Here is a 121,896-nt window from a genome sequence, read left to right on the forward strand (position 1 = left end):
CACACATGCACCCACACAGATATGAATATGACAACACTTCGCCCGATTATGGAGGAACTTGGTACAAACAAGATCTCGCCTTTCGGATATGATGCACAAATTTTCTGGCATTAATCATGAATGCACACTTCAAAATGACACAAATAGTGTATGTTTTCACAAATATGGACAACCTAAATTGTTCTTATCATAATGTATCAGTACAATAAATAGTGTCAGATGATTTCAAATCAATATTTGTATTCTTTGTATGAGGAATCCATTATTCCAATATTTCTGTCCTACTCTATGTGTTACACGCGTTCGCCCCATACCTATTACACATGTCTTACTTACATACCCACTCAAGCTCTATTTGAATACAAAGTTATCTTTTCCTACTTAAAAATATTTAATATAGGTATTAGGCAACCAAACTCTGAAATATGGATACTCTGAAGACAATTTTAATTTTTCATGTTTTTCCAACCTAAAACTACCCATTTACTGTGGAAATGCCCAGTTGAGAGTGAAACTCCAGGCCAATGCTGTAATTTAGGAGTCAAAATGACTGAGATCAATAACAAATGCATGCAAATGAAATAATGTTTTAGAAGTGAGAAAGGACCAAAATGAGTCAGAGTGAATCTCACTCTCAATGAGTGAGAGGTACGTGGCAGCCCTGTATATCACTATTAAACCTTGCTTTAATACGCTAGTGCTGTAACGTTATAAATAGGGACACAGGATCTGACCTGTTAGAGTCTAGAACTAGTAATATAGACCAATTATCTTAGCGTTATTCTAAAAACTAACAGTTAGAGCGTAGATAGACATTCTACTACAAACGTTAGGCCTAATGTTCTACCGCCGTACCGGTACTTCCCTATTATAGTAGGCCTAGGTATTTAAAAAAAAAAAATCCAGATTGTAGTATATCTATGTGTATTCAACGTTACACATCAAAATTGAATACAACTGTACAGTCTAACGTTAGGGCCTAGCTGCTAAGTGGGATCTACATGAACTAACGTTAATGTTAGACTCGAGCCTATAAAAGTCAACTTGACCAAACTCTGGTCTAGATCTCTCTTCATCTAGACTCAGTGTCTATCAAGACTAGGCCCTACTGGCGCTGCAAAAGGAGGTGCTTCAAATTAAAGTTTAATCTCATTCGTTTTTGTTAGAACCTTATCTGGATTTGGCCTAGCCCTTGGCCTAGATCGATTATGCCTAACATAGATATCAATCTGTTTCTGTTTCGATTTCCCCGTACTCGTAGGACGACTGGACTGCTCCAGACAACGTCACTTAACCGAGTTAGACATAAAAGTTGGAACTCAAGTCTAACAGTTACTGCTGATATAATGATTCTAGAATAGACCCTATCTAGGCGTAGTGTCAAACGTCAGAGTCTATTGAATTATCTGACTGATGTCTGACAAGGCTTTGTTATGTAGCTCTACCTCTACTAGATCTCTATCACTAGTCTGGCAGATCATATGTACAACTAGATAGATGGGTCTCTTTTCTACTTAAAAATTAAATGGGGTTTTCTGCAAAATAGAGTCAAAATGTTATCCCACGGTACTGTAAAACCTGAAGTAGCATGTAGATGGTTTAATCATATTGGGGGTTATCAGTGCGAAATCCGATCTTTTTTTCCTTTTTTTTTCTCTCTTTTTTTTTGGGGGGGGGGGGCGGCGGAATACTGTATAATGCACCGTTGCATGAATCAGCCTCTACTATGTAAAACAAAATCGTGGTAAGATGAATAATAATTGTGGTAAGTGGAAAATTAAGGAATCTATTAATAGCAATGCTTGCAAAATTTGGCATGTACCTTTCCTTCAATTTTTTTTCACGTTCCTTTATTTCTGATTTTCTTGTCTTTTGTGTACGTGTTTGGTGGATTAGCATTAAATACATACATAGAAGTCGAATAACCGCTGGTGAAACGTCGGCTTTAATACAGAATCTGCGAATTTTTATTTCTTGAGAATTTATCCCTTAGGATTTGCTGATATACATGACAAAATTATAACATTAAAAATGCAAGTATTTGAGTTGATATGAATTTTCAATCATATGAATATAAGTATTAGAAAAAAATGACTTGAAGGACAGATCATTAAATGAATGGGTCAATGATGTTGATGTTCAAAATCGTCACAATGTGAGTATTGGCATTAACCTTGAAAAGCTGTTTGTTTTCAGATGACGACCAAAAATCAAGTTCATCACTGGAGATGGCAGAAATGCTGGACCCAGAGGATGACATCCCTTTAGCTGCACTTCAAAGAACTACGAAATCGGGGGCAGATGACAAAAAAGCAGGTATTGTGTATTTTCACCTATTTATAACTTGACACAACACAATTTACACGTTATTTGTTTTTAAAGTAGAGAATAAATAACGCGTATGAGAAAACTATGTAAGGGAAACAAGAGAAAAAAGAAGTTAGGAGAAATAGGGGCAGTGTAGATAATGGACTTACTTGAATGATGTAAATTCAATTATAACAGAGAGTTAGGTTGAAGGAAATAACATTATATGAATGTTTCAATGGCGGTGATGTTCAAAATCTGTCACTACATTAATTGTGAGTATTGATATTGACTCTGGAAGGTTCTTCATTTTCAGATGAACAGCAACAAATCAAGTTCATTGAGTATGAGAAAAAAATTGAATTGAAGGACAGATCATTGAATGAATGGGTCGATGATGTTGATGTTCAAAATCGTCACAATGTGAGTATTGGCATTAACCTTGAAAAACTGTTCGTTTTCAGATGAAGACCAAAAATCAAGTTCAGCATTGGAGATGGCAGAAATGTTGGATCCAGAGGATGACATCCCTTTAGCTGCACTTCAAAGAACTACAGAATCGGGGCAGAGAACAAAAAACAGCAGGTATTTCATATTTTTCACTTACGTATAACTTGACACAACACAATTGTACATTTTATTTCTTTTTAAAGTAGAGAATAAATAACGTGTACATGTATAAGAAAACTATAGTTGTGGAACAAGAGAAAGGAAAAAGTAGGAGAAATAGGGGCGCTGTAGAAAATGGCTTACATGAATAAAGTAAATTCCCCTTTATGACAAAGAGTTAGGTTGAAGGAAAGAACCTGAAATGAATGGATCAATGATGATGATGTTAAAAATCTGTTGATGCATTGATTTAGAGTATTCATATTAGCACTGGGATCGTTCTTCGTTTTCAAATACAGATCAAAAATCAAGTTCAACAAACAACAATGGAGATGGCAGAAATGTTGGATCTAGAGGATGACATCACTTTAGCTGCACTTCAAAGAACTACGGAATCGGGGCAGAGGCGACACAGTGACACTCTCGACGACTAGCTAGTCTAGCCACGGACTGCAGGGTGCTGGAGTGGGGACTGGAAAGGAGCGCCGAAACAGGAGGGGGAGACGAATTCATGGATTTTCTTTCCAAATATTTGAAGATTATTGTCCTCAGACCTAGTCTAGTCTTATTATAAACTGAAAACCACCTGCATTCCTTGGAATTGATCTGCGGTGAAGTGTAAAGCCGTCCATGACTGATCTTTGATAACAGTAGGAGCAGCTACGTAGCGTAGACCGTAGGCCTACCAGATTTCTGCACGAAGTTCGATTCATCCCGAAGATTTTGATGTAGAAGGTATCCAGAGGATGGAAGGGGTAGCCGCTTGTATGTAAAGAGAATACGCCCAGGAACTCGGTATAAAGTTGTCAAGAGGAAAAAAAAAATGTTGCACCACATTGAAAAGACAAACAGGCTAATCCGTACGAGAAAGTTCATTCCGATAAATCTGTTTATCCACCTCATGTCGACGTGTCAATCATGGCTGTCATAAATTCAGCACAGCAAACTGAAGAAATCCGGAAGACGTACCTCGACCTCGAGGACTTGGGAAGGAAAGGCAATGGATCGCTAATCACACGGAAACAAAAGTAAATGACATGGCACTAAGGAAGAAACGCGCTATTCATTATCTTCTTCCTCTAGCGGGCAGTAAGCTAAAAGCGTGCAAAAGCTTATTCCTCAATACCTTAAGAAAAGCAACGTATTTGCGACATGAAGAATTTAGGAGCTTGTTATTGTTCAGCAATTTTGCAGCTACTGTGTAAACCATATGCTTCAGGTTGATACATGAATTTTTAAGGCCAATGGTACAGTGTAATATGGCCTTGTTTATCATGCATTCACACTTAGAGTAAACCATGCAATATCGTTTTTCATTTCAGAGAAAAATAAAGCTTTGCACATTAGTGATTTCTAACGATGCTTCAGTAAGCGCAGTTGCAAAGTGTTTTTCATACATGTATGTTTGAAAGCCTAAATATTACAGCCTAGGAGATCAACATGTCTGACTTGTACACCATTATTGACTGCTGAATTATGATCCCTTCGGTGAGGATTTGTAGTTTTTATCTTAAGCTGGAAATGTAAATGTGTTATCACCAGAACATGCACTGCATGCAGTTATTTCATTTCACTGCATTGCAGGACTTCATGGTTTCAATGGTTTGCTGACAGCGTAACCGCAACTTCTGTTCACTAATGTTTAACTAGTATTTCAATGGGATCACATTAAAAGGGGGAAATTGAATATACTGTCGAATTTCGATAATGATAAACCTGTTTCTTGATAAAAAAATAATGACAGTCTTGCAGTGCAACAATTTCATAACATCCTCTTTTGTCAATGCTTTTACACTATCTGTTCATGCCATGTTATGTGATTCTCTACGACAATGCAACTTAAACAGGAATCGAAATACAGTCATTGTTTTAAAGAACATGCAGTTCGTTAGATGTGAATTCTGTTGTAAAAGTTTCCCATTTCATAATCTGCAATTATTTTCTCATTTCACGTTTAATGCATGGTAATTATTTTGTTTGATGACGTTATTGACTAATTACAATAAAATGTGTGAGTCAGTAAACAAATAAAAAAAAAGTTGTGCTTCAAATTATGTGTCATTCTCTGTCTCTCTGTACATCTCTCTATGCAAGATTAAAGATGTTTGTATGCGTATTTTGGTTAGGGGGATTTTTCTTTCCCATTTAATATTTTTCGTCGTGCACTTTCTGCACTTTGTGCGTTGTGTCTGTATGTGCGTTGGTTGTATGCATGTTTGCTATCTAGATGTTATTGTGTATGTGTGTTTATTTTTGTTTGTGTGTGTATGTATATGTATATAATATATATATATATATATATATATATATATATACACAATATATGAAGAGTTTGTTTGCAAAAACCAATAAGTCCATTTTTGAAGATTTTGAAGTACGATCTCTGTCATAAAGTACAAAATGATACCTTTAAAATGATACATTGGTCACTACAAATAAAGGTACATTTTTGAAGTTATGGTCAAAAGAAGCAAAAATTTTGTTATTATTTTCTTTATTTTTCTTGACCTTTAATCGCAAATATTTCCATTTGGCAAAAATGGACTTATTTTTTTTTGCAAAAAAATTCTTCATATGTGTGTGTGAGTGTGTGTGTGACTAAGCGTGTGAGGGGTGTGTGTGTGTGTGTATGTGTGAAATTAAGTGTGTGTGCGGTTGTGCCCGCATGTGTGTTTATTTATGATTATCCAAGTTTTTGGTTAAGGGTCGTTAAATTTCTGAAGGTTGGTTGGTATTCAGTGAAATTTATTACAGAAAATGCTACAAGCATTGCTTAGTTGACTACTACTCGATAAGGACATTTATTATAAAATATGTTTGAAAGGACAAGTTGAGAAGCCTCCCACCCCTTCCTGCAAGATTCCTTTAATACGGTGAAAGAAACAATCGGCATGAACAGTGTAGTTAACGTAGATGAAAAATCATTGCTAACTACGAATTTTCCCTCCAATAGAGGCCTATCACAAACCGTGAGAACCTGGTTGGTATATTGGCCTATTTGATTATATTTGTATTTAAAAAGTGCGAGTCCATATCCTAAGTTATAATGGTCAAGTGGGGCATCAAGATTACAAATAAAAAATGCATCTCTGGTTCCGCCCCATGCATATTATACGGTCCGTGAACATGGGACAGTTCGTGGTAAAGCATCGTCACTCGATTCTCCGGTGATTTCGACATAGGTCACATCGTGGTAAAGTTCGAAGACTCGCTACTGCAGTGCGCGCACGATAGGACAGATCGTGCAAAGAATCTTCGCATAAATACGGCTCAATACTGCTTTTCTACGAAACCGTAAACTAACATGTAAGTTTACAAGTTTCTTGCTAGAAACTTTGTCGGCACTGTGACATGTTCTTTGGCACAAACTACCCCTAGGTACTCTTCTCTCTTATGGCCTGCGTTTTATAGATAAGCAATAAGCCATTTCTGGAAAAATAAGGCATAAAGACAGATACAATGTTTAGAAGCGATTTTCTCAAAACGTCATTATTTGAGATAGGACAGTTCGTGGTAAACCCGTCGAGTTGTAATATTGTTAGTGTAATAAAAAAAATGATGACTTGAGATCTATTATCCTGCAAAATGATGTTTATGTTTGCGCTCTCAGTGGAAACCAGGTTGGATGAAGGGACTCAAAACAGTGAAATAGAAATCCCTGGTTATTCGATTGTAAGAAAAGATCGAAACCGAAATGGCGGATGTGTAGCAATTTGTATTCGGAATAGTATCTGTTACAAAGTCTTGAAATACCGGTCTTTGTTTAAGTTGGAAGCTCTTTTAATATCGATTGAATTGAGAAATTTCCACCCGATTCTTTTTTTTTTTATTGGTATAGGCCGCCTTATTCTGGACGTGTAGTCTTAGATACGTACGAAGATTTGCTAACATTCATGGGAAATTTAAACTGTCATTCAATTATCATTATTTATATCATTATTATAGAAACCTGTTTTCTCCGCATATAAGCAAATATAATCAGATATTCACGGATTGTATAAATTAAATTGAACGAAATGCACCAGAGTTACCGAAGAGACAGCCACTCTTATTGATCATATGCTGACAAATAAATCTGACCGTATACAGTGGTATAACGACCTCAGGTGTTCTCCAGGTAAGCATGGGCGCTCATTTCATGAACAATCTGGAAAACAAACAGTTTAACCACCCATGTCCGCAATTATGTTAGATCTAAATCGAAACTTTCCTTAATTTGGAGGACGCTGTCAAGAAATGGGAAGAAAAGGTATTACTAGTCATCAACAAGCGCATGCCTATGAAGACAAAGCGTAGGCGTAAGAAATACTCTCCTTGGTTGAATGGATCATTTTTTTTTTTTTAATTGAGAGAAAGAGACAAGGTTGAGAAGAAAGCAATAAATTTTACAAAATAATGAACAGTAGTTGAAGGAATATCGACAACTGAGAAATAGAGTTACTAATGTTTTAAGGGAAACAAAACATTATTACATCTATAAATTGTCTGAATGTTCTGAAACATGGAATGTTCTTCAATCTTTTCTGCCAAAAAATAACGGCACATCGTCTCATTATCTCTCTTGTAATGATGCACACAGTAAAGCCTCCGAATTTAATGAACGCTTTGCCAATGTTGCTATGAATCTGTTAAACGAACATCAGGTTGAGAAAACTGAAGAGACTGAAGTAGGTATTATGAGAAAATTAGTACCTTATGGACACATTTACAGTTGTATCTGAAGCTCAAGTTATGAACGAAATCAACACATTAAAAAATAAACTAGAGGGGCCGTCAAAGGCGGCAGACCCACGCCTTAGCGGTGCTACAGAGTCGGGGTAAACATACCGTGCATTCGGTCCCTATCAGAATTCGGTCACTTACCAGTAGGCCCTATCACTTATCACCAGCCAGTGAGTTCTACCAAAGATCGTGCACTTCAGTGTACGATCTTTGGTTCTAAATTAAGTCACATCACACGCAAATCACATCATTTCACTTACTGGAACACTCATTCACAAAAGGACAGTCCTTTAGTCTCCTCTAAAAATCCATCGAAAAACCACGATTTTACCGTCAAAAGCGCAGAATCGGAAATTTTCCAAGCGCGCGCGAATTGAATTTTAAGAGTAGGGTCTACGAGTCGCCGAAAAAACGCTAAAAATCGAGAAATACGCCGTTTTCTTGCGGGATATTTTGCTTAAATAGCAAGCCGAGAGAGTGATGGTATCAAAGGTCGTATGAGCGTACGATCTTTGATGGTATCCACAAAAGCGCAAAAGAAAAACAAAATTTGCGTACCTCCTGGGCGATTACCCCTACGGCAATTATTCAATGCAAGGGTTGAATGCAAATGTCTACTGCACCAGTATTCGGTCACCAACGAGCGCCGCAACGTCCCCGATGCAATTTTGCACCAACAGGGTAATAGAGCGCGATGCATTTTCAGCGGCCTTGAACACGCATTGACATTGAACACGCATATCGTGCAGTGTGACTGGGACCGAGCAAAATTTTCCCCGATTGAGGAATGCTCCTTCAACGAAAAAAAGAATCAATGTTAATTTGAAAAATGACCAAATACGGGCCAGTTTGTGACGACGGAGAGCGAACTTTCATAAATCCAGAAGGACATAGTCCCTTAAATAAACATAAATTTCGGAATTCTTACGAACATTTGAGCAGCGAAGTCGGATTGTTTGGGAGTTATGTTTTCGTATGGTAGCGGACAATCGCAAAGTAAGAAACGGAAAATGTTCGGAGTGGTCACTATACCATGGGGTCAAAACTTCAAGGTCACGCAGAATTTGCAAGGGTCAACCGATTATCACCAAAATCTAATCGATTCTTTCCTGTTATTATCCAAACAGTCCCTGAACACTTCGTGCAAATCCGTTTACCCGTTCTCCTGTTATCTTGTACACAAACAAACAAACAAACAAACAAACAAACAACTAGAGAGGGGCCGTCAAAGGCGGCAGACCCACGCCTTGTACAAAGTCGGGTAAACGTACTGTGCATTCGGTCATCTACCAGAATTCGGTCACTTAATTGCCAGCATCCTTTATCACCAGCCAGTGAGTTCTACCAAAGATCGTACACTTCAGTGTACGTTCTACAGTCACATCACACGCAAATCACATCATTTCACATACGGTGTAAACACTCATTCACAACAGGAAAGTCCTGTAGTCTCCTCCAAAATTCCATCGAAAATCCCAAACTCGACCTTCAAAAGTGCAGATTCGGAACTTTTCCAAGCGCACGCAAATTAAGTCCAGTTTTAAGAGTATTGTCTAGCTACGCGACGGGTCGTCGAAAAAGCGCTAAAAATCGAGAAATACGCCGTTTTCTTGCGGGATATTTTGCTTTTAGCAATCCGAGAGTGTGATGATATCAAAGGTCGTATGAGTGTACGATCTTTGATGGTATCCACAAAAGCTAAAAAAAAACAACAACAAAATTTACGTACCCCCTAGGCAATTGCCCCTATGATTAGTGTCTACGGGGATTATTCAATGCAAGGGTTGAATGCAAATGTCTACTGCACCAGTATTCGGTCACCAACGAGCGCCGCAACGTCCCCGATGTTGCACCAACAGGGTAGAGCACGATGCATTTTCAGCGGCCTTGCACACGCATTGACATTGAGCGCGCATATCGTGCAGTGTGACTGCGACCGAGCAAATGCTCCTCCAACGAACAAAACACAAAAAAAAAAACCAAGAAAAAAAAAACCAATGTTTATTTGAAAAATCATCAAAATACGGGCCAGTTTGTGACGACGGAGAACGAACTTTCATAAATCCAGAAGGACATAGTCCCTCAAATAGGTCTAAACGTAAATTTCGGAATTCTTACGAACATTCTCTTGAGCAGCGAAGTCGGATCTTTGGGAGTTTATTTTTTTTTTTCTTATGGTAGCGGAATGAGAAACGGGAAATTTTCGGAGTGGTCACTTTACCATGGGGTCAAAACTTCAAGGTCACACAGAATTTGCAAGGGTCAACCGATTATCACCGAAATCTAATAGATTCTTTCCTGTCATTATCCAAACATCCCCTGAACATTTCGTGCCAATCCGTTAACCCGTTCTCTTGTTATCTTGTACGCAAACAAACAAACAAACAAACAAAAAAGAAACAAACATACAAACAAACATACGGAACCCTTTACATAACCTGACTGGAATTTATGGTATATCACTTGAGATATTGAAGTATATGGTGATATATTGAATAAGTCTATAACGTATTTGATAAATAAATCTATTATTGAAGGAGGTGTCCCAGAGTCATGGAAAATAGTCAAGGTCATTCCGATATATAAAAAAGAAGATAAGTCGAACCCTGATAATTGCAGGCCAATTTCCCTGCTGCCTTGTGTCTCGAAAATAATCGAGCGCATAGTTTTGTTGCAATTATCACACCATCTTAATGTGAACAATGTCTTAACACCGGTTCAGTCTGGATTAAGGGCATTTCATTCCATCGTGACCTCCCTTGTAAAGCTAACTGATGAATGGCTTTTGGCCATAGATGGAGGTGAATATACTGGGGCGATATTCGTCGACCTACGGAAAGCGTTTGACACTGTCGACCGGAATGTAATGTTATACAAGTTGTCGAAAATTGGCATACATGGGGGTACACATCAGTAGTTCAAGGGGTATCTGACGGGCAGGAGGATAGTGACTAAGGTCAACAACGCATTGTCTGATGAACTGTATTTAACCCATGGCGTGCCCCAGGACTCTCTTCTTGGCCGTCTACTGTTTTGTGTTTTCATTAACGACCTGCCTCGCATTTTCCAGTCGTGTTCATCTTTATGCGGATGGTACAGTTTTCATTACTCCCAACAAAAATGTTAAAGCCTCAGAGTTAATTTCAAACAAGGAATTCGAAGTTTGTGTTGGATCAGTGAATGTCACAGAACAAATGATTGGTCAATTATTCAAAGACCGTTAGTATGCTTTTTGGAACGAGATTTATGCTCTCAAGGTGTAATACACAAGATGAAAAAATAACTAGAAATGTCGCTATTAAGGCGACTGGTATGCCTCCGCCATAATGTATGATTCTCCTAATAGGTCTATAGTACATGTCGACAATGTGTGATTACATTTTTACAACACTGGCAATATATTAAAATGACAAGTTTGTCACACAAGTGTTCAGTGTTCATCTTCCTTGACCTAGGTTTAATTGCATGAATAGGAGAGCATGTATTTGGGGATTTAAGGACTTTAACTTGACTTTGACCCATTCATAAGTTTATGCACTGTGTAATTTTCAAGGTATGGAGAAAAAGTGCAATTTCTGTATTGAAAAGTATATTGTTAGCATTTTCGTCTGGCCTTTGACTCTTAAATTCATAGGGTGATCACTGTCAGGCAGAACATGCAAAAATATGTAGTAAGTTTCAAGAAAACTTGAGCCACTTCCGAGATATAGAGAAAAACGTTAGTGCAGCACTTTCCCTTGATCTTTGACCCCTTGACCTCTGAGGCAAAAAAAAAAAAAAGAGAGGAAAGTTTCTAGAGAATCTCTACTAGGTTATTCATGCATACACCAAGTTAAAAAAAAAAATCCTGCTGGCATTGCTTTTAATATGAGGGAAATAGTTAAATTTTGAAGTGTTGCCCTTGAACTTTGACCCCCGACTTTTGACCCCCCCATGAATCCTTGATTCTCTTGATAATGACTGCAAGTCAGTGCATTTATAAATACTATGTTCTATGAAGATACCTTGAACAATTCCAAGGTACGTTTGTTTCTTTGTTGCAACGTTGGCCATGAAAAAAAAAAACAAAAACAAACAAAAAAAAAAAACAACAACAACAACAACAACAACAACAGGTGCATGGTATGTCTAGCGCTGGAAAATAGGTACAGCAATCTCGAGGGGCAAAGCCAATATAGACATGTACCCTAACCCTGACAGTATATGAAAGTCCCCTTAGTATAAAAGACACATTGGGTATGAAAATAACATAATGCAGTACGCGGAAGAAAAAAAAAAAGAGCAACAAAATTGATCAATAACAAATCTCACATTATCTGCCTACCAAACATTATTTTAATTTCCGTGCTAAGTCACAATCGAGTGCATAAAGTTTTGTAATGTAGCATTTTTGATTCGTTGCAACTCTTGCAAAGGAAGAAACGATTGTTTGTGTATTGTGAGCGGCCAAGTGTACCTGCCAATCATCTCTGAGGTTGGATATCATTGATAAATAAAACAGAAGACTTTGCTGTTGTTGTTGCTTGAAACTTGCTTATTACGGAGACAAATCATCATGTTTGTTTTTTATATAACTGATTATCATCGTTTGTATCTGTTGTACTATTTTTAAGAGTAAAAAAAAAAGAATGAATGAGATAATCATTGGTTTGTGATAACGCATATTATTAGTTTTCGAAGGTTTCCATCGATTATGAAATTTTCAAATATTACGCTTATACACCCAAGACGTATTTTCAAGGACAATAGTTACGACTTGTGTGGAATTTTGCCAAAATAACATTAAAGTAACTCTTTCACGTGATAGACAAATACATCGACGTAAAAAGTAGTCAGTTCATTAGTGTTTTGGTAGTAGCCATACCAAAATAACTCTTGGGGGAACATACTTATATTGGGCAGAATTCAAACGTGCGATTTCTTGATCTCCGCAAAGGTGTCTTGTCCACTTGACCACCGAGTCAAGGAATGTATGGCTTCTTTCTCTTTGTCTGCATGTTCAAACTCTTATGTCATTAAACAATACCTTGTATTTGGCATATCAGTCACTGCGATAGCATTATTCTGCTTATAAGGCATGTACTTTCCCACAAATATGCAATGGAATACTGCATGGTGTGGGCTCATTTCAATGGTCGGGGATGGTTAAACCTGTGCTGCTAGTACCACGTTATCTAGAACATGCTAAATGGTCATATTGTCTCGTGGTTATCAACTCGGAGAAATAAATACAAAATAAAAAAAAAACGACTAGAAATTAGACTAAGGTCGGTGACGCTTGTCGCTATTTGGGCACTGAAAATGACAAAATAATCACAGTTTTGGCATTTATTTCACGAAGATTTTATCAAAACTCCATAAAACCAATTATATGTACATGTTGCTAGAGATTTCAGCAATACAATGGGATACATTGTAAGGTATAATATTGTGCACGGTTACCACGGTAATCAGATGTCTACAGGTGATTGGCAACCCCAAAAATGCCTCCTACTTCTGGAAACTTTTTTTTTTTCATTTTTTTTTTTGTAGATAGATGTCATAAAAAAAAAACATTTTTATTGATTATCGTTAAAAAAATTATCCTGTTGTCATGGCAACCAGTATTATCTGATCAGGATTCAGCTGTCAATAACTTAAAAACTAAAGCCCAAATTTTCAAAAAGCTCAATAAGCATGTCCTTCTGCATAAGTGTACCACATATGGGAAGAAAATATTGAAGGATTCTCTAGTTACAGCAAAATTTGTAAACAAGGACATATATTATGAAATATAAAAAATGAAATGTATTTTGAAAAAAAAAAAAACGGTCATTGAAAGGAAGACATCACTTTAGAATACCAAAATGCATGAAAAAGTTGCATCCGTCGTACTTTCAATACAAATTAGACTTCAAAGTACATGTACAGGCAAATGTAGTTTTTAGCAATGTATGGACACTAATCTTAATTTCCCTTGAAATTATTTGTGAATACAGGGAGCAAAGCCAATGATATTGTAATGTTAGCTCTTTTGAGTAATAATAATAATACTAATAATAAGAGGACATTTATATTGCGCAGCTACTATAATGATATACTCTACTGCGCATTACAAAATGACATGCATACAAGAAATTCAAACAGAAAATACACTACTTCAAGAGATGACTTTTTAACCTGGCCTTAAACTCATTAATTGTAACTGCTTGTCTTACAAAGGGAGATTATTCCATAATTTTGGTGCAGCGTACAAAAATGCCCTGTCACCAAGAGTAACTTTTGATTTCCCCGATGGATATTTCATTAATGTTTGATCCCGTGAACTTCGAAGATGATGAAATGTTTGAAATGTTTTTAACTCTACAAGTTCCTGTATGTACATTGGTACTGTACCATGAATAGCTCTATATACAATTAGCAGAGTTTTGAATATGATTCTCTGCTTTACAGGCAACCAATGTAATGCACGCAGTAATGGACGACAATGAGAAAAACGAGGAGAATTACAAACTAATCTAGCACATGCATTTTGCACCCTTTGTATATAGTTTACCTGATTATCAGGTAAGCCATAAAATAAACTGTTACAATAATCCAATCTGCTTATGACAAACGCATGGATGATTTTTTCAGTACTTTCCCGTGTCAAATGCTTCCGAATATGTGCAATATTAAACAAATGATAAAATGAATTTTTACATACTTCAGAGATATGTCTGTCAAAGCTAGGCGTGAATCAAACCACACTCCCAGATTCCGTGCAGAATCAACAGGATAAATATCAACATCAATCACTTTCAGGCTTTCAGTGCGTAATTTCAGTAAGTGTTTACAGAGCGATAGTTATTCGAAACAACCTTGGAAAAGAGCAGAGGAAAGTAATTGATTGTTCATGTTCTTAAAGGAAGTTTATCCAAGAATGCAGATAAAATCCTTTCTAAAGAAGGAATATACACGTACGATGTATCATCCATCAAAGAATTAAAAGCGTATTTTTGTGTTCGTTAGCTATTGTAAAAGAAATAATAGAATAAAGTTTTAAAATCATGATATACAAAAAAAATTGTATCAAAGTAATGTGCAGTAATGAATGATTATGAGAAAATGAGGGAAAATCTTGGACGTCCTTTCCCTTTATCCAGGCTAATTTTATAGTGGTGAGGTAGGTAGTTTAAGATCAGATCTAAAATGGGTGATGTGCACGAAAGGCAAAAGAAACAAACCTGTCTAGATTCCAGATATTTTTTTTTTCACTTTATCCTACTTTGCTGTGGCAAATTTATAAACGACTATGGTAAAATAGAAAGTTGTCCGAACCCGAAATTATTGTAAAAGTAACATTCTTATTTATGCTTGTACACCAATAGAGTAACATTCAAGAAAAAACAAAAAGGGAAGAGGGCCCTCAACATGATTTTCATTAGTATATTATTGTTCGAACGGGCATGAAGACAAATGAATATACAGCAAAACTATTTTTTGAATGGCAATTTTATGAAAATATAGGTTGAGAATCAAATTTTATGTAACATATTAACGTCAACTTTGATAAAAGGCTACTATTTTGAATTGTTGTGTGGATGTTATGTTTGTCTTAAATTGTGACCCGCTACAACAAAAGGATCCTAAAGTCGCTGACGGGTGAGCCGAGAAAATCGACTTTTAAGTCAGATCGCCAAAATCTGTCAAAACGTTCGGATTTTTGTTTTAACACAATTTTGTAGTCTAATGTATCTTCTATCACCTGCCGAAATTTCAAAGCTAAATGATCAAAGGAAGGCCTGAAAATACCATTTTTCTGGGCGATGCTCGGCTTACCCGTCAGCGACTTTAGGATCATTTTGTTGTAGCGGTTCACAATTATTGATGCCAAATTTCAAGCTTTCATCTCTTTTAAAAAAGATATTTTCTGTTCAATCTTCCTACATCTGTGTCTTAACAATCTACTTAAGGAGACCAGCGTCACCTACCACTTGGCATGAAAACTAAAGGCCGTACTATCACACATTTTCGGGCAAGCCTTGCGTGCGACTTGCGAAGAATAAGATTTTACTTTTGCTACCCGGAGGTCCCCGCAGATAACCGGCACATGACAGTACCTAGTATGAATCTCGCCCGTAGTTACCTGGAGTTGCGCACGCAAGTCCTATTTACCCGCAGTCAAGTTTAGGCCCTGTCACACCTTTCCCGGCAAGCTACGTGGGCTTGCTACGTGTGGGGATTTTCCTGCACGCAGGACAATTTTTGCGGGCGGACAAAACTGGGCGAGTTTTACATGCGTCCTACTTGCTGGACCCGTGTGCTACTTACGTTCGTCCTAAGTGCATTCCATGTGAACTGCGTGTCAGGCGCATGGGTGGCGAATGAGAGCTGACAACTTGGTGAAGGAATCCTTCTTAAGGAATTCGATTTGGATAGATCCACGGGCAACTTACGTACTTCAAGCGGGTCAACTGCTTGTGACTTGCGGCAGCTACGGGCCTCCTACTGGTGTTCTGCGTGGACCTCTGCAGGCAATCTCCGCGACTCACTTGGAAAATGTTTTGGTCATGCTCAAAACTTGCCTGCGGGTAAATGTATTGGACTAGCGTCCGCACCTTCAGGCAACTACGGGCGAGATACCAGATAAGTACTGCCAGGTGCGGGCCAACTGCGAGGAGCTCCGGGTAGCTATTTTTTTTTTTTCCTCCCTCGAGTCAACCCGCAAGGCTTCCCCAGGCACGGTTTGACAAGGCCTTGAGCATGCTCAAAACTTGTTCCGGGTGAGTCGCGGCGGTTTGCCAGCAGAGGTACACACAGAACACAAGTAAGAGGCAGACAGTAAGGACAGAATGCCTATGGATTTGTAATTGAGCTTAGTTTGCCTGTGAACATTTTTATCATTTTTTTTTTGAAGATTTCTACCTATTAGCGATTTCTACTATTATTCTATAACACCGATTCTAGTCAAGAAGTACGTTCGAAAAAAAAAAGTGTGGATTATCGTCAAAAGAATATTAATTTTTTAAAGAACAAGTGAGTGAATGAGAAATAAAACAAAATTCAAATACAATGATCTACTCACTTTATGCCCTCTGACACCCAACAATGAGTTTATCATAATGCACAGCAAGAGACATGATAATTGGATGTATTATTCTGTACATGATCGCATACTTGACATGCGTATTGCTACGTGTTCATGTTGAACCTAACTGCCTGGAAAGGCGTTTCCCTAGCAAAACTAACATTAAACCCTTTGCACCCCATTTTACACCATAACTATTAGCTGAAACACGTTGGAGATATGGTTGCTCTTGTTAACTTTATGCTAGGGGTTTTGATATCACTTTTCCATGAAATAGATCGACAACGTTCTTAATGATAGATGGATAAATAAACATACATATAAACCCATCTATTCCTTTAGCATGCGCATCGTAAAGTGACTTTACAAGTGCTATATTATTGGCATAATAGGGTGTACCTCTTATCATCATCTTCAGCTGAGACATGTATCACGTGTTTACTGTTTGTAAAACAAAATATGAAAAGAGCGCATGTTACCCCCAGTGAGTTGTTGGTTTTGTGATACATGTATACGGTCAAATGTATTTCTCTAACTGATCTTCATGCAAGCTTGTGACGTATACTGGAATGCAAGCGGGTTTTTTTTTTTCCTCGTTTTGTTTATTGACTTATTTTATTGTGTGCTTGCTTGTTTCATGTATATTTTTGATGGAGGGGAGGCCACCGAAGATTTTTTTTTTTTTATTATTTCATTAGGTCAATTACAGTTGATGTTTGGCAAGCAGGAGGGGGTGATTTTGAATGGTACAAGTGCCCTATGAGTCAACACACCCACAAGCAGGATGTAACAACTTTTTTTTTTGTATGCTTTTCTCTATCGATGGTTCTTCATCCATCGGGATAACCAAACATTATACTCATAGGAATGCGGATTTAAAAAAAAAAAAGAAATATTTAATATTGTGATATAGTGCTCAAATGTAGAGCTGCATGATACTATTATGTGATCTAGGTGCGAGTTTCTTCACTTTGTCTCTCTCTACAAATTAGATTTGTTAAGATCGTAACTGCTGATCTGTATAATTAACAAACATGTCGAAAAAAAAAAGAAACCAGTGACACTCGAACCTGTAATCATTTGTTTGGAAACAAGGATGTGGGAAGGATTTATAAGAGAGAAGAGACAAACAGAGAGAGAGAGAGAGAGACCAATGAAGGGAAATGTGTACTGTTCTATAGTGACTATTGCTTTTTTTTCTGATTTTTCTGACAAGCGGACTTGTTACTGAAGTACTGCTTGGGATTTGGTCGTTTTGTTTTGTTTCGTTGTGTTTTGTTTTGCTTTTTATTGTTAGGGGGAAGAGGTCTTCGCTTATCTATCTTTTTTTTCTGAAAAAAACTATGCGTTCGGTCATGAACCGAATTAATTGCATTGAGCAAACAGAAAAAAAAAAAGTATATTGATAAAATAAATGCATTTTTCTATGGTCTCTCGAACTGCAAGACTGCCAATACTCCATTTACGGCGAAACAACACCAGTAGTACGACGCCATCACCCAATTTTATAGGTAAAAGTCAAGAAGGGACAGTTATAGACTCTTATTGAAAACTAATTAAACATCCTCTTCTCCACGGGAGTATCTGAAATGCTGCTCCTTGTCATGGGTTGAGAACCTTTTGTTCAAATCGTTGATTGTTAAAAAAAAAAAAAAACCCACACTGATAATTTTGCTATCACATTCGTTATTATGCCCCTCCCCCCTTTTCACTCTTCTTTGTCATCATCAGGGAGAATGATATAAACTCTATGACAAAAGAAAATGTGTTTTTTTTTTTTTATTGTAAGTTTATTTAGTGACAGTCTTCAGTCACATTCACAAACTGAAATGAATATATAAAAAAAAAAAATCAATTTAGACATTCTTTAACTTTAATGACTAAAAGCAATGTCAATCACACATAGTAGAGAGTGATGTACCTGACAGGATGATGCCGAGGCGACGGCTTTTGAGAGGAAATCACCATCCAGGTAGATGCATTCCAGAGTAAAGCTTGAAAGATGTGGCATAGTGTACACCAACAGTGCCAAGTCACCCCCCATTGAGGATTGATGTTGAGAACTGCCATTCCAATCGTCGAATGTCAACTTTAGATCTTGAATCTAGAGAAAGGGGAAAACAAATCGAAATATGGTGTAAACACGATTTAAAATTGGCAAATAATAACATCAATGATAAATAATACAATATCTTCAAACAAAAATGAATGTTGATTTTGAAGCCTAGAATCACGACAAGTCTCGTAACGTGTTCCAAAATTATTCAATTATTTCACGATCTTCTGTTAATTTTCTCTTTACTCCTGTTCGGACAATCCCATGCACTATAGAGCAGTTCGAAGAAACTCATTCAAATAAACTTTACCGAAGGCGTATTAACATAAAACAACATCCTACATCTTTCAGGTTTGGGGAGAGTACATATGTAAAGAAAAAATGAATGTACGAAATGAGCAATTTCAGTGTCAAAGGTGCAGTTTTCATGAAGAGTTGGACGAATACAGTACATGCAGAGTACAGTGCAGTGTTCAACATTAAACTCCGTACATCACGTTCAAGTTACAGACGGGCACATAGACCAGACAGATAAACATGTCGCATACAGTGCTTACCCCAGTGACAGACTCCTTAGTCAATAGAAAGTTAGGAACGATGATTAGCAGCTTAAGGAGTTCAACAAATAATTTCAATGAAAATGTTGTCACTATGAATATCAATAATATGAAGAACAGATTTCGATCAAACAACGCTAAACCATCTTCATGTTTTGAAGCAAAATGAAACCAAACAGAAATTAATCGCCCGAATTTTTGCTTAACCATTTTTTTATTGTTTTATACAAATTATATAATTACGTCATTTTAAGGAGGTCAAAATTAAGGAAATGTATATCTTACTTTTTTTTTTTAAATTACACACAAGACTCTTTCTAGAGTCTTAAGAGGTTTTCAAATAAACATACCGTACATCCATTAGACAAAAATAAACATGTAGTGATCTATTTCGCATACTTAAGAAAGTTGTCAAAATTAGAGTAATATCGCTTTACCTTTTGAATAATAATGGGTCATAATGTGAGGAATCGCCAGTGTGTCAAGGGTTAACAGGAGACTGTAATCGAAGTTGTTGTTTTTCATTCTCCATCTGTGAAGATGGCTGGATAGCCCATATTCAGCTACATAAGCTGGTCTTCCATGGGGTCCAGTTGGATGTGGGGAGGGACCACTTCACCGGGTTAGACACCCTGCTCTTTTCGATAAATGAATGAAGCGGGATCTTTTACGTGCATGAGCCGTGACTCTCTCATACACGGGACCTCCATTTTATGTCCTATCCGAGGGACAGAGTGTTTTGCCTCTTGCTAGAGGGGACGGTATGTTTACACACAACATTGCTCAGTCCAGACTCGGGTTCGAACCCGGGCCGCGTGATCGTGAGGCAGACGCGCTACCGACTGAGCCAACTCACCGCCCGTATCATGAATTATCATATTTCGGATAAAACTAACGCGAAGTATGCCTTTCAAAACTTAATGTATGTTTTCTTTCGTTATACGAAATCTCGTTATAATCGAATAAAAGCAATACATAACGAAAGAAAGAAAACCACGCAGATATCATATTCTGTTTGTTGAATACTGTAACGGAAATGTTATTTTATTAAACAACTGGCAGGGAGACTACTCCCCTTCCTCCTTCTACCTCTCTCCCCTCCTCCCTTGTCCACCTCATCCTCCGTCATCTTAACATGTCTTCATCCTCTTTCCCTCTCTCTCTCCCAGCACAACTACCTCCCATCTCTTAACACATCATCTCTTTCCCCCTTTCTCTTTCCCCAGGTACTCTCCCTGGCAGGTTGGGTTCTTATCTATGTTCAGTAAACATGGGGCAGTAGCTTAAAACAAAGAACGTGTTGCGAAAGTGGTAGTCTCTCCGGAACTGACCATGGACAAGGTCAGTGTCAAGGGTTTAAACGGTCATTGCACTGCAGTCTTTAGAGAGAGAGAGAGAGAGAGAGAGAGCTACAGAGCGCAGAGAGAGCTACAAAATTCAGAGAGAGCTTCAGAGATCATAGAGTTTCAGAGAGTTCCAAGAGTTCCAACGGTTATTTCAGGAGCTCAGAATTATGCCAGAGAGCCCAGAGTTTGTGCACCAGAGCTAACAGAGCTACTACAGGTGATCCTGCAATAAAAGCAAGCAGAACAGCTTAACAGCAAGGTAACTACCATGGCTCATACTTTTCTTATTTACTAGCCTACTTCTTGATCATGTTGATGGTGTATGAGCTATGATCTGTATGCTAGTGGAAGAAAATGCATGGTGCTGATTGTGACAGTGGGTGACTCTGTGATGTGCCTGATGCATGCCACTAGCTGGTATATTTCCAGATCCGAATCCTAGCTCGCTGAAAGACACACACAGACCGCACGGAGAAAAACGCTACAAATGGTGGCAGCGGTGGGATGTCACTGTGGTATGATGTCAATCACTGTGTTCACCAGCTCTACTGTCAGAGCCATGATGTACGTCATTGGTCAGAATTACCAAGTATTATATAATGCCCAGAATAGGCAATAGACTACATGACATGGCAGATTTAAAGGAACTGTACAGTACTGGTTGAGGTAGGGATTCATGTTTTGAACATTCCTAAGTGAGATAATGAAAAGCCTCTTATGAAATATGCAAGAGCATGTAATTTTAAGAAGGATTCAACGTTTATTTGATGAAAATTGGTTTTCAAATGGCTGAGATATCCAAAAAAAGTGCTAATAATAAAAGGCGACATGCCCCAACTTTATTAGTATCTCTTTGTTTCACTTTGTTTTTGGATATCTCAGCCATTTCAAAACCGATTTTCATCGAATAAACTTTTGATTCCCCTTAGAACTGCATGCTCTTTGACATCTCATAGAGTGGTTTCTGAATATCTCACAAAATGTTAAAAGCTAAATCTTCACCTCGACCAGAACTGTACACACCCTTTAAAACTTAAAGAGATGCATACAGGCTTTGGCTCTGAATAATGCTAGTAGTGTATTATACAAGTGATATGCCTAAAAGTACGTAAAGCCATAGTCTTTTAGACTAATTGTGACCCGCGACAACAAAATGATCCTGAAGTCGGGGAAGGTCGATTATTTGAAAATTGCACGACAATATTGCTCCGGGGACATTTGCTCCGGTGACAATTGCTCCTACGACATTTGCTCCAACGTCATACGATGCAAAAGTCTGAAGGTAAAGACAGGTACGACATTAAAATTTGCCCTGGCGACATCTACTCCAGCGACAATTGCTCCTACGAAAACTTCTTGTACCACCTTTGCTATACAAAGGTATGGCATTTGCTCCGGCGACGAATGCTCCAGAGACATTTGCTCGGACGGTCCTCCGACTGCAATTCATTCCAATGGTTCGATAATTGATCTGGTGAAATTATATCAGACGAAATTTGTTTAGAAGATGAGACAATTTCAAGGGTGAAAAATGCCTTCCTCACAATTTCTCCGGCGGGAAAAAAAAAATCTTCCTGGACTTCTCCTAAGAATTACATGTTTTTGTTTCTTTGTTTCTTTTATTTATAGTTATTGCATATTGACTCTTTTTAAATTAATTTTGAAAGATCAAATGGAGAATCCTTAATAAATGTAACGAACGAATGAAACGAAATAACACAATACACAATTAAACAAGGAAACCCATATTTTCTTCTCACAATATCATTAACTCAAATTACGCTTTCACATACTGATCCAAGTCTCTGGAACTTTCCTGAAAGTGACACAATAGATTGAAGGTCAATGTTTCAAGAAAAATGTTAGATTGTATTTTCTTGACATTAATGATTGGTATTGCAGGAATGTAATCTTCGTATTTTGTATACTCCTTTACTCATAATCATGTGTATATTGCATTGTTATAAGCTGCGTAACGTGATAATTCAATTTTGTCACATTTTCCCCATTATTCGTTGTTGGATATTCAAACTGTGTGCTTGTCAAGCTTTTGTTTCAAGACATTATTCGTAACGGTTTGGAAAAGACTATGCGATATATAGCGCACGTATATCGAATTATTGTAGATAATCCCCCTCCTTGACACACACCCACACCCCCACACACCCGCATCCCCCCACACACAAAACAAATTTCTTTTTCACGATAACGTAGCGCAACGCATAACACGTACTGACTAGTAATTCAAATCAACTTAAGCTTGAGCCTCCTAGCTGTAATACTGAATTTTACAAGCGATCATTTATATAATATCCGATTAGAATAATCTGCCCATAGAGACACGCTGTTCCCCAATTCAGAATTGTTTAAAAGTAAATTATGATATACATATATGTTTTTCATACCAGGAGGACCCCTTCTCAATAATCAATACCAACACAGGATGAATTATACCAGAGATTTAATTTGTGTAATAAATGTTATTGTTCATGTTTTCCCAATTCCCAGGAATAAATGACCAAATGCAAGAATTCCTTTTTTTCCTACAAGAAAAAAATACTACTACTTGAAGTTGTTATATTGACATCAATTAAGTCACCTGTTGCAAAGTCCATTTTATCCATTTCTGTTTCTATTAATTATGATTTGTTTAATCCATGTACTTATGCCATTTTTATAAAACGGTTTATTATGAAATATGAGTATGTATATTATTATGTATGATTTTATATGCAATATCTGAAGTTACCATTGTACACTGGATTGTTGTAAGGATATGTCTTTCAATTCTTAAAACCTATTCTTATTGTATCAACTGAATTTATTTGGGGTAACAATTTAAATGTAATTTCGATGTAAGTTTTTTCCCCTTCGTTTAACCTAGGAATCGTTTTAGTCTTTCATTTTTTTAACTACCATACTAGTATCATCATCCTTTGTCTTTCGATTTGTATTCAAATGTTTTGAAATGTATTGTTAGTAACTGTGATTCTGCACTTTTTTAATGTATTGGGTTTACAGGGACCCGATAAAAACCAGCTAATGCTGACTCGGGCTACCATTTTTAAAGATGTGAAATAAATAAATAAAACACATACATATGGTTAAATACTGCATACGGCCTAAGTCTGTTAGGTATGTAGTTATTTTGTAGTGATTTCTAGGAAGAAAGCATGCTGGATTTATACTTCCGAGTCTGAAGCGGAGTAAAAAGTTGTGATGATTTTTTTTTTTTTTTTTTTTTAATTGATCAGAATCAGGAAAGCAATTACAGAATCAAAACAATAACGTTTTTGGGTAGCTCATAACTATAATACGAATAGAGGAAACACAGAAGACTTTTTAAACCACGTCGAATGGTAAATGCGGTTTTTACAAAAAAAAAAAAAAAAATAATGGTGAATCTTGAAAAAGACCTGTAAAATCCAAAACAAACAAACAAACTATCTTTGCAAAACTTTCTACAAAACTTCCACAAAATATACAAGCTCTCGAGGAATCAGAAAAGTTGGCACTCCCCAAAGTATTGTCTTTTGTAACAACATAACATCGTAGCATTAAGCTGCTGGAATACCGAAATTTCAAAGGTCCACATAGTATAAATATCGTATAAAAAAGAGTTTCACTCAATCTTTTCCGTCTGATTTTGTGCCCGAAAAGAGAAAGCACGTCAATCGAGCGTAGGTAAACGACGCAGTCAAATTAAAATATTGTTCTTTCTATCGCTTTCTCGTATACAAATAAGCCTTGACAAATTGTGTTGACATTTCCGTTATAATAGACAGGTATTTTATGGATTTAAAAAAAGATTGCCCCCTGATTATAAACCTATATGTGGGTCTAAAATTTACATTATTTCCTAGTGCGAAAAAGTGTTCGTGGATAATGGATTTGTTATTGGGTTTCGGGGGGGGGGGTGTTAAAACATGGCCATAAGAAATCTCTGATTTTATTTTGGTAGTTAATCATCATGATACCCCAATTATTACTTTGATAACACTATAATTGATTTAGCAATGTTACAGTTCGCTGAATTATGTTAATGGGAATGTTTCATAGATACGTATTTTCTGATTTTGCTATTCATGTATTTGTTATTAATGTCAATTGCAAAAGTCATATTAGTTTGTTATTTTGAAAATTGTGAAAGTCATATTATTTCGTTATTTCCTCGATTGTGAAAGTCATATACTATTTGTCGAAAAATTTTTGTAATCCTTTTTGTTTGGATCAGATCAATAAACTCAATTGAATTGAATTGAATTGAACACACTGGCGCCGGAGCGGGAGACAGAGTGGGCCCTTGCCCTCCCCCCCCCCCAAGAATTTTTCTTCGGGTGGAACGAATGTGCCCCCTGAAGGTTAAGAAATAATTAATTGATCAATTAATTAAAGAAAAAAATTAAACAATAAGGCACTTTTCTTGTCTAAAACTTGTTAATAATATAACTGAAAATTGCAAAATTTTCGCCCCTTCTGGACGGGGCGCTTAAAATTAATGTATTTCAATTTTAATTTCATTTTCATTCCAACGCTGACGGTGTCGTGTTTGATGTTCTTAACTTTCATTTGTCGCTGGAGCAAATGTCGCCGGAGCATTTGTCTTCGGAGCAAATGTCGGAGGAGCAAATGTCGTACCTGTCTGTACCTTCAGACCTTTGCATCAAATGTCCTCCGAACAATTGTCATCGGAGCAAATGTCGCCGGAACAAACGTCGTTGGAACAAATGCCGCCGGAACATTTGTCGTAGGAGCAAATGTCGGAAGAGCAAAGGTCGTACCTATGAGTATCTTCAGACCTTTGCATCATATGACGTCGGAGCAAATGTCGTAGGAGCAATTGTCGCCGAAGCAAATGTCGTACCTGTGTGTACTTTCAGACCTTTGCATCATATGACGTCGGAGCAAAATTATGTCGTAGGAGCAAATATCGCCGGGGCAAATGTCACTGGAACAATTGTCGCACCTTAGGAGCATTTTTTTTGTCGTAGGAGCAGATGTCGCCGGAGCATTTGTCGTAGGAGCAAACGTCGCCGGAGCAAATGTCGCTGGAGCAAATATCGCCGGAGCATTTGTCGGCGGAGCAAATGTCGTGGAGCATTTGCTGCATTATTCGAAGCGATTGTCGTCGGAGCATAATGTCGCCGGAGCAAATGTCATGGAACCGAAAATTGTCCTGGTGGTATTTATCCGGGGACGGGGGATGTTGTCGGGGGAGGGGGTGTAGTTAATGCCCTATCGGGAATAGCCCTGGAGGTAAGTTGTTCGGGGCTAGCCCTGCGATTGCCCTGGAGGGTAACTGCGCTGGGAAAGTGGAAGATTGCAGTGGTAATTCCCCAGGGTATTTATCGGGTAGTAGTTGTTATACCAGGGGTACTAATGCGGGAAGTAGTTATCCCGATTTGTCGGTGTTAGACACTGTGTTGTCACGGAAACAGTATTTTCAGAAAAAAAAAATACCAGTGTTTTGCTCCATTGGTCAGGTTTATGCATTGAGATTTTGGTGAGGACAATCATTTCTATATAAACTGAGCATATCTTTGATCATCGTAGGGCAATGTGTTGCCGTTGGGTGGTACTATTATGACATTTTTTTTTTTTCTGAAAGAACATAAATCCAATTACCAGTTTTGCTGGATGAGCTAACACCATCGGGTCAGGGTGGGGCATAGGAAATATTCAGTGATTGTTTCAGTTGTATTTGTCTTTGAATTCACTGCTTTTTTGTTGTTTCTGTTGTTGTGATGATGTTTTATTTGATAGTGCTATCTGGGGGGTAGTCATCTGTGGGATGACTACCCACCAGACTACCTCCCGAGTGAAAGATGGATTTGTGAAGCGCTGTGATACATTTGTACTATTTGTAAGAGCGCTATAGAAATACTATATTGTATTGTATTGTATTGGGATAGTTATCCAGGAGTAATTATCCCGGGGGTAATTATCCGGGGGTAGTTATCCCGGGGTAGTTATCCAGATCCAGGGGGTAGTAATTATGGGGTAATTATCAAGGGGGTAGCTGTCCGGGGGTAGTTATCTGGGGGTAGTTATCCGGGGGTAGTTATCCAGGGGGTAGCCGTCCGGGTGGTAGTTATCAAGCGAGTAGATATCCGCGGGGTAGTTATCCTAATCCAAGAGGTAGATATCCGTGGGGTAGTTATCTGGGGGTAGTTATCCTAGGGGTAGTTATCCAAGGGTATGCATCCTGGGGGTGGTTATCCATGGGGTAGTTGTCCTAAAGGGGGAATCGCCCAGAAGGGTGATTGCACAAGGAGGGTAGTTGCTCAGGGGGTAGTTGTCCTATGGGGTAATGGAGGGTATTTGCCCTATGGGGGTTAGTTGTCCGGCGGGTAGTTGCCCTAGGGGGGAATTGTCCTAAGGGATAATTATCCAAGTGGCAGTTATCCGGAGGGTAGTTTTCCAGGGGGTAGTGTTCCTAGACCCCAAATGTCTAAAAACAACTTGTCACCTTGATTTCTTGTCCTAAACAAATTCCAACCACTCGTTGACTTGTCGTGTTTTGACAACTCGGCATTTTGTCTTCTCGTCCAAAACAAGTCGACTTGTCGAGTTTCAACAACTCGTTATCATGTCTTCTTGTCCAAAACAAGTCGACTTGCCGAGTTTGAACAACTTGTCATTTGACGTCTTGTCCCAAGCAAGTCGACATTTCGAGTTTCAACAACTCGTTATCATGTCTTCTTTTCCCAAACAAGTCGACTTGCCGAGTTTCAACAACTCATTTTCATGTTTTGTTTTTTTTTTTGTCCAAAACGAGTCGACTTGCTGAGTTCCAACAACTCGTTATCATGTCTTTGTGTCCCAAACAAGTCGACTTGCCGAGTTTCAATAACTTGTCATCTTGACTTCTTGTCCCAAACGAGTCGACTTGCCGAGTTTTAATAACTTGTCATCTTGACTTCTTGTCCCAAACAAGTCGACTTGCCGAGTTTCAACAACGTGTCATCTTGCCTTCTTGTCCAACGCAAGTCGACTTTCCGAGTTTCAACAAGTCGTTATCATGCCTTCTTGTCCCAAACGAGTCGACTTGCCGAGTTTCAACAACTTGTCATCTTGACTTCTTGTCCCAAACGAGTCGACTTTGTCGAGTTTCAACAATTTGTCATCTTGACTTCTTGTCCAAAGCAAGTCGACTTTCCGAGTTTCAACAACTCGTTATCATGTCTTTTTGTCCAAAACGAGTCGATTTGCCGAGTTTCAACAACTTGTCATCTGGACTTCTTGTCCAAAGCAAGTCGACTTTCCCAGTTTCATCAACTCGTTATCATGTCTTTTCATCCCAAAAGAGGCGACTTGCCGAGTTTCAACAACTCGGTATCATGTCTTTTTGTCTCAAACGAGTCGACTTACCGAGTTTCAACAACTTGTCATCTTATTTTCTTATTCCAAGCAAGTCGAGAGGCCGAGTTCCAACAACCCGTCATCTTGTATTTTTGTCCAAAGCAACTCGACTTGCCGAGTTTCGACAACTCATCATCTCGTCTGCTCGTCCAATACAAATCGACTCAACAACTCGGCTTCTTGTCTTCTTGACCTAAACAAGTCGACTTGCCGAGTTGCAATAACTCGGCTTCTCGGTATTTAACCTGTCTTCTCGTCTTCTTATCTCGTCATCTGGTTGGCACTTTTAAGCTTCCGTACCTTCGAGGTCAAAAACTGGGAACTGCACAAGCGTCACGGATTGTCGCCACGAGCCGGGGGCGACAATGCGTGTAGGGTCGACAATCCGTGTCGCAACAACGCTCCAGCAAAGTTCTGGCGGTGTGACCAAGCCTTTAGTTGGCTGTTGTGTTATTAATATTGATGTTATTGTGGAGGTAACGGGGAACTTCAAGTAATGCTTGTATCTACAGCTACTGGTTCATATTTTGAGTATGACAATGCAGCGACTGTAAATTATTTATTTTCCATAGACGGCAATGCTAAATACGAAGGGTGCAGTCACGCAGAGTACGAGCCGAAGGTGGCTTTGTCGAGTGGTAACAGTTACCACACTTGATGTGCTTGCTTATAATTGCTGTGCAACAACCTGCGTGGTTTAGTGCAAACCCAGTATGAAACACTGCTTGGTAGTCAATCAACTCATAAAATGTAAGCTACAGAAATGAGGAACGGAATCGCGAGAAACTTATTTGACGATTTAGCGATCAGTTTGGATGGGCGTGAGCGTTTGGGCGGAATATGCGAAGTTGACACGCCGCTGTACAGAGTCGGACGTGCGAACGTGGCACATAAAGAGTTAATCAAATAAGGTTGTAGTTTACATGGCAAGCATATGGGAGTGATTTTGACAGGTGAGGACAGAGAGAGAGAGAGAGAGAAATAAAACAGACTGTCAGTGATATTTCTCTATGAGAAAATGTTTTCTTCGGTCTCCGGCTCTGAACACTTTTCATTTACGATGGGTTTGATAGGGTTAAGATAAAGGTTATGGTTACGGTGGGCAATTAAAAACTTTATAACAAGAGGAAATAAGTTTTATTGTTAGTGTCTTTAGCGGCATTTGCCAGTCCATTCATCAACTGAAAGAAACATAAAATACAACATCATTCAGAAACACTTAACTTTAGCGACTGAAAGATATGAACATCATACATAATTCAGAGTGATTATACCTGAGAAAAAGACTGTAAGGCGATGGCTTTTGAGAGGAAATCACCGTCCAGGTATACTTTACAGGTCAGACTGAAGCTTGAGAGTCTTGGCATAGTGCAAACCCATTGGGCCAAGTCACCCGCCTTCGAAGATTGATGTTGAGAACCGCCATCCAATCTGCATAGAGTCAACTTTAGATCTTGGATCTGGAGAAAGGGGAACACAAATCCAAATATGGGGTAAACAAATTTCAATCGTAGTTAATTTGTAAATCAACAATAAATAATGTAAATAATAGAAAATCTTTACACGAAAAAGAATGTTGATTTTGAAGCATAGTATCACGATAAGCCTCGTAATGTGTTCGCAAATTATTCAGTTATTTCACGATCTCCTGTTACTTTTCTGTTTCAATTTCAATTCAATACTTTATTTAATTGTTTTACTTCTTTTCGGAAACTCCCGTACACGAGTGCGGTTCAAGAAAAATCTTGTGTTCTAAGCAATTACACGTTTTAAATCACTCAAATAAACTCTGGCGAAGGCCTATTGATATGAAAAATCCTAGTACATTTGTTTTTGTTCATATTTTGGGAGCGTACAAGATGTAAGAAACAAAAATGAATGTAGAAACAGTGTTATGAGCAATTCAAGTTTTAATGGTGCAGTATTTATGAAGAGCTGGACAAACATAATACATGCAAAGTACAGTGCAGAGTATTCAACATTAAATTCCGTACACCAAGTTCAAGCTGCAGGCGGGCACATAGACCAGACAGATACATAAACATGCTTACCAGAGTGGTAGATTGCGTAGTAAATAAAAAGTGAGGAACGATGATAAACGACTAAATGAGTTCAACGAATAATGCTAATGAAAAAGTTTCTGCTGTAAAGATCAACAATATAAAGAAAAAAGAGTCTATCTAACAACAACAAAAACATATTGCAGTTGTGGAGCAAAATCTCAGTTTTTAAGCCAATAGTAAAGTAAACCGCACGAATTTGCCATCAGATTACGCCCTTAACCGCCCGAAACCTTCAGTCCCATTTTTTTTTTTATACTTTTATGCTTAACTATTAGAAGAGTTTGTTCGCAAAAACCGATAAGTTCATATTTTCCAACTGGAGATATTTGCGATTAAAGGTCAAGAAAAATAAATAGAATAATAAGAAGATTTTTTCTTCTTTTGACCATAACTTCAAAACTGTACCTTAATATGTAGTGACCAATATATAAATTAAAAGGTATTATATTGTACTTTATTACAGAGACCTTACTTCAAAATCTTCAAAAATGGACTTATCGGTTTTTGCCAACAAGCTCTTATTTGTTTATTGTTTTTATAATTAATACATCATTACGTAATTTTAACGAGGTCAAAGTTCATTGAAAGTATATTAGAATTACTTTGTAGTATCGCTGTACTTTCTGGAGAATAATAATCCATTATGTAAGGAATTGTCAGTTCTTAAAGAGCTAACAGGATACTGTACACAAAGTGTATCATAGTTATCATAATATTTGGGATAAAACTAACGAGAAGTAAACCTTTCAAAAAGAAAGGTGTAAGAATGTGAATAACACCATTCTTTTTCGATATGGTCACGAGGATAAATTTAGCAAGTTTCTCCATTGAAAGCATATAATTTACCAGTCTTTTCAAGCCGGCAGCTAAACGTGAGCAACAGCTCACTGAGATTACCATAATCATTATGATAATAATAATGAGCATAATAGTATCAATAATGATATAAAAAACAAGAATAAAACTTAAAAAGTCCTTTCGGGGAAACTAATCAAAGTATTTACACACATCAGTTGATCTCCGAAAGTCGGTGCATTTTTTTTTAACGAGATTTGTATTAACAAAAGATTAATATATCCTTCTTGTATTTCTCCATGCATGTATAAAAAAGCCCCCCCCCCAAAAAAAAAAAAAAAAGACAGAACAGGATGCTGATGAATGTCAGGGGATTGAATGTGAGTTGTCCTTTATTAAATCCAATATTAATGATTTTATTTCCATACAAAACAGCACAAAGTAACAATTGTACATAATGCGTACATGAGTGTATAATATTAAAAGGAACTTTGAATCACGTAAATAAAAAAAAATAACAACATGAATACAAGCATTATAACGATGTCAGATCTGGTTAGAATAAATAAACAAGTTAGCAAAATAATCTTATTTCATAACTCTACAAAGAAAATAAAGGAATTCACAAGAAAAGCAAAGCTCGTTCTCATATTAAAGCATCGACCAGGTTGGCTGTTGTCAATTTTGTTATTCATAGATGTTACTGTGATGGGAGGAGGAACTTCTTGTAATGTTGGTATCTACAGCCGCTCATTCATATTTTGAATATGACAATGTAGTGACTGTAAATCATTCATTTGCCATAGACGACAATGGTAAAATGAAGGTTGCAGTCACGCAGAGTAGGTGTGACTGGCATCAAACGTGCCGGTGGTGGCTCTGTCGTGTAGTAACAGTTATCACATTTGATGTGCTTGCTTATAATTGCTGTGCAACAACCTGCGTGGTTTAGTAAATCGATGTGGTCGTCACATGGATTTGACGGAGAAAGCACCAATCTTTAGCTTGAATTTGGAGAATACATAGATGTGATGCAGTTAAATTCTTCAGTCCTATCCTTACCGGTGTATTTAGCTTTAGAGTGTTCCTAAACCATATACCCATGCCTAGATGAAAGTGGTACCATTTCTTTTCTTTCTTTCTTTTTTGTCTGAAGACTATAACTCTCTGTCAACTCTTCATTTGGCATGTGGAAACCCCCTGTGTGCCACATTATTCTGAGACACCAACGTACTCATGCGTTCAGAAAACATGCTGTTTGTCAAATCTATATAACTTCTACAGATTTCTGTTGCTTTGTAGACAAAGCGAGCAGACGTGTAGAGAAAATTCCAGGCATTGCATTGATGTAAATTCTATGGCGAATCTATAATTGTTTTTCTTTCCAAATACCTACGAGTTACATTACTGAAAATGTGCGACTTTTGCACACAAAGCAATGACAGATACTTAGAATTTACATGCAAACCCAGTATGAAACACTGCTTGGTAGTCAATCAACTCATAAAATGTAAGCTACAGAAAAGAGGAACGGAATCGCGAGAAACTCCTTTGAACATTTACCGATCGGTTTGGGTTGGCGTGAGCGTTTGGGCGGAATATACAAAGTTGTCACTCCATCGACTGAGTCCGACGTGCGAACGTGGCACATAAAGAATTAAGAAAATAAGATTGTAGTTTACATGGCAAGCATGTGGGAGTGATTTTGACGGGAGAGGACAGGGAGAGAGAGAGAAAAAAAAAAAACCCAGACTGTCAGTGATATTTCTCTATGAGAAAATGTTTTCTTCGGTCACTGGCTCTGAACACTTTTCATTTACAATGGGTTAGGGTTAAGGTAAAGGTTATGGTTAGGGTGGGCAATTAAAAACTTAATAACAAGAGGAAATAAGTTTTATTGTTAGTGTATTTAGCAGCATTTGCCAGTCCATTCATCAGCTGAAAGAAACATAGAATACAACATTATTCATAAACACTTAACTTTAGCGACTGAAAGAAATGAAAATCATACATAATTCAGAGTGATTATACCTGAGAGGATGATTGTAAGGCGATGGCTTTTGAGAAGAAATCACCGTCTAGGTATAGGTTACAGGTCAGACTGAAGCTTGAGAGTCTTGGCATAGTGCACACCCATTGGGCCAAGTTACCCGCCTTCGAGGATTGATGTTGAGAACCGCCATCCAACCTGTCTAAAGTCACCTTTAGATCTTGAATCTGTAGAAAGGGGAACACAAATCCAAATATGGCGTAAACACAATTCAATCTTAGCAAATTCTTAAATCAACAATAAATCATGTAAATAATAGAAAATCTTTACACGAAATTCAATGTTGATTTTGAAGCCTAGTATCACGATAAGCCTCGTAATGTGTTCGCAAATTATTCAGTTATTTCATGATCTGTTACTTTTCTGTTTCAATTTCAATTCAATACTTTATTTAATTGTTTTACTTCTTTTCGGAAACTCCCGTACACTAGTGCGGTTCAAGAAAAATCTCGTGTTTTTAAGCAATAACACGTTCTAAATCACTCAAATAAAGTCTGCCGAAGGCCTATTGATATGAGAAATCATAGTACATTTTTTCATATTTTGGGAGCGTACAAGATGTCAGAAAAAAAAATGAATGTAGAAACAATGTTATGAGTAATTCAAGTTTTAATGGTGCAGTATTTATGAAGAGCTGGACAAACATAATACATGCAAAGTGCAGTGCAGAGTATTCAACATTAAATTCCGTACACCAAGTTCAAGCTGCAGGCGGGCACATAGACCAGACAGATACATAAACATGCTTACCCGAGTGGTAGATTGTGTAGTAAATAAAAAGTGAGGAACGGTGATAAACAACTAAAGGAGTTCAACAAATAATGCTAATTAAAAAGTTCTATTGTAAAGATGAGCATTATAAAGAAAAAGATTCTATCTAACAACAAAAAAATCATAATAAGGTTGTGGAGGAAAGTTTAATTTTTTAAGCCATTAGTTAAGTATAAATCGCATGAATTCGCCATCAGATTACGCCCTATACTGCCCGAAACCTCCAGTCTTATTTTTAATACTTCTATGCTTAACCATAATTGTGTTTATCGTTGTTATACATAAAACGTAATTACGTAATTTTAACGAGGTCAAAGTTCATTGAAAGTATATTAAAATTACTTTGTAGTATCGCTGTACACTCTGGAGAATGATAGTCCATTATGTAAGGAATTGTCAGTTCTTTAAGAGTTAAGAGGATACTGTACACGAAGTGTATCATAATTATCATAATATTTGGGATGAAACTAACGAGAAGTAAACCTTTCAAAAAGAAAGGTGTAAGAATGTGAATGACACCATTCTTTTTCGATATGGTCACGAGGATAAATTTGACAATTTTCTCCATTGAAAGCATATAATTTATTAGTCCTTTCAAAGCCGGCAGCTAAACGTGAGCAACAGATCACTGAGATTACCATAATCATTATGATAATAATAATGAGCATAATAGTATCAATAATAATATAAAAACAAGAATAAAATTTAAAAAGTCCTTTCGGGGTAACTAATCAAAGTATCTACACACATTCTCATCAGTCGATCTCCGAAAGTCGGTGCATTTTTTTTTTACGAGATTTGTTTTAACAAATTTATCCTTCTTGTATTTCTCCATGCTTGCATGAAAAAAAAAAAAAAAAAAAAACATTGCCAAGACTTAGGACAGAACAGGATGCTGATGTCAGGGGATAGAATGTGAGTTGTTCTTTATTGAATTCAATTTTAATGATTTTATTTCCATACAAAACAGTACAAAGTAACAATTGTACATAATACAGCCGCTCATTCATATTTTGAATATGACAATGTAGTGACTGTAAATTATTCATTTGTCATAGACGACAATGGTAAAACTAGAGGGGCCGTCAAAGGCGGCAGACCCACCCCTTAGAGGCGCTACAGAGTCGGGGTAAACATACTGTGCATTCGATCACCTACCAGAATTCGGTCACCTACCAGAATTTGGTCACTTACGCAGTAGGCCCTATCACTTATCACCAGCCATTGAGTTCTACAAAAGATCGTACACTGAAGTGTACGATCTTTGGTTCTAAATAAAGTCACGTCACACGGAAATCATATCATTTCACATACTGGAACACTCATTCACAACAGGAAAGTCCTTTGGTCTCCTCTAAAAATCCATCGAAAAACCCCAATTCTACCGTCAAAAGCGCAGAATCTGACCTTTTCCAAGCGAGCGCGAATTAAATCTTAAGAGTAGGGTCTACTGGTCGCCGAAAAAGCGCTAAAGTCGAGAAATAATTTCAAATGAAAACCGACTGCCATTGATATTTCTCTGTCATAAATTTTTTTTTTTTCGGTCTCTGGCTCAGAACACAGTTCATTTACGATGGGTCGAAGTATTGGCACTCACCTTGGTAGCACCATAATAACAGCTAAATATTTTGAAATCTTTAAAGCATATATGCACATAACTATTTTCTGTTGAAATTTGATCATAATCATGTGACCGTGCACCACAAAACGAACAGAAAGTCGCTCACACTGAATTTGTGTGAGGACTGAAAATGGTGAAATGTGTCAACCTAACCGATCTTGACTTTTTCATAATTTCTGAAAGAGCAAATCTTCTTCAACATTGTGCTAAAATTTGGAGTCATAAAACGTGCTGGAAAGGATGTTTTTAGCAGTTTATCTTGAACATTCTTGGTAGAATAGTGTGATTGGGCGTGTTTTTAGAGTCCCCTTTTCATTACTTAAAAACCTTGTACACACTCTTCACTTTCAAATCTAACAACTTTTGAAAAGATGATGCTACTGCTTTGAAAGTCGGCATCAATTGTGAACAGAATGCTTCAATAAGGCAGTCTTATTTACAGTTTAATTCCATAATCCCTTTATTGTTGTTACTCTGGTAGTTTACATCCTGTTTCGTTTTTTGTCCCATTCATTGCGCAGCCAGCACGGCTTGGTAAAGACTAACACACTGTAGTGCTTGAATAGACACTACACTTTGGAGCCTCTTTTCTTCGTTCACACTTTTCCTGGGTGTGTGTTTTCATTCCAATATTTAGATAGGTTAGAAGAGTCGATTTGATTTGAGTTATTCATTCTCAAGCTGAAAGTCTGCTCTCTCAGAATATGCTCTTTAGTAAAATTTTGTGTCTGGTGACTTTCTGTGTATTTTGTGATGCAGGGTCACATATACAGCTGAACTAGGTTCGTTTCATCGTCTCCATCAAGTCAATGTATCTTAACCCGTTCCTTAGGGTGGGATTTCACGGAGCACGCGAACGATTTGCGAAGGACGCGAATGGCAAAATCCAGCATTCGCATTTTGGTCTGCAAAAGATCGCCAAACAAACGTGAGGGTTCGGAAGCGTCGTCAATTGTTCGCGAATGTCGTTTTTACTTCGGTGAGAATTTCAAAAAAGTTTGAAATTTTCTGCGAACCTTTTCCGCACACTCGGTCGTGATTTGCTCGTGAATTGTTCTCGAAAGTGTCTTTAAAGCATCGTCATATGTGTAAGACCTTCGCAAGACACGCGTGATGTTCGCAAAATGTTCGTGAAATCCCAAACAGACTCCGAAACTTTGGAGAATGTCTCGCGTATGTTACGCGAAATCTGCGAAGTTTTTCCGATCATTTTACGACGTCATCGCAAACTGTTCGCGTACCTTTTAAGACATTCTCGGAACGTTTAGCGCACGTTTGGGGGATGTATGACCTTTACGTTTTCTACAAATAAAATCGTAGCATATACCTAAACATCAAACAATTATTAACAACTATAGTAACAAAAGAAATTAAAGACTAGCAAAGAGAAAGAAATGTTTGATATACAAAAAAAAAATCGCAGAATACAGTTAAAATTAATCTAAAGTATGTAAAATTTCATTTGAAGTATAAAGATTATGTGTTGGAGGAACTGCAAAAAAAAAAAAAAAAATTCATAAAAAACTTATGCTTTACTAGTGGAGATACGTCCCAGAAAAAAGCAGATGTAGGCAAGCACACAATAGAAAAATGAGAGAAAAAGAAAGGAGAAATAGAGGAAATAAAAAAAAAATCAACTCAAGACAGCTTCCACCTCTCCTTGGGTACATTTTCTCCCATGATTATTGAAAATTTTTCGTTGTTCGCATTTCCGTCGCGTGTTCTTCGTGTGCGAATGTCGTGTGTATCATTGCTAAAGTGCAGCATGTTACGTACACGAAGAACACGCGACGGAAATGCGAACAACGAAAAATTTTCAATAATCATGGGAGAAAATGTACCAAAGGACAGGTGGAAGCTGTCTTGAGCATGGGCGTAAATCCCGGGGGGGGGGGGATGGGGGGGGGGGGGATATATCCCCACCTGAAATGGAGGAGGGGGGGGGATGGCCTGTACAATCATCCCCCCTGAATTTTGAAGGAAAAAAATGGAGGAAGCAGAAATGGGATTGTATCAATTTTGGCATATTACATGACGTTTGTACGCCGGCCTTCAGACATGTAACAGAGCTGAACAGTATTCTATCTTGTAGGAAAATGTATACATAATTTTCTCAAGCGCTCGCTCGCTTCGCTCGCTCGCGAAGAAAGTAACATCGACATACACTGTAAGGTATGGCTCAGGCGTTGACAACGCCAAATAGTATAGTCCTATGCTATGACGCGAGTAACTGGGGACCATCTGCAAGATATGTACGAAAACAAACAAACAAACAAACAAACAATAACAAAAACTATATTGCCATAATTGAACCCCCTCCATTTCCTGAATCATTCCTGAGAAACGACAGTGACTGGTGACTCAGTCAGGATACATCTATGAGCATACCCAGGGAAGATCAGGGGCGTCGAATCTATCTCGGGGGGGGGGGGGGGGGGCAAAGGGGCATTTGCCCCGCCCCTACGGAAGTGTTTAGGCAGACAAATCATTTATCCCCCAAGCAATTCCCGAGATGAGGACAAATCTCGAACTTTCTTAATGGAAAATTGTCCAAATATCGCCAGAACTACGCACCAGATCGTTGTATTGCAATCATAAACATGCAAAAGCTCCGCTATACAGGATCCCTTTCGACAGACTTTGTTCACTTTTGAGATTGACGTATATTTCCCTAATTTATCAAAGAGTGTGCAGCAGATCTTTCACTTAACAAAAGCACGCTCATATGCAGAGGCGTCGATGGGGGGGGGGGATGGTTCCCCCATAAAAGTGGGACAAACAAAAGCGAAAAATATAGCTACAAACGGCAGTGTTTGGAGTGTAAAATGTCAAAATTTTAAAGCTCGCTCGCTCCGCTCGCTCGCATTTAATCGCTATGCCATTCTCCTGATGCTGATGCCAGTGAATGGCAGCAGTTGCGCCCGGTGCCCCCCGGCCCCTTAATTTCCAAAGCGAAAAATATAGCTACAAACGGCAGTTTTCGGACTGTAAAATGTCAAAATTTTGAAGCTCGCTCGCTTCGCTCGCTCGCATTTAATCATTATGCCATTCTCCTGATGCTGCAGCTAGTAATTGCCAGCAGTTTTCGCCCGGTGCGCCCCTTTAATTTCCAAAGCGAAAAATATAGCTACAAAGGGCAGTTTTGGGACTGTAAAATGTCAAAATTTGAAGCTCGCTCGCTTCGCTCGCTCGCATTTAATAATTATACCATTCTCCTGATGTTACTGCTAGTAATTGCCAGTAGTTTTCGCCCGGTGCGCCTCCTTAATTTCCAAAGCGAAAAAATACAGCCACAAACGACAGTTTGGGGAACTGTAAAATGTCAAAATTTTCAAGCTCACTCGATTCGCTCGATCGCATTTAATCATTATGCCATTCTCCTGATTTTGCTGCCAGTAACTGTCGGCAATTTTCGCCCGGTGCGCCCCCCTTAATTTCCAAAGCGAAAAAATACAGCCACAAAGGACAGTTTTTGGGACTGTAAAATATCACAATTTTCAAGCTCACTCGCTTCGCTCGCTCGCATTTAATCGTTATGCCATTCTCCTGATGTTACTGCCAGTAATTGCCGACAGTTGCGCCCGCGGTGTGTCCCCCCCCCCCCTTGATTTCCAAAGCGAAAAAATACAACCACAAACGACAGTATGGGGACTGTAAAACGTCAAAATCTTCAAACTCGCTCGCTTTCATTTAATCGTTATGCCATTCTCCTGATGTTGCATGCTGCCAGTAATTGCCAGCAGTTGTGCCCGGTGCGCGCCCCCCCCCCCCCCTTAAAGGTAGGGGATACCTTTTCCAGACCTCCCAAAATGCAGCAAAACATTAAATATGAACCTCAGGGGACTTGTTTAGGCCACTGCTGAGAAATTTGGAAGTCAACAGTTATCTACAATTTGAATAATGCACAAAACTCAACTACTCAGTAGTTCTGTGTGTCAGCCACACTTAAGCCTTTTTGTTGCAGTCTTCTGTATTTTTTTTTAATCTATAAACACAAATCTAAAAGTATAAGAGCTGATGTAATAACATATAGAGTGTGTGGCAAGAATGTATATAGAAATGTTTGTAAGTTTTGATGAACTTTCTTCACAAAATGATGGACGCACATGCAGTGCATGGGTCTGCAAAGGTAGCCTAGTAATGAACTGGAATTTACGGTGAGCCCCGAAAAAAATTCAATTCAAAATCTAACGGTCAATAAAAATGTACTAAATGTTACCTTCCACTTTCAATGCCCATGGGAGTTTCTAAAATGATACTCTCTTCAACATACCACTGTATTCATACAACTCTTCATTTAAGGCATGCAAATGGGATTCCCTACCTTTAATTTCCAAAGCGAAAAATATAGCTACAAACGACAGTTTTGGGACTGTAAAAAGTCAAAATTTTCAAGCTCACTCGCTTCGCTCGCTCGTATTCAATCGTGATGTCATTCCCCTGATGTTGCTGCCAGTAACTGCCAGTAGTTGCACCCGGTGCGCCCCCCTTAATTTCCAAAGCGAAGAAATACAGCCAAAAGCGGCAGTTTTGGGACTGTAAAATGTCAAAATTTTCAAGCTCGCTCGCTTCACTCGCTCGCATTATGCCATTCTCCTGATGTTGCTGCCAGTAATTGCCAACAATTACACCCGGTGCGCCCCCCTTAATTTCCAAAGCAAAAAAATACAGCCACAAACGGGAGTTTTTGGACTGTAAAATGTCAAAATTTTCAAGCTCACTCGCTTCGCTCGCTCGCATTTAATCGCTATACCATTCTCCTGATGTTGCTGCCAGTGATTGACAACAGTTGCGCCCGGTGCGGCCCCCCTTGATTTCCAATTAAGCGAAGAAGTATAACTACAAACGGCAGTTTTTAGCATGTGAAAGCATTAGGGCCTGTGTCAAAATTTTCAAGCTCGCTCGCTCCGCTCGCATTTAATCGCTATGCCATTCTCCTGATGTTGCTGCCAGTGATTGACAGCAGTTGCGCACGGTGTGCCTCCCCCCCCCCTTAATTTCCAAAGCGAAGAATATAGCTACAAACGGCAGTTTTTGGACTGTAAAATGTCAAAATTTTAAATGTAAAAAGATTTCACCGTGGGAGGGAGAAACCCCCCTACCATACCCTCCCCCCCCCCCCTCGCTTGCTTCGCTCCCTCACGATCTCATAACCGCTCCCCCAACCCTGTCTACGCCGGTGATAGGCCCCTATTTAGTAGGCCTTCGCAGTGATGTCGCACAGGCGGAGCAAGAGCTGAAATACCACGATTTAGTCATTCAATAATATATTGTGAATATTTCATTTTCTATTGGTTTTTTTAAAGAAAAAACAAACAAAAATTTCACCAAAAGTGTGCACCAGATCGCTGAATTTCAGGTCTGAAAATGCAAAATCTTCCTCGTGTGGGAGAGGGACACCCCCCCATACACACCCTCCCCCCGTTAACCCGGTCGCTCCGCTCTCTCTCACAGATATTTCAAAAACAAAAAATGTCTTCATACTTTTAAGGTCTGATTTTCCGCCGCAAGTCATCTGACAAGCAAAAAAAAAAGCAACAACAAGAACAAAAAGTCTTCATATTTTGGCTGCCACTTTCCTCTCACTTTATATTTCATGCAAAAGAGTGGGACATCCGATCCCTGTAAAGTGTGCGTGTGGGGGGGGGGGGCACCAAGCTTCTTCCCCCCCCCCCCCCCTCAAGGTTGCGCCGGTCCGGTTATGGGCTTGTAATCGTGGTGATGGTGACCATCCCCCCCACTCCTCAGTACGGATTTACGCCGTTGGTCTTGAGTTGAATTTTTTTTTCTTTCCTCTATTTCTCCTTTCTTTTTCTCTCATTTCTCTATCGTGTGCTTGCCTACATTCTTTTTCTTAATACCTATCTCCACTATAGTAAGGAGCATTTGATTTTTTTTTTCAGTTCCTCCGACACATAATCTCTATAGTTCAAATGAAATTTTACATAGTTAAGATAAATTCTAAGTGTATTCTGCGATTTTTTTTTGTCTATCAAACATTTCTTTATCTTTGCTAGTCTTTAATTTCTTTTGTTACTATAGTTGTTAATAATTCTTTGATGTTTAGATGTATTCTACAATTTTTATCTGCAGAAAACGTATAAGTCATACATCCCCCAATCGTGCGCTAAACGTTCGCGAGAATGTCTCAAAAGGTACGTGAACCGTTTGCGATAATATAGGTTCGCAAAAAATTTCAAACTTTTTTGAAATTCTCGCCGAAGTAAAAACGACATTCGCGAACAACTGACGACGCTTCCGAACGCTCACGACCGTTTGGCGAACTTTTGCAGACTAAAATACGAATGCTGGATTTTGCCATTCGCGTCCTTCGCAAATCGTTCGCGTGCTCCGTGAAATCCCACCCTTACGGGAACCTGGTTTACCAGGTTCCCGTGGGAGCAACTGATATACGGGAACCTGATTTACCAGGTTCCCAAAATGAAGACAAGGGTGCCTGCTTCAGTGGCCTAAATTCCTGTTTCTTTGTGTCAAAATGCTCAGAAAAGTGGGTTTGATAAAAAGATCAGAGTTTATTCTGTCAGGTTTTGTTCTCCTGCTGTTTAAAAAAAGGGGGTTTTACAGTATTATGTACCTTTTCCTGATTAAGTTTTTTGCTTGTTCTGCTGTAAACTCGTACGAACATGCACATAATGATCAAGGCTGAGATCAGTTAGAAATGCGAGTTCGCTGACCCCAGTCACCTCATTCAGGTACCTGGTTTTGTGTAGAACAAAAGATTCTGAGAGCTCATCAGCGCACGCTCTATGCATACCCGATCGATATTTCCATTGTTCACGGGCACATGTAGTTGACCGTAGAAAGGGGGACACAATGAACCGCTTGACTGCCTTCACACAGCTGGATTACCAACCTGTGTGCCTCTCTGTCGACGGGCGAAAAGAATCTCGTTTGGGGGCATTAAAGGCACTCAGAGAATTGCGGAAGGAACGGGTGAACATCAAATAATATTAGAGAAAAAAATTAATCTGTCAAATACAAGTCCTCAAATAGTCCTGTTACGTAGACCGTATACATCACTGCGTCTATCTATTCGGGTGCTGTTCGTTATTAAAAAGTTTCGATTTTTCGAAGGTTCGTTATTCTGAAGGTTTGTTGATGCGAAACACACAAATTCCCTATACTTAGAGGTCCGTCAATCCGAAAATGGAAAAAAAAAACACACACGTGGCTTAGTTAATCCGAAACACACAAATTTTCTATACCTAGAGGTTCGTTAATCCGAAAATTAAAAAGGGTTCGTTAATCCGAACATTTGTGGCGTTATTCCAAATGTTCGTTATTCCAAAGATTTGTTAATCCGAAAATGAAATCCTCGGAATAACAAACTTTGGAAATCACGAATCTTCGGACTGAAGACCTTTCGGAATAACGAACCTTTGGAATAACGAGCTGTAACCATTTTTTTTCTCATCCTTTTGTGTCCGCTCTTCTGTATTCTTACGGATATATTATGTAATCAATACATTCTTTGCAATATATTCAATCCAGGTTGAATTTTATCATTACTCTTACATCGTGGAATCCACTTTGCTTGCTTGTGTCAACAATGGTTAGTGTTGTAGTCTCCTTTTTTTATCTTTCTCTTTTCCTTCGACATCCTTTTTCTTACGCCCAATTTGATATCATGTCATTTGGCAATCACTTCTTTGAAAATGGTTTATATCTGTTAGTAGTGTCATTAATCATTAGTGTTATCTTACACGTATCATCTGACGGTCCTGTATCGTACAAGACTTATTACAAGGCTTATTATGTGACCATGCATTGCAAAACAAACAAACTGACTTTGTGTGAGGAGGACTGAATATAGGTGAAATTGGTCAACCTAGCCAATCTTGACTTTTTCATATTTCCTGAAAGAGGTAGTATTCTTCTAGATAATGCTAAAGTGTGAGTTGATAAAACAAACAGAAAATGAGTTTTGGCAGTTTTTCCTGAACGCTCTTATTTGTAGAATATTGTGATAACGCGTGTCTTATCCGCACTCGTTATTGCTCTTCATTTCTTAAAAAAAAAGTATTTACTCTTTCAACTCCCATAAATCTAGGAATGATTTCGCCACTGCATCATGGACAAAATATGTTAATGAGGAATGATCGATTTCACCTTATTCGGATGACAATCCCCTCATTCTTGTTGCTTGCGTGGTGAGTCCATTTGGAATGAGGTCATTGAGTTCATAATTGAGTATTGTATATGTATGTATTTGTGTATATATCTATATGAAGAGTTTGTTTGCAAAAAAACGATAAGTCCATATTTAAAGATTTTGAGTCATATTCTCTGTCATAAAGTACAAAATAATACCTTTTGAATAATATGTTTGTCACTACATACAAAGGTATATTTTTGAAGTTATGGTCAAAAGAAGCACACATTTTCTTACTATTCTCTTTATTTTTCTTGACCTTTAATCGCAAATATCTCCATTGGGCAAATATGGACTTATCGGCTTTTGCAAACAAACTCTTCATATGTATATGGGTGAGAATTTTGAACGATGTACAATTGCCAATTTTCGCACCTTGTGACATTATTTCCCTTAGAACACGCCAAGATGATCTAAGAAACCAGAATTTTTCATGTCATCTCAAAGATTGGTAAATTTCCTTTCAGGAAATATATGGTTTGGTTGACTTTTGCCTGATATATTTCATTTGACCAGGACTTAGAGGGCAAAATTGCGGTAAAAACGCTATTTTCACAATATTTTTTGTTTTTCAAACTAATGATGTGCATTTTTAAGCGTACGTGGCAACTAATATCTGACCATGTTCTGGATCTGACATATCATGGGTATGAACTGCAAATTCATAAGAACTTTATGAGCACGTATAAAATCACAGAGAACAATTGAAATATCAAAGTCCTATACAGACGAACATCCGTGATGCTTTTATTTCTATCGCTGCTGCAAATTCCACTTTGTTGTCTCTACTGTAATGTATACGAAAATTTGCTGTTTCCACCTAATGAACATATCCTGCAAAAAAAAAAAAAAAAATTGTACGTCTGCTGGCTGTACATGGGACGTAATATTTTTTCATGCAAAATTATACTCAGTTTTCGTCACGGACGTGCTTCCGTTATTTTCTAATGAAGATCGTATCCCATTAACCGTTATTGGTGATATTGTTCTGAGTCGTAATCAACTAAGATCCAGCCACACGATAGTATGTTTGTTCTGAGTTTTATCCATCCTTTGTCAAATAGGAACCGAAATTGTGACCCACGACAACGGTTTCAGGCAAAAGTCGTGAATTTTGAAAATTCATTTTTTCACTGAATCACATTGCCCATTTCCTAAGCTTTGCATTGATATAAAACACTCGTATACTTCGGCACCATAAGTGGGCATAGGAAGAGAAATAAAATGCACTTGTTAGCCTTACAAAATTGCGAGAAAACAGGCTTTGAAGATTCACCTCTTTTTCAAAGACAATGTCCGAGCGGCGATGCGAGGGGAGAATCACCCATCCGTACGATGGTGCCAATCGATGTTAAGCTCCGCCTTTAGCAACCACATCGCCTTCTGATTGGCTCACTGAGAGAGTCAAATTTTGCGGCACCTTCCTCGGAGCTCAGCGTATGGAGCCGAAAAACAATGCGTTCCGCTCGGGTTTGTTTACAGTACGTCTTTCAAGATGGCGAATACGATAATTGCACGTATGGTGTACATGTACTCATGTGTATGGTGCACGCATTACGCAATGGCATCCACACGCCATGACCGTGTGCATGTAACAGGAGCGGTGGCGAATCCACACATTTACAAATCGCGTTTTCATTGTGGTTGATTTGTCTTTATCATTGGCGACCCTTTTGAAGGCAGAAAATTGCTAGTGCTGGCAAGGGTCACGCTTCCAGTTTGTTTTGCTTTTACAAGACATGCGTAATGCATGATGTTGCTTTGTTCGGTGGTGCTGATTAAATTAAAACAAACAAACAGACAAACACGACTCGTTAGTTTGGTGCGATCTTGACATGTAGTATTAAATATAATTAGTCACATGTGACCGCTCCTTTCCTCTCATCTACCTTCCATTGAGTCAGTCTGCTGTCATAATTTTTACTACATGTACAAGTAGACACATTTAAGAGTATCTAGTTTTCTTTTCACACGATTATGTCATGCTACATGATTTTTGTTTCACTTCCGTTGTCGAACATTGCGGTAGAATAGTTTGGATAGAAAGCCAAACGAAGAGCACGCACTACAGAGCGAGCGTATATAAACCACGATAGCAAGAACAATGCAGCGTGTAATCGTGCACGCGTGGACAAAGCATTCCCCCGAACGCTGCAACTGCAGGTGTCTCCGAAAGCCGACTTATGTAAATGAATGCGAAGCACCAGCCAATCGCATGCGAGACCCTGCGCCGTAGCAACACTGGGGATATTGGCGCGGCGTTCGAAAGAAGCTCGAAACTGACGAGTGCGATCCAACATAGAGTGCTTAAAATTCCATTTTCGATAGGAAAAACTTAGTCTTATGCTATGAAATTTAGTGTAGATGTAGAAAACATATCAAAGATTCGATTTCTGCAAAAAACCTAAATCGACAAAAATAATGGTCAAAATCTTTGTACCCCGCCTAGGAGGGAATTTGCTCTTGCGACTTTTGCCTGAAACCGATGTCGCGGGTCACAATTATATTTGTGACCGTGCACCTCAAAACGAACATAAAGTCGCACAAATGATTTTGCATGAGGACTGAAAATAAGTGAAATGGGTCAACCTAGCCAAACTTGACTTTTTCATATTTTCTAAAAGAGTGGGTCTTGTTTTACATTATGCTAAAATTTGGTATCATAAAAAGGGCAGGAAAGTTTATTTTTAAGCAGTTTATCTCGAACATTTTTGGTAGAATAGTGTGATTAGGTGTGTCTTTAGAATCCCTTTTTCATTTCTGAAAAACCTTGTCCACACTTCTCACTTTCAACTCTAATAACTTTTGAAACGATAGTGCTACTGCTTTGGAAGTTGGCATTGATTATGGACAGAATGTGTTAATGAGACATGCTTAATTTCAGTTTAATCTGATAATCCCTTATTTGTTCTTACTGTCGTGGTTTACTTGCTCTTTTGTGTCCCATTCATCGCACAGCCAGCACGGTTTGGTTAAGATTAAGCGCCTGAGTAGACACTGTACTTCAGAGCCTCTTTTCTCAGTTCACACTTTTCCTGAGTTTGTGCTTTCTTTCCAATATTAAGATAGGTTAGGAGAGTCCATTTGATTTGAGTTTTACATCATTTTAAAGCTTAAAGTCTGTTCTTTTAGAATATGGTCTTAACTAAAAATTCATGTCTGGCAACTTTTTGTTTGTTTTGAGGTGCAGGGTGACATTTTTAGACGAACCTCCGAGAAAAAAAAGAACGTCCGTGGTGATTAAAACGTTTTCGAGTGGGACACCATCTTGCTTTGATGACGAAGGTGCGTTTTACCTTTGGCTCTCTAGCCAAGGAGCTGCATGTTATTTTTGGAGAGGACTGAGGCTTGTCCGCAGTTTTTGGACCATGCAATTCACCGAAAACCAAGCAAATAATTAATATTTTCTCTGAAAATTCACCTCCTGATCCCCCTCTGAGCAATACATATGTTGTAATGATGTCAAATTTCTTATAATTTGCATTGACAATACCTTTTCAAATTTTTGAAAGAGGTAGGAAGGCTAGGTACTCTCTGTCGGTTAGTTATTCGTCCTGGAACATGACCCTATCGGTAGAGCGAACGTCCGTGACAATTCGAGCGAACGTCCGTGACGTATGCAATCCCTTCAATAGGGATAGCTTGTTCCGAAAGTGTCCTGTATTCTTTACAACTTTTAGCTTCAATAGCCACAAATAAAATTTTACAAAGTAAACAATGAGTTTAGGGCAATAGTTTCAGAATTTTTAAGGCGTTATGTGATCATGATGAACAAACAGTCGCAAATTTACTCACAATTTTACGCTTGTTTTCCCTCTAATTATACAAAAAACAGCTAAACATTGAAAACAAAGTTATAGGAAAATGGAATCTTCCGTAATCTGTAATTTCTGTGCATTTAACTCTTTATGTGCCATGGTGGAAACCCCCTGTGTGCCACGTTATTCTGAGACACGAAAGTAGTCATGCTTTGACAAAAAATTCTGTTTTTCCGATTTGTATAACTTCTACAAATTTCTGTTAAGGTGGGCATATAGGCAAAGTCAAAGAGGAATGCCAAGTTTCGTTACAATATAAACACTAAACAAAAAGTAAGTTCCCCCTAAAACAAACCTGTGTAATCTATGAATCGGGAACCTCTGAGGAGATTTGAATACAGGATCATGTAGCTGTATTTCTCGGGTACCTTTCATGTGAAATTCAGTGGATATCACTAGGTCACGCTTGAGTGAGCATGACTTAAAGTCAAAATGGTCACTTTTTGAAGTTCACAAGCCCAATTTTGCAACTTTGAATTGGTGATATCGGAACAAATTTCAATTTTCCAGGATAAAAAGGCATGCAACGTATAATTTATTTTCTTTTTCATCGTGTCATGTGACTTGTGCACAAAATTTCACGGTTGAGTGAACACGGGGTGAAAATTACCAAAATGGCCGGTTTGACATGTTTCTCGTGGTAATTTCTATCAATCGAGATTCAATTCATGTGTTGAACAGTTTTTACACACAATTCACGTAATTTCACGGTTGAATGAGCACATTAAAAACAAAGAAAATAACAATTTAAATTGTGCAGTAAGAATTGCGATAATTTTGCGCACTGAAATCAATTGTTGTAATGCTTTTTGTATTGTATTAAATACCACTGTGCATACAGTGATCACCTGACATTTTAGTCACGCTTCAATGAGCATGTGGGGCTGGAAAACCCTTTTTTACCCTATATAATAAAAAAAAAATATTCATTGTTTTTTATGTTTTGGTTGATATGTTGAGAAATTACTCTGATTTCAATGAAAAAAAAATAACATTTCGATAAAAAAATGACATTGTGGCATGCTTCAGTGAGCACATAAGATGAGCAAAGTGTGCAGGTCAAAACCATTTTCGTGGCTGAAATTTCCATAAGATTTACATTTGGTTGGTTTTGAAGACGTGTTCAGCGGTGTTAGTGGATAGAGCCTAAAAAGTGAGTGCAGATGCTCCCCAATCTGTGTTATATTGCCATAACGATCGCATAATAGTCAACCAATAATTTAAGCAACTCTCATCACCATCACAATAATCAACACCACATGAACAACAAAGGCCACTACATGTTTCTCACCACAATCAATATCCGTCTCCAGACTCTCCATGCATATGTGCAGCACAGGAGGATATTGATGTTGAACAAAAGTGAAATTTGGTACCATGTCAATGATTAATTGCATTTATTTTCCCTTTTAGTTAATGCATGACTTCATGACTTTACAAAAATCAAGAACTTAATGCCAAAATTAGTATTCAGTAGCGAGAACAAAGGCCCGAAGATTTAAATTGCATAATTTCTCATCTCTGCTCCAACAAGGGGATTTCATCAAACTAAAGGCAGACCGATTTCCCCATGAATACTTCAATATTTAATCAAAGGTAGCCATGGATTAGAAGGAGGGTTTCCGGCACCATGTACCCTTTGACGTGAAACATTTTGAAGGAATGCCAAGGATCACTGAGACATTTATATCGGTCCTAAACGCAATAATGAAATGTTTTTTCAGTTGATGTTAAATGCAGAAGATCAATGCAACACCTGCTGGATGGTTTTAATAAGATAAATCATTGATTCATAATGTGGTCATTCAACCGTAAAATAAACCACATTGCATGCAAAAGCCATTGTTAGCTTTCAAAAGCATAAATTCCCCCCCCCCTTCACATGAACTTACCATGGGAATTATGGCCAAACTGTCAATTTTTTCATTACGTAGGTTAAAAAAGGGTTTCCAGCCTCACGTGCTTATTGAAGCGTGACTGAAATGTCAGGTGGTCACTGGTATGCGTTTGGGTATAAGCACAATATAAAAAAGCATCATACGGTTGATTTCAGTGCGCAAAATTATCGCAATTCTGACTGCTCAATTTAAATGGTTATTTTCTTTGTTTTCAATGTGCTCATTCAACCGTGAAATTACGTGAATTGTGTGTAAAAACTGTTCAACACCCGAATTCAATCTCAATTGATAGAAATTACCACGAGAAATATGTCAAATCGGCCATTTCGGTAATTTTCACCCCGTGTTCATTCAACCGTGAAATTTTGTGCACAAGTCACATGGTACGATAAGAAGCACATAAATTACACGTTGCATGCGTTTTTATCCCGGAAAATTGGAATTTGTTCCGATATCACCAATTCAAAGTTGCAAAATTGGGCTTGTGAACTATTTGAATGATAAAATTGATGATTCAGAATTGAATATAGATGGGTACAATCTGATAAGGAAAGACAGAGGTAGTAAAGGTGGAGGTGTGGCAGCTTATGTAAAAGAAGGAATAGATTACAGAGTGAGATCTGATTTTGAATTTGATTTGGAGTTGATTGTTATAGAAGTAAATGCACAAATGGTGAAGCCATTTGTTATAGTATGGTATAGGCCACCCAACGCTAGACTAAACGTATTTCAAGAATTTGAGAGATTTCTTAGTGAAGTAGACGATATGGGCATTGATTTTGTTATTCTTGGTGACTTGAACTGTGATATGCCACAACATTGTACATCTTGGCAAACAAAACACCTGCGTGAGTTATTGACCTCTTTCAATCTCCAACAGATAGTCAGCACTCCCACAAGAGAATCTATCTGTACATCGTCTATTGATCTTATCATAACTAACAGGGTCGGAAAAATTCAGTTCACAAATGGTATACCAATATCTCTGAGTGACCACTACCTTGTATATTGCACTTGGGGTACAAAAAACAAGAATCAAAAACAAAATGTACATAGATATAAGGTGTCCCGTAATGTTGGTAAATGTAATATGGAAGAATACGCGGAAGCGATTTCTAAGGTACAGTGGAACCATGTAGAAACATACCATAATGTAATTAAGGCATATGATGAATTTGACAGAAAGTTATTAAGTGTGATGAATGCATTTGTACCGCTAAAAAAGAAAAGAGTAAAGAAAAAAGAATCCCCTTGGATAACAGAAGAAATTTTAGATCTGATGCGTCAAAGAGATAGACAAAAACTCATTTCTAAATCATCTAAAATTTATATTGAGTGGAAGTTATACACGAAGCTTAGAAATGAAGTTACTATGAAATGTCGTCAGGCAAAGAAAGAATATATAAGTAGTGCTATTTTTTCCAGTAAAGGTAACTCAAAAGATGTTTGGAAATCGTTAAAGTTTATTACTCCTATAAAGAATACCTTCAAGCAAATAGAATATATTGTTAATAATAACACACAGGTCAAGGATAAAACTGATATGTCAAATTGTTTTAATGCATATTTCACAAATGTAGTCGATGCGATTTGCAAGAGCCATGATCAAAGAACAGAGGAAGAGATTGCAAAATATGTACCGAAAAGAAGTTCACTGTTCTCATTTGAAGATGTTACTGAAGAAGACATTGTGAAAGTGGTTGAAAGTATGCCAATGAAAAACTCATATGGAATGGACACTTTACCAGTGACATTGATAAAGCCTGTTATACGTATAATTGCAAAACCACTTAGGTACATATTTAATCTTTCTTTGAATTGTGGTTACATTCCAGAACAATGGAAGGTCTCAAAAGTTACGCCAGTATATAAAAGTGGTAGTCGAAGTGAGATGGGTAATTACAGACCCATATCTATTTTGTCTGTTATTTCAAAGATGATTGAAAAACTCATCTTCAACCAGTTGTATGATTATCTAACTAGAAATTATATCATTAACCCAAATCAATCAGGCTTCAGACCTGCCCATTCCACTATGACCGCTTTACTTTGTGTCACAGAAGAAATGCTCCATAGCATAGATAAGGGTGAAATCGTTGGAATGGTCTCCATTGACCTCAAAAAGGCATTTGACACAGTCAGTCATGCGACACTTCTTCATAAGTTATCTCTCCTTGGTTTGAATGATATTGTGTGTAAATGGTTTAGTAATTATCTCCACGGTCGTGTTCAGTATACTTCTATTGGCGACTCTATATCCGAGCCTAGGCATGTAACATGTGGAATCCCACAGGGCTCTACGTTAGGGCCCTTGTTATTCAATGTATACATTAACGATTTGCCTGATTGCATTAAGGAATGTAAGGTCCATTTATACGCTGACAATACATGTCTTTATTTACCTAGCAAGGATCTCGGTCAAATACAAAGAGGTCTAAATAATGACTTGTGGTGTTTGTCACAATGGTTGGAAGTAAACTCACTTGCTCTGAGTGTGAAAAAGTGTGAAGCGATGTTGATAGGTTCCAGAAAGAGGATTAGAAACAAGGTGTTGAGAGTCAGTATTGACAAATCTGAGGTTCCCTCTGTTACTTGCTGTAAATATTTAGGAATTTATCTTGACCAACATCTTGATTGGAACCAATAGGTGGATAGGGTGATAAAAAGCACAGTGAAAAGTCTGTATCTATTGAAAAGAATACGATTTTGTATAACTGAAAAAAAAAACTGCTCTTGTATTTTATAAATCCATTATTCAGAGTAAATTCGATTATTGCTGCGTTGTATGGGGTAATCTGCGAAAAACGGATTCCGACAAGTTGCAAATTATTCAAAATAGAGTGTTGAAAACTGTCCTTTTGGTTGAATCGAGATACTCGACCTCAGCAATCTACAATCGTTTGTCATTAGATATTTTGGAAAAACGAAGATATAAACAATTACTACATGTTATGTATAAAATATCTAATGGAATGTTTCCAGAATATGTTTTGCAAAAGTTTGAAGAACATAACAAATTATTTTTTGAGAAACAGTGTGAAGAAATTTATGCTGTGTAAGGTAAAAGCAGAAGTCGGAAAAAGAACTCTTTCCTTTAGAGGAGTCCAGTGTTGGAATAGGTTAACTTATGATCTGAAATGTAAGCTCTCTCTGTCAAGTTTCAAACGAGCTCTTAATGTATATCTGCTGTAGCCGAAGCAACTGCCCAGGATTTCTCTCTCTCTCTCTCTCTCTCTCTCTCCCTCTCTCTACTTGATATTGTTGAAATAACATGTTTCTTTAGGGTATTTGCTCCGTTGTCCTTTTTTTTTTGCTTTACTCTTTTAATGCTTCGTTGTTTTTGTTGCTATAGCTGATACTTGTTCATTTCTTTATTATTGTATATTCACTTTGTATGTATTACTGCTATTTTTATATTGTTCACGGATTTGCAGAACAGCTTTGCTGAAGCAAATTGCCGTGATTAGATAAAATGAACTGAAATGAACTCAAACTGAAGTTGGCACGCCGTCGACTGAGCCGGACGTGCGAACGTGGCACATAAAGAGTTAAATTTCTTTCTAATGAGGATCTGGAGACAATTTGTAGTGTTACAGGTTCTGAAAGTTTTCGCTGACGGACGTTCTGTCCGAGAAAGGAAATTTCTGATATTACAAATATATCACTGCTCATAAAGTTAATGTTAGTATAGTTGAAAATATTACCAAATCACCGAGCCTCTCATACCCAAAAGTGAATAATGTTCAGCACTCAATTTACTTGTAATAACAAAAGGAAAACGTTTTGGTCACGGGTGTTTGTTGGTAGAATAAGTCAATGGATTACATAGTAGGAGAAAGAGGATCAGTACCACTTTTTAGTGACAGGTGCGCCAAGTGTTTTTAAGTATATAATGGTAGCTGCCTTCTCAAATAGAACACATCCAGTTTTGGTCTCCATAACGGACGTTCGCTGTAATTGTCATGATATTAAATGCCTTAATTCATTCTTATTGTTCTCTTCATGACGATTTTTCTCTCATTCCCTCAATAGCCTGGACATGCGAAGACCAAACAGAAAACAGAAACAAAACAAAACAAACCAAAACAAATCAGAAAAGTGCTACGTAATCACATGCAGGATAGTGACGGAAGAAGTCTTTAATGGGCATGTGTTGAATAAAAAATGGAAAAGTTTCAAAAGGACGTGGAAGCAGTTGGATGAATATGACTGAGAAACAGAGAAGGGATCGAGCTCCAACACACAAAGAAAACAATTGCCAGTGCACTCCCGTTGTACCAAATTCCTCTGGAGAAGCTTCCGTTTGTTTTTTATGTTTTTTTATTCATCGAAATGCCGTCACAAGCGAACAAAAATAATGCAGTATAACAATTATTGTCTGATGAAAACAAGAAAATCCTCCGATTATCATCACATGGTGTTGTTTTATACTCATCAATGTAAAGCAATGTTCATTTGTAATTCTTTCCAAGATTTTTTTTTTTTTCATTTTACATTTGAAGAGACAGAGAGATCGTCAATTTGTTTGTGCTTTTGTGCTTACTTTGAAAACACATGTTAAAAAAGTAATGATTAAGAATAGGTTAAAGGTTGCACTTTGATACGTTCGCTTTTCCTAAGATTCGTTACTCCGATGTCCAAAGGTTTGTTATTCGGAAAATGGAAAAAAAAATTGTAGTTAATTAAGGAGGTTTGTTATTACAAATGTTCTTGTTCCGAAAGTTTGTTAGTCCGAAAAATAGATATTAAGGATCATTATTTTTAGATCTGTTCTTCTAAAAGTGGAAAGGGCCTGATATTCGTTTAGGTGAGGTTTTGAAATTTGGAGACTTTTAGTTGTTAACTTGTTTCTCCACATTTGGATAAGCGAACATGATTTTTCATGTTCCAATTGATAAACCTTTCGATTAAACTTCGGAGATTCCTATCATTTACCCAATAAAAAAAGCTTCATAAAACGAACTCTATCAATTTTTCGTATTGACAAACTGTATGAATATAACGAGCCTCCAAAATGACGCTCTACAAAATTTTTGTTATAACAAACCACATTCTATAATATCAAAGTCACAAACATCCATCCAAGTTATATGGACTTATTGTGTCTTGTTATGACGAAACGTCGCAGTAACATAAGGAGCAAACACAGAGGGATTTCTTCCCAACGTATTCGTTTACCCTCCCCAGCTAAACTTCGTATTTCTATAACGAAGCACATTTCTGTTCTCTTTCTATGTTAATTCTTTGTCATAATTTTCGCTGTGACCATGTTCGTTATGAAGCAAATTTTGCATTGTAGACTTTAGATAACAAATTTAGGACCTGAATCTTTACTTCATGATAACGAAATTTTGATAAATATATTCGTTCTCAAGGATGGACTACGTCACTGAGATTACACGTACGTTTGTACGTTCATTTACGAGAGATGGAAAAATTGTTTTCTTTGATTCCTCAGTATGAGAAGATAAACAAGCTTATATAATTGAGAATTGGTAATATCTATTCAGGATTTTGCAGAGGAGTTTGTTCTCGACATGAAATCGCTGTTTGTTGTGAGTAGAATGCGTTTCCAACTCAAGAAAGCTGCATCTTGTTTGTTCCGAACGTCCGTGAGCCACATGCGAACCTCCGTGATGAAAACTATGCTATGTTTGTTGGGTTATAGAGACTGCCTAGATCAGATACATCTTAAAAAGGTGTGTTATTATTTGGGAGTGAGGATTAGGGTATGGGATAGTGAAATAAGAGGTCAAAATGTTGAGTTTCTGTAAAATGCGCGTAAAGTGGAGAAAGTGTTTAACGGAAGAACAATATTTCAACAGAAACGACGAATTTAGTTAAATCATCAGTTGTGTACCATTACGTACAGGTTAAAAGTACAAGCTTAATTCTGCAAGGACGTACGCATGTCCCTTAAGATATTTCGTTAGGATTTTGAACTGAATCAGATCTTTGCAGACTATGTTAAATGGTATTCAAGTGTATGTGCTGTACTATTCCTCACGGACGTTCGCTGCTCTGGACGTGGTAAACTTCAGCAGTGAATAAAAACCTGTTCCTCTGGGAAAATCCTAGTATAATTGGGTTTATATTAAAGCTTGAGTTATACTCTTTCAGGTAAGATGGATAATTTGGAAAATGTCCTACTTTTTTAAATTTTGCCTTGTTTTGGCTCCACTGTACATCCTTCAAAATTCTGACCCATATACATATGTGCTAACTCTGATTAAGAAGTAGTTTTAACAAACTTAAATCCGTAGGCCTTTGACAAGTCATTGGCAGATTTTAGTTTGAAAAAGATATAAATCAGCACAAAATGTGCACATACAGTAGTAGCGCACAGAATAGGACGTCACAAACAACACAAAGAATGCAGGAAAAATACAAGAAGCGCACAAAAAAAGAACACTGAGAAGCCGGGGAAAAACACGTCACAATGCAAGATAGCAGATGAAAAGAGAGAGAGAGAGAGAGAGAGAGAGAGATGAAAGAGAGAAAATAGGAACGAAGATAAAAATCGACGGACACAGAGGCAGAGAAAAGGAGAAGAAGAGGAGAGAAAAGATGAACCTGACGAGTATTACAAACTATTATTTCTTCTATTAACGGAAAGAATCATTCAGTCCCAGTCGATGGACGGGCTGTTCCTCGCGTAGTTTGCAGACTTTGTCGGTGCCACTGTCCATGACAGGTTGTCATCACACAGATCTTGAGGTGATTGATGGTGTGACCGGGCACAACATCAATGTCTTGGACGCGCTACCGCTGACAACGCATCTTTTATTTTGATTTATATCTATTATACCTATGACTTGACAAAGTCATTTGGGCAAAAAGTTGTTTAATCTACGTCTTTCGAGGAGTTTTCTTAAGAACTACTGCTGTGAACCAATAGATTCTTGGACTTCGAGCAAAAACCTGTTGCTATTATTCGTATACAGAATCGAGTAGTGTAAGATGCCTTCTGTGCTATTGTCAATTCAATGCAACATTGTGCCCATTTGATTACATCTTTTTAGGTAATATCTGCATTTTAATGAATATCATTATGTTAAAAAACATTATATAATACATATAGCCCCTTTCTGACCTAATATGTTATTATATACACGCATTGATATTGCATGATTATTGTTCCGCAAAAATACCTCAAGAAACTCTGCTGTGGCAACAGACTCATGTGGATGTAAAAAAAAAAAAATATATATATATATATATATATATATATATATATATATATATAGCTAATCATAATAGTTCCATGATGACATACCTGACAGCATGACGCTGAAGAGGCTGCTTGCTTGAAAACACTAAAGTCCTTGTAGGAGCATTGTACACTGATGATCGAAAAACCTGGCATGTGGAACTTCAATCTGTCTGATGTAAGCTGTAGGGGAAAGAACAATGTTAAAACACAAAGACGCAAAAGAAAAAAATGCGTAAAAATGTGATCAGCTGATTTCGATATATAGGTAATTGAACCAACATCACATGTAAAACAGAAACCTGCAACAAACATTGTGGTATGTAAACGGATTGGATAATTTTCTACACATGCATAACGAGATATGATACTATTCCTCTGATATTATATGCGTCAGTAGAATTTAATTCTCACATACACATTTCATAAAACTGAAATTCACTTTCTCTCGGGGCTCCATCATACTATTCATCTCACCAAAACAGCGCTATCGCATTGCGTGCAATGAATGAGCCTGATTATGGACTAATCTAATGGTTAAAGGAGTTTTTGGCATTAGTCTTTACATTGCAATTATAGACGATAATAATGTCCAAGAATCTTGTCAATGTTATAACTTGGTTTACTTGTACGCAAAATACTTCATATTTTCTGTAAAAGAAATAAAAAAGAAATCGTTACATTTTAACTAATGTTGTCAATATTCTTAAATCAAGCAGAGAAAGTAGACGAATATATGTCTGAGAAAACCAAAGGTTTTGTATCTACTATTAATTGGAATTGTTTCTACATTATCTAACTGTTTCGCAGTTACCTGTCTTTGTGTACTGCATATGCCATTTTATTTTATACAAGAATGTGTATATGATTAAATTTTCTTTGTGGAAAAAAAAATCTTGCCAATAACATATCTGTTCAATAAAAAAGTAATGACAACAATCACGACATCACCAGGAAAAAAAAAATCAAAGTTGTAAAAAGTCATAAAGCCGATGGACAAACTGGTCAAGAACTTCAGTTCTAGGAACAACGAATTCATATCCACTACCTCATGATACTACAGTCATGTAAAAATAATTTTTGTTTAATCAATGTGAAAAGCATGAATCGAAAAAAATATATATATTATATAGCGTTTTACATTTTTTCTTTGGCAAGATACGACGACAACAATTAAGAAAAAAAAAGACAGACTGAGTTAACAGACCAGGTTTGGCTTAGTATTACTCGAAAAGAATTTAGCATATCAAACATCCCGTTTCATCATGCTGGTTTAAACACATTTATGTGACCCTTCATCACAACACCAACGGAGGGGCGCCAGGTATGGATTTCTAATTGAGGTTAGATCCTGAAAGAGCAGATTGTAAGCTTCAAAATAGTGTATAACTCAATTCAGATGGACTCTCATAATCTAAATATTGAGAACGAGGCATACACTCTGGAAAAGTGTGAAGTGCGAAAATGGGCTATAAAGGGGATGGCTAGTAACCGATCAGTGGGAATTAGTGGGAATGCTGAGGGATGATTGTTCCAATCCTGGTGGGATTCAATTAAGAGTACATTATATATCTACTGTTGTGTTAAAATTGTTTGCGTCAGAACGGTCTCATATTCAAGTCATGTGCAGATTAATGCCCCGTCACTGACCAGGCACGCTAACCTGAAAACATTAAACTGCACATTACTTGAATATGAGACCATTCTGAGGCAAATAATTTTCACACAACAATAGATATAATGTACTCTTAAATGAATCCCACAAGGATTGGAACAATCATTCTCCAGCATTCCCACTGATTCACACTGATCAGTTACTAGCCATCCCCTTTAAGTATGACATGTGTGGGGTCTATTCAAGCATTTAATCCTTAGAAACCCGCTCCAGCTCCAGCTGTGCAAGAAATGGGTCAAAAAAAAAGCAGAAAAACACAGGATGTAAACCAAGGGAGCAACAACAATGAATGATATCAGATTATAAAGCTGACATTGAGCATGGTTCATGGACACATTCTATCCATGATCAATGCGAACTTTCAAAGTAGTAGCATTCTACTTTCAAAAGTTGAAAATTGAGAGTTTGAAGTGAAGAGTGATCAAAGGATATTCAAAAAATCAAAACAGGTCCTCTCTAAAGATATACCTGATCTTACTATCCTAGAAAATCAACAAGAAAAAAACAGTTGTTTAAAAAGTGCTGAAAACACGTAGTTTTCCCATCCATGTTATGATCCCAAAGTTGCGCATAATTTATTATATATATATATATATATATATATATATATATATATGACCCTGCACCTCAAAACAAGCAAAAAGTCGCCAGACATGAATTCTTAGTTAAGACCATATTCTGAAAGAGCAGACTTTAAGCTTTAAAATGATGTATAACTCAAATCAAATGGACTCTCCTAACCTATCTAACTATTGGAAAGAAAGCACAAACTCAGGATAAGTGTGAACTGAGAAAAGAGGCTCTGAAGTACAGTGTCTATTCAAGCGCTTAATCTTTACCAAACCGTGCTGGCTGTGGGGTGAATGGGACAAAAAACAAGAAGTAAACCACCAGAGTAACAACAATGAAGGGATTATCAGATTAAACTGAAATTAAGCATGTCTCATTAACACATTCTGTCCATAATTAATGCCAACTTTCAAAGCAGTAGCACTATTCTTTCAAAAGTTATCAGAGTTGAACGTGAAGAGTGTGGGCAAGGTTTTTCAGAAATGAAAAAGGGATTCTAAGGACACACCTAATCACACTATTCTATAAAAAATGTTCGAGATAAACTGCTAAAAAAACACACTTTCCTGCTTGTTTCATGATACCAAATTTTAGCATAGTGTAAAGGAAGACCCGCTCTTTCAGAAAATATGAAAAAGTCAAGTTCGGCGAGATTGACCCATTTCACTTATTTTCAGTCCCCACGCAAAATCAGTGTGTGCGACTTTATGTTGGTTTTGAGGTGCACGGTCACACACACACACACACACACACATATATATATATATATATATATATATATATATATATATATATATGAAGGGTTTGTTTGCAAAAACCGATAAGTCCATTTTTGAAGATTTTAAAGTACGATCTCTGTCATAAAGTACAAAATGTGACCGTGCACCTCAAAACGAACATAAAGTCGCACACACTGATTTTGCATGAGGACTAAAAATAAGTGAAATGGGTCAACCTAGTCGAACTTGACTTTTTCATATTTTCTGAAAGAGTGGGTCTTCTTTTACATTATGCTAAAATTTGTCATCATAAAACGGGCAGGAAAGTGTGTTTCTTTTAGCAGTTTATCTCGAACATTTTAGTAGAAAAGTGTGATTAGGTGTGTCTTTAGAATCCCTTTTTCATTTCTGAAAAACCTTGTCCACACTCTTCACTTTCAACTCTAATAACTTTTGAAAGGATAGTGCTACTGCTTTGAAAGTTTGCATTGATTATTGACAGAATGTGTTAGTGAGGCATGCTCAATTTCAATAATCCCTTCAATCTCAATCTGATAATCCCTTCATTGTTGTTACTCTGGTGGTTTACTTGCTGTTTTTTGTCCCATTCATCGCACAGCCAGCACGGTGTGGTAAAGATTAAGCGCTTGAATACACACTGTACTTCAGAGCCTCTTTTCTCAGTTCACACTTTTCCTGAGTTTGTGCTTTCTTTCCAATATTTAGACAGGTTAGGAGAGTCCATTTGATTTGAGTTATACATCATTTTAAAGCTTAAAGTCTGCTCTTTCAGAATATGGTTTTAACTAAAAATTCATGTCTGGCGACTTTTCGTTTGTTTTGAGGTGCAGTGTCACAAATAATACCTTTTAAATGATATATTGGTCACTACATATAAAGGTATATTTTTGAAGTTATGGTCAAAAGAAGCAAAAATTTTCTTATCATTCTCTCTATTTTTCTTGACCTTTAATCGCAAATATCTCCATTTAGCAAATATGGACTTATCGGTTTTTGCAAACAAACTCTTCATATATATATATATATATATATATATATATATATATATATATAAGCAACAAAGCTGCAACAAAGTTCATGCTGTATTCACCAACGGTTTATTTCTTCACACAAATTTTCGAGCGTCTCGCCGCCCTTTCTCAAGTGTTGATACTGAGAGAACAATAACAAAATTAAGCCATAACAATATATTGCAACCGTGTTACCAAGAATGCGCGCTTTAACGCATCAATGTTAGGCATCCTAACACCTAGTGCGCATCCTGGCAACAGTGCAATGTTACGTCATAATGAAATGACAATGAGTATAAAGAATACATAAAAAAAAAAACTGGCACGACTGATACAGAAGTAATTCCTTTGAATACGCAGCTGCGGTGGTGATCTAAAAGCAGTGCATTATTTCTTTCAAAATTCAATATACACAACAATTAACTTTAATTCTAGTGTATAGATAATCTTTACATAATCTGAAATTATCATGATTAATATAAACATTCGATTTTTTAAATCAAACTGAATTGTCACGATGATGGTTTTGCAAAATATATACAAGCAGTTTACAATCCCTTTCAAACTCCAACGATTACAAAAAAAAAAAAAAATTATTACAAAATTTTCGGTCTGCCTCAGACCTTCGTCAGTGCAAAGACAATGATGGACAATGATTGTCCATCATTGTCTTTGCACTGACGACCGAAAATTTTGTAATACAATTTTTTTGTAATCGTTGGATCCATGGCGTACTTGAGACTCTTTCTTCTAATAATTACAACATTCGAAGTCCAACACGTGGAAAATTCCAAGATATATATATATATATATATACATATATATATATATATATATATATATATATATATATACATATATATATATATATACATATATATTGAGAACATTGACATGGTTTACTGTTTCACCTTCTTTGAGTCCTCACATGAAATCATTGAGTGCAACTTTAAACTAACCAGAAATAGCAACTCATCAGTACATGATTATTCACATAAACTGCGACATGCAAAGCAAACATAGTCCAAGGTAGTATACCTGACAAGCTGATGATGAGGCGGCGGCTTTTGCGAGGAAACTTGAGTCGAGGTAGGGGCATTTCATAATGAAGCTCGAAAGACTTGGCATGGTGAATACCCATTGTGTCAAATCCCGCCATACTAAGGATTGAGGTTGAGAATCGTCGTCGAATCCGTTAAAATATATCTCCAGTTTGAATCTGTAGAAAAAAGACACAAAACAAACAAGTTAAAACATGAAGTAAGGTTGAGATACTTTCAGTATAAAATAGTAAATAGGATTTTTATTATCTTTTTTTTATTGAGCAATACTGCATAAGATGTAAAAGTTAGTTTTGATAAAAATGTACGTTTATAAAGAAGAGCTGGCAGATGAACGCAAGACCAGTAAGCCATTCTGGCATGAAACTGAACAAAATAAATCGATAAACGAAGTTCTAAGGTGCGATTGGTCCCCAATGGGAATGTTATAAAAGGGTTGACGATGGATTTCATTGTCTCCTTGAATTCTGGAGAGTGACAAGGCCTACTATCCACAACCATTGATGATGGCAAGTGTTGACAGGTTGAGGATGATGACAACGAGACTTTGCAGTATTGCGAATGTCGATTACGTTATCATCAGAGTGAAAGTAGCACTCAGGCCAGCCACAGCCGCAGATATTCAATCATCTAAATGTTATTCTAATGAATGAAGGGATTAATAAATCGATATGCTCGACAACAAATTATGTAAATAATGGAACATCGTTACACGAAAAAAAAAATGTTGATTTTGAAGCCTATTATCACGGTAAGCCTCGTAATGTGTTCGCAAATTATTCAGTTATTTCACCATCTCCTGTTACTTTTCGGTTTCAATTTCAAGTCAATACTTTATTTAATTGTTTTAATTATTTTCAGAAACTCCCGTACACTAGTGCGGTTCAAGAAAAGTCGTATGTTTTTAAGCAATTACACGTTCTAAATCACTCAAATAAACTCTGCCGAAGGCCTATTGATATGAGAAATCATAGTACATTTTTCATATTTTTTGAGCGCACAAGATATCAGGAAAAAAATGAATGTAGAAACAATGTTATGAGTAATTTAAGTTTTAATGGGGCAGTATTTATGAAGAGCTGGACAAACATAATACATGCAAAGTACAGTGCAGAGTATTCAATATTAAATTTCGTACATCACGTTCAAGCTGCAGGCGGGCACATACACTGTAGACCAGACAGATACATAAACATGCTCACCCGAGTGGTAGATTGCGTAGTAAATAAAAAGTGAGGAATGATGGTAAACAACTAAAGGAGTTCAACGAATAATGCTAATGAAAAAGTTTCTACTGTAAAGGTCAGCATATAAAGAGAAAGATTCTATCTAAGTTTTTTTTTTTTTTAAGCCATTAGTAAAGGAAATCGCACGAATTCGCCATCAGAGTACGCCCTAAACTGCCCGAAACCTCCGGTTCCATTTTTAATACGTTTATGCTTAACCATAATTGTGTTTATTTCTTTAATACATAGTACATAATAATATTACATAATTTAAACGAGGTCAAAGTTCATTGAAAGTATGTTAGAATTACTTTGTAGTATTGCTGGACTTTCTGGAGAATGATAGTCCATTATATAAGGAATTGTCAGTTCTTTAAGAGTTAACATGATACTGTACACGAAGTGTATCATAATTATCATAATATTTGGGATAAAACTAACGAGAAGTAAACCTTTCAAAAAGAAAGGTGTAAGAATGTGAACAACACCATTCCTTTTCGATATGGTCACGAGGATAAATTTGGCAATTTTCTCCATTGAAAGCATATAATTTAACAGTCCTATCAAAGCCGGCAGATAATCGTGAGCAACAGCTCACTGAGATTACCATAATCATTTTGATAATTAATAATGAGCATAATAGCATCAATAATGATATAAAAACAAGAATACAATTTAAAAAGTCCTTTCGGGGAAACTGATCAAAGTACCTACACACATTCTCATCGGTCGATCTCCGAAAGTCGGTGCATTTTTTAAAAAAACGAGATTTGTATTAACAAAAGATTAATATATCCTTCTTGTATTTCTCCATGCATGCATGAAAAAAAAAAAAAAAACATTGCCAAGACTTAGGACAGAACAGGATGCTGATGAATGTCAGGGATTAAATGTCAGTTGTTCTTTATTAAATATGATTTTAATGATTTTATTTCCATACAAAAAAAATAGAAAGTAACAATTGTACATAATGCCTACATGAATGCATAATATCATAAGGAACTTTGAATCACGTAAATTCAACGAAACATGAATACAAGTATATATTATAATGATGTGAGATCTGGTTTGAATAAATAAACAAGTACGCAAAATAATCTTAAATCATAACTCTATAAAGAAAAAACAAAGGAATCCACAAGAAAAGCAAAGCTTGTTCTTATATTAAAGTATCGACCAGGTTGGCTGTTGTCAATTTTGTTATTTATAGATGTTATTGTAGAGGAGAGGCCGGGGGAACTTCTTGTAATGTTGGTATCTACAGCCGGTCATTCATATTTTGAATATGACAATGTAGTGAGTTTAAATTATTCATTTGCCATAGACGACAATGGTAAAATGAAGGTTGCAGTCACGCAGAGTAGGCGTGACTGGCATCAAATGTGCCGGCGGAGGCATTGTTGTGTGGAAACAGTTACCACACTTGATGTGCTTGCTCATAATTGCTGTGCAACAACCTGCGTGGTTTAGTACATCAATGTGCTCCTCACGTTGATTTGACGGTGAAAACACCATTCTTTAGCTTGAATTTGATTAATATATAGATGTGATGGAGTTAAATTCTTCAGTCCTGTCCGTAACGATGTATTTAGCTTTAGATTGTTCCTAAACTATATAGCAATGATGCGTAAAAGATAGCGTTTCAACTTAATATTTTTTATAGCGGGAAGAAAGTGGCAGCAAAAATATGAAATATGTTGTTTTTTATTTTTGCTTGTCAGATGACTCTCTTTGGAAAATTAGACATTTAAAGTATGAAGACCTTTTTTGTTTTTGAAATATCTGTGCGACGGAGCGGAGCGACTGAGCTGGGGAGATTTTGGGAGGAGGGGATCCGCCCTCCCACACGAGGAAGATTTTGCATTTCTATACCTGAAATTCAGCGACCTGGTTCACATTTTTGGTGAAATTTAGGATTTTTTTCTTAAAAGAAATAAGTAAGAAAATGAAATATTAATATATAATTGAATGACTAAATCGTGGTATTCCAGCTCTTGCTCCACCTGTGCGACATTACTGTGAATGCCTACCAATCATTAAGGCCTATCACCGGCGTAGCAAGGATTTGATCTTAGGGGGAGCGGTTAGATACAAGGGACCGAAGCAAGCGAGGGAGTGGGAGGGGGGATTCCCCCTTCCGCACCCTCTCCCCGCTCAACTCTGCAATGATGACTTATGTATTAGCTTGTTGTAAGATGGTTGTAAGATAAAAACACACGCATGCGTGTGTATCATAATTAACGGTTGTTAACACTTATTTTTTTTTAATCCATGGTTATGTTTCTCACTTAGACCAAGTGGCATTAGACTAAGTATGAATTAGACGAAATGGAAATTAGACCAAGTGACGATAAGCCCAAGTGGTAATTAGACTAAGTGGTAATTAGATCAAATGACAATTAGATGAAATGGAAATTGGACTAAGTGATATGTAGACCAAGTGGTAATAGCCGAAAAGGGTGTAGAAAAAATGAATATTAGACCAAGTGGCATGTAGTCGAAGTGAATATTAGACCATGTGGAAATTAGACGAAGTAGAAATTAGACGTAGTGGCAATAAGCCAAAGTGAGAATTAGACCAAGTGGTGTTAGACCAACTGAGAATTAGACTAAGTGGTATTAGCCGAACTGATCTTTAGACGAACTGGATATTAGACCAAGTGAAAATTAGACGAAATGGCAAATAGACAAAGAAGCTGTAGCCCAATTGGGTTTAGCCCGAATCGTGTAGCCCACCTGGTAATTAGACCAAGTGGTAATAGCCCAACTGATAATTTACCGTTAATATCACCTCCACAAAGAAAATCAGCGGTAACGCCGGTAAGTTTTATTTTTTGTCAGGTTTAAGTTTGATCTACGGCTATTGGGCTGTACAGGCCCCTACTCATACTACTCAGTAAAGTTTGATCAAGGTACCTGTACCTTGACATCACTACGCTTTGCCAGAATAGGGTCCAGTACTTTCAATAATAGTTTCCACTAAGATTAAAGAAAACAATGAGTAAAAAAGAAGAGAAACTCAGCAACTTAAGAAAATAAAGAGCAAGCTTAGAGCTTTGAGAATGACAGCCTTGCCTTTGGGTGGGCTATTCCAACCAGAAGAACCATATTTTATGGAAAACGTACATGTTTTCAATGCCCCTACTTTATGGAATTATTTATCTCAGAAATTAAGATAAATCACTGATATAAGTAGATTCAAGTCTGCCTTGAAAACGCATGAAGCACGGTACTGCCAGCAGTTCCGCCCGGTGCACCCGGGGGTGGGGGCCATCCCCCCCCCCTTAACTCTTTATGTGCCACGTTCGCACGTCCGACTCAGTCGACGGCTTGCCAACTTCGCATATTCTGCTCAACAAACAAAGCCGCCAAAACCGATCGATAAATCGGCTAATCACTGCTAATCCCGCGGCACAATGAAAGCGTTTCTCGTGCTTTTGTTCCTCTCGTATACAGCTTGCATTCTATGTGGTGATTGACTATCAAGCGGTGTTCCCAAACTAGATTTGCTCGTACATTCTAAGTTACTGTCACGGTTTTTTGTACAAATGTCATGGCTTTACAGTAATGTAGCAAGTGGTCATTCAAAAGAAAAATTGAAAATAGATTCGTCACAAAATTTATATCGAAACAAAGCTTGGTATTCCTTCTTAACTTTGCCTGCTATTATGCCCATCTTAACAGAAATTTGTAGAAGTTATACAAATTGGAAAAACATAATTCTTTCTCAAAGCATGACTACCTTCCTGTCTCAGATTAACGTGGCACACAGGGGGTTTCCACCGTGGCACATAAAGAGTTAATTTCTAAAGCTTACAAATATAGCTGCAACGGCAGTTTTTAGACTGTAGAAATGAATGCGAAAATTGTCAAGCTCGCTCGCTCCGCTCGCTCGCATTTAATCGTTATGCCATTCTAATGATGTTACTGCCAGTAATTGCCAGCAGTTGCGCCCTCTGAGACCCCCCCCCCATTAATTTCCAAAGCGAAAAAAAAAATATAGCGACAAACGGCAGTTTTGGGACTGTAAAATGTCAAAATGTTCAAGCTCGCTCGCTTCACTCACTCGCATTTAATCGTTATTCCATTCTCCTTATGTTACTGCCAATAATTGACAGCAGTAACCCTTGCGCCCGATGCGCCCCTCCCCTTAATTTCCAAAGCGAAAACAATATCATAGGTACCAAACGGCAGTTGTTGTTGTTGTTGTTTTTTTACTGAAATATGTCAAAATTTTCAAGGTCACTCGCTCCGCTCGCTCGCATTTAATTGTTATGCCATTCTCCTGATGATGCTGCCAGTAATTTCCAGCAGTTGCATCCGGTGCGCCCCCTTAATTTCCAAAGCGAAAAAAAAAAAAAAATATATATATAGGTACCAAACGGCAGTTTTGGGACTGAACTATGTCCAAATTGTCAAGCTAGCTCGCTCCGCTCGCTCGCATATAATTGTGATGTCATTATCCTGATATTCCGTCATATTCAAACAGGGTATAGCCCTCTCAGTTTCTCAACTGCTTTCCAGAGGAGCCCTGTGTACATGTACATGGTAAAACTCCAGATTTCAATAAACTTCATAAAAAATCACATACAAGTATAACACATATACACAAAACAATACACGCTTAAAAAAAGTGATAGATCATAGAGACTGACATAAAGTGTATACTAAATTCAGCATAGACAAAGAGTATAAAAAAAAACTGTGTAATTTCTGTTATGACACACCAAAAATAAAAACTGAGTTTGAAATATCCTAAAATGGGGTCATAAAACAAACAAGACATTTTGTTTTAGTAGCTTTTCCTGAACGCTCTGTTTTTTGTTTTTTTTTTAAGAATATTTTAATTACTTCTGTCTTATTATGCTTATGACGTCCCTCTTTCCTTTCTTAAACACTTTTCACTTTCCACTCTAAACTTTAGGAAGGGATACGCTACTGCTTTGAACGTTGATCATGGACCGAATATGTTAATGATTCATGTGTTGCGACACGGATTGTCGCCCCCGGCTCGGGGCGACAATCCTTGACGGAGTTGGCATCACGGATTGTCGCCCCCGTTACGGATTGTCGTCTGGCGACAATCCGTGACGAGGGCTGGCGGCAAGCTGTCGCCCGCCCTCGAAGCACATTTTGCTGGGTAATATCGTTCTGGACATAGTCATTGAATTACTAACACATAACTTACATGGCTACATCCATGCAAACATGCCATGTAAAAAGTCATGGTGAGGTTTCAAGGAAGTGTGTATGTGCGCGCGCACATGATAATTTAGTGTGCGTTTGTGCGTGTGTGTATGTGTGTGTGTGTGTATGATTGAAGAATGTGTTTATTATGTCAGCTTTTTGTGTATGTGTTTTTTAGCTGCGCGTGGGGAGGGATACCTAGTAAGCTGTTGCATAAACTTTGATATTGATTTTATCAGCATATTTGACTTTGATGAGTTTGTTTGGCGGATTTGTGTTTATAAATTCGGAGTGGTGCTTGCGTGCGGGCGGATGCTGCTTTTCTGCATACGGTCCATTATGTCTTATGTATCAACATTGGGAAGTCGTTTCATCAGGAAGGAAGGTGATATCGGTTCGGATGTGTGTGTGTGTGTGTGTGTGTGTGTGTGTGTGTGTGTGTGTGTATGTGGGGAGGGGGTTACATTTCGTTATTGCAAAAGTTCGTTATTCTGAAGGCTCTTTAGTCCGAAGGTTCTTAATTCAGAAGGTTCGTTATTCCGTATTTCATTTTTGGACCAACGAACCTTCGGAAAAAAACGAACCTTCGGAATAACGAACCTTCGTGTGTGTTTGTGTGTTTGTGTGTGTGTGTCTGTGTCTGTCCATGATTAAACTTTAAAAGAAGTAGCATCATGCTTTCTAAAGTAATTAGAGATGAACGTTGAGAGAGTGTACAGGGTCTCAAAGAAATGAAAAGGGGACTCTAATGACACACCTTATCAAAGCATTCTTAAATAAAGTGATCGCAATAACCTGCTTATAAACACACTTTCCTGCTCGTTTTATGATACCAGCTTGTAGCATTATGTAGACAAAGACCTGCTCTCTGAGAAAATATGAAAAAAGTCAAGATTGGCTAGGTTGACCCGGTTCATCTATTTTTAGTCCAACCACAAAATTAGCTGCGGCGCTAAATCCAAATCTTCGGACACGTTTCTCTTTACATTGAAAGTCGGAAGATCATGGCCCCGAAAAACTCAGATTTCTTGCCTTTTCCTTTGATCATTTAGCTTGAAAATTTCGGCAGATGATAGACAAAACATTAGACTATAAAATCATGCTCAAAACAGAAATCCTGTTGTTTTGACCAATTTTGATGATGCGACTTCAAAATTCGATTTTCTTGGCTCAGCCGTCTGCGACTTTAGGGTCCTTTTGTTGTAGTGGGTCACATAATATATAATTGCGATAGCATTGTTTGGAATAATTCTGTTTAAGCATACCCATATTCAGTGACGCTAATTTATTGTCGGCGAAAAGAGATCATCTGGTAAAGTCACTAGGCCACATGTCAAGAGCAAGCCACCGTGATCATCACAGCGTTGTTGAATTATGCCAATACGAGTTAAGATTATATTAAAAGAAAGTAAACACCCATCAGTATTTCATGCCTGGAATTATCATGAAACTACGATCAACATCTCGTGTTATACGGTATTGACAGTAATTAAAACTTAACAAAGAAGTGTTTGAGCTCGAGTATCAAGTTTTAGCAGTTGTAACTACAGCTGACCACGCTAGTCATGAACATGTCTTTATAAACCGTTTTTTTTTTTGTAATACAAATGTGACAGTGCACCTCAAAACGAACATAAAGTCGCACACACTGATTTTGCGTGAGGACTGAAAATAAGTGAAATGGGTCAACCTAGCCGAACTTGACTTTTTCATATTTTCTGAAAGAGCGGGTCTTCTTTTACATCATGCTAAAATTTGGTATCATAAAACGGGCAGGAAAGTGTGGTTTTTTAGCAGTTTATCTCGAATATTTTTGGTGGAATAGTGTGGTTAGGTGTCTTTAGAATCCCTTTTTTTTATTTCTGAAAAACCACACTCTTCTCTTTCAACTCTAATAACTTTTGAAAAGATAAGGCTACTGGTTTGAAAGTTGGCATTGATTATGGACCGAATATGTTAATGAGGCATGCTTAATTTCAATTTAATCTGATAATCCCTTCATTGTTGTTACTTTGGTGGTTTACTTCCTGGTTTTGTCCCATTCATGGCACAGCCAGCACTGTTTGGTAAAGATTAAGCGCTTGAATAGACACTGTACTTCAGAGCCTCTTTTCTCAGTTCACACTTTTCCTCAGTTTGTGCTTTCTTTCCAATATTTAGATAGGTTAGGAGAGTCCATTTGATTTGAGTTATTCATCATTCTAAAGCTTAAAGTCTGCTCTTTCAGAATATGGTCTTAACTGAAAATTCATGTCTGGCGACGTTTTGTTTGTTTTGAGGTGCAGGGTCACAAATTATAATGATTTAATTAAACGGTAGTAAGCGGTTGCAACGACACGGTCGTTTTAAAGGTATAAATTTTCATTCTCTTCAAGCCTTGTATTTCGAGAACTGATCCTGGTCATGATGTTATGATGGTAGAGTAGTCTCCTATGTAGCAAACCTTTCATCGCCTTTTCTTTTCCTCATACAATTTGAAGACGTTAATGTTTTCCTTAGTATATAGTATCGACAAAATGTTACATGTGAAATGGTACACAGGTAGCAAGGGTATGTGGGAGAACCTAAGGCTCTCTTACATCCGGTCGTGCGTGCTCCTACGAGTGGTTTGCGTGCCAAAAATGGGCCAAGTAGTGAGATGCACGCAAGTGGAAAGTTTTTTTTTTTTTTTTTTTTTTTTTTTTTTTTTCGCAAACACGATGCATAGCACGCAGCCTGAAAACTGGCCGGCCAGTTTTTCGCTACGACCTGGCTGCGACAACTAGCACGCGTGGGGCACTCTCGGAGTACGCAAGACAAAAGTACTGAGTAAGTTCGATAGGTGTGGGTGTAACGCAGGCAAAACATGCAACAATTCCGGGGGGGGGGGTATTATCCCACGAAGGCGTGCTTACCACGCAAGAGGCTCTTACTTTCCACTTGCTTTCAATGTAAGTGTTAACAAAAGGGAGGGCAGCGCACTTCCTTCGTGCGTATTACCTACTTCCAAAATGCGCGGTGAGTACTACTAATCAGGGGTACACACAAAACGTCAATCCCATTTTCTTTTCAAAGGCTGTTCTTGTTTCTATTTTTTTTTCATTTGCAATTGCAATCTTTATCAGTTTTTATTTGATAGTATAAAAAGTACATGACAAGCAAACAAACACGTGATATTTCGATGGAAGACTACCACTTTAATGTAGTTTGATGGGTTAACATATCTGACTTATTATGACCAACGAAAAAATACAACCGCCTCCAAACTTGAACAACAGTGCATGGGAGTTTAAACGCCGTGTCGCCGAGGCTTGGGCGATTTATCCATACCCATCCATTATCCATCCTTACTATTCGCTTAAAGAGCTCTTCATGAGTCACTACGAGTGCTGCTAAAATGCCACTAGCGGTACCCATACAAACCTTGCCACTTCGACTGAATGCAAATGTTGCACAACCAATCACAACCAATCACTACAATATTGTGGAACTGCATACGACCAAGGTTGTCATTATTTTGTTGTGTGAGGAATACGGAGATGACCTTTGAATGCTCGCACCCTTTAGAGAGTTGGAATTGTTCAAGATGTTTTCCGCGGGATCTGCATCCGTAGTTGAGTACCGAATGCATGATATCATACATTGATATTAAATATAAATGTTCCTATTTTGGTCCGACACCAACTTTGCCCCTTTCTTGTGGGTGGGGTAAACAGCCTCCGAAGACAGGCACAGACGACAAAGAACCAGGGGCAAATACAGAGGCGAGTGATTGGGCACGAACGTTATATTGTCACTAGGCCAAAAGCGAGCTGGTTCTTTCTTAAAATCGTTAAAATGACCCAATCCATAATTTCAATAAGTTTGTGTTTGTTATCGCTTTCCCTATTGTTACAATGACAGTAATTTTTATTTCATATTCATCCAGTCACTTTTCAGTCATTTTCTTTTTTTACAACTGATATAGACAACCGAAGTATAATATAAGCAGAAAGAATGTCTGAAAACGTGTTCTCTAACATAAACATTGTTATCATTGTTCATGTCATTCAAAGTGGCAAAATAGCAACATACTGTTGTAAGAACCCATAGGCAGTCTGAATGCTATAATAATCAAGTTATGCAGAACTAGAGTCAAGAGGTCTTACCTGGCAGTTTGAAGCCTTTTTACCCATGGTCATATAGAAGTCGGTGTGTAATTGTGGATTTTCCAGAGTAACTTTGCGCAATACAGAGCTGGAACACATACCCTCCGCCAAGTACCGTGACACAGTTTTTCCGCAACTCACACCATTAATAAGTAATGTTTCCTGAAGAGAACGATTGACGAATGGTAGTAAAAATGAAAAAAAAAAAACAACAACAACAACAACAACAACAACAACAACCAAAGAAAATGCATATTTTAGGGGTGGGCAATGGGAAGGAAAAATATAGACCAAACAAACATACAGCATAGAGGGGTGTAACGGACCTGCCTATACAGCACCATCTCTGCTAAATTACCCATCGTAAATACTATCCCTGCTGGAAAGAGCACAGTTTCCGACACTCCGAAACATATGAAACACAGTGTGAAATATCTTTACACTGTATATTCGGGCCCCTTTATAGGGTGAGCAGATATTCGCGAATCATCAATTCACATTATAGAACAGAACAATGCTACGTGAAACACACTCACACACGCACACACACACACACACACGCACACACACACACACACACACGCACGCACATACAGCAAGGAGTGGAAACTAATTTCCACACTGTCAATTCCGAGCGTTTCATATTGGTCAAATATGCGAAAAAAAGTGTGAATACACTGCGGGGAAACTCCGTTCTATCGAGCAAGGGATAGCTAGTCAGTATGGTAACTCGGGTTGGTGCACAGTGCCTCAGCGTAATTATGATCACACTGACATGATCACGACCGCATCATTTTTGCAACTGTAGAGTCTTACAGATCGGCCTGATTTTACTCAAGAGTAAAGCATGCTTGTTCTTCTCTTCCACAAAATTATAGCTTGACACAACAGAAAGAAATGTTTCTTAGAGCCTCGTATACGCGCATTAGTTTTGAAAGAATATAAGAATAATGTTTTGTGCTTTAAAAAACAAAGAAACAAACAAACAGCAATTTGGATGAACGTTTCACACACACACACACACACACAAAAGAAAAAAACACGACGCATCTTTATGATGATAATGTATCGGTATAAACCACTCAAAACATGTAATGCTTTCGAACAATAAAAATATTTAGTTTCTTCAGAACTCTAAATTGCTTTTTCCCGTAATCCGTGCAAAAAACAAGTACGACATATGTAAAAATAAACGGGAATGACAATATGTTATCTAGGCATTCCCTTGACACACACATCCACAAAAACATGCAATCAAACAATGGAATACAATTTAACAATATTGCAGCAGAGTCTTGAAATTGAAATCAAAGGCGTATCACTCACTGCTTGATTACAATTTCCCATGAACACAACGCCAGCCTTTGTATGTTCTGACATATCAGATGATAGTTTGTAATCTCCCCATCGTTTTCCCACTGCTCTGGCGGCCTCCTCAGTATGGCATTCAAAGGCAACATCGATGCAGAAATACTGGTCACCTTTTTTTATCAAGCCGTCAATGATATCGAGGCCAAGTTCTTTCTTGGCAGCCGAGACAAAGTAGAGCAGATACCGGAACTCTTCACATTGACGGAGAAGCTTCTTTTTAACCTTATTGTACTTCGAGCGATTATCGGCGAACAAACTGACAATATGCACACCTGCAATATATTCTTGGAACAGTTTATGAGGAAACGAAACTGTTGACGCAACGAAGGATGATGGGTGATTGGCATCACGTCGACGCTTCCTGTCGATATCTTTTTCTATCGTCAAAATTCCCACTTTGCAGCATGTTTCCATGGCAACATGACACATTTTAAATTTTTGTTCAGGAAATGCAAGCTTCCTTTCTAATAAACCATACAGTGCTGTCTCACTAATGGCTTGAATTGCTGTACTAGCTTCTTCTATATCTTCAGGGATGTTTTGAGTCTGTAGATTTTCACAGAATTTTGATGCGTAATGTTCTTTCAAAAAAGTTATCATTTCTCCCAAAATCTCGGAAAAAGTCTGCATTTTTTGCAATCCCTTTCGTCTCTCTTCACTGAAGTCATTCCACATGAGGCAAAGCATTGCACAGTAGATAGGAAACGGGGCCATGTTACATCGGATGACATCATTTTCGTCCATGAAATTTAGCAAACTTTCTGCAAGAGCGTCCCTATCTCTTATTCGAAAGTACCGTCTGATGTAAGTACTTAGATTTTCCTTGTTGAATCCTTCAACGCTAATAAAAGTGTAGGCTACGGCAAGACTCTTGTACAGCTTAAATTCATCTGTTCTCCATGGCCTTGAGGTAACAATGACCTTGCAAGACTCATATTGCTCTAATCCTAGAATGCGAATGACCTCACTGCTGCTCTTTCCCTCAATTTTACTATTGAACTCGTCGAAACCATCAAAGACGAGAAGAACTTTTCTTAGATTTGTTGAAATGTAGGCATCTATCTGGGTAGCTGTTGCTTCATTTGAGTCAGATAAATATCTCTCCACAATGCCACCAACAGTTTTGTCGACAGTAACATCTCGGAGAGGAATTACGATCACCATTTCCAGATCCTGGAGAATTCTATCTTGGCACCAGTCCCATGCTATCTTTGCGCAAAGTGTTGTTTTACCGACGCCTCCCTCACCCTGGATCAGAATGTGCTTTGAAAGAGCACCGATTTCATCATTGGTCAAAAGATCTTCGTACGTAATGGGAACCTTACTCATGTCACTTCGATCTATCAAACTCAAATTTGTGTAAATCTCATCTAAGTTAACACGTTCCATAAAGTTCAGTGGATCCACCGTGACCTTGCGCCGTGTTTGTCGGTAATACACCTTTAAGTCATTTTTGCATAGCTGAAGTTGTTCATCTGTGAGTGAATAGTCAGGTAATGATCCTAGAAACAGAAGCAAAAAGAGAACGACAACACAAAGTAGATTATTGTTTCAATGGAGCGATAAACAGAAAGTGACCCTTGGAATTGAATAAAAAGGACCATATATATATATGTATATATATGTATATGAAGAGTTTGTTTGCAAAAACCGATATGTCCATATTTGCCAAATGGAGATAATTGCGATTAAAGGTCAACAAAAATAAAGAGAAAAAATTTTAGTTTCTTTTGACCATAACTTCAGAGATGTACTTTTATATGTGCCGAACTTGACTTTTTCATATTTTCTGAAAGAGCGGGTCTTCTTTTACATTATGCTAAAATTTGGTATCATAAAACGGGCAGGAAAGTGTGTCTTTTTAGCAGTTTATCTCGAACATTTTTGGCAGAATAGTGCGATTAGGTGTGTCTTTAGAATCCCTTTTTCATTTCTGAAAAACCTTGTCTACACTCTTCACTTTCAACCCTAATAACTTTTGAAAGGATAGTGCTACTGCTTTGGTAGTTGGCATTGATTATTGACAGAATGTGTTGATGAGGCATGCTTAATTTCAATATAATCTGATAATCCCTTCATTGTTGTTACTCAGGTGGTTTACTTCCTGTTTTTTTTTTTTTTGTCCCATTCATCGCACAGCTAGTACGGTTCGGTAAAGATTAAGCGCTTGAATAGACACTGTACTTCAGAGCCTCTTTTCTCAGTTCACACTTTTCCTGAGTTTGTGCTTTCTTTCCAATATTTAGATAGGTTAAGAGAGTCCATTTGATTTGAGTTATTTATCATTTAAAAGCTTAAAGTCTGTTCTTTAAGAATGTGGTTTTAACTAAAAATTCATGTCTGGCGACTTTTTGTTTGTTTTGAGGTGCAGGGTCACATTTTGTACTTTATGACAGAGACCGTAATTCAAAATCTTCAAAAAATGGACTTATCGGTTTTTGCGTACAAACTCATCATATATATATATATATATATATATATATATATATATGTAATACAAATATATATATATATATATATATATATATATATATGTATACATTTATACATAATATATATATAGAGAGAGAGAGAGGAAGAGAAAAAAGGAAGTGATCATTATTGTTACAAAGATATAATCTTATTCGTAATAATCTAAAACGTAAAGAAGTCATTTGCGTACACCAGCAGGTTGGTTTACATTCATGATTGTGATTTAAAGACAAGCTGATATTCAGGATTTTACGTACAAAACAAAATCAACAAACGATAAAATATGTACATGAAACATAGCTGCCATAATCCCTCCCATCCCCTTTTTTTACGGGGGGGGGGGTGGGGTCGCAAGGCGTTTTTAAACGGTTTTGCACTGAGATTGACACAATTCCAAAAAAAAAAACAAAAAAAAAAACCTGTAGTTAGTTGGCACATGTACGCCATTATATTGATTACTAGGATGGAATAAGTGTGCTGAGATAATAATTGTTCCTTTCAAATTGTCATTGGAAATAAATAAGATGCTAGAATACAACATATTTCACGAGCATACGACACATACAGTTTACTTTTATTGTAGATTTCCCAATTGTAAAATAGAAGGGTTTTGTTTGACTGAATCATTCCCGACTGAGAGTCATTATATTAAGTGTTCTTGTTATTAAGAGTTTTCTATTTGATATCTATCGTTATACATACTTCATTCAAATAAATGAAATATGAATAGACACAGGGTATAGTTGTTTAAAAACAAAGAATATATTTCAAAGGACAATTTTATAGTGTTTTACTTATGTTTTGGACGTATCAATTACTACCTCAACTATAGGATGTTATACCGTGTAGCCTTTGTTGTCGACTCTTTATCTGTTTGCAAAATATGACGGATTTTAGTGAAACTGACAGAAGAAGTGAATGAATGTTGGTAATGATCGGAATGTTAGTGCCATCAGATTTGAATCACACGATATTCCATCCAAACCCGCATCACCTTTCGCTCTTCTGTGATTGATTGATTGCTTGTTTTGTTTTGTTTTGTTTTGTTTTGTTTTGTTTGTTGTTGTTTTTTGGGGGGAGGGGTATCGTAAGTAATATTGTAACAGAAGCTCATACGCGTCATCATTAATTCCACGTCGGGCCGCGGGGTTTCGAAGAATCTCCAACAGGGATACACGCCACATCCTGGGGGGAGGGGGAGAAAAGCATGAGCAGCGACAAGATTATGAACAGCCAACAAATGACAAGTATAAATATCTTTATATTGATATGCACGTTTTTGAAGTAAGAAAAAAATATTTTGGTAAAATACTGCCTCTAGGAGCAATCAATTTGCAAATCTGTACTGTGTCCAGAATTCACAACCATAAAATTATATTAGTATAACCTATTGTTCTTATCTTGCCTCAAATTTGTAATGTTACACCTAGAAAGGCATAAGATACACGTTGTTTAGCATTATTTCCGAAAGTAAACACGAAACTCGGAGGGAAGGTGCTATTAAACTTGTAATAGTTTCATGATTGTTGGTGGGTGTCCGATATTAAATGGAAATTTAATTCACTTTGATTTGATTAAATTTGATTTAGTATTAATCAAAACAACATCTTACTTTTGTTTACATGGTGGGTACGGTGCTTTTGCAAAGATACTCCGATAAAGAGAAATAGGATGACTACAGCAGCAACCACAGCGAGAGCTAGGCCAACGGCGAGCCCCAGATTATTGCTTATTCCTGAAATGTGAATTAAATAGGATTAAAACATCACCCGTGAATGACCTTCCTTTGTCAGGAGTTTGTGAATTATGTACGTCAAATGTGGGCAATTCAATCTTTAATGTTTGTACGGTATCAAAGAAGTGAAGTAGATTATAAGGGCACACGACTGCAAAACACAATATTCATCTCGGCACATCATGGCACTAAAGCCTGAAGTGTGTCAATGATTTCAGCCGTAAGGTGTGTATGAGATCAAAATAAAATACTTTAATCTATCTTTGTATGTAATGGGGAAAAAGTATGTTTGACTTTTCTTGGTCAACTAGTCAATGTTTGTGTATTGATATACATGTATGTCATGTCTTAAAAACAATACAAACTAAGTTTAGTTCATCATTCACGCAGAAAATCTAGGAAACATTGTTATTATTAGCAACGATTGACACAACCTGATGTCGGAAGAACTGTGATTCTATTGGTAGACGTTCCGTTCAGCGAGTCACCGATAGCTATGCACATGAAGGTTTGCTCTGCCTGATGGTTTGATGAAACAGTAATCGTCTCGACTCTGTCATATGAGTTATCAAGGAGTGTCGTCTGTTGTGAAACCGTGGAATTCAGTCTCTCCCCCGTCTCGTCTGACCAGAACATCGAAATGTTAGGCTTGAATCCACTGACGACACATGTAAGATTAAAGGAGCTAGTGTCGGAAGGAGTTTGGTATGTACACCGGGTTTGACTTGTCGGGCTTTCATCGACGCATTCCTCGATTACATGTTTTGATGCCTTCGCTGAAGAAAGAAGAAAAAAGGAAATATATATATGGGTGAAAACGTTGAACGATGTACAATTGGCCATTTTCGGGCTTTTCGATATTCAAACTCTTGTAAAATTGTCACCTGGGGGTGTTTTTCATGGTTTTAGGTATCATTTGGTAGGGGAGGGTTGTACCTTTCAGAAAATATATACTTTCTAATGTTCTTACTGCATTTTCTTTAAAAAATAATGCCTTGAAGCTGAACAAAATTGACAAAAATACATATTTTGGGAAAAAATCCCAGAATCACACGTCTTAATTTTTGTTCTAATGCAATTCTACAGCTTTGTTTTTCCTTGTGAGTAAGCCCACACACTTCAACTATTTAATCAAGTACTTCTGCCATGAACGTGTGTATTATTTATCTTATCAGGAAACGCTGAATTCACTTATGTCTGAAAAGGAACGTCTCTGAATGAATTATCTTTTCCTTGACGCCAAAAATTCAGGATGACTATGAAAACATGTAAGGCCATATTTATTTAGCGTCCTATCCATACTACCATTCCATCAAAATTTGTGAGTGAGCTGTGTGAAATAATCGTGTGGGGGCTCATTAAAGAAAATTATACTGAATAACCATCAGAGATGTTCAGTTGTTTAATGGTGTCATTAATGAAAGTGGATTATGCTTGAGATAAAAAGTGGTTATCAGTATGTCAGTGTGAGCCAGGCGACTATGATGATTGGCAACTTTAGTAGCATACTGTCCACAAAAGTGAGTTCTGGTTGAAAACCCGAATTGGTGAATGTCTCTGATCAAAACGAATGTCCCTGATTGAAAGTCTCTGAAGGGATATTCCCTCATCTGACACTTTCGCACTGCATGATACTTTATTTGCGTGCTTATTTTACGCACTGACGAGCCATCCTGGAATCGAGTCAGCACAGTTCAACGACAGATATGCCCACAAATCTTGAAAATGTGAGTAATAACAAAAACTTTCCCGGTGTTTGTGCCGATTTATTTGAATTATTATTCCGTAGATTTGCCAATCAGTATCATTTGTGAAATTATGTGTTGTAATCTTTGGATTAGAGGTAAATTAAAAAAGGATAGACAGTAAATATGTAAGAATCTGCACGAAAATCAAAGACCGCACGTCTCTGAGCAAAATGAAAAAACGTCTCTGAAAATTACTGTTTCATGAAATAAAGACATCCACTATACAAATTATGAGAACATTAATGTAAATTGATGTCTGGATGGGCTCAGTTAGTATAATAGGAACAAGTAGAACCAAGTTAACACGGGTGTGTTGTAATATTAAGAAAAATGAAGCTTCCTGAAAGATGTTGAAAATATGTAAAATAGTTTCAAATTGAAGATTTTCTGTTGATTAAGCAAGTGTAAACACATTGCTAGGACAGAAAATATGTTTTATGACTAGTAATAGGTCAATAGTCTATGATTATTATGTAGTAGTCACTTTAGTTTACGTATTTTTTGTGAGAGAGGCATAAATGTAAGAAAAACAGGTTTAGGTCAGAGACGTTCTCTGAACAAATAGGATCAGCTCTCAAACCAATATCAATGACCCACCACCATGACGAATTGGTGCCTATGTTTGTAGCACATTGGTTCCTCAATCCAAATATAATGCCAATATCTTGTAAAAATCAAACCCATTAAGTACTGATAAGCAAAGATGTTTACGTCAGAGACGTAACATTGAACGTTTTACACATTTTCAACTACTGCAATAAGGAGTAGATCTTTCATTATTCCACAGTGTATGGCCCTCGTATACATACATCGTTCTTTGTAATTTACGCAATCTAAAAACAATGTTGATTTTATAATTTTGATCAGAGACGTTCATTTGTGCGCACATTGTTCTTCCAGTGCATGATAAATTTATTTTAATATCATTTTAACTCTATCTTTTTTTCTTACAGCAAGATGGGAAGACCGGATGGATTTTGAATGCTCCAAATATTAGAATTTCGTCCTGCTCAGGATTTTTAGGCTCAGTCATGTTCATGGAGCCTACAAGTTCCAGACAACGGCCTTGGTACTGGCAAGACCGGACGGACATTTTGGAGGTGCCATCTGTTTACAAAATAATGACTATCCCAACCCCTGTTTCAGGTAGCAAGCGACGCAGTCGGTACCATGCACTGATTGAGGACATGGAATACCAAGTGGAGGGGAAATACAATTCAATGTTATAATGCGGACTCTGTTTTTAATGCACATCACTACGTTTGCTTTTGAGGCTGTAAAATCTGAGGCTTACACGCTAAGAAATAAATGTTCAAATTTGCACCTAATTTGTAACAATAGCAGCACACCTGCGGTGCATACTTGCACCCTTAATTGTGCTTAATTGCACCCTTAATTAAATGCTTTTTGAAGTTTTGCTAATTTCTGCAAACAAGTTATCGTACAGTTGATAAGAATATGCAAATGAGTGAGCTAACCATGTCATGACCTCACAATTTTCCATTAAAATAACGAACATTCAATTTTTCTGTCTTTGAAATCTGAAACATGATGCTATTCCTGGTTGATTACCTTCAGAATAGTAATCAGTTAGATATACCCGGATTAAAGGCTCGGGCATAATTGTTTGAATGAAAAACTGAAAATTTCAAAAGTTTATGTGCAAACATTATGGCAAGTTGTGAGGGAATGACAAGCTCAATTTGCCATTAGCATATTCATAATGACTGTTCAAAAAAAGTTTCCTGAAAAATTAGCGAAACTTCAAAACGTCATAGCTTCATTATTTGTTTTTTTCTTGAGCCCGTAAGATTTTATTCTTTCTTATCAGCGGCTAGTTCATATTTGGGCTGAATTTCCACTGTAATGACTCCTTTTCTCTTAGAAGTAAGGTGAGATGTTCTAGTGGTATTATTTTTGAGGTTTGTAAGCCAAATACGTGAGAAAAGGAAAAATACAAACATCTATGATGGAACAAGAAAATGTCTATTAAGAATGTCCCTTTACTTAGTTTCTTCTACAACACTACACTTATGTATCGCCTTCGAGTAGAAAGAAGGATTGATAATCCCCTACCGATGTTACAGGTAAAATGTGATATTGTAATGTTATCATTGTCAACCTCTTGAAAGAGGTTTTCAGTTCATTTTTGGTCAAACGTTTGCTGTACCACACCGTTGATATTCTTTTGAGTTTGGCTTTTACAATTTATATCTGCCATAGTATACAAAAAAGCAGAGCGGAATTTGATGCTTCTAGGATGAGTATAGGTTAATTACAGCTTTCTGAGACGACATTATAACAGTGGCCCAGGTACGGTCCCTAATAAAAATCCGAACTGGCCTGACATACACATACAATCATATTTGAGGTATAGTGGTCAAATTAAAATAGTATTAGTAAATTCGTGTTTGCCTTTGTTATAGATTTGGACTACATTTGAAAGAAAACATATACAATATTGATAGCATGTGGACACACCTTCGCATACACCGGAAGGTGAAATACAAAGTAGTGGTCATCATAAACAAAAACAATTCTTGACGTATGCCTCGGTAAATGATTTCTCAATGAATGTGGAATGTTGAGTTACGAGCATCTTTTAAAATAGGGAGTTTGGTGTTTAATCCTAGTGATAACTTACAGCCGAAACGTCCCTGATGGAAAAGCAAATGTCTCTGATATAAACAAATAATTTAGGTAAGGTAGTCAAAATTGCAAGTATTTCATGTAATTTCTATTTGTGTGTCATTCAAAAGTGTTGTAAGATATGAATGATATAACAAGGACAGGTTTGTTGTTGATTTTTGGTGTAGAAATCGAAATTCCTCTTACAATTTGGAGGTTTGTAGTTACAATCGGTTATTATGAAAAATAATTCAAGTTGAAATTACCATTCTGAATTGTTCACAAAAGATAAACATGTGTTTAATAAAAGAATAATGTTGTTTATTCACAAACCTCGTAATTATGGATCAAAGGACATCGTTTTTATTGTCTATGTCTGAGGAACGTCTATGAGTGAAACCTGAACGTCTCTGATCAAAACATGGCTTATTTTCAGCATCTGTAAAGGGCTTTTAAGGGGATTTGACCAAACGAAATGCAGTAAATTCATTATTAGTATCTAGTGAACATTAACATTTTAAACAAATGAGACCCCTGCTATATGTTTTGTTCAAATGAGATGAAAGTGAAGATAAGAATATAAAAATCTCTGCTTAAATGACATAAACTCCACTTTTATTTTAACTTCCGTGTGTATTAGCTTTTGTAAACTTCACAGGAGGTAAACAATATTTTAGGAACAAATTAACACAGTCTTCAAAAGCATGAACAAGATGAAAATATATTTATTTGAATGTTTTTCTACCTTCATTTGAATTTTCACTAAAACAATGTTTATTTTAGTCAGAGACGTTCGCCAATATGTCACAGTTCTATCTAATCTTGAATAAAAACAGCACTCTTGGAGATATCCCAGTATAATCGGGTTTCCAAGAAAGCTGATATCAATGACATTTGACTGAGATATATTCATATCAGTGAGTGACGTTTTTTTAATTTTGACCCCTGATTTGCCCAATTGTACATCGTTCAACGTTTTCACCCATATATATATACACTCTAAAAACACAAATGTTGAATTAGCATTTAAAAGGGCCGAGGAGTGACAACATTTTGAAAGTGTTGGTTTTCCTGCTAGATTCAACATTTAAAATGTTATCTTAAAAGTTGGATGCAACACTTCAAAAAATGCTGTCACTCCTCGGCCCTTTTAAATGTTAATTCAACATTTGCGTTTTTAGAGTGTATATATATATATATATATATATATATATATATATATGTACATAATGTAATTACACCTCTTAGTTTCCCCCAAAAAAATGTCTTTAAAAAAATATGATTTATCCTTCATCTGAAAACTGCCGCACCTATAGGTTAAACCCTATTCTGTCAGTGCATTGCATGCATAGGTCTATTACTGCCCCGTTTATGCGCAGCGACGTATTGTGTGACCGGGAGCGCGTGCAGCAGGAAGATTATACATGTACTAAGTACCCCCCCCCCCCAAGGAAAAACGCAGTATCTAACATTTTTGGCGATTTCACTTTTTTGCATAAATATAGTCAGTGGGCAATCCTTCTTCATATGACATATTCAGATTTTTGAAAAAAAAAATGTTTGGAAAGCTACTTTTCCGTAACTGCCAAACGCAGTATCTACACTTAACTTGCACTTTCCCCAAGGAAAAACGCAGTATCTACATCATGAATATTTCCCCAAGGAAAAACGCAGTATCTACAAAGCTAGTCTTAATTACCAGACACTGTTATTTATATATGTGAATACTTTGCCGGTTGTTCTGTAATTTGAACGTAAATTACTTTCTTTAGATATACTTGCTCAATAATAAGACAAATATCTAACCGAAACAATACTGACTAGTAAATATTTTGATGAGATCGTGATCCTAATATAAAACACAGTGTGTGATTAAGACTAACCGAGTGCACATTAAACAATACAGCACAACACTGACAGCTTGCATATTAGATTAGCTGCACTGAGCATGCAGTCAGCACAGGGCCCGGCCGGCTAGTCAGCATTTACAGTGTGAGTGTGTACTTGTCTTGGATTAAAAAAAAAAATGTTGTCGCGGGGAAAATTACTCGTGAGCCTAGCCCTCAAGAAAAATTTATCTGCAGATAATGAGTAAGTAATTCAAAACTATTTCAATATTGAAAGAATAAAGCTGATCGTTTGTCACACGAAGCGAGGTAAACACAAATGCATGTTTGTCACACGAAGCAAGGTAACGTTAGAGTTCTAAACACAAATGCATGTTTACCTTGCTTCGTGTGATTAACGATCAGCTTTTCTTTCATATTCTACCTCGATGATGAACATCTTTCGTACTATTTCAATATTAACTTGTTGTGAAGTAACTTTGATAGGCCTAGACCCTTGTCAAAATTCCTCAGGCTCCAAATCTGAAAGTTTCGTCGAAAGGCAATAGACCTAGGTGCCTAGATCTATTTGTGTTGTATCGGATAAACGTCGCGTTTATACTAACATGTTAGATCCTATACATCTAGGCCTAAGTCCAAGTCTAAGACTTGTCTAGACAGTAACGTTTGAGTCTTGCGTCTCTTTTCTAACGTTAGACTTAACGTTAATCAGAACTTTCAGGGTCCGTATTCCGAAGGTCTAAAGAAAGATGTAGTGTAGGACTAAAATAGGCCTAGGACCTACTCTACGGCAGGCCTGTTTATAAAACTAAGAAAGAAGTCTAAGACTAAAACTTAACCATTCAGAATCCTCAAAATCTAACACCGCTAGTGAAGTCTACTCCATACCATACTGTCTTAAAATTACATAGACAGCGATCTAGTTGAAATAGATTATGTGAAAAATAGGTAGGGGCCTAGACCGGTAATCTAAGGGCTTAGACTAAACCTTCTGCAGTTCTAACGTTAGGCTATTTTTTTTTTCTGTGAGTATCGTGCATAGCCTGAGGCTGTTAGTAGACTCGTGTAGCCTGCTACGTAGCCAGCCTAGAATAAACGATATAAAAACTAGACCTAGTCTTGATCGATCTAGGTCCAGACATCCGATTTAGATTTATTTTGGTCTAGACAGACTCTAGCCTAGACTGTACAGATCTAGATCTAGTATTCTAGATGCTAACGTTAGTTAGCGGCTAGGCCATATCACATTACAGCCCTGGCAAGCTTCATATTCATAAACGCGTAACGTTTACAGCAAGATCGGTCTGGGAATGTAAGCAAAACGTTCCAAGAACGATCTGTTATTTGTTAATGCTATTGTTATGAAGCCTCCTCTGTAACCAGGGCATAAATGGGGGATGGAGGATGCATCCCCCGAGGGCCAGAGGTTGAGGATGGTGCATCATGAATACTTGTACAATGATGTATAGAACTGTCTACATGCATACATGATTATGGCAGTCATTCCGCTGTAGATACTGCGTTTTTCCTTGGGGAAATACGTTCCATTGTAGATACTGCGTTTTTCCTTGGGGAAATCAGTCAATTGCATGGGGTTTCCCCAAAGTATCTACATTTTCATTAATAACTTAAAAACAAAACAAAATCACAAAATGATATTTTCCAGGAAAATTGGTAGCTAGATAAACTAAAATTCCACAATGAAGGAATTTTTCAAGAGAGTATATTTTCCAGGGACTTTGGCAAAAACATAAAATGGTGAATATCTCGGTTGTTGAGAAATGGAGCTGGATGTAGATACTGCGTTTTTCCTTGGGGGGGGGGGGGGGGGCAGAGTACACGGTTTCTATGACCAACGCACGCGTAATTAGACGGAAATGATCTGGCAGAACTACGTTTGTATGTAGATTAGTTACAGTGTACGCTGTTTTGCCAGATCATACTATGACATCATTGATCTGACAAAAATATGTCTATCAAAAAAAAAAAAAATCACAAAAACTCCTCTAAGTATGTGACAATGAGCCTGTACTTTGAGTTAGATAAAACATAAACGTGCCCTCTTTGCTATGAGGCCCCATTCCATGTTATGTAAATCACTTTATATAAAAACGGCAGGCGTTTAAACTCTACACGTAAATACCTCGAAATCGTGTCAAACGAGACACGTAGTTTTGCCAGATCACGGCTGCTCTTTACAATGGGTAATAGTAACAAAAAAAAAAAAGACCAGTTAGGTCACATAAAAATACGCATATAATGTAAATAAACATATGTCAAATGTAAAAAAGTGAATATAAGAGCGAACCTATCCTTAAGGGGAATTTTCGAAAAGAAAATGGTCATTGAATAATAAGTAATAATTGCTTTCGTTTTTTGTGGTCATTGGAATGCCATCCTTACGAATTCAAATGTAAACAGGCACTTGACTCATTATCTTTATCTATATATATATTCGTAAAGGGTCGTTCTTATTTGCACTTAAATCATAAATGTGATATGTATAAATGAAGAAATAAAGATTGAGTTTATTCTACTCAAATTTTCAGCGGCCTCCGCCTTCTTCAGGAGTCTTGACACTGAATCAATTCATTCTTTATTGGCCACAAAATGCATTACCAGTTAATTTCTTAATTTCTTTCTGGAAAAAAGGGTGAATTCCATACATGTTTGGACCTGAATTGATATATATATATATATATATATATAAATATATATATATATATATACATATATATATGTGACCGTGCACCTCAAAACGAACATAAAGTCGCACACACTGATTTTGCGTGAGGACTGAAAATAAGTGAAATGGGTCAACCTAGCCGAACTTGACTTTTTCATATTTTCTGAAAGAGCGGGTCTTCTTTTACATTATACTAAAATTTAGTATCATAAAACCGGCAGGAAAGTGTGTTTTTTAGCGGTTTATCTCGAACATTTTTGGTAGAATAGTGTGATTAGGTGTGTCTTTAGAATCCCTTTTTCATTTCTGAAAAACCTTGTCCACACTCTTCACTTTCAACTCTAATAACTTTTGAAAGGATAGTGCTACTGCTTTGAAAGTTGGCATTAATTATGGACAGTATGTGTTAATGAGGCATGATTAATTTCAGTTTAATCTGATAATCCCTTCATTGTTGTTACTCTGGTGGTTTACTTCCTGTTTTTTGTCCCATTCATCGCACAGCCAGCAAGGTTTGGTAAAGATTAAGCGCTTGAATAGACACTGTACTTCAGAGCCTCTTTTCTCAGCTCACACTTTTCCTCAGTTTGTGCTTTCTTTCCAATATTTAGATAGGTTAGGAGAGTCCATTTGATTTGAGTTATACATCATTTTAAAGCTTAAAGTCTGCTCTTTCAGAATATGGCCTTAACTAAAAATTCATATCTGGCGACTTTTTGTGTGTTTTGAGGTGCAGGGTCACATATGCTTATATACATATATATGCATATACATATATATATATATAAATATATATATATATATATATATATATATATATATACATATATATATATATACATACATATGTGACCGGCGACAACGGTTTCAGGCAAAAGTCGGGAATTTTGAAAATTGACTTTTTCATTGAATCACATTGCCCATTTTCTAAGCTTTCCATTGATATAAAACACTTGTATTATCCGGCACCGCAAGTGGACATAAAAAAGCAAAATATAACGCACTTTTTGAGTTGTTAGCCTGACAAAATTACGAGAAAACGAGCTTTGAAGATTCACCCCTTTCTCAAAACCAATGTCCGAACGGCGCTGCGAGGTGATAATCACCCATCAGTGCGATGGTGCCAATTGAGATTAAGCTCCGCCTCTAGCAACCGCAGCGGCTTCTGATTGGCTCACTGAGAGAGTCAAATTTCCCGGGCACCTTCTCGGAACTAGGCGTTTGGAGCCGAACATACGCAATGCGTTCCGCTCGGGTTTGTTTACCAGTACGTCTTTCAAGATGGCGGATAAGATGGCTTATATACATATATATGCATATATATATATATATATATATATATATATATATACATTTTATGCTTATATACATATATATGCATATACATATATATATGAAGAGTTTGCAAAAACCGATAAGTCCATATTTGTCAAATGGAGATATTTGCGATTAAAGGTTAAGAAAAATAAAGAGAATAATAAGAAAATTTTGGCTTCTTTTGACCATAACTTCAAAAATATACCTTTATATGTAGTGACCAATATATCGTTTAAAAGGTATTATTTTGTACTTTATGACAGAGACCGTACTTCAAAATCTTCAAAAATGGACTTATCGGTTTTTGCAAACAAACTCTTCATATATATATATGAGGACCTGAATATAAGAACGACCCAAGTCCAATTTTTGGCCAAATTCAGTTTGACATGGGAATTTGTAGCTTATGCAAGGACTCATCTTGTGTATAAATGATAAATCCTAATTACCCCCGGAAGTGCCTGAAATAAATGATTCAAATCTTATATGAATGTAAGAATGAAGGACTTGGGTCATTCTTACATTCATATTATAGCGCCCTCTCTCATCCCTCTCTCATCTCTATAGCAGAATATCATGTATATGAATCAAAGAACGACCTAAGTCCATATGAATCAAAGAACAACCCAAGTCCACCACACAAAATGGCCTCTCCACAATTGATGTAAATGTTAATTGTCAATGTACACGTATGTTTTAATTTGTATAGACAATGTTGCCTTCCCATCACAGTTAAATAGAATATTATTGGACAAATTAAAAAGATATAAAGTTTTTTTTTTTTAGTTTAATCGAAATGGTCTTCCATGGACTTGGGTCGTTCTTAAATTCATGTACTCATATATATATATATATATATGATATATATATATATATCGGGATTTTTCATCGGGAATCAAACCCGAAACCTCCGGATTACTAGACCGGTGCTCTACCAACTGAGCTATTGAAAGCCCTACATCGGTGTTCGTCCCAAAGTTGATTTACGTCCTTTGGGTCTATGTCGGGTTAATGTGTGTGTGTGTGTGTGTGTGTGTGTGTGTGTGTGTGTGGCACGCATGCACACACTATAGCTTCTGACCACACGAGCAAAGAGAAATAAGGGTTTGGGAGGCACACCGATATAGGGCTTTCAATAGCTCAGTCGGTAGAGCACCGGTCTAGTAATCCGGAGGTCTCGGGTTCGAATCCCGACGAAAACCCATTTTCTTTGCTCAAAGTTATCGCCATTTATTATTTGTTTCTGGTCAGTTTTCCCTTTCCTGTTTCAATATATATTACCAAAAATAAAAAGCTGCATCGCTTCGGTGATCCCTCGCATTTATTTCAAAGTTGATTTACGTCCGTTGGGTCTATGTCAGGTTAATGCGTGTGTGTGCGTGTGTGTGACACACATACACACACTGTAGCTTCTGACCACACGAGCAAAGAGAGCTAAAGGGACATTTTAGAAGATTTTCATAATTTCACATCATGTAGTACATAAATATAAAACTCCATGTATAGATTTGTGGAATTTATTGCGGTTTTTGAGCAGATAAACAATACTTTGAAAAACCTCAAACAAATTTCACTGAACAAGGATGATGACATAGGAGGTTCACATATTTCAGAAGTAGTAGTGTGTTATTCCATTACAATACCACTTGCTTGCGAGTTCACCTGTGTATGATATATGCATGCCTTCTTCTTTTGTTCTGCTTCCTTGAGTCCCCACTCGTGAATTCTTATGGTAACTCTGCCATGTTATCATCCTTGTTCATTGCTATCTTTTCCAAATTTTGAAAATATTCTTATTCTTCATCCCAATCATCACAAATCCTGAAACTCTGTCATTCAGTGTAACTGATTTATAGTTGTTCAAATGTAAAAATCTGAAAATCATCCGGAGGTCTCCTTTAAGGGTTTGGGACGAACACCAATGTAGGGCTTTCAATAGCTCAGTCGGTAGAGCACCGGACTAGTAATCCGGAGGTCTCGGGTTCGAATCCCGATGAAAACCCATTTTCTTTGCTCAAAGTTTTCGCCATTTATTATTTGTTTCTGGTCAGTTTTCCCTTTCTTGTTTCAGTACATATATATACATACAAATATAAATATATTTATTTCTATTTTTCTATTAGTTTTATTGCTAGAATTAGGAGATTTATTGATCAATTTGCATGTCATAACGCAGTGCGTTCTTTAGTTCTATCCCGTATAGATTATTGTAACGGGCTTCTCTCTTCCATTCCTTCAACTCTACTGGATCGTGTGCAGCGACTCCAAAACTGGGCAGCCCGATTAGTGTTTCAGGTTTCTAGGGACTACCCATCTCAGCCACTTCTGAAGTCGTTGCCCTCGCTTCCTTTGAAGCAACGGATTATTTTCAAATCAGTTTTGTTTGTTTATAAAATCCTCAACGATCGAGTTCCGAAATATATAGACGCCTGTTTGACCTTATATTCACCTACTAGAAATTTGAGGTCATCTAGTGATCCGCTTCGTCTCACATACTCTGTTACTCGCACCTTAGCCGGTGATAGGACATTTACTGTGTCTGCTTCAAAGCACTGGAACAATTTACCACTTACCGTTAGACAGTCTCCATCAGTCAGTGTTTTCAAAAAAAAAAAAGCCTTGAAACACATCTTTTCAGTAGCAACTAGTTCGTAGCTGTAAGATTTATTCAATTATACATACTGTCGTACTTGTTTTGAATTGATTGTAAGCGCTTTGGGCATTGTGGGAAAAGCGCACTATAAATAATAATAATAATAATAATAATAATAATAATAATAATAGTGATAATAATAATGATAATAATAATAGTAATAATAATAATAATACTAATGATAATAAGAATATATGAAGAGTTTGTTTGCAAAAACTGATAAGTCCATATTTGCCAAATGGAGATATCTGTCATTAAAGGTCAAGAAAAATAAAGAGAATAATAAGAAAATGTTTGCTTCTTTTGACCATAACTTTAAAAAATGTACCTTTATGTAGTGACCAATATATTTATTATATAAAATGTATTATTTTGTACTTTATGACTGAGACCGTACTTCAAAATCTCCAAAAATGGACTTATCGGTTTTTGCAAACAAACTCTTCATATATATATATATATATATATATATATATATATGGGTGAAAACGTTGAACGATGTACAATTGGCCATTTTCGGGCTTTTCGATATTCAAACCCTTGTAAAATTGTCACCTGGGGGTGTTTCTTTTTAAGTATCATTTGGTAGGGGAGGGTGGTACCTTTCAGAAAATATATACTTTGTAGTGTTCTTACTGCATTTTCTTTAAAGAATAATGCCTTGAAGCTGAAAATAATGACAAAAATGCATATTTTGGGAAAAAATCCCAGAATCACACGACTTAATTTTTGTTCTAATGCAATTCTACAGCTTTGTTTTTCCTTGTGAGTAAGCCCACACACTTCAACTATTTAATCAAGTACTTCTGCCATGAACGTGTGTATTATTTATCTTATCAGGAAACGTTGAATTCATTTATGTCTGAAAAAGAACGTCTCTGAATGAATTATCTTTTCCTTGACGCCAAAAATTCAGGATGACTAGGAAAACATGTAAGGCCATATTTATTTAGCGTCTTATCCATACTACCATTCCATCAAAATTTGTGAGTGAGCTGTGGATAGACAGTAAATATGTAAGAATCTGCACGAAAATCAAAGACCGCACGTCTCTTGAGCAAAATGAAACACGTCTCTGAAAATTACTGTTTCATGAAATAAAGACATCCACTATACAAATGATGAGAACATTAAAGTAAATTTATGTCTGGATGGGCACAGTTAGTGTAATAGGAACAAGTAGAACCAAGTTAACACGGGCGTGTTGTAACATTAAGAAAAATGAAGCTTCCTAAAAGATGTTGAAAATATGTAAAAGAGTTTCAAATTTAAGATTTTCTGTTGATTGAGCAAGTGTAAACACATTGCCAGGACAGAAAATATGTTTTATGACTAGTAAAAGGTAAATAGTCTATGATTATTATGTAGTAGTCACTTTAGTTTACATACTTTTTTTTTTTTGTGAGAGAGGCAGAAATGTAAGAAAAACAGATTTAGGTCAGAGACGTTCTCTGAACAAATAGGATCTGCTCTCAAACCAATATCAATGACCCACCACCATGACGAATTGGTGCCTATGTTTGTAGCACATTGGTTCCTCAATCCAAATATAATGACAATATCTTGTAAAAATCAAACCCATTAAGTACTGACAAGCAAAGATGTTTACGTCAGAGACGTTACATTGAACGTTTTACACATTTTCAACTACTACAATAAGGAGTAGATCTTTCATTATTCCACAGTATATGGCCCTCGCATACATACATTGTTCTAGGTAATTTACGCAATCTAAAAGCAATGTTGATTTTGTAATTTTGATCAGAGACGTTCATTTGTGCGTTCATTGTTCTTCCAGTGCATGATAAATGTATTTTAATATCATTTTAACTCTATCTTTTTTTTTTTTCTTACAGCAAGATGGGAAGACCGGATGGATTTTAACTCTTTATGTGCCACGTTCGCACGTCCGACTCAGTCGACGGCTTGCCAACTTCGCATATTCTGCTCAACAAACAAAGCCGCCAAGACCGATCGATAAACCGCTAATTACTGCTAATCCCGCAGCACAATGAAAGCGTTTCTTGTGCTTTTGTTCCTCTCGTATTCGACTTGGATTCTATGTGGTGGTCGACTATCAAGCAATGTTCCCAACTAAATATGCTCGTACATTCTAAGTTTCTGTCATGGTTTTTTGTACAAAAGTCATGCCTTCACAGTAATGTAGCAACTGGTCATTCAAAAGAAAATTTGTAAATAGGTTCGTCGTACAAATTATATCGTAACAAAGCTTGGCATTCCTCTTTGACTTTGCCTACTATTATGCCCATCTTAACAGAAATTTGTAGAAGTTATACAAATCGGAATAACAGAATTCTTTCTCAAAGCATGACTACCTTCGTGTCTCAGAATAACGTGGCACACAGGGGGTTTCCACCATGGCACATAACGAGTTAAATGCTCCGAATATTAGAATTTCGTCCTGCTCAGGATCTTTAGGCTCAGTCATGTTCATGGAGCCTACAAGTTCCAGACAACGGCCGTGGTACTGGCAAGACCGGACGGACATCTTGGAGGTGCCATCTGTTTACAAAATAATGACTATCCCAACCCCTGTTTCAGGTAGCAAGCGACGCAGTCGGTACCATGCACTGATTGAGGACATGGAATACCAAGTGAAGGGGAAATACAATTCAATGCTATAATGCGGACTCTGTTTTTAATGCACATCACTACGTTTGCTTTTGAGGCTGTAAAATCTGAGGCTTACACGCTAAGAAATAAATGTTCAAATTTGCACCTAATTTGTAACAATAGCAGCACACCTGCGGTGCATACTTGCCCCTTAATTGTGCTTAATTGCACATTTAATTAACTGCCTTTTTGAAGTTTTGCTAATTTCTGCAAACAAGTTCTCGTATACAGTTGATAAGAATATGCAAATGAGTGAGCTAACCATGTCATAACCTCACAATTTTCCATTGATCGTGTACAAAAAATAACGAAAATCCAATTTTTCTGTCTTTGAAATCTGAAACATGATGCTATTCCTGGTTCCTGGTTGATTACCTTCAGAATAGTAATCAGTTAGATAAACCCGGATTAAAGCCTCGGGCATAATTATGTTTGAATGAAAAACTGAACATTTCAAAAGTTTATGTGCAAACATTATGGCAAGTTGTGAGGGAATGACAAGCTCAATTTGCCATTGGCATATTCATAATGACCGTTCAAAAACTGTTTCCTGAAAAATTAGCGTAATTTCAAAACGTCATAACTTCATTATTTTTTTTCTTATTAGCGGCTAGCTCATATTTGGGCTGAATTTCCCCTGTAATAACTTTTTTTTTTCTCTTAGAAGGTGAGATGTTCTAGTGGTATTATTTTTGAGGTTTGTAAGCCAAATACATGAGAAAAGGACAAATACTAACATCTATGATGAAACAAGAAAATGTCTATTAAGAATGTCCCTTTACTTAGTTTCCTCTACAAAATTATACTTTAATATGCATCGCCTTCGAGTAGAAGGAAGGATTGATAATCCCCTACCGATGTGACAAGTAAAATGTGATATTGTAATGTTATCATGGCCAACCTCTTGAAAGAGGTTTTCAGTTCATTTTTGGTCAAACGTTTGCTGTACCACACCGTTGATATTCTTTTGAGTTTGGCGTTTACAATCTATATCTGCCATAGTATACAAAAAAGCACAGCGCAATTTGATGCTTCTAGGATGAGTATAGGTTAATTACAGCTTTCTGAGACGACATCATAACAGTGGCCCAGGTACGGTCCCTAATAAAAATCCGAACTGGCCCGACATACACATACAATCATATTTGAGGTATAGTGGTCAAATTAAAATAGTATTAGTAAATTCGTGTTAACCTTTGTTATAGATTTGGACTACATTTGAAAGAAAACATATACAATATTGATAGCATGTGGGCACACCTTCGCATACACCGGAAGGTGAAATACAAAGTAGTGGTTCTCATAAACAAAAACAATTCTTGACATATGCCTCGGTAAAAGATTTCTCAATGAATGTGGAATGTTGAGTTACGAGCATCTTTTAAAATAGGGAGTTTGGTGTTTAATTCTAGTGATAGCTTACAGCCGAAACGTCCCTGATAGAAAAGCAAATGTCTCTGATATAAACAAATAATTTAGGTAAGGTAGTCAAAATTGCAAGCATTTCATGTAATTTTTATTTGTCTGTCATTTAAAAGTGTTGTAAAATATGAATAACATAACAAGGACAGGTTTGTTGTTGATTTTTGGTGTAGAAATCGAAATTCCTCTTACAATTTGGAGGTTTGTAGTTACAATCGGTTATTATGAAAGATAATTCAAGTTGAAATTACCATTCGGAATTGTTCACAAGAGATAAACATGTGTTTAGTAAAAGAATAATGTTGTTTGTTCTCACACCTCGTAATTATAGATCAAAGGACATCGTTTTTATTGTCTATGTCTGAGGAACGTCTATGAGTGAAACCTGAACGTCTCTGATCAAAACATGGCTTACTTTCAGCATCTGTAAAGGGCTTTTATTGGGATTTGACCAAACGAAATGCACTAAATTCATTATTAATATCTAGTGAACATTAACATTTAAACAAATGAGACCCTTGATACATGTTTTGCTCAAATGAGATGAAAAAGAAGATAAGAATATAAAAATCTCTGCTTAAATGACAAAAACTCCACTTTTACTTTAACTTCCGTGTGTATTGGCTTTTGTAAACTCTACAGGAGGTAAACAATATTTTAGGAACAAATTAACACAGTCTTCAAAAGCATGAACAAGATGAAAATATATTCATTTGAACGTTTTTCTACCCTTCATTTGAATTTTCACTAAAACAATGTCTATTTTAGTCAGAGACGTTCGCCAATATGTCACAGTTCTATCTAATCTTGAATAAAAACAACACCCTTGGAGATATCCCAGTATAATCGGGTTTCGAAGAAAGCTGATATCAATGCCATTTAACTGAGATATATTTATATCAGTGAGTGACTTTTTTTTTTTTAATTTTGACCCCTGATTTGCCCAATTGTACATCGTTCAACGTTTTCACCCATATATTTATATATATATATATATATATATACGCTTGTGTGTGTATGTGTGTGTGTGTGTGTGTGTGTGTCTTTGTAACAAAACATTACTCACAGTTAACCGTCACAAGGGTGGAATTCTCGAAAATCTGAGACTCGCTCAGTGCCACCTGACATATGTAGAGACCCTCATCTGCAACCTCCAAATCGGTAATGACGAGGCTGAAGTTCCAGTTCATGTTGAAGCGTTCCTCCCTGCTCTCAAAATTCCCATCAAAGAAGACAGCCTTGGTCTCCAGCTGACCTGTGATGGTCTCTTTGAACCAGGCCACAGCGAGAGGCTCCGCCTCCTGGAAGGCACACGGCAGTCTGGTGTCGTCCCATTTCCATCCTAGAACTTTGGGGGCAGTATCTACCACTAAGGCTATAGACAACATGAATAAAAAAAAAAATGCAATTAATTACATCCTTCCATACACCAAACGGTAAACTGTGTGTGCCACCTGTAACTATCTAGATGCCATTGAACGAAGTAACCGCTTCAAGCACGCTAGAGCTACAGTAATACATTTTCATGGAAGCCATACTTAGCTCTGCATGGCTTGCGAAACAACTTTTTATTTAGATAGCTTCGTTTACTCTGTTCGTATCAATTATGTTCAGGTGTCCCTTTTTCAGATCTTCACTGGTCCGAATGTACCACCTAATAAAAAGTTAAATAAAATGAAATAAATCAAGTGAGAATATTCACTCTTGAAGGAGTGAACAAAAAAAACAAACAGTGCATTTAGAGTGAAATTGGAGTTAATTTTGAGTGAACATTTTAATTTATTAACTCGTTTTAGAGTGACCGCAGGGACCACTCCAAAATCTATGAATGATCCCTGTGGTCACTCTAAATTTTCACTCGAAATTCAATCCAATTTCACTCTAAATTCACTCAATTGTTGTATTCACTCCTTCAAGACTGAATATTTTCACTCGATGTTTTTAGAGAGTAAGGATGCTCTTGAACCTCAAAGCTTAGAGTAAGCTAGTCCTCTAGACAAAGTAATCTAAAGCCGTCAATGTGAGGGAATAAGAATGCCAGTGTTCACTCCCCGACACGGTCATTATAATTTGTTCGAAATAAAATAAAATGAAAACGAATAAAAAAGAAGTACTTATTCGTAAAACAGACGAATGAAAGAAGAACATCAGGGAAGTTGTATCTGTCCCTCACCCTCGTAGCTAAGTATGGCTTATGGTTAAGATTAAATGCCTTGTTTTGTTAAGTAGTAACAACGGTCGAATGTTACGAATGTCTTTAATTATTCCATATTTCTTGACGTATCTCACGAAGAGCTAGGCTAATGCAGTACCCATCATTTGGGGAAATATTGTTTCCCAATCAAAAGCTTTGCGATTTTAGAATTGAAATTCAACGATCTGGTGCACATTTGAGTGAAATATTGAAAAAAAAAATGAAAAGTTGAAAGGAAGACCGCTTCATGCACATGCATAAGATACACGCAATTGTTGGCCTTCAAAAAAAAAATCCCCTGTCCAAATCTTGTGGGTTAGGGTGGGAGAGGACATGGAATGCCCTTTTGTCTTGTTGTTGTATTGACAAGGTGCATCCAATATACATCTACACCTCTTTACCTTCATGCAATAGAATTCCTGTTTCCGTAACCGGCACGGAGCAACTTCTTTGCCTGTTTTGTATTGAAATTGTCTTGAAATCCCATATACTTTCCTGGAAAAAAAAACAAAAACGCACTCGTATTAAATGCAAGCGCAAATGCACATTCAAATTGTATTGGAGTACTTTAATCTATTTTTCTCTCCTAAATTTGAGAACAATACTGAAGATCAGGAACGGTTTTAATAAAGGCATCAGGTTATCCATTTGCTTGTTTTAAAGCTGGTTCCCTCACCCCTCATAAAACGACTACCCATTTGCCTGTCGTAAGGCTTTTTGCCATATGTATTCCATAACTTTATGAGTTCCAATTTGCTGGTGTTCAATTTGTGTGACATGAAAATAACAGCGAATCCATGTTTTTCATTATTGTTAGAAGTAGAGGGAAATGTCGAACCATATAAGAAAATAACTTAATGATTTGGCATATTAACCCGTATTGAATTCTGAAACAATGTTAAAAGATTCCCTTTTATGCGGTCATTTCTTAATCCCTAACTTCTCGAACTGCAGTAATCTTTTTCACAGAGTTGGACACTATTTGCCTCTGAATGGCATGTTAAGTTCTGACTCACACTTACTCGCACAGGCCACCCCAAGACACTTATATCAATCTTGTACACATCGTACTTTATTGGGTGTACCACCATCAATGACGAGCTCACTATGATAATGATGAGGAATGAACTCTATTGATATCCTTGATTTTGTGTCTGTGTGTCTGTGGCGTAAATCCCGGGGGGATGTATCCCCCCCCCCAACTTTTGAAGGAGGGGGGGGGGGGGAGGATGGCCTGTACAAATATCCCCCCTGAAATTCTCCCAAGAAAAAGATGTAGGAACAAAAAAAAAAAGAAGGGAAATGTGGTGATATTCATTTCAGCATGAAGGATAATTGCATAGCCTATAATCTAGGCGGAGAATGCAGTAATTGTTTTTATAATTTGCTGTTAAACTAAACGTTAGATGCAGCGAGATAATTGTCTCTGCCAAGCAATACATCTGATGCGGCGAGACTACGAACAGTGGACGCATCTACCGCGTCCGCTAGGCGCCACGATCGGTGGCATTTTTTTTTTCCGTATAAGAAGACTGCCACCGATTAAAAAAAAGAAAACAACGACAAACAACTGGATCATGTAGGCGGTGTATTCGCGCGCATCCACTGTTCGTAGTCTCATCGCATCAGACCAGCTGCATCCCCACCTCGGTTATAGGCTACATACTGAAGTATTGTAATGCATGAGCCATGACGTTCGCACGTCCGCCTCGTGACGAGAGCATACTGCTGAATAGTGCTAGCAGCGCTCGCGTACTTCTCTCGCATGCCAATGCATGTAGAGCAATATCGACCGTAATGCATGCTTCGGATGTTGAACCACTATAGTAGCCACACAAACAACCAGCTGCATGCAACCAGGAAGGTGCTCTTCCCACCTCCTTAATGCAACCATGGGGCTACTAACAGAGAGCTCCATGATGCAACACAGTCTGTAGGGCCATGGACGTAGGCGTGAACGAGTGCACCATGCCGAGCGCGATACGACTCACGTCGAGCTCCGCATGAGTTACCCAAAGATCTAGATAACAAACGAGTTCGTTAACAGTCTTGTACGAGTTTCAGTCGTAGAAATTGCAACACATTTACCCTCTCCATATTGGCAGTGATTTTGCTCAGTTAGTATAATTCGTTTGCCTCCAGAAAAAAACAAAAGGAACGGGTGTCGATTCCCATATTTTGCCATTTGCAAGTACCTCCTATAATCTAATGAACATTGCTTTAGCTTAATGGTTCAGACATATTAACCAGATTCACCTGTTAACAAACATACATCAAGAGATTAATAAGACAAGTCTATCGCAGCCAATTTTATTGATATGCAGCATTCATCTCACGAACAGAAAAATGGATTCTTTAATCCCTAATCAAACAATCCCACAGAAAAGGCAAGACATTCTATCAGTTTGCCAGAATAGTACGAAGAGATTTTCACTTTTCTTTTTCCAGTGAATAGGACCTACTTGGATTTGAGTACTGAAACGGATATTATACCTTACCAAATCATTTTCACACGTTGATAAGAATGTATAAAACCTGAAGTGTGCCGTGATCCTGAATGAATTTTACAACTGTATTCATGAGCCTGTAATGTTCTAAAATAACGTTGCTTATCATGTCATTGTGCTTAGTAGGGGACAGATATGAAGCCATTAACTTGACAAAGATAGAAAAAGGTGAGCAAAATAAATAGAACTATCTCTACGAAAAGGAAGGGCTGAACTCATTTTGATTTCTGCAAATATGAATAGTGTTTAAATGGTAATAAAAGATACAAAAGAATCTTTAAAATTGTCGGCATCATATGCCCAATTATGTTTGAACTTTCAACGGCTACAGTATGTTAACATTTGATAGACCTGGGCTTCAGAAGTGCTCTGATATGTAGGCCTATGTTGCGAGATTTATAGGAAGTAAACTTTGGGTTATCTACAATTAAAGTACGGTTTGCTTAATCTATTCCTGTGAGGTAACTGAAGTTAAAAGGTAAAATGTCCTTCAATACGAAATTAACTTTCAAGTTTTCAATCTCCGCCTATACGGCCCTTATATAAACCTTGTGTTTCTGATAATGTTTATTGTTTACTCTCCAAAGGAATGGGGTTAGACATAAAAGATAATATTCTATATGGTCGATTGAAATTACGGAACATAATTATGTTAGTAGAGTCCACAAAGATTGTCATAGAGACACATACGGAGAAAAAAAATGTGCTTATTTGTTCAACCTTGTTTGCTTTGTTACTGTTTTACGTTAAGGTTTTTAACACATAATGTACAAAACTGCTCTCGCAGAATAAATTTATGCAAGTAAATAAAACTATATCCACCCTTATCCAGCAATTTGTTCGCAGTAGTGTTTTGATCAGAGGAAAACTAGTGTGTTAGTTGTCGCATGTCACAAGTTATCCCGGGTTACATGAAGAGCTGTCACTATACCTTGGCACTACAACTCGACTTCTGTGGAAACCGTTCTTCGTTATTTTGCCAAGTACCATTATACCCCCCCCCCCCCCCGGGGGAAAAAAAAAGCGCAAGCGCGCGAAATCGAGCGCTTTAAAAGTTCAATCGTGTGCAGTGGATGAAGAGGGGGGAAACAAAATCATTTTGTCCCCCAAGCAATTCCCGAGATGAGGACAAATCTCGAACTTTCTTCATGGAAAATTTAACAACTACCGCCAGAATCATGCACCGGATCGCTGAATTGCAATCATAAATATGCAAAAGCTACTGGGTCCCTTTCGATAGAATTTGTACACTTTTGAGATTGACGTTTTATTTCCTTACATTCATCGAAGAGTGTGCAGCAGATCTTTCACTTACAAAAGGGCAGGGGAATGGTTCCCCCATAAAGGTATTGGGGACAAACAGATCATTTTGCTCCTCCTCGTAACTCCCGAGATGTGGAAATGTTCTTACTTTTTTCGATAGAAGATTCTCTAAATATTTCACCCAAAGATGGCTGAATTTCAATTCTGAAAATGCAAAATCTCCCTCGCGTAAGAGGGGATAGGCCTCACCCCTCCCCGTTTAATCATTTCTACTTAATACACTTTAGATTGACAGATTTCAAAATGTTTCATCCAAAATGTGTACCAGGTCTGTTACTTTAGTTTAAAGAAATGCAAATGTTCCTTGGGTGGGAGGATACTTTCAATTAACGGAGGATCCCCCCCCCCTAAAAAAAAAAAGTAGACACTTCTGGGATTGAAATTTCCCCGGATTACATCATAAATGTGTTTACGAGATATTTGTTGCTGCCAGCAATTGCCAGCAGTTGCGCCCGGTGCGCCCCCATCCCTTAATTGAGTATATGAATATAAGACCGACCCAAGTCCATGGAAGACCATTTCCAGTAAACTAAAAAAAAAAAAAAACAACTTCATATCATTTTTATTTGTCCAATAATATTCTATCTAATTGTGATGGGAAGGTAACATTGTATATACAAATTAGAACATATATTATTATAACAATTAACATTTACATTGATTGTGAAGAGGCCATTTTGTGTGGTGGACTTGGGTCGCTCTTTGATTCATATGGACTTGGGTCGTTCTTTGATTCATATACATGATATTCTGCTATAGAGATGAGAGAAGGACGAGAGAGGGCGCTATTATATGAATGTAAGAATGACCCAAGTCCTTCATTCTTACATTGATATAAGATTTAACTCATTCATTTCAGGCACTTCCGGGGGTAATTAGGATTTATAATTTATACAGAAGATGAGTCCATGCATAAGCTACAATTTCCCATGTCAAACTGAATTTGGCCAAAAATTGGACTTGGGTCGTTTTTATATTCAGGTCTTCATATATCATTATGACATTTAACATTTACATTAATTGTGGAGAGGCCATTTTGTGTGGTGGACTTGGGTCGTTCTTTGATTCATATACATGATATTCTGCTATAGAGATGGGAGAAGGATGAGAGAGGGCGCTATTATATGAATGTAAGAATGACCCAAGTCCTTCATTCTTACATTAATATAAGATTTAACTCATTCATTTCAGGCACTTTCGGGGGTAATTAGGTTTAATCATTTACACTCAAGATGAGTCCATGCATAAGCTACAATTTCCCATGTCAAACTAGATTTGGCCAAAAATTGGACTTGGGTCGTTTTTATATTCATAATAATACTCAATTTCCAAAGCGAAAAAAAGTACAGCTTCAAACGGCAGTTTTCGGACTGTAAAATGTCAAAATTTTCAAGCTCGCTCGCTTCGCTCGCTCACATTGAATCGTCATGCCATTCTCCTGATGTTGCTGCCGGGTAATTGCCAGCAGTTGCGCCCAGTGCGCCCCCTTATTTTTCAAAGCGAAAAAATATAGCTACAAACGGCAGTTTTGGGACTGTAAGATGTCAAAATTTTCAAGCTCGCTCGCATCAGGGAGGTGGAAAGAGAAACACCTCCCTGCTCGCATTTAATCGTTATGCCATTCTCCTGATGTTGCTGCCAGTAATTGACAGCAGTTGCGCCCGGTGCGCCCCCACCCCCTTAATTTCCTAAGCGAAAAAAGTACAGCTACAAACGGCAGTTTTTTGAGTGTAAAATGTCAACATTTTCAAGCTCGCTCGCTTCGCTCGCTCGCATTTAATCGTCATGCCATTTTCCTGATGTTGCTGCCGGGTGATTACCAGCAGTTGCGCCCGGTCCCCCCCCCCTCATTTTTCCAAGCGAAAAAGATATAGCTACAAACGGCAGTTTTGGGACTGTGAAATGTCAAAATTTTCAAGCTCGCTCGCAAATCGTTATGTCATTCTCCTGATGTTGCTGCCAGTAATTATCAGCAGTTGCGCCCGTTGCGCCCCCACCCCCCTTAATTTCCTAAGCGAAAAAGTATAGCTACAAACTGCCGTTTTGGGACTGTACAATGTGAAAATTTTCAACCTCGCTTGCTTCGCTCGCTCGCATTTGATCGCTATGCTATCTTCCTGATGTTGCTGCCGGGTAATTGCCAGCAGTTGCGCCCGGTGCCCCCCCCCCCCCTTAATTTTCAAAGCGATAAAATGTAGCTACAAACGGCATTTTTGGGACTGTAGAATGTCAAAATTTTGTAGCTCGCTCGCTTCGCTCGCTCGCATCTAATCGCTATGTGATGTTGCTTCCAGTATCAAATTGCCAGCAAAATAGCGCCTGGTGCGCCCCCTTAATTTCCAAAGCGAAAAAAAAAAAAAAAAATATATATATATATATATATAGCTACAAACGGCCACTTTTGGACTGTACAATGTCAAAATTCATGATCGCGTTCATGGTCTTCAGTGTAAGAATTAAGACAAGAAGTTTCTCTAAATGATACCATTTTATAGGCAAAATTGTTCAATAATAATCTACATAAAATGCACTATTACCTTAAACATGTTGGACTGTTTCAAGTCGATAGAACACGCAAAAAAAAAAAATGAATGAAATTGCACCATTTACAACATCAATATGCAAAAAGTTCTCACTGTGGGAGGGGGAAACCCCCTCCCTCACCCCCCCCCCCCTCGCTCGCATCGCTCCCTCGCATCTAACCGCTCCCCCTAAGATCAAATCCTGGCTACGCCGGTGATAGACCCCACTATTTAGTAGGCCTTCACACTGATGTCGCACAGGCGGAGCAAGAGCTGAAATACCACGATGTAGTCATTCAATTATCTATGAATATTTCTTTTTCTTACTTGATTTTTCATAGGAAAAAATCCCAAATTTCACCAAAAGTGTGCACCAGATCGCTGAATTTGAGGTCTGAAAATGCCAAATTTTCCTCCCACACCCTCCCCCCGCTAGGCCGCTCCGCTCCCTCGCACAGATATTCAAACTCAAAGTCCCTCCCCTACCCCCCCCCCCCCATCATCAAAACGGAACGATGCCCCTGTGATGATTGCTTTACTGACTTAAATCAAGAAAACTGAAGAATACAATTGATAGCTACAGGAAAATTTCTACTACGTTATTCAAGAAAGGGATATCCTTATTAGTCTAGTGGTATTTGGGGAAAATATGAATGTTAGAGGCATTTTTTAGTAAAAGTTGGAAACCGGTCTATTTTGCATAATTCAAGTAAGATGAATCCAAAAATTCCGGTTCCCAAGCGAAATTTTGAGTCTAAGAGCATCCAATTTGCATAAACAAAATGGCCGCCAATCCATTGCTTTTTAAGGTGTTTTGATGATCTAATTTTCATAAACTCTCCTCAGCAATGCGAAAATAGTAATAATTTCCGAAATAAAAGGTGCAGAAACAATAGCTAGGTCATCAGTTGTTTATAAAATTTACTTATCTATGCAAATTAAGAAATTAAATATGCAAATTAGGAGTTGCCGCTGATACAGCAATGCATTACCGCATATGCACATGTATAGTACTTGTTCACTTCTGTTTTTAGTCATTTTAACAAGTTATCGGGCAAAAAAAAAAGTACATGATGTCGTCAGAATCCAATCAAAATTAAGTCCTACAATCAATCAATTCAAAAGAATTGAATAACATAGAATTGAATAACACATGCAAATATCTATGCAAATTAGTACACAAGAGGATACAGAACTGGCCGGTTTCTGGATTCTACAACGCATTGCCGAAATATATGAATCTGAACATAATCCTGATGATAGTTATCATTGTATCAAAACCGGTTCACGATTCCCTAGTGTGATAAAGAGATACAAGAACCAACTTCAAGTATTGAAATAAAACACGCATCTCATTTACATAATAAATTATGCATTTTTTCCCATTTTCTAAACGTATTTTCCCCTAAAACAATGTTTTGCTGTCAAAAATGTACCTTGGAGTAGTGAAAAAAAGATAAGCTATCGGTTAAACAAAGCGTACATGGTGTCATCAGAGTCTGAGGAAAATCAATTACTGGAATCAACCAATTTAGACCCCAAAAAATGAATAACAATATTTTCAATTACGTATGCAAATTGGTATGCAAAGGCTAAACTACGACAGGCTTCAAGATTCTACAACACATTGCCGCGAATCTGAATCATTACAGTTATCATATCAAGACCTAATTTTAGTTGATGATTCTTTTGTGATAAAGAGATACAAGCAAAAACGCTATCAGAAATACCTTAATTACCTAATTTGCATAATGAATTATGCAAATACTTGGCCATTTATATAATTATTTTCCTTAAAACAAAGTCTTGCTATCAAAATGTACCTTGGTGTACTGAAAAACAGCTTAGTTATCGGGCAAACAAGGTGCACATTATACTGTCGTCAGAGTCCGAGGTAAGTCAAGTAATGGAATCAATCAATAAAGAACAGACTGGATAACACTTACGGAAATATGTTTGCAAATTGGTATTCAAGAGGCCGTAGACCAGGCAGGTTTCAAGATTCTACAACGCACTGCCGCAATATATGAATATGTTTCATAACAGTTATTACATAAAGACCTGTTCATGATTCCTGGTGTGATTAAGAGATACAAAAATTAAGTGCAACTACTAAACAACCCTACACCTCTACCATCTCATTTGCATAATAAATTATACAAATATTTACCAATTTACCAATTTACCAAGGTCTTGCTATCAAAGTGTATCATGGCATCATGAAAGAAGGATGAGTTATTGGGCAATCACGTCACTAGGCGTATACATTGCATTGTGACCGTGCACCTCAAAACGAACATAAAGTCGCACACACTGAGTTTGCCTGAGGACTGAAAATAAGCGAAATGGTTCAACCTAGCCGAACTTGACTTTTTCATATTTTCTGAAAGAGCGGGTCTTCTTTTACATTATGCCAAAATTTGGTATCATAAAACGGGCAGGAAAGTGCGTTTTTTAGCAGTTTATCTCGAACGTTTTTGGTAGAATATTGTGATTAGGTGTGTCTTTAGAATCCCTTTTTCATTTCTGAAAAACCTTGTCCACACTCTTCACTTTTAACTCTAATAACTTTTGAAAGGATAGCGCTACTGCTTTGAAAGTTAGCATTAATTATGTAAAAAAAGTGTTAATGAGGCATGATTAATTTCAGTTTAATCTGATCATCCCTTCATTGTTGTTACTCTGGTGGTTTACTTCCTGTTTTTTGTCCCATTCATCGCACAGCCAGCACGGTTTGGTAAAGACTAAGCGCGTGAATAGACACTGTACTTCAGAGCCTCTTTTCTCAGTTCCCACTCTTCCTGAGTTGATGCTTTCTTTCCAATATGTAGATAGGTTAGGAGAGTCCATTTGATTTGAGTTATACATCATTGTAAAGGTTAAAGTCTGCTCTTTCAGAATATAGTCTTAACTAAAAATTCATGTCTGGCGATTTTTTGTTTGTTTTGAGGTGCAGGGTCACATATAATTATTTTCAGTCTGCACTTGAATGTAAAATCAAGACTTCAGTGGCAACTTTCATAAATCTCGTCTGCGAACATGATTTATGTCTTTTTTATCTATCTCTTTACCCACTCTGCAGGCTCAACAAAAAAGGGTAAAAATCTTAAGAAAAATCATGGAATCTCGAAAACAGAAACGAAGGATGACTTTGTAATTCTCCAGTCATTAACACATTTATATCTTGGCTGTCGAATGCCCCGTCACTGACCAGGCACGCTAACCTGGAAACACTAAACTGCACATTTCTTGAATATGAGACCATTCTGAAGCAAATAATTTTCACACAACAATAGATATATAATGCACTCTTGAATGAATCCCATAAGGATTGGAACAATCATCTCCCAGCATTTCCACTTATTCCCACTGATCAGTTACTAGCCTTCCCCTTTAAGAATAAATTGAAATGAATCAATACTTGGTGGTTATCACTGGCGGCATGTTATCTAGGTATATCGAAATAAAAACAACAACAAACAAACAAACAAAAGACCAGGAACGTGTGAACCCCTTATTTCGCAGATTGGACTGGCTGAGGCAATTTCAGAGTTCAAACTGTCTTGGACGTTGACTAAGTTACATTCTTATAACAGATGTAGAAGGATCAAATCTAGGAAGATGTATGCCACACGTCTTCTTTTTCATTTAATCTCTCTCACTGCTATTCTAACATCGTTATTTAAGTTTATCATGATAAGGCGCGATCAGAGTGGCAAAGGATTAATATAGCGAAGTCTTAGCGATCTCAAGTTCTGTTGTCCGGTCACACTGCGTTAGAGATCGAGAAGTTTGGCGGGGATGGCATATAGTCCGGGAGCCAGAGGGGGTCAGCCTAGCTGAAAAGGTTACCAATTTTTATGTATATAGCAATTTAGTACATATGCCCCTAAGTATGGAAATGCACGTCTGGCTGGTCATCGGTGGTGGGTGTGGCCAGGAGGGTAAAAAAAAGACCCCTCAAAATTAGGCTAGCCTAGCTGGAAAAGTAACCCCATGAAAACAACTGGAACTTGTTCGTTACACTTACAGGATAAATGAATGACCATTGCCAGACGTTTTAAGTGGTGGGGGGTAGCCGCCAGACGCTCTTAAAGACCCAACTCCAGCTAGGCTAGCCTAGCTGAAAAAGTAACCCCATGAAAACCACTGGAACTTGTTTGTTACACTTACAGGATAAATGAATGACCATTGCCAGACGTTTTAAGTGGTGGGGGAGGGAGGGGGGGGGGGGGGTAGCCGCCAGACGCCCTCAAAGACCCGAATCTTTCCAGCTAGGCTAGCCTAGCTGAAAAAGTAACCTAATGAAACCCATTGGAACTTGTTCGTTACACTTACAGGATAAATGAATGACCATTGCCAGACGTTTTAAGTGGTGGGGGGTTGCCGCCAGACGCCCTTAAAAACCCAATTTTTTACAGCTAGGCTAGCCTAGCTGAAAAAAGTTACCCAATGAAACCCACTGGAACTTGTTCGTTACACTTACAAGATAAATTCATGACCATTGCCAGACGTTTTAAGTGGTGGGGGGTTGCCGCCAGACGCTCTTAAAGACCCAACTTTTTCCAGCTAGGCTAGCCTAGCTGAAAAAATAACTTAGTGAACCCCACTGGAGCTTGTTATTTACACTTACAGGATATATGCATGGCCGTTGCCAGACGTTTTAAGAAGTGGGGGGGGGGGGTAGCCGCCAGATGCCCTCATAGACCCAATTTTACCAGCTAGACTATAGCCCTGGCTGGAAAAGTAACCTCCTGAAACTCACTGGAACTTGTTCTATGTTTGTATCTCACCTGATACACACTGTTGACATAGTATTCTGGTGTTCTTTCAATGACTTTCCACACTTTTGAGCCATATATGACCACCAAATTCACTCCTGAGATCATCTAATGATTGCTGTCAAGTGTTAATATTGGTAAAGTCCGACTACGTCAACAGTCAAAAGGTCAATGAACTATACAATTTGAAAATCTCTGTAATCACAAAGTCGATACGTGGACGAGACATCACTTCGTTTGTGCCTTGTTAGATGGTGAATATTTGTAAGCTTCCGTTTCTTATTCATACAGCACCAGCATCATGTCTGAGAATAGCGGTAAAGAAGATTAGAGTCTTTGGAAACAAGTGCAAAATTAAATGCTGTGCCTTATTTGTTGAACAAACGTCGTAGGAGGAAAACGACCTGTTAGGCAATATGGGGACCAATAGCTCTATATTATTAGTGTTATAGAATAAATGACAATGATGTAGTTCTGAAGCATACTCTTCATTAGATACTTTTGCAATGACTCAATGTATACTTTTAATCGAACTAAGTATATATCCATGACTTGCTCATGAATTACGGCAGAACGATTCGGTGAGGAAAGTTTTCTGTCATGTCATTACGGAAGAAGTGAACGTGTCAATATTTTGCTATTTGTTCCATAATTATTTCTGAAGTGGTTAAATGTATTTCCCTAAAGCATTTTTTCTTTTATATATATACCTACGTTGCATCCAAATGCCTTTTCATTGAAAAATGCAGGCCATGTATTCAAAGGTCAAAGATCATAGGTTATGGAAGTAGGGTATACAACATTTCACTCAGTTGTTGGTTGTTGTTGTTGTTTGTTGTTTTTTTTTCTTTTTTTTTTGGGGGGGGGGGGTGGCATGATTCAAAGTGTCCTAAAACCTTGTATAATACATGTATTTAGTTTTGTAGTCACGACTCTTGCTATGTATGATGCCAAACTCTTCCCGCTCATACAAATGCAGCCGTTTCAGGGAAATGATTATGATATATTACTTCATGATTTGGTAATGCTGAAGTGGTTCATAACATTCCATTGATATTATGTATAGAACAGAAAGTGAATTTGACAATGGTATATGATATCCGCAATTTACTCTTTGACAGGTTCTATCATCCAATTAATAATGTATAAATTGAATAAACAGTAGTCCCCTATTCAGTAACTACAGGTTAAGTTAGATAAACTGCATTCATTTTGCAAGCGACCATGGCGTTATAGCCAAAGATAATTGAATTCTGTAAATCCCTGTGTGCCTGCACAGGATTGGAAAACGAAACATCTTTCTGTGTACAGAACAACGAAACAGAAACTGGTGCATGCATTATTCTCAGTCACTTTGTTATTCATAATGATGGTTTGCTCATTGCAGTTCCGGAATCTCATCTCGAGGGACTCGAATTGATCCCAAATCAGTCGGCATGCGTGTATCACCCAAAACAATATCTGAACACATAACTGCAGTCCCCAATAGTCTCTATTGGTTGCCGTTAAGGGCTGGTATCAAGTTTGATTGTCATATTATTTATAGTACCTTGTATTCAAATGTTTTCATCGAAATGCCCGTATACGGTATGCGTATCTCAGTTCTTTAAACCATAGTTGTAATCTACGTGCCAAGAATCTCAGGTTTTCAATAAGCGTGAACTCCAAGACATGTCGTGATAAGGACTTTAAGACAATTGGCATCGTCATTATAAAACGAATTCCCCTTTTACAAGACACGTTTTAGATTCTAGATAGAAATATGGATTCGTTTGAATGCATACAAACAGCTTCTTAAATCCTCTTACATTTTGTTTTTAAGATATGGTGTATACTTTAGAAGTGTAAGAAGCATGCTCTTGTTTTAGAGGCTTTGAGTACTGGTAAGAAGCATATGTTATTCTTATAGATTATGTGAATAAGTACGCATTCAAGAACGTTTTGAATAAAACGTATCCAGACAACTGCATGTCATATTTTCACCTTTTCCTTCATGCAGATGTATACTCTTGCCGAAAAGGTTTGTTTGATAGGTATAGTGCTCACCTTATTGAAAAGGTAACTGGGTAAATTTGTAGTTTCAGTATATTATTCAAACACAACTAAGTTAACTTTTACATTAACATTTTCAGAAATCACAAATTCCACACGCACACACATTTCATGATTCACAAGATCCAAGTTACACTAATCCTATTTACTTTGCAGAGTGGAACAACAACATAATTTATATACTGAGCAAATAGCCTTACATCAGTTTGCACTATTCAAGGTTTAGAGTAGTTAAGGAACTAAATCGTACCCGATTATGTGCTGCTAAGTTGCACCTTGAGATGATGGGCAATATTGCCCCTATAAAGGAGCAGGCAGTGACTCTGACTTGCTCCTTTAAAGGAGCAATTTTACAGCAGTCATGGAGCAAATAAGCACCACGCAGGTGCAGCATCATACCAATAAGGCACAAGATTGCACCCTCAAGAGAGGGTACATTCTTGCATCCTTCGGGTATAAAGTTTCACCTAAAGGTACGAGGTTGCGCCTTTTTCAAGGGGGCAAAGTTGCTCCCGAGTGTGTAACTTTCACCCTTTCTTGCGGGTACAAAGCAGCACCCAAAGTTCCAAGATTGCACCCTCAAAACAAGGCACAATCTTGGAAATTTGGGTGTTTCTTTGCACCCTCACGAATGAATGTAAAGTTGCACCAAGAAGTAAAGGCTACACGGGGTGCAAAGGTGCGCCGAAAGGTAAAGGGTGCAAGATCGCACCCTCAAGAAAGGTGCAACTTAGCACCACTTAGTGTGGGTGGAAAGATGCACCCTCAAGAAGAGGTGCAATCTAAAACCACTTGTTTTCAGTGCTGAAGTATCATTCTTGAAAAGTTGACATCTAAATGTCCTCCAAACCAAGCACTTACTATATAAAATTATATTCCTGTGAGTTACGTTTCTTATGAGCATGACATATCTGTAGACACGTGTCATAGTGGTTACAAACACTAAGTTTCCTTTGCTTTCATCGTTATCAAGAAGCGATTTCGAACAATTTCAGATGTTCTGTTTTTTTTTTTCAATTTCTTTACGAGAAGTCAATAATGATTTCATGTAAAACATATGTTAAGGAAATTTGATAGTTTGGTTATTTTATCATTACTCATCTTCGTCTTCTCAACAAGAAGATGATACACATGAGCTCATTTGGTAAAGAAGTTGAAGGATGTTTAATTGCTGGTAGCCACGTAGGGGCTTTTGTCATAACATTTTGCATCTTAATCCCTCGAAACCAAGTACATGCAGTATTAGTTTTTAGATAACATAATATGTTTGTTGTTGCTATGAGCTTATTCACATGAATTTTAGACATGTTTCTCATATGTTTCTGTCATATGCTTTACTGAAGAACAGCAAATGTTGAGTTTATTGGCAAGAGAGGTTGATCATTACTTTACATTTAAGTTCATTGAAGTGCCGGAGCATAAACTTGTCTTGAAATATTAGCACCCAAAACCCTCCAAACCAAAAACGTGCAATACTCGACACGACAGGAATTCCTTGTTGTTGTGAGTTATGTTTCCTAAAAACACTGAATTTTTTTTCTGCTTTTACAATGTACTATGTTCAAAAACACTCTTGAACAATTTTCAGATTTCGTTTCTTTCTTAAGAGAAGAAAACGGTGAGGTCATGTGAAGCATGTTCCTAGAAGTTTTATTTCGTTAATAATTTTTCTTTACCCATATCCTTCACCGTAAGGTGATACGGTACCTAAAAAGTCATAGGCCAAAGGTGTTGAGATGTACTTCCTCTTTTTAAAGTAAATTTAAGAGCTGGGGCATTATTTTCAAAAAGTTGGCATTTTAAGCTACGTACACCGAGTCTTACTGAATGGATTTCTTGTTGTAGTAGAATTGTATTTTTTATGAGCTTGATAGAGTATTAGACAATTGTATCAAATGTTTGCAAAGACTGTTAATGTATTCCCTTTTGCTAATGTCCAAAGAGTTCATTTGCCAAGTTTTGATTGTCTTTTGTTTTAATCATCAGGGATTTGTCTTATCATGGTCATAGAGGAAAGAAACTTAATTATAAAAAAAAAACAAAAAAACTTTCATATAAGAAGAGATACTGTAGGCAGGGCTCGACACTAACGGTGGCCCGGTGGCCCGGGGCCACCAAAATATCAGAAATAAAGATTTTGGTGGCCCGATTGGGCCACCAAAAAAAGTCGGATGTTTGCCTTTAATTTTGGAAATGAACGGCGGTAACAATGGCTCCGTAAGATGCTAAAATAAATGTAAATGTTTGCTTTTTATTTTAGAAATGATTAACGGTAATATTCGACTCCGTATGATACTAAAATAAATGTCGGATGTTTGCTTATACTTTTGGAAATGAATAACGGTAACATTCAGCTCTGTACGGTGCTAAATTTGATGTCAGATATTTGATTTTGCTTTCGGAAATGAATAGGGATAACATTCGGCTCCGCGGCTGGAATGAATGTCGAATGTTTGCTTTGACATTCGGAAATGATTGATAATAACATTCAACTCCGTAAGACGATAAAATAAATGCCGGATGTTCGCTTTTACGTTCGAAAGTAAATAGCAATAACATTCAGCTTCGGAAGATGCTAAAATAAACGTCGAATGATCCCTTTGAAGTTCGGAAATGAATAACAATAATATTCAACTCCGTACGATGATTAAATAAAATAATGTTGGATGTTTGCATGCTCTTACTTTTGAAAGTAGATAGCAATAACACTCGGCTCCAGAAGATGGCAAAATAAATGTCTGATTGTTGCTTTTACGTTTGGAAGTGAATACCAGTAACACTCTGCTCCATACGATGCTAAGATAAATGTCGGATATTTGCTTTTACATTTCAAATGAATAGCAGTAACATTCAGCTGCGTTTGATTGTAAAATAAATGTCTGATGTCTGCTTTGACGTTTAAAAATGGAAAACAGTAACATTCAGCCCCGTATGATGCTAGAATAATTGTCAGATGATTCATTTCACTTTCGGAAGTTGACAGCAGTAACATTCGGCTCCGTACGATGATAAAATAAATGCCGAATGTTTGCTTTTAAATTTGGAAATGAATAACAGATTGTTGCTTTTACATTTGGAAATGATTTACGGTTTCAATCTGTTCAGTTAGATGCTGAATAGAATGCATGCATAGCGCATGTTTGCTTTCACGTTCGGAAATGAATAGGGATAACATTCAGCTCCGTAAGATGCTAAAATGAATGTCGGTTGTTTTCTTTGACATTTAAAAATGATTACCGGTAACAATTGGCTCCGTAAGGCGATAAAAATACTAGTAAGTGTTGGATGATTGCTTTTACAATCAGAAATGAATAACGGTAACTTTCGGCTCTTTACAATGCTAAAACAAATGTCGGATGTTTACAAATGTCTGTAAATGCTCCCACTTTCTCATTTCAAACGGAAGTTTTGACCACGAAAATAGCATAAAATTTCAATATAATCTATAAGCCTATTTGCTAAATCTTAGAACTCAGAATAACGGTAAGATGATTGAATTATCTATTCACTAATGTTGGAAATGGGTACCTGTATTACTTCAGTAATGCTTAATATTTATGTTCCTATGTTTAGTAGGACCGATTTAGTTTTTTCATGTTTTTCTTGATTTTTTATCGGGCCACCAGATATTACTTTCGGGCCACCAAAAAATACAATTCATGATTTTGGTGGCACAATTTCATCTAACGTTGTGATTTTCAACATATCCAAAATGCAATTGATGAATATTTCTCCCCAGGGCTCAAAAAGAAAGAAGTACTCCTGAGGACAGACAGTCAAGTGTCCGAAACGTTGAGTCTCTTCTAACTCTTCTATACGTCCTTGGTTCACAGTCCTTTTCAGGACTACACTCACTCCAGAAAGAATACTCTTACTCAATTTCTCACCTCTCATTTAACCTTTCTTTCTATCTTTCTCCTGTCATTTCAACAGTCCTTCTAAGGACTATACATACATGGTGAACCGCAAACCAAGTGTATCTAAAGTAGTTTTTGTCTTGTTTTTTTTTTTTCTTTCACGTCAGTATGTTATAATACCCGCGGGTTTACGCCCATCTCACCCATTTCCATCCGGATACTGTACCTGGCCCCTTTTTTTTTTTTTTTTTTTTTTTTTTTTTACACTGCAAAGAAAATGAGAACACTGATGTTTGAGAAAAATCCCGACATGTTTGATTGGGCAATTCTTTTTGCTATTTATTATTCTTTCCAAATAAGTTTTTTTTTTTTTTTTTTTTTTTTTTTTGGTTATCACTGAGGACAAATACAAATACCCTATTTCTTCTACCAAAACCACAGCACTATATATTCTCATATATATTTCTACAGTATTTCGTCTCAACACTTGCCCTATTGATATTTCAAAGCATGTTTCCCTGTGCGCTCAAGAAACTCCCCCAATTTTAAAAGGAGACCTCCGGGTGATTCTCAGATTTTTACATTTGTATAACTATGAATTAGTTATACTGAGGACACAGTTTTAGAATTTGTGATAATTGGGATGAAGAATAAGAATATTTTCAAAAAATAGAACAAATTGCAATGAACACGGATGATGACATGGGAGAGTCGCCATAAGAATGCATGAGTTGGGGCTCAAGGAAGTAGAACAAAAGAATAAGGCATGCATAGATTATAGACAGGTGAACTCGCAAGCAAGCGGTATTGTTATAGAATTACACTGCTATCATTTCTGAAATATGTGAACCTTATAGCTGGTAAAATTGGGTCTTTGAGAGCGTCTGGGGGCTACGCCCCACCACTTAAAGCGTCTGGCAACGGTCATGCATTTATTCCGTAAGTGTAAGAACAAGTTCCAGTGGGTTTCATGGGGTTACTTTAATTTTCAGCTAGGCTAGCCTAGCTGTTAAGAGTTTGGTCTTTGGGGCGGCTATTGTCTGGCAACAATAATTCAATTATCCTTTGAGTGTATCAAAAGAACAAGTTCCAGTGGGTTTCAGGAGGTTATTTTTCTAGCTATAGGCTAGTCTAGCTTGTAAAATTGGGTCTCCCCCCCCCCCCCCCCCAACCACTTAAAACGTCTGGCAACGGTCATGCATATATCCTGTAAGTGTAATGAACAAGTTCCAGTGGGTTTCACTAGGTTACTTGTTCAGCTATGCAAGCCTAGCTCTGGTTGAAAGTTTGGTCTTTAAGTGCGTCTGGCGGCTACTCCCCACCACTTAAAACGTCTGACAGTGGTCATTCATTTATCCTGTAAGTGTAACGAACAAGTTCCAGTGGGTTTCATGGGGTTACTTTTTTCAGCTAGGCTAGCCTAGCTGGAGTTGGGTCTTTATTAAGAGCGTCTGGCGGCTACCCCCCACCACTTAAAACGTCTGGCAATGGTCATTCATTTATCCTGTAAGTGTAACGAACAAGTTCCAGTGGTTTTCATGGGGTTACTTTCCCAGCTAGGCTAGCCTATTTTTTTTTTTTTTTTTTTTTGGGGGGGGGGGTCGTTTGTGTGGCACTCCTGGCCACACCCACCACCGATGGCCAGCCAGACGTGCATTTCCATATTCAGGGGCATATGTACTAAATTGCTATACACATAAAAATTGGTAACCTTTTCAGCTAGGCTGACCCCCGCTGGCTCCCGGACTAATATGATGAAATATCTTTAGTTGTAGTGGGAAGTTTCGTGGAAAGTTTACAGTCACATGCACTTGTAAAACTCCAAGATCTTAAAGATTGCGCTCATAAACTTTTCAATATTTTGCCAATCTGAACAAACCTTTTGAGATCTTAGAGATCGCGATCTAAGCCTTCTTGATCTTTTGCCAGTGTGTGATCGCGGCTTTTCAACAAGCTTTACTTTAGAGTGGATCTTTCTCCAGTCTTAAAAAAAGAAATAAAAAAATATTTCATCTAAGGGACTTAAAACATAATTTTGTTTATTTATTGGAACATCAGTAATGTTTGTTGTGAAATGAAAAAAACAAACAAACAAACAAACAAACATATATATATATATATATATATATACAGTGTGTCTCAAAAAAAAAAGTAAACCCAACGTCAACAGCGAATTTTCAGAAAATTATCAAATATTTGCACATTATTTTTTCATGGTTAGATAGTGCAATAAGTCTTCTAACCAATGATACCACGTAGGTAATGTAAATCTCATGCATGACTGAGCATGATTCAACTTAGTGAATGGATGTGAAATCATCACTGTGGCAAGTTATTTCTTGCTATTGTCATGCATTCAGGGCATATTTGAGGTTACATTTTTGTCACATGTTAAGCCTACGATTACAAAACAACTTCAGCAAAGGTTGTTCCTGACACAGGCACACTTCACATGCTTTCCAAACATCATGAACATGGTACAGTTGACAATTGAGCCGAGAGTATTCCTGGTAACTCGATACCAGGAAACAAGAAGTTTCGTGGAAGTTCAAGAGGCTTTTTGGGTGCAGTTCCCCGACAGGCAGCCTCCAACAAAAAGAGCCATCTGGTACAATGTGAGAAAGTATGCTGATCACAGAACTTGCCACAGTAATGATTTCACACCCATTCACTAAGTTGAATCATGCTCAGTCATGCATGAGAGTTACATTACCTACGTGGTATCATTGGACAGAGGACTTATTGGACTATCTAACCATGAACAAATAATGTGTAAATATTTTATAGTTTTATTGAAAATTTGCCGTTGAAGTTGGGTTTACTTTTTTTAGAGACACCCTGTATAATATCCACTAAAACCGAAAGTTATTTGCATGACACTGGTGGTGCTCACGTGTTTGTTATGAAACATGATAACAATAATGAATACTATGTGTCATGATTACCATGCTCTGGTTCACTGGGAATAGAATTTCCGTGCTGATGCTACAGATATGCATATATCTGTAGCATCTGTAGCGTCTGTAGCAATATGTTACATAATATGAACAAAATGCATAGATCCATGACATTTTCCACCCCCCTAAAAAGTTGAGTCATGATCCGCGTAGAGTTTTCATCAATTCGTTTTGCGATTATCGATGTACTAGAAAACATTTTTCATGGAAATAACAATTTTATGACAATACTGCAGCCATTTTGTATGTATTATGCAAATAAGGTGTTAAAGTTCATTCACTTGAATAAGAGCCGGATTTTTTTTCCCCTAGCGCAATCAATTTTGGGTAAGAATCGGGTTCCTAACTTGAATTTTATAAAAAAAAAAAATCCACAAGGACCTTTTAATAAAGGATTTGAAAAAAAAAAAGTCCCATTAGGGTATATAGGCTATTGAATGAACTACATGCACATAAAACTCGTGAACCTTACGTTATGATTTGCATAACAATTACAATATTTGTATGTATTTTGATACCACTGAGAAGGAATTCTGGTTTTTAATCTAACCGTCAAAACCTTTGAGTCTACATATTCAGTGTTTAACTTCCCTCTCAAGAAAAAAAAAATGTAAAAATTACTCTTCCAGTGTTGATATACATGTATATATACATTCATCTGCATGTTTCAGTACTAATTTGCATATTTATGAATAAAATATACTGTTTACCACCTGAGAAACGTTTATTCCTCAAATTGATCATTCCATTCTATGTACAAAGACTTCAAATCGCTTTTTCCAAGCTCGTTTGCATAGAATTTATAGAAAATGCGTTTCTGAAACTGAAAATTTCTGTGGCTAGCATTATGCAAATGAGATGGTCAAGATCGGTGAATTTCGCTTGGTAATCGGATTTTTCCTAACCTTTAAAACCTTAAAGTCTACATATTTAGTGTTTAATTTATATTTCAAGAAAAAGCAAAAATCTAACAACTACTCTTCCAGTGCTAATATACATGTATATATGTGACCGTGCACCTCAAAACGCACATAAAGTCGCACACACTGATTTTGCGTGAGGACTGAAAATAAGTGAAATGGGTCAACCTAGCCTAACTTGACGTTTTCATATTTTCTGAAAGAGCGGATCTTCTTTTACATTATGCTAAAATTTGGTATCATAAAACGGGCTGGAAAGTGTGTTTTTTTTAGCAGTTTATCTCGAACATTTTTGGCAGAATAGTGTGATTAGTTGTGTCTTTAGAATCCCTTTTTCATTTTTGAAAAACCTTGTCCACACTCTAATAACTTTTGAAAGGATAGTGCTACTGCTTTGAAAGTTGGCATTAATTATGGACAAAATGTGTCAATGAGGCATGCTTAATTTCAGTTTAATCTAATAATCTCGTCATTATTGTTACTCTGGTGGTTTACTTCCTGTTTTTTTGTCCCATTCATCGCACAGCCAGCACGGTTTGGTAAAGATTAAGCGCTTGAATAGACACTGTACTTCAGAGCATCTTTTCTCAGTTCACACTTTTCCTGAGTTTGTGCTTTCTTTCCAATATTTAGATAGGTTAGGAGAGTCCATTTTATTTGAGTTATACATCATTTTAAAGCTTAAAGTATGTTCTTTCAGAATATGGTCTTAACTAAAAATTCATGTCTGGCGACTTTTTGTTTGTTTTGAGGTGCAGGGTCACATATGTATTCATCTGCATATTTCAGTACTAATTTGCATAATTACGAATAAAATATACAATTTATCACGTGAGAAACGTTTATCCCTCAAATTGATCATTCGATTCTATGTACAAAGATTTCAAATCACTTTTTTCCAGCGCGTTTGCAAAGAATTTCTGCAAAATGCGTGTCTGAAACTGACAATTTCTGTGGCTGGGCAGCCATTTTGTTTATGCAAATTAGATGGTCAAGATCGGTGAATTTCGCTTGGGAACCGGATTTTTCGGATTCAGCATACTCAAATTAGGTAAAAGAGACCGGTTCCCAACTTTTACTCAAAAATGCCTCTAACACCTTTTTAGAGAGCCCTTTTTCAGAAATCCCACTAGACTATATTAGCATTTTATTGAATTTATGTGGGCATTATTCAGGGCTGCGCTACGTTTTTGAAAGGGGGCAAAACCGCCTGTCAGTCAAGAAGAAAGAACATCAAAAGACATAAGAAAAAAAAAGTCTTCATACTGATTTTCCGCCGAAAGTCGGCTGACAAGAAAAACAAACAAACAAACAAAAACAAGAACAAAAAGTCGTCATATTTTTGATGCCACTTTACTCCCACTTTCCATTGGAAAGACTGGGACATTTGATCCCTGTAAAGTGTGTGTGTGTGGTGGTGGGGGGGGGGGGGCAAGCTCCCCCCCCCCCCCCTCCCGGGCTGCGCCGGTCCGGTTATGGGCTTGTAATCGTGGTGAGGGTGACTATCGCCAATCACCCCCCCCCCCACTCCTCAGTACGGATTTACTCCGTTGCTGTGTGTGTGTGTGTGTGTGTGTGAGGGGGGGGGGGGGTGAAGGGGCGTTAATATCTAACAAGTCAAACCACTACTTCGAATGTAATGCCGCAAATCCGTTTGTCAGCTGTTGCACGTATAATGACATAATTGAAGACTTGAATATAAAAACGACCCAAGTCCAATTTTTGGCCAAATTCAGTTTGACATGGGAAATTGTAGCTTATGCATGAACTCATCTTGTGTATAAATGATAAATCCTAATTACCCCCGGAAGTGCCTGAAATGAAATTTGTTATCAAGAATTCTTAACCACAGAGCTCCTTTGCCCAGTTTCATTATTTGAATAATAAAACTAATTCTTTTAAATTCCAATAGTCTCGTGAATAGTTTGTTACGTATAAAAATAATCAACCTCATTAATAGGCTCATGTTTAAAATTTCTTGATGAATTTAACATTATTTGCTGCATACGATGAGAACACATATCCAAACCAATAACACCTTTCACTTTGTTCTCTATAACAGGTATTGCTTTCTTTGATCCTGGTACTCGTCTCGTTATACGTAGTCCTGTATAAGTAACTCCATGTATTGCATTTATTGTACAATTAAATTTGAGGTCGAAGGATTTTTTTTTTGTGTGTGTGTGTGTGTGTGTGTGTAGCTCCTCAGTTCAGATATATATTTTTTTCTTTTACTTCTCTTATACATTTGGAATCATTTTTTTTCATCGCCAGTCATCAAGGTCAAGCATTATTAATTCTTATCAATGACGGTATCATCCTATTGTATTGTACGTCGATGATTAACAGATATGTAAAGCTTAGATGATTTCACATGTATTCTTTCATACGTCTATCATGTTTGGGGACAAGAATGGATATTGATGATTTTTTTCCATCGTCATACTTACATAGTTGTTTCGTTATTTGTACAGATGTATAGATTGAAGAAAAAAAAATGGTAAACGCAAACGAACTGAAAAAAAAAAATCCAGGATTTATCAATCCCTATGCACATGCAACACCATCAGGCATACTATTCTCTTAATTTTCACTTTGATGATGTTATAATGGACTTTCTCTTTATATTAAACACACTTTTCAGTGAAATAACGTTTATGACGCGACAAGGCTCGACTGAGTATAAGCGCAGCGTACAAGTTTGTCAACTTACCTTCTGCAGCAAGACCACAGAACACAGCAGAAACCAATGATAGTAGCAGAACGAGGTTGTATCTCCTATCCATCATACGTTGACGAAGATTAAGACAGTTTATTTTAATCCCAGTTCATTAAAGTTCTGATCGCAATGTCCGACAAGCTTGTCAGGTCATCGCAGTTATCACATTTCTCAAATCTTAGGATCGAGCACTACCCAACACACAGGCCACCTATTCTAGTGTGTTTTTTATGATAGACGGGACTCTTTTGTTGAAGTCGTGTTCATAGCAAACATGCTTCTCCCATACTCGTCTCTGGCGGGCCGTTCCCATTTTGCTCATAATGATTATTTTATCGAAGTCCACTGACGTGCACATTCTGTGGCGTAAAACATGCCGTTGACATTGTTGGCTCACGGTAGACTGCGCCAGACACAAGGCATATTCAACCCCCCTTTTTTCGGTTGGAAATGAATAGCAACGCATTCATGGTATATTTTTGTAAATTTCCAGCGGGCACGAAACGCAACAATGGTCATGCCCATATTGTAGTTTGTATAAGGGTGTTTGGTAATACTGTCTAGACTTGGTATCCCCGTTCGTGCAAAGATTGTATTGTGCATATCGTGCATTATATGCAGCACATAGTCGCATGCTACACCTCCTCGCTTTCTACAGGCAGGTATCTTATGGAAATTTTTCTGAACCTTTATGTAAAAATACCTATGACGCGAATGCCCAATCGATTGGACAACTTGCGCAAAGTATAATTGTATTGATACGGGATCTGTTTCTTTTTGTATATATTACCACATTATGTTATGCATTTACAACTCATAAAAGTATTCACACATCATACTCTGAATGGCATGTGGAAATCCGCATTGTTGGTACTCGTGTCATACAATGTATAGTGATTAATTTTAAACAACTCTATGTCAAATCTTTAGGTGATCAATTGACAATAAAATTGTTACGATTCAATCAATCAACATGACAGTTTGGCCAGTATAAACACGTGGCCGACTTTGCTTTAATAATTCACTTTAATATTTGAGCATGTATTGCAATAATCAATGCTGTATTCGCTGTGATTTTAAATACAGCTTTTGGTGTTTTGCAAGGCGACGTGATTTCATTCTTTTTTCATTTTTGTCAGCATTGTGAATACTTGAATGAATACGTTGAAGGCCTGTGAGTTTTGTTGGGGGGGGGGGGGGGAGGTCATCCCACTAGACCGACACCCACGAGTCATACAGCCCACGAGTTCGACATTAAAAACAGGTCCATGTGTCATACAGCTCACGAGTCATACAGCCCATGAGTTCGACACTAGGCAAATAAAGCCCATGAGTTCAACACTAGGTGAAAACAGCCCACGAGTTCGACAGATACAACACGGGGTATAATGTGTCCGTCTCGTGGGCCTTGTTAGCTTAGTGTCGAACTCGTGAGCTGGATGACTCGTGAGCTGTATAACTCATGGGCTGTATGACTTGTGAGCTGTATGACTTGTGAGCTGTATGACTTGTAGGCTGTATGACTCGTGGGTGTGGGTCTCGTGACGT

General features: G+C 37.4%; 1 protein-coding gene and 1 non-coding gene across 2 annotated transcripts; one reads left to right on the plus strand and one right to left on the minus strand.

The window, feature by feature from the left end:
• Positions 1-26,832: 26,832 nt before the first annotated feature.
• On the minus strand, positions 26,833-120,415 carry LOC140246714 (uncharacterized). The gene is made up of 9 exons (XM_072326053.1): positions 120,343-120,415; positions 95,583-95,891; positions 78,016-78,357; positions 77,459-77,581; positions 73,330-74,876; positions 72,004-72,165; positions 32,898-33,083; positions 29,283-29,468; positions 26,833-26,946 (listed from the first exon to the last, which is right to left on the minus strand). The coding sequence occupies exons 1-9, from the start codon at positions 120,413-120,415 to the stop codon at positions 26,833-26,835; spliced, it is 3,042 nt and encodes a 1,013-aa protein (XP_072182154.1).
• Positions 89,736-89,809, plus strand: Trnat-agu (transfer RNA threonine (anticodon AGU)). The gene has a single exon. It is a non-coding gene; the product is annotated as a tRNA-Thr (tRNA).
• Positions 120,416-121,896: the final 1,481 nt, after the last annotated feature.

The sequence above is a fragment of the Diadema setosum genome, chromosome 3, assembly GCF_964275005.1.
Source record: "Diadema setosum chromosome 3, eeDiaSeto1, whole genome shotgun sequence".
Classification (NCBI taxonomy): domain Eukaryota; kingdom Metazoa; phylum Echinodermata; class Echinoidea; order Diadematoida; family Diadematidae; genus Diadema; species Diadema setosum.

What these genes read in the sequence shown, in the direction of transcription:
- LOC140246714 (XM_072326053.1), bottom strand. Translation starts at nt 120,415, where the DNA reads ATGGATAGGAGATACAACCTCGTTCTGCTACTATCATTGGTTTCTGCT. An exon ending in CACCCTTGTGACGGTTAACT is followed by an intron (nt 78,358 to 95,582) that starts GTGAGTAATGTT and finishes TTCTTTCTTCAG; the next exon opens with CGAAGGCATCAAAACATGTA. An exon ending in TACCCACCATGTAAACAAAA is followed by an intron (nt 74,877 to 77,458) that starts GTAAGATGTTGT and finishes TTCTGTTTCTAG; the next exon opens with GATCATTACCTGACTATTCA.